Source organism: Mustela putorius, unplaced genomic scaffold, assembly GCF_011764305.1.
Source record: "Mustela putorius furo isolate JIRA1106 unplaced genomic scaffold, ASM1176430v1.1 tig00000174_pilon_pilon_pilon, whole genome shotgun sequence".
Taxonomy (NCBI): Eukaryota; Metazoa; Chordata; class Mammalia; order Carnivora; family Mustelidae; genus Mustela; species Mustela putorius.
Genome location: NW_025421304.1, coordinates 42,452,609 through 42,590,865, shown reverse-complemented (window position 1 = coordinate 42,590,865; position 138,257 = coordinate 42,452,609). Strand labels below are relative to the sequence as shown.

The window sequence follows — 138,257 nt, the reverse complement described above, 5'->3', positions numbered from 1 at the left end:
GGGCCGGGGGAGGGGGGTTCCTCCACTCGGAAAGGGGCTGTGGGCTGTGAACCTACGACAGCACCGAAGGACCGGGCAGCCGGGCTTTCCGTCCACCGGCCGGCCGCAGGGTCGCGGGGTCCAGGGAAGAGGGTGGGGTTAGCCGCCGGCAGCGCAGCGTCTCAGGTGGGGTCAGACGCCACCGCAGGCGGACATGCCTGCTTCCCGGTTCCGAGACACTCGGGGACACGTGTGGCAGGCATACGCGTGCACACGCACACAGCACGCACGGGGAGCGTGGCGACCTGGCCGTCTCCGGCGCGGGGGCGTCTGTGGGGGCGTGTTCAGCCCGCCTCTCCCAGAGCGGCCTCCTGGCGGCTCCGCTGTCGACAGACACTCAAGGTTCCCAATTAGGAAGAGTTCGGCTTGTACCAGACGCCCGTGTGCCACCTCCCAGATCGAACAAATGTTAATTTTTTCCCCGATTTGCTTTGAGTGTTTTTTAAGGAGCTCAGAGTCGGAGCTGAAGCGCTCCCCCGCCCCCAGCCGTCTCTCTCTCACCTTTCCTCACTTGCGCACTCTGGGAAGTCAGCGGCCGGGATGGGAGCCACCCTCGGGAGAGACGCCGCCAGGGGAGAGGCCTCCCGTGACCAGCCGGCAGGGACCTGGGGCCGTCGACAACCACGAAGTCAGCTTGGAAGGGGTCCCTTCTGCCCCAGCTAGAGCCCCACACGACCCCGGACCTCACCCACACGAGACGTCAGGAGCCAGAAACACTCGGGGAGCTCCCAGGCTCCCCGCCCACCCAAACGAGGAGCTAACACGCGTGTGTGGTTTTCAGCCCCTGGGTCGGGGGGTACTCGTTTTGCATCAGGTGATAACAAATCCACCCATCTGGCATCCCTCGGAGGCTGGGTGCTAGGACACAGGCCGACTGGGGTGCCCACCGGGCCCCACCACCGACAGTCTCCAGGCATCTGTTCCTCGTGGTGTCCTGCCGTTGGACGGGGTGGTGATGACCTCGGGTGGACCCCTGACCCAGCACACTGAGCTGGGCAGCACGTCTGTGTGAGCCCCGGTGGCAAACGCCTCCTCCCGGTCCCCGTCCGTGTCCCGCAGCCTGCCGTCCTCGGCCAGTTCCCTCACAGCCCCACCCTCGGGCCCTCGGGGACCCCACACCACAGAACCATCTCACAGCCGCTCCGACCGGTCCCTCTGTCTCCTGGCCACGCGTCCTTCCTGATGTCCGTTCTGACTCAGAACCCAGCAGTCCTTGTCACAGAAGATGTTTGGAATTTTGCCCCCAAGTCCAGAGACTTTGGAGACAGACGGGGTTTCCGGGCTCCTCCCACCGTCTCTGCCCCCGAGGCTCCCTCCGGAAAGTGGGCTCCAGAATCACGCCGATCTCCAGGACGACGGAGAGAATCGAGGCCGACGAGGAGGGCCGGCGCCGAGTGGGGCGCCCTCAGCGAGCCTGCGGCGCCGGTGTCAGCCCTTGTGAACGCCGTGGCGGGAGGTGCTCGGCGGCCCAGCCCTGGGGGAGGCCGGGGACCTGCGGCTGAGCCCCGTGTCCCTGGGAGGCCTGCGGCAGGGTGTGGTGGGGCGAGGCAGGGGAGGGTCCCTCCGGTGTCCCCGGGGCCTTCTCTGGGCTCCATATGGAAGCACGCTGCCTCCCACCCCTGCTGACTATTTTTTCTTTCTTTTTTTGTTGAGGTAAAATTCACACAACATAACATTAACTGTTTAAAGTGAACAATCTGATGGCAGTTCGTACAGGCTCGGAGCTGCAGCAACTGTCACCGCAATCTAGTTCCAGAACATTCCATCACCCCCAAGGAAACCTGACCCCTCCCCAGCCCCTGGCCACTGTGACTCTACTTTCTGTCTCTACAGATTTGTCTCTTCTGGAAGTTTCCTCCAAGAGGAGACCAGCACTGCGGGACCTGCCGAGGCAGGCTCCCTTCACGTCGGAAGACATTTTCGGGGTGTATCCACGTTGTAGCCTGCGTCCGTGTCACCTGTCTTTATGTCTGAGGAAGGTGGCCTCGTGTGGACAGACGCCTTTGCTCGTCCGTTCTCGGGGGGTGGGCTTCGCTTGTGGGCACGTTTGGACTGTTGTGACTGCCGCCGCAGACACACACACGCAGGGTTTTGTGTGCACCGAGGTTTCGGTTCTCCTGGAGATACCAGGGCGTGGACTCCCTGGGACTGTCTGCTTTGGAGGAACCCCCCCCCACACACACACCGTACCTGCCAGCTCCCACCGAGCCCTCAGACTGCAGGTTCTCCGGGGGTCACTTTCCACGAGACTTTGGGAATCGGTCTGTGTGGCGGTCTGTGAGCCCCATGTGAGCCGGGCGGGGGTGGGGGGGCGTGCTCACCCCGCACCCAGGCCTGGTGACGAAGACATTCAGTGAGCACCTATTCCTGTGAGGATGGCCTGCGGGGATGAGCCGACGGGCGAGCAGAGACGTGGCCGGGAAGCCCCAGGACCCAGAGCAGGACCCCTCAGCAGACGCACACATGCTTGGTGGACACGGGGTGGGCTGAGGTGCTGGGGGTTCATACGCAGGCTGTGCCCGGGGCAGCCTGTACTGAATGGCCAGTGGTGTGGCAGACCCACGCTATGTCCTACGCCGGCCCCCAAAGACAACGGTGAGGTGGCATGCTAGCGCAGTCAGAATGAACACCCCAGATCTTCCTTCCTCACCTCCAGATTGACTGAACCCACAGGGATCCTGGCTCAGGGTCTGTTCCCAGAATCCAGTGGAAGCCGGTGGGCGTGCCCTCCGGTCAGCTGAGGACCCGCCCTGCCATCAGGAGGGACGCCTGGTCATTTACAGGAAGGATTAGCCAGAATCAAGGGGCTTTCCCGAGGCTGCTGCGCTGGGCACAGTCACGCTCCGGTTCCGGGGGGCTGCCCGCCGCTGACCACCTCCCCCCAAAGACACAGGTCAGGCTGGGACCAGGGGAGGCAAGCGAGGCGCCCCTTCAGAGTCCTGGGGGTAGCACCCCTTGTCCTGGTGACCCTGATCCTGAGAGTAGAAAAGGCCTCTGTGGACGCCGGTGTGCACACGTGTGAGCGAGTCCGTGTGTGCATGAACACCTAAGTGCGTGCATCTGCACGTTTTGCGCGTGTGGCTGCGTGGGCAGGCATATGCACCTGCGTGCGTGTGTGCACACGTGTGTGCGTACCCCCGGGTGCGTGGGGTGAGTGTACGTATGCTGGTGTGTGCCTGTGTGCCTGAGTGGACTGCGCGCGTGTGGCACGCGTCACAGCAGCTACAGAGCACTCACAGGCCCAGCGTCAGCCTTGGGGCTTTGCGTGCAGGGACCCACTGCGTCTGCACAACCCTGCGGCCTCGGTCCTGCCATTACGTCCGTCTGCAGATGGGGAAACTGAGGCTCAGGGAGGCCCAGAGCTGTAGGTGCGGGACGGGACGAGAGTGACAGCGGACTCTGGAGCCCGCACTCTGCTCCTCCAGGGAGGCGCTCGACCACATCCATCTGTCTTCCCGCCACCCGCCCCCTTCCCCGGCCGCCAGTCAGTGACGCTCCTTCCTCGTGTGCTGCCTCTTTCGCAGAGAGGCCAGCAAGGAATCCCAGAGTGTACTGGTACCTGTGCTCTCTGCACCGTCCAGGGGAGGGACCGCACAGAGAGATGTCACAGCACAGCCCTCGGTGACAGGTGTGGCTCCAGGCCCTCCCAGAGCCCCGAGTCCCGCACGTCCGCCAGACGGCAGGACACCTCTGCCGGGAGCACACACATCGTGTCCTTTCTCCAGCCGGAGGCCACCAGGACCGCGCTCTCCCCAGGGCTGCTCCTGCCTGACCACGCCTTCTGGAGGGCGTGTTAGTGGGAGAAGGGCCAGCGGAGGCCGAAGGCGGGAAGAGGCACCTCTGGAGGGTGAGCTTAGCTCCTGCGGAGGAGCAAGGCCGCTCCCTCTTGGCTCCCGGCTCGTCCGCCTGCCAGGGTCGGATCACGGGGCAGGAGAAGGACGTCACCTGTGCTGACAGCTGCCCGCGCTCCCCGCTCTGGCCGCCACACAGGCTGGCCTTGGCCAGAAAGGATGTGTTTTGAAGCTGCTCCTGAACCAGAGAGCCCAGGACAGGGCCGTTGGGATTCTCCCCGCCGTCAGCTGGCTTCTCCTCTCTGTGCTGCGATTTTTAAAAAAATGTGTTTCACAATGCAATATATACACATTGCAGAAAAACAAGAAAATGCAGATAAGCGTCAGGAGGAACTGAAAACCCCCCAAGTCCGCTGCCCAGTGAGGAGGTGAACCGGCCTGATGTGTGCACACGGCGACAGCGCTCCCGGCAGAAGCCCGGCTTGGGAGCTCCTTGATCGCCACTGACTGTCACCGAACTAAGGAACCCACTTTGGCGGCTCGGGAAGCTGGGCGGCGGTCCCCGGGAGGAGGAGCAGGGCCCGGGCGGAGGTGGCACCTCTGTGCTCCTTTGCCTTCCGACCTACTTACTTTCTTGCGTGTGCGTTCGGCCGCACCTTGACCAAATGCACCCTCGAGCTCTAACCCCAGGACTGCCGCTCTTCCCACCCGCGGGCTCCCCTCACAGCCCTTCTCACACGGAGATAGGCGCGTGCTTTTCTCGTGGGAAGATAAAACCTACCGTGCCTGGCTGTGTTCTCACCGGTCAGACCGTGGGCGCTGTCCCACCGCGAGCCCCCCAGCAGGCCCCTACCCCTGCGTCATCGTTGAGGGGGGGCAGCTGTGAGCCGGCAGGGACAGCACCCGCCTCAGCCGGCCCTGATCCCCTGCTGTCGGCAAACGTCCTTCCCAACCAAGAAGGCACACTGCGCCCGCATATCAGGGAACCTCCAGCCCCGCAAAACGCCCTGTAGAATCCTCCAAGCTGCTTCCCGTCCGAACTGAGTATACAAATGTTCTGGTTGTCAAAGAAGGCGTCGCAGGAGTGCTACTGAGATTTAATCCGTCAATTGAGTTAGAAATGCAATTTTAGATCATAAGTAAGTTACAGACAATATGTGCCCGGCACAGAAAAGATGCATGAGGGGCACCTGGGGGGCTCCGTCGGTGATGCGGGCCTTCGGCTCAGGTCACGATCCCCCGGTCCTGGGATCGACCCCCCTGGGCTCCCTGCTCCCCTCTGTTGCCCTCCCCGCGTGCTCTCTCGCTCTCTCTCAAATAAACAAATCAAATCCTAAAAGAAGAATAAAAATAAAAAAGAATAAAAATAAAAACAAAGCAAAGTGCGGTGGGAGTGGCCAGTCGCCCTCCCCCTCCCGCCACCTACGGCGGCCCTTTCACTCCTGGGGACGCAGGCTGATTCCACGGCCCAGCCACGCTGACAGTGCGGGCACAGGACGGTTTTCTCCACGGGACTCCGGCGGTGACCCCGTGCGCCGCTCCCGGCCTGGCCTCAGAAGCCTCCTGCATGTCCAGCCTCCCCGGGCTCACGGCCCACATGCCATCCGGACGCCGAAGCCAGCCCAGGACGCTGTTGCCCCGGGGGATGGAGGGCCCCCCCCACGACAACCACCCGCCGGAGACCCACCACCACCACCACCACCACCGAGGGGAGCAGGGAGCAAGCCGCGGCTCCCGGCACACACCGGCACACACAGGTATCGGGGTTGGGCGCGGCCACCCACTGTGCTCACCGACTGCGGCTTAGAGGCGGAGCTTGTATGGCCTCTGAGTCCGGGAGCCCCCACAGCTGCTCGCTCGCCCTTCGCCCTCGGGGTGCGGGCGCCGCCCTGCGGGGGACGCGTCTGCAGGGCCGCGCGCGGGCGGCTCCCACGTCCACACGCAGCTTGCCAGGCCTGGTGGTCTCCGGGCGGCGCTTCCGGGGCTTCTCCGAAAGAGAGCGCGGGAAGGCGGCGTCGCTGTGGGAGGCCCTCCCCGCAGACGGCCGGCCGGACCGCGTCTGCCGCCTCTCTCGTTGCTCCCCGCTGTGCCCCCGCAAGGGCCTCCGCTGAGGCCGTTGGGGAAGAAGCTTTGTTCCCGTTCCCGGAACAGACGTGCAGACTCCAAATAAAACGACTGAGAGGCTGACCTGTAGAGATGCGGTCATTAGGTGACCTGCCTTGTCGCCTGTTCCGTTCGTATCATCATTTCCTTCCCAGCGGCGGGATTTTCCAACACGGACAGGAGCAGCGTGGGCGCCTCACAGACCCGCGTGCCCACCGCCCTTGGGACAACCCAACAGCGGTCGCCTTCCAGAAAACCAGGGATCCTCCTCGGAGCCGGTTCAAGAAGAGGCCGTGAAGAAGCCGAGGTTCAGGTGGGAGACGCCCCTTCCCCTCCTCTTCGGTCCTGTCCCGGCAGCTCAGGGCCGAGCCCACCTTTCCGGGGCAGGGCCAGGCAGCGAACAGTGCGGCTTCAGCAGATAAACGGTTCCTGCGGCCGCTCCGGGACTCGGGGTTGCAGAACCAAAGAGCCAGAAGAAAGACTTAATTTACAAAACCTGGCAGGGGCTCGACGTGACCCGCGGCCATCATCTGCCAAGCCTGACGCAGCCCAGCCCGACTTAGAGGAACACAAGGGCCCACCTCGCTTTGGCTGCTTTAACCAGCAGCGACAAGAGCCCCCGCAGCCAGGAACAGGAGCACGAGGCCGTGCTGGGGTGTGAATGGGGCCCTCGGAGCCAACAGGGGGTGTGAGCCTGGGCAAGTGACTGACTCCTCCGGGCCTGGATGCTGCAAAGGGACTTTGTAGCGGTCCCTGCCTCTGGGAGGAGTCGGGGGAGTGACGAGCTCTGCTGGGTGGGGGGCTCAGCCCTGGGCTTCCATGGGATACCCCAGGGTCACTGTCATTAAAACAGGGGCAGGACGGGCAGCCGGGAGCCGCACTTCCGGGCAGCGGGGAGGCGGCGCGGGAGGGAGGCAGAGGTAATCAATCAGTCAGGCCCGTTGGGGGCAGCAGGGAATTGAGTTGAGAGCAGATAGGCGGACACCACAGAGCGATGCTGTCCTCTCCGTGTGAGTGGCTCTTTTTTCTAAGGCCGCCTCTCCCACTTGACTCTGCTGCCTGTGCCGCCAGGGACAAGGCTAACTTTACAATAGCCCCCCACCGAGGGCAGGCTGCACCCCGATCCCTGTGATCAACAACCCCGTTCCAGAAACTTCCAGCTTGGCTCCTAGGAGAGGCAGTGCCCACTGCATTGGGCCATCCACCAGGCTTTAGGGGTGCTGGCTAGGGTGCATCCACCAGAGAGCCCACTTTGTGTAACCCACCCCCCACCTAGCTTGAAGCCAGAAGTGCATAGAGACCACAGTGGTCACCCAGGCCAGCGTCTCCTGGGCCACATGAGCCCTGGGGAGCTGTGAGAGTCCGGTGAACCTGGATTCCCAGGGCTTCTTCCCGGGAAGAGAGGCAGAGGGGAAGCCGGGGCTCGGGTCACAGGCTGGGGGAGCAGGTCCGTACCAAGGGCCAGCTGTTGCCAGGAGGGAGGCAGGGCTCTGGAACCAGACAGCCGGGGATGAGGCGGCCCCTCGAGCCCTCAGTGTGGTGGCTGTTGCTGTGACCGATGGGAGGCAGAGGAGGTCAGCGGTCAGAGGTCACAAGGACTGTCAAGGGTCAGCAGGAAAACACCGGAAAGAGAGATTTCAGAGTGCGAATCATGGAAACCTTGAACTGTGCAATTCATGTGGCCTGGAGGGGGCCCGTGTCTGTGTCCTGGGCCCAGCTCAGCCCTCTCAGCCCGAAGTGGGTCTCACCCCGAGACCTGACCTGGACCCGGACTTCCCAGGCCATCCCCTGACCCCATTTCACCCCCCTTCCTTTTGGGGGCCTGTCCTGCTGCTCTCCCAGGGCCGAATGGGCTCTCCACCGGTGCTGCTTGTCCCTTCTGACGCCACAGAGCAGCCCGTCACCTGGGTAAGAAGGGACCCCGTCCGGGCCGGGAACGTGACTCAGGAGGGACGCAGCTGCATTGCCCTGTCGCAGCCAGGGCCGTCATTCGGAAGTCTGCAGGCCAGAGGGCCCCCTCCCAACTGTGTGTGTCTCGCCGCCCACAAGCCAAGGAGTGCTCCGTGCACCTGTTCTACAGGTGCCGATCGGGGTCAGGACCTGTCCTATCGGGGGCCCCATCCGGGCATGCACTGGGTGCCAGCAAGGCCTCCTGCCGTCAGGATCTCTGCCTTCCTGGGGCCTCCCCTTGGGGTGACTCCCAGCTCACTGAGCGCTCTGTCCAGGGACCCCTGCTTTGGGTCTCACCCTGCATGGCAGGAAGAACAGGCCGCCACTCTTAAGCTTCCAGATCCTTCTCCGGCCACCTCTAGTCTTAGTCTGTGGAAGGGCATGTGCGCCCTGGGGTTCACGATGTCACTGTGCTCGGTGGGTAGCAGCCCTGCAGGATGCCCCCGTCCCAGTCCCTGGACTCTGGGGCTGTGAGACCCCACAGGGCAAGTGTGCCGTGGGACTGAGGATCTGGAGGTGGGAGGTGAGCCTTGGAAGTGGGAGCCAGAGGAGGTCTGCCTGCGGGAGAGGCAGACGGCAGGGTGGTGGGGACACAGGGAGAGGAGAGGCCGCGGGTCCAGGGCCACGAGGCAAGGAACACGGACACCTCCTCAGTTGGAAGAAACAGGGAAGCAGACCCCCTCAGAGCCGCCGGAAGAAGCCAGTTCTGCAGGCACCTGGACATCTGCCCGGGGAGGCCACAGCTGACCTCCGACCTCCAGCCCGCCAGAGAATAAACTGTGCCGTTCCTGGCCACTGGGTCTGTGGGCTACACTGGGCAGCCTGGGGATGGCCACACGGCTGCCACCCACCAGCTCCGGGAGGCCGTGGCGGCTGCTGGGGGGTTGGGTTTCAAACGATGGGATTCTTCTCCAGCCCCTACATTGGAGCGTCAGCCCTGGTGCCGTCAGCACGTGCACGTCCCACCGCTGGTCCGCAGCGCTGCCGTCCTCACCATCGGACTAGCTTAGCATCACGGTCCCGAGACTGAGGCCCCAGCTACGAAGTGAGGGGCTTGCAGCGGCCAGTGCGAGGACAGCCTTTCCAAATCGAGCCCTTGGGGCGCCTGGGCAGCTCCATCGGGGAAGCGTCTGCCTCCAGCTTGGGTCGCAATCCTGGGGTCTCGGGATCGAGTTCTGCATCGGGCTCCTAGCTCAGCGGGGAATCTGCTTTTCCCTCTGCCCACTGCTCCCCCTGCTTGTGCGCGCACACTCTCAAATAAGTAGATAAAATCTTTAAAAAATAAATAAACGAATAGAGTGAGCTTTGCTCAGTGCTCAGCACCCTCACAAGCCCTATGGGGTGGGGCCCACCACGGCCCTGCACCCGGCCTCACCAAGTCTCCCAGAGCTCACTCTCCTGCACGGGGGGCCGTCTGGCTGCCTACAGAGCGGGCCAGAGGGTGGCTTGCTCTGCCCTGTCTTCCCCACACTTTTCGGGGCACGACGGGTCCCTTGCAGCTTCCCCCCCCACACAGCGGCTCCCACAGCGCTGCCCTGCCTTGGGCGGGGGTTCAGAGCACGGGCAGGTGAGGCTCACCTCCTGCTTGGGCCTGGGGGGATGGGCAGTCCTGAGGCACTTGGTCCTGGGTCCATGGCTCTCCGCCTCTCCTACTCCACAAGGGGACAGAGGGACACCTGCCTTCCGAGGGCTCTGCGGAGGCCAAGCGAGAGGCAGGTGCAGCCCTCGCCGGACGTTCCCCCCGCAACACAGCTGATAACCCAGCCTGCACCCCCCCCGTGGCCACTTTCTGACCACGGACGTCCACGTTGTCCCCCAGTGAACGAGTGAGTGAGCGTATCAGACGCGTCCACGCGCAGGCCGCTGCGCTAAAACCGAGGGAGTGGAAGAAAGGCAAGAGAAACTCACTGCTTTGGGCAAGTTCTTGTCTCGGGTGAACTGGAAATGCCTGCGGGGCTCAGTCGGTGAAGGCTCTGCCTCGGGCTTAGGTCATGACCCCGGGGTCGTGGGGGTCGAGCCCCCACGTCTCCCTCTCCCTCTGCCGTCCACCCCCACTCACACTTGCTCCCTCTCGCGCTGTCTCTCAAATCAATAAAATCTCTGGAAGGAAGGAGGGAGGGACAGAGGGACGGAGGGACGGACGGACGGACGGACGGAGGGAAATGTCTGGGGCTTCCCAGAAACTGTCCCTTCTCCCTCCTGCCACTGGGAGGCCCAAGGGCTCGGCGGACAGACTCCGGGTGGTCCCAGACGGGCAGGCAGGATGGCCGGGGCGGCCCGCCTCCAGGAACCAGGCATTCTTCTGCTCCAGAACATGAACACATCCCACGCGGCCTCCGGGAGGGCCACAGGCCCTGTTAGCTGCCTTGGAGGGAGGATTGTTGTCCAAAGACCAGTGTGCAGCCGGGCCCCACTTCCCGAGAGAGCTAGGAGAGCCCAAAGCATCATTGGGTTGACCCTGTGCTCCTGCTGACGGGCAAACTGAGACCGAGAAGGCCAGTGACCTGCTCAAGGCCACTTGGGAGTCAGGGGCTGCATCCAAGCCCCTGCTACGCAGCCAAGCCCAGATGCCAGCAGACTGTGCGTCTCGCTCCAGGAAGAGGCCCAGAGCTCGGGCGAGGAGGAGGGCCTCCCCTGCAGGCACAACGGTGCGGTGCCCAGGGACCACCCAGCACCTGGTGCCTTCATGCTGAAGCTGGTGTCTCCGCAGACCAGAGCCCACTCAGACCCCTCTGTGCTTCCATCCAAGCGGCAACGGCCCCCTGGGAGGGCTGACCACTTTGCAGTCAGGAGCCAGAACCCCTTCCTCTGTTCTGGGGGATTTCTCCACATCAAAGACAACTTCTGGAGCTTTCTGTGAGTGACTGAGAACCAGTCCCAGCCTCCCCAGGAAGGAAAACCTGGGCTTTGGCAAAACAGGAGCACAGGACCACCAGTCGGGGCTGGACAGCACTGCTGGTCGGGCTTGTGTGACCCTTCCTGGAAACCGCACAATCATCAGGGCTGGCTCCTGCACTCTGTGGGATGAACCGCCCTTCCTGGGAGACTTCAGCCCCCAGAGACTTGGAACGGATCAGGCAGAGGAGCTACAGCCCATGGCCACAGATCCCACTGTTGACTCTCGGCCCAACGCCGCTGCCTCGAGACCTGGCGCGGCCCCTGTGTCCATGAAGGCGGGACTGGTCTCTCCCCAGACGCCGGCCGTCCCCGGCCGTCCACGCGATCGCAGCATGGCTCCCTGCCAGTGCACGCACGGCGACAAAATCCCACCTTCCCTGGGGCTTCTCTACGCCCAGCCCCGTGGGGTGGTGGTCCTTGCTGGGAGCGGAGGCGGCTGCGGGGGGGACAGCGGTGCGGCCACGGCGGGAACCGAGTCTGGCGCTTCCTCCAACAGTTCAACGCGGAGGAACTGCCCAGAGTTCCCACGCCTGGGTATCGACCCGAGGGAAATGAAAGCATGCGTCCGCACAAGCCCTGGACCAGAATACCCACGGCAACACCATTCACGGCAGAGCCCAAGTCACCTGCTGACCAGGCAAACGAAACACGAGCTGTCCTGGAATACGAGTCAGCCGCAAACGACGCTGACGGGCTGACACGACATGTGCCGCCAGGCGGGAGCCCCGAACCCCGCGTCAGGTGAAGCCGTCCAGGACGCCGCGGCCCGTCTGACAGCACTGTGCGGGGGACAGAAGGTCAATCGGAGACGGCTCTGGGTGGGACGGGGTGGGGTCTGAGGCTGATGGCCAGGGCATGAGGGATTCTTCCTAGGGTGATTCAAACGTCCTAAAACTGGCCCCGGCGACGGCCGTGCAGCCCTGCCGTGTCCGCTCAGCTTCGCCGAACCGCGCGCTGGACACGGACGAATCGTACGGTCTGCGCCTTGTATCTCCATGAAGCCTAAACAGAGCGAACGTTGACAGAGGCCGAGGGCGTGTGTAACGGGCACTTTCAGGTACTTCGGGGGTTCTGAGTGACGGAGCTTTGAGCCAGCCGTGCCCCCTGAGGCGGAGCACGCACACGCCACGACGGCAAGCCCCCCTCGCAGCAGAAACGGACGCACCTGTCGTTCCACAGGCGTGTGCCGGGACATCCACAGTGCGCAGCTAGTGACCGCTGTCCCCGGGAGCCACCTGCTATCCGTCCGCAGCGGGAGGGACAAACGAACGCGGTCTGCTGGGCGATGGAGCGCCGCGACGAACAGGAGCCGCGTGCAGCACGGACGCGTGCAGACAGCCGTGAGCGGGAGAGCCGCCTGCTGGGTCAGAAGCCAGCCTTCCGCGCTGAAGGTCACTTCCACGCTCACTCGATGGGGACAGTGCCAAGGAGGCCGGGGAGCGGAGCTACCGGGGCTGGCGACGACCTGTTTCTTACGGTTCCATGAATGCCTGGTTCTGAGAACGCAGCCCACGGCCCGGGCGGGATTTGTGCGCTTGGCTGGTGTGTCGTATCTCGACGAAAAGTCCGGATGAAGATGTTTCCGACGTTAGCGTAAGGAGGCAGCCCAAGTGTCCATCGGCCGAAGAACGGGTACACACGCCGTGGGGACAGTGGGATGCTCGCGGGCAGTGAGAAGGCAGGAAGGGCTGACCCGTGCTACAAGGGGGAGCAGCGGGGTGCAGAGTCCCCCACCCGCTGTGAGGGTTCGTCCACACGAGCTGTGCGTGCAGAGGGGGACAATCCAGGGACGGAGAGCAGGTTTGTGGGTGCCAGGGCCTGGGGAGCCAAGTGGGGAGTGTCTGCTGAGGGACGGGGTTTCTGTTTGGGGCGATGGAACGTTCTGGAAGTAAGCGGTGCTGATAATTGTGACAACTCCGAGAATGTGCCGAACACCACTGAGTGCACCCTTGAAACGGTGAGTTTCGTGTTTGAGGAAGGAAGTGGAAGTTCCGAGGGGCCAGCTCACTCTTGAGAGATCTGGGGTTTCTAATCCACATGCCCCCGTCGATGCCGCGACGCCTGGGTTTTGAGTCCTTCCTCTGCGCCAAGCTCCAGGGCCAGCCTCCCCTCCTACACTCCCGTTCGTCCCCAAAGCCATCCTAGGGCGTCGCCACGATCCTCACCCCCACACTACAGAGGGGGACTCTAGGTGACAGCCGTGCAGCAGCAGGAGGCGGGGCGCTGTCCAGAGCCGCCCTGCAGGCAGGTGGGCCGAGTCCTGGGACGCAGCCCTCAGGGGAGCTGTTTAGAGGGGAGAGCACGGTGGGAGGAGGCGCCGATGAACACCCGGGCACACCACCGCTCAGGGAGCCCATGGCAGGGCCGAGGGACGCTGGCCTCTGTGGACGGCACCCCAGTGCTGACCCGTGAATGTCGTCCTGTCCGCGGGCCCCTCAGAGCCTGCCCGCACCGCCCGCTGGACCCTCGTAACCACCCAGGTGCTGCCGTGCGGCAACGAGCCACGTCACTTGCTCACGCAGTGCCAGGTGGCCGAGTGGGGACTGAAACCCAGAAAGTGGAGTCCAGACCCCCCCCCCCAGGTAGCCTGGGCCCTGACTGTGCTCCCTGGTGATGGCAAAGCCGGTGTGGCACAGTAAACTTGGGGTGAGCATTTGGGACCCTCCCGGGGGGCAGGTTACATAACAGGAGAGGGAAGCCAAGCCTCGGGCCTCAAGGTCAGTGTGTGGGCACACCAGTCCACAGTCTCCCAGAGTCTGTGGTCAGTGCTCAGACCCGGGACACTTCCAAGGGCAGCAGAGCTGGCGGCTGCCTGGGGAGGCCACCACCGTGCCCTGCGGGGCTGGACATCTCTGCTTGGGCAGAGCAGCGGGCAGGTTCCCAGCTGGCCCCAGTCTAGACTGGTCTCCTTCCAGCAAAGGAACAAATGGGAGCTCAGGGCTGCGGCCACACCAAGAGGTGGTCAGTAGGGCAAGGGCTGGCCTAGGACACAGTAGGCTTTCCCCATCCAGCTATTGCCCATCAAAGATGATCCTGCCCTAACAGAGTGGGCCTGGATTTATTCATTCCACAAATATCTACCGGGCACAGTGAGGTATAGATTTTCTGAGTCCAGGCGGCTGGCCACAGTGCCTGGATATTTATTTAGTCAAACCTTATTCTGGATGTGTTTAGATGAGACTAGTTTTTAAATCTGTGGGTTGAGTACAGAAGGTTGCCCTTCATAATAAGGGTGGGTCTCATCCAATCAGGTGAAGGCCTGAATAGAACGAAAGACTGACCTCCTCCAAGTCAGAGGGCATTCTGCCAGCACACAACAGACTGGGACAGTAACCCAGCCCAGGCCAGCCCACCCTGCACAGTCTGGAATGCTGGCCTCCATACATAAATACACGTGTGTGTGTGTGTGCGTGTGCGAGAGATTTACACATACAAATACATAATGTGTGTATATGTGTGTGGTGTGCAATATATACAAAAGTATCTCGGTCACATAATACTAATTCTGTTCCTTTGACAAATGCAGGTGCCTGCCGTCTGATGGGGCCGGAACTCAGAGCGAGGATGTGGCCCTACGGCGTCAGTCTATCTTCTGCTGAGGAGGACCAGCCGTGGGACACCTTCAGGTCACGGAGGTCCCACGGGCCAACAGGGAAAGACTTTGCCCGCTCCTGAGAGCAAGCCTGTCTGCCAGGATAGAGGCTCCTTCCGGACAGCGGTGCGACCTTGACCGCAGGACTTCACAGGCTAGGTTTCTCTCTCTCTCTTTTTTTTTTTTTTTAAGATTTTATTTATTTATTTACAGACAGAGATCACAAGTAGGCAGAGAGGCAGGCAGAGAGAGGAAGGGAAGCAGGCTCCCCACTGAGCAGAGAGCCCGATGCGGGACTCGATCCCAGAACCCTGGGATCATGACCTGAGCCGAAGGCAGAGACTTTAACCCACTGAGCCACCCAGGCGCCCCCACAGGCTAGGTTTCTATTTCCTTGTCTGTGCAACGGGCCAGTTTCATCTCTTGGGTGGCAATCCCGGGGACCGTACGGGACGCAGCGCATGCAAAGGGAGTCCCATAGGAGCCCAGCAAAGCTCTCTGGATGTGGATCCCAGGTCGAGCCAGGGACGCCACTGCATCAGAAGCACCTGGGAGCTTGTCCGGAATGGCAGGCTGTGGGGCCCCTCTGACCTGCTGAATCTTCCTCTCCGGGCGGAGGAGCCCAGGACCTGCCTTTGAAGCACACCGATCTCTAGGCAGCAGATTTGGGAATCCTAGCCCCTCCCAGGGGCACCAAAGAACCTTCTGCATGCAGGCAGAGCTGAGCCTTCCCGAAACAGGCAGGCCTGGGCCCAGACCTCACCTCCCTGGGCTGTGTGAGTTGGACTGGGGCTGGGCTGTCAGCCACCAACAAAAATTGCCTGATAATGAGCTACCTCATTACCTCGCAGACTGCCACCCCCCTCAGCCACCATCTGCCATCTCACCTGTCCCTGGCATATCACCGTCCTCCCGCTGCAGGAAGGGGGAAGACCATGCTGCCTTGAGCCTCCTCGCTCCAAACTGTGCCTGCATCTGCTCCCATGGGGGTGCTGTGTGCAGAGACCGAGGTTCTAGGATGGACGCAAGCTGGGGGCCACGGGGACAGGACAAGTGCCGGAGAGGGCTGTTTGTTTTAGGTAGGTGATGGAGTTTCCTAGCACAAAATTCAAAAGGCACACAGTGTGCCCATCCTGCCTCCACGCCTTCTGTCTTCTTTGCTACCAGGGTTCTGATTTCGTCTGGGGCATCAAGTCCTTGCTGAAAACCCCCATGTCCCAGCCTTCCCTGGGTTGGGCTGTGGGACCCAGCACCGCTGACAGCCCATGCATGGCAGGAACAGGCTTCTGGAAGAGCCCTTCCCACTCAGCTGGTTTCTGTGCTTTGCAAGGCCCTCCTTCCTGTGTGGAGGCCACGGAGGGCGGTGGTGCCGCCGTCGTCGCGCAGACATGAAGACAGGAGCAGGGTGAGGTCCCTGCTGCCCCAGCTGCCTGCCTCGGGGTCCCATGACGAGACGTGCTCCTTATTCACTACGCTGAGCCCGGTTCTGCTCCCTGACGTGCCCACAAGCAGCTCGCAGGCTCGGGAATAAGGTGAGAAGTCTCCTTCTCGGCCTGTCTCAGTGCCCAGCTCCCCACAGGGAAGCAACACAGCAATGCGGCCAGCGTCTTGGAGTGGCCCCGGACACGTGGATGGGCACACACGCACACGGCCTTACCGGTTGTTTTCCTTCCCCACCCGAATGGTGGCACCGGCCCACGGTCGCCATAGTGCCTCCAGTCCCTCCCAGACCAGGCGCAGTGTGTGCCCCACCTGCCGCATCACCCCCAGGGACGTGAGCAGAACCCCACGGACAGAACCATCCCAGGCATGCGCTTTCCAGGCGAGGATTTCGAAAGGTACTGTTTGGGCCGATGGCTAAGGTCAGGAGGGAAACACAGAGGTACCCCATGAAGAGTAAGCTGGGAGACAGCCAGAGGGCCGGCAGGAAGGGCCCTTTCCTTGCCCTTCTCCAGCCCAGCCCCCTAAGATACACGGCCCCACGTGCAGGAGGACTGGCCCCACCACATAGGGCGCTCCTCCCCCCCCCCAACGCCTGGCTCCACCCCTAGGCTATTTGGCCCCACCCCAGGAGGCCTGGCTCCACCCCCAGGACACACGGCCCCACCCCAGGAGGCGTGGTGTCTCCTAATGGACCCGCCCCTAGGAGGCCTTGCCCCGCCCCCAGGAGGCCTGGCTCCACCCCCATGAGGCCTGGCCCTGCCCCCAGGACATATGGCCCTACCCCCTAGGATATACGGCCCCACCCTTAGGATCTGCAGCCCCCCCCCCCGCCAATATATGACTGCCCCTCCCCCTCCTTCCCCCAATGCCTGGCCCCTCCCCATGGGCATATGGCCCCACCCCAAAGAGGCCTGGACCCCACCCCACAACATATGGCTCCCCCTCCACCCCCCCCCACCCCCCGGAGGCCTGGCCCCACCCCCCGGAGGCCTGGCCCCACCCCCCGGAGGCCTGGCCCCAGCCGTGGCTCTGCGCGCTGCATCAGACCTGCCCAGCCCCCGCTCTGGCCACCCCCACGGGGCCCTTTCCTCCCTGCCTCCTTCCTGGGCTGCAGCTGCCTCCCCCCTGTCTCCTAGCCCCTCTCCTCCCCCCCCCACTCCCAGGGTATGTCACTCACCCCTGCTTAAGGCCCGTGTGGGGTTTGTTGCCTCCAGGGGCAAGGACCGGGCCAGGGCGGGTCTCCGCAGCCGCAGCACACGGGCAAGCCGCCCACCTCTGCTTCCTTCATCTCCGCGGGGGTCTCGGGTGTCCGACCCCCGCGTCCCTCGGGCAGCGGCCCCGCCCCACCGGACCCAGCCCCCTGCCCCTCCTTCCCTGCGGGCCCATTCAGGGAGGGAGCCCTCCGCGCGGCCCCTCTCCCGGAGTCCTCGCTGCTGGGAGGCCCGGGTCGGTTGCTCCGGGGCTGCCTGCGGCGTCCCCGGGCTGCCACACGGGTTCCCTGGGTTGAGAGAAGGTATCAGTGCGGTGGGCGAGGAGATGGGAGGCGAGCAAGGCCCGGTTTCCATAGCGACGGACAGGCTGCAGCGCCCAGAACTGAGAGGACAGGGCCTGTCCCGGGAGCAGATTCGGTCCTGGGATTTGAGCACAGAAGGCCCTTCAGATCCCGCTACTTCAGAAGTTCTCAACAGGGTGAGTTCCCCCCAGGGGACCTTTCTGGGGGGTCACTTTGGTTGGGTGGCAGGTGCTCCTGGCGTCTCGTGGACAGGGAGCGGGACACCACAGAACAGCTTGCAGTGGGCACGGGGTAGAGCTGCAGAGCTCTCCCGCCTGGCATGCCCACGGGCAGAGGTGCAGAAACCCCGATGCCAGTCAGGCCGTGTTCTGGGTTCGAATGTGCTCTACAACCTCTCCCCACCCTCTCAGAGCTCTTTTCAGTCTTCACTTACATGCCTCCAGTGACGGAGGGCTCACTACCTATGGGATCAGACCATACAAGTTGAGGAGCAGGGGCACTGGTGCCAGAGCTGCCGGGACCCCCGGGGGAAGACGTTGCATGTGTGTCTCCACAGCAGAAAGGCAGCACCCGCTTGCACTGATGCTTCACGAGGAACGAGCCCGGGCAACAACTAAGACACCAGCTTCTGTCCTCAGATTCTCCAAGGAAGAGGGTCCCCCAGAAACCAGGGGTTCAGGGGGGAACTCAGGGGTCCTGCTGGTTCCTGGCCCAGGATCTCTCAGCTTGTGCCTGCAGGGTGAGTGTGGGGATAGGGGGCAAGAGATCTGCATTTCCAGAAGTAAAGTGTCTACGGTACTGGCATCTTGTTTGTGATACGCATGGCAAAGTACTTAGGGGGAAGGGTACACACGCTGAAATATGTCCAAAAATAAGCGGATGGCTGGGGAGGTGGGGCTAGATGGACCTGTGGCATTCGCAAGCTTGAGTCATGGGTCCCTGCCAACCCTTGGTTCTGTCTCCTGTAAAGTGGGGATGATCACGGTACCTGCCTGGAAGCTTGGAGTGAGGACGGCCGTTCTGAGGTATCTGCACGGACTCTGGCTGATAGGCCCATCTGAAGTCTCCACGGGCAGCGAAGTGGCCTCTTGGCTAACCCCGCTGAGGCTGGGGGCTGGGGAAGGTGTAATTCCCTCTACCCATCTACGTTTACAGACCCCTGAAGTCCTTCCATGAACCCCAGAGGGATCCCTGCCCCGGGGCGAATCAGCCCTCGCTGCTGGGCTGGCAGACCCTTGAGCCTGGCCTTGTCCTTCCCGAGCAACGAGAACTTTCAAACCTTGTAGGCCCAGGCGGCAGCGGGACTGTCCGGGCTGTTGGAGGCGCCTCATCCCATCCCGAGTCCCAGCCTGGAAACTCTGGGGGTCACAGACTGAGGCTTTGCTTTCTGTTCTGTCCAGGAAGGAAACAGGGCCAGTCCTGAGCTGAGAACAGGGCAGTCGGGCACTCAGACCCCGTGCCAGCCGCTGGGCGGTCTTTTAGCGGCTGGGGAGAAGCTAGGCTATTTCTGTGCCTACCGTGTCCCCAGGGCCCAGCCAGCCAGGAAGGCCACTCAGGGCCAGGCCCGTCCAGTCATCAGCCACGACACTGGTTTTCCAGAAAGTGTAGGCAAGATGGGAAAACACTGTCTGGCTGGGAGGCAGAGTCGCTACCCGGCTGTGAGTGAGTGGCCACGGTGCCCGGGGAAGCTGGGTGTGAGCGATACGGCCCCAAGCTGGTTGGCAAGTCTGAGTGTATGGGCAGGGCTGTCGGCCACAGAGCAGCCAGCCCGTCCTCCCCTCAGACAGAGCAGAAAAGTGAGGGTGTTTCAGGCCAGGGAAGGGCCTGGACACAGGTGGGGCATTCAGCAGCAAAGACAGAGCCTGGGCCAGGGCGGTCAGGCCCTTCCTGGAGGCAGCAGGCCGGGCCGAGCATGTAGCCTCGGATTCTGGCTCCGGGCTTCAAAGCCTGCTCTGGCTGTGCGGTCTCGGGCGAGTTGCGTAACTGCTCTGTTTCAGTGAGATGGGGATTACCAGAGCATCCAGTCTAAAGGCTTGGCCGGGAGCCCATGTGACAACAGTGAGGGCACAGTGAGTGAGACAGGAGCGTTAGCGCCTCTCGGCCTCGGTTTCCCCATGTAGGAACTGGGAGAGCAGACTCTGTCCCATCCTCCAGGGCCGGGTAGATCTGATGTGACCCTTTCCTCTTGTCTGGGGACGGCGTCCAGGTCCCTTCCTCTCGGCCCTCTCTGAAAAGCCTGTTTGATTCGTGTTTGTGTGGGAATCTTCCATCAAAGACAGGGCAGAGAAAGAGGCGGAAGCAGCCCGTCAGGGGCCCGCCCCTCATCTCCCACCCAGGCAGGGTCCCCGCCGTCCGCACGTGTCACGTCCGCACCGAGCACGCCCGGGCAGCCCTCCATCCTGTCCCACTGCCCAGAACCTCCGCAAGGGCCTGTCGGCACTGTTTCGTAATCCTGGTAAACACTGGCTTTCCCTTGTAACATTTATTTATGCATTTATTGCAAAATCGTTATCTTTCTCCGCGTAAGAGGAGTACGGACTCATTGCAAAATATTCAGAAAATAAAAAGTGTGATGACGAGAGAAGGAAAAAAGACGGCCCCCAACCCTAATACTCAGGGGTTGTCTCTGTTGACCCTGGGTGCTCACCGGGCCGGCCCGATGTTTAAAAACCATCCCTGGGGAAGGGTGTTTGCTCGCTTATTTACACACTGAAGATCCTACCTACATGTGTGCTTGCTGTGATATCTCTGACTTTAAATGTACGTACACACGTGTGTGTGCACGCACATATCCACACGTCCATATATGTGCACGCGTGTACACGCAGTCACGTTTTGCCTTCTTGCATGGTCTCACACAGCCCCCGCGATAGGAGAGCAAAGACATGAAAATAAATCGTGTTTCGAAGTTCTGCACATACTCCTATCCGTCGTTAAGTGCCGCGGCCTCTGTCCCAGGACCCTGCAAAGCTGCTGGCCCCACACCGCGGCCCCTTCCTTCTCCCCAGGCGGGCAGGGGACCGCGCTTCCAGAAGGCGACGGCTGCCGGCTCCCACGTCCTTTGCTGACTGCCTTGAGCCCCACGCGCGCCTGTGCCGATCGACCCTCCCCTGAATTCTTCGAACTTGCCCGTCGGTCTCTGGGCTCCATTCCGCACTCCACGTTCGGAAGCTGGTTCAACCCCGTCTCCGCTGGGGGGCAGCCAGGTGGAGTCCGGCTTTTCACAATCATTGTGAAAGGCTGTGTACTCTCCCTTGTGTGTGCCTTGGAGAGGGCCTCTTGGAAGTGACATTGCTGGGTCTCGAGAGCACACGGTAACATTTCTGGCTGCGTCTGTGGACGGTCCGTGACGCTCTGTCTGCAGGAACTGCGCAGATCACTCTGCCATCCCCTGTGGCTGGACGCGTCTGCTGTTCCCAATACTTCCCGTGATACATAACACCGGGGGGGGGGGGGACGTCTTCAACCACAGAGTGGCTTTTCTGTCTGGGACTGCTCTTTGGCCGGCCTGGCTTTACCAGGGTAAAGGGACCCAGAGGCCTGTGCTGGATGGTTCGTTTAGAACAGCCATACCCGCCACAGTTTACACTGGAGTGACAGATCTGATGGGAATAACTGCTTTATTTTGTGGTCTGCGTGTCCACGGACAGCAGGAGGACAGCGCCCCATGAGACGCCCAACAAGTGGGTCCTACAGAAATATCTGACCTTAAAAACAACAACAAAAATCGAACTTCCCTCCCCTGGGGCTCCAGCTGCCTATTCCCGCTACAGACGGAAGCAGATACTTCTGGCCGTAGAGGGGGCCCAGCAGGCCAGGCCACGTGGCCCTCCCCTACGTGGCGCCCGGCGCTGCCATCCGTGTCCTCCCCCCATCAGACGACAGGCCCCCCCACTCGCTCCTGCCCGTGCGCACCGTTGCCCTGGGGCGTATGGTCAGACCCTATCCTCGCATGAACGGATTCTAAGGTCAGTCTCTGAAACTGGACCTCTGACACACGTTGCGAGAAAATCACGTGATCCCCTGCATGCCGTCGCCTCCCCCCACTTCACCCCGACTTTGGGAGCCTTCCATTTGGATTCCGTGCATCCGAAGCTAAGGCCGGCCGTGAACCTCACGCATCTGCTCATCCGCTTCCAAAGCTCCGCCGGCAGAACCTGTGTCTCTTCAATACTCAGGTTTTAACCCTCCAGCTGTGCGGGAGCTGCACGCGTGAGCCCTGCCCGCAGGCAGACTTTCTTCTCTCTTGGCCCTCGGGCTGCCCCAGGCCGGCCCGGCCCCTCCTGCCTGAACCGCCGCCCGCCCCCCTGCGGCCCGCCAGCCGCTCACAGGTGGGAATCGAGGAGCCGCCGTCCCTGGGCTCGCCCACCCGGTCTCGGCCGCACTGCACACCCACAGTCAGGGTCCGCTGCTCACGGAGTACCTGCTCTCCCCGCATAGGACGGCCATGTCTGGGGTCATCCTAACAATGGCCCTGTGGGCCAGCTAGGGCTAGCCCCTTACAACGGGACAGCGGAGGCTCCAAGGGCACACCCCTGCCTTGCAAGTGGCAGGCACAGGACCCCTCACCGTGCCTCAACCTGGAGCGCCACTCAGGTGTGTGCTCAGAGCATGCACGGGCTGGGGTGGGGGACGCACTGGGACACGTGTGCGCGAACACGGCAGCTGAGGGGTCTGCATCCAGCCGCTGAGCTGAGATCCTGGCGAGTCTGGCTAGAAGCCCCAGAGGCGCCCGCCTGGTTTGACCCCACCACGCCAGGTCTCAGAGGAAAAGGGGGTAGGGAGCCAGCCTGCCCCTCGGGGCTGCTGTGAGCCAGAGGCGCCCTCCCGGTCCTGGCGTGCCCTCCACATGAGCAGCGCGGGGTGGCCACAGCAAGCGCCACAGACCAGACCGCGGGGCTGGGCACAAAGAAGTCTGTTCTCTCCCATTCCGGAGGCGGGAAGACTGAGATCCAGAGCCACTCCCTCAGGCCTCTCCAGGAGGATCCTTCCTGCCGCCCCGGCTGCTGACGCCGGCTACAACCCGGGGCCTTCCTCCGCAGACGCTCTTCCAGCCTGTGCCTCTGTCCCCACAGGGCCTCTCTGCTGGGTGTGTCTGTCTCTGCGTCTCTTCTCCTAAGGACATTTGACATGGGATTTAAAGCCCCCCGACTCCATCCGGCAGGACCTCAGCCTCACCGGAGCACGTCTCCAAAGACCCACACCCCCAGCACCAGCTGGGACTCGAACGCGTCCTGAACGCACCACCGCCCCAGCACCGCAGGTGAGGGCTCGCGGGGGTGCCCACGTGGAGGGGCCCCAGGGCCTTTGCAGGGTGTCTCATGTCCATCTGTGTCCCCATTCGTGTGCACTGGGACGTGCTGCCTGTCCCCGACACAGGGAGACAGGAGAGACCAGGCGCTAACGAGGGAGCACAGCCATGACCGTAAATCCCAGGGGGGCTCGGGGTCAGCCGGCGCGGGGGGCTCCCGTGCACACTGGGCTGGATGTGGGATGAGGGCACTGTTCCAGGGCCAGGCACTTCCCACGGGACATGCGCCCGTCCCGTCTCTGGGACGTGAACTCCGGAGGGAGCCCTGCTCTGCTCTGCTCACTCCTGTTCACGGTCCCGGGCATGGAGCAAGTCCCCATGAACACTCAGCCCCTGTGGGAATGGATTCCCTGGTGTGGAAGGGAAAGCCTCGGAGGCAGAAGTCCTGCCTCAGTTTCCCCGACTTGCACACACAGGGGGTTGGGCCCAGACCCGGACATCCCACAGCAAACTGCCTGGGCAGCGCCACCTGCTGGACGGGCCAGGAAGTGCACCTGGTAGGAACCTTCCTGAAGAACTGGGGGGCGTGAGGTCCTGGTGCCTGGGGCCCATCACGGCCATCTTCCCTGGAAGGCGGCTCCTAAGGAGGCCAGCGATCCTGTTCCTTGGGCCCCTCTGCCTCTAGCTACCAGAGTGGCCCGTGCCCAGTGATGGGGACCTCGGGGATGGCCCCCAAGTCACCGGCACTGGGGGGCCGGCCGCTCAGGGTTTCCCACAAGTGGCCTCAGGGCTCAGCCTCACGTTAGCACACACTCACACACTCACTGTCACACGCTGCTCCCACTATCACGATGCACGCGTGTTCACGCTCAGACTCACACCGGCTCTCACGTGTCACACGCTCACCCTCGTCACCCACACGCGGTCACGCACTCACATACGCTCTCACACCCCGCACTCGTGTAAGCACGCCCACTCACACGCGCCCATATATGTGCCCCTGTGTACACACCCTCCGTTCCCCACCAACACTCACCCCTGCTCACATACACACCCCTGTCCCCCTGCTGGGCACAGTCACCTGCACTGACACATACACTCGCCCCCGCACGCACACACTGCTACACGCTGCCTCCCACCGCGTCCCCACCCGGCCTGAGCAGCGGAGCCCCACGGACGGGGCGGGTGGAGCGGGGGGGAGGGTCCGGCTCTCAGCACCGCACACAGCTCCCGGGTGAGCCCTAGACCACCTTCCCTGGGCTTCCTTTCAGACGGCGTGCAAGCGGCTGTGCCACACGTGCCCTTCAGCTTTTCTGATTCATTATGGCGGAGGTTTACCGGCTTTCATTCATTCATTGTCAAGTCCCCAGGATCCCACTGTACAAATGTACCATAATCGAGTGACTCATTCTCCTGCCCGTCGACGCTCCAGGCTGCTTGCAGTGACAAACAGGAACACCGTGAACTCTGGTGCGTGTGTCTTTGCACACCGGGAGCAGTCTCCCATGGCCTGCCCTCTGCAGAGCTCTCACCACCGGGTCACGGCGTGTGCGTGGCGTCTCTGCTGCGGGGACGCCCGCGGGGCCTTCCTGCTGCGAGTGCCACATGCTTACGTCCCCCATCCTGACCACGCCTGGTGCTCTGCCCGCCTGCCGGGTGTGAAAGGTGGCGCGCTGTGACCCAGCCCGTGTGTTCCCGCGGGCCGGTGAGCCCCACAGTGTGCAGCCCTTGGGGTCCAAGCCGCGTCTTCCGCTTGCCCGACTGGCCTGTGCGCTTTGCTCGTCTCTCCGTCTGGTTCCTTGTCTTCCCCTGACGGGTTTTCCGAAGTCCCTCAGATGCTCTAGATGCTGCTCTGTCCCCGGCGGCTTATACTGCGAGTGACTTTCAGCCCGTGACTTGTGTCTTCACTTTGTAGTGGAAGTTTCTCCATTTTAAAGATTTTATTTACTTACTGGGGAGAGAGAGAGAGAGAGAGAGTGTACGCGCGCATGAGCCGGGGAGAGGGAGACGCAGACGCCCCTGCTGAGCAGGGGGCCGGCCAAGGGGCTCCATCCCAGGACCCCGAGACCGTGACCTGAGCCAACGGCAGATGCCTAACTGACAGAGCTCCCCAGGGGCCCCCAGAAATGTTCACATTTTCGATGTCAAAGCGACCAATATTTTTTTCCACAGTTTGTGCGTTGAGGACCTTGCTAGTTCCTTCCCGGCCATCAGGTCAGGAGGCTACGGCTTCTTTCCCCCAGGGTTGTGTACGTGCTGCTTTTCGCTGTCGGACCCCTTTGGAGGTGAAGGCAGCGAGCTGTCGCAGAGTCCGACGGCGGGCCCCCGTCCCCCGCGTCCGCTCTCTCCGCCTCCAGCCCTCCTCCCGTGCTCCCCCACCCCGTCTGCTCTCTCGCCCCCACCCCAACCCTCGTCTCTCCTGCAGAACAGGGCCCTCCTCCCCAGGCCCTTCGCCCGCACCCAGCTCCGGGCCAGGAAGTCGAAGTAACGCACAGGCTCTGTCCCTTGCTCACGCTGCGATTTCGGCCGCATCCTCAGCCCGCCGCGAAGCTGGATGCCAGTGCCCACCAAACCCCTGCTCCGACATCCTCCACCGAAACCCCCTGCCCGCCCACGCTCCACCCCGCCCACCCTGCTCTCCGCCCTCGGAGCTGACCGGTCCATTCTGCAGAAACAGCTCTCCTTGCTCTCTGGCTTCCGGAGCCCAGGGGGTGCCCTGCTACCAGGTAAGGGGGAAGGCGCAGGAGGAGGCCCAAGGGTCTCGTCCTCTGCAGCCTTCCCCCAGGCGGCGTCCGGCCAGGTCTCCCACCTGAAGGTCACACCCTGAAGGCTATGGCTTCGCGTCCCCCCACGTTCCAGCCCCAGTCCCCTGCACGCCCCAGGCCCAGCGTGGGGGAAGCTCGGCAGCTGTCCACGTGGGAGCACTGCGTCATCGTGGTGGCGCTCTGCCTGCCACACCCCCATAAATTATACCCCAGAAGCCCCTCCCCGCTACTGTGGGTGTGCAACAGCCACCCTCTCCCCATCAGAAACCCCAGCTGCCATCGGTGGAGACAGAAGCCCCAGTAAAAGTCAGAAAGGCAGAGGCAGGCAAATGCATCAGCGGGTTCTGAAGACAGTTTCACTGAGGGTGACTGGTTGGGTCGCTGTTCTCCTGTCATAAAGACGTGTGGGGACGGTCAGCACAGTCCAGGGTCAGCCTGGCTACCAGAGAGCCAAGCTGTCCCCTCCTGAGTGCTGCTGAAAGGGGCTGCTCGGTGGTGAAGGGGACGGGTTAGCAGGAGGGCGTGGTGGCCCCGGTTCTCCCCAGAACTCTGTCAAGGTCGGAGCTAGAGCCTCCTCCCACTCCCAGCCTGCCTGCTGGAAAGTTAAATTCCCTCAGAGAGCAGTGACAGCTGCCAATGAGACATAGAGGGGACAGTGGGGGAAGGGCACATGCCTTGAAGTTGGGCCTGCCCGGGCCGAGTGCCTAGCGTTGCCGCCTTCTAGCTGGGTGGCTTGGGCAGGTCCCTCAGCCTCTCTGAGCCGGGTGTCCTGGCCCGTGAAGCGAGGGTGGCATTCCTGCCCGTGGAGAATTATTCAGACGTGGCTCTGACCCGTGCACACTGTGGCACACTTGGTTATGGTTAGCGTGCGTAGCCGCGGTCGGGAGCGTTCCTAGGATTAACACAAGAACAGCATTGCTGGCTGGACACCATCTTCGAACATCAGAAAAACGTGCATCTATTTTGATGTTGAAACCGCTGACTACTGACCGCTACTGCTTAGTCCCAGGTGAGGACACTGGGACCCGGAGAAGGGGAGTTGCTTGCTTGAGGTCCCACAGCAGTAGCGGACACGGGTCTGCAAGAGGGGCCTTCTGAGACCGTTTTCAAGCCTCGTGCCGTGGCGGACACTACCACGGCGACGGGCCGTGAACCACATCCTGTGGGATCCCTCCCTTCAAGTGTGGGCAAGACCTGTGACTTGCTTCTTAAAAAAAAAAAAAAAAAAAAAAAAAGATGGACGGATTGATTTGCGAGAGCAGGAGGAGGGGCAGAGAGAGAGAGGAGAGGGTCTGAAGCAGACCCCGCACTGAGCGCAGAGCCCGGCGCGGGGCTCGATCCCACGACCCCGAGATCGTGACCTCGGCCGAAACCAAGAGTCAGACGCTCAGCCCGCTGACCACCCGGGCGGCCCCGTGACTTGCTTCTAACCGGCGGAATGTGGGGTGCCGCTACATTTCATCAGGCAAGGCTCTGTCTTAGCAGGTGGAGGGAGACAGAGCCTCCGGAGGGCCTCGCAGAAATAAAGGGCCGCGCTGGGGAGGGCCCGTGGATGGAGCCGGGAGGGGGGCCTGAGCGCGGCCGCCCGCGCAGCCCGCGATGACGTGAGAACCTGGGTCCTTCAGCCGCAAGGAAACCAACACCGCAGTGACCTCAGTGAGCCTGGAGCCAGCCTCCCCGGCGGGGCCTCGGGACGAGAGCGCGGCCCAGCCGACGCCAGGACTGCAGCCCACGGCGAGGCCCGGAGCAGGGACGCGGCGCAGCTAGGCCTGGACTCCTGACCCACAGCGACTGGTGTTTGCGGCCACGAAGCTCGCCATAACGGTTACGTGGCCTAGACATGAGCACCCATGGGAGGTAGCACCCAACGTGGCCTAGACATGAGCACCCACGGGCCTCCCGAGTTCTTCTAAACGTCCCCCCTTCCCTGCCCACCGCGAGCCCTCAGGCCTGCGTCTCTCCTTTGCAGCAGTCATGTTCAGGGCCCCCGGTTCTGAGCGGGCCCGTGGCTCTCCCAGCAGAGACCCCACTTCCGACAGGCGCACGCGGCTCACAGGAAACACCACACCACGGGCCTCCTTGCGGGGAGACGCAGCCAGGGGACCGGGTTCCAACCAGGGGCTTGAGCAGAGGTGAGGCACGCCGCTCCCGAACGCTTCCCTGAGCCTGGGGGGCGCCCGCCCTCGCACCCCTTTCCCCCTGGCTGGGGTGCAGCCCGATGTAGGCCAGCCCGATTAGGCACCGTGTGCCCCAGGGAACGTGCCCCTTCACCTACTCCACCTGCCGCTGGGAGGTGGCCCTCCACCTCGGCCCTCTCTGGGAACACCCCCAGCGGAAGACAGAGCCCTTGCCCGGAGCCACAGACCCCAGTGTCCCTGCAGAAGATGAAGGCCCAGCCTCTCCACCATGCCTGGGACACCTCCAAAGGGCCACCCCAGCCTCAGAACTGAGGTCTCTGCCTGGCAGCGCCCGGGGAGCCCTCTGTGTGCAGACCTCCCCCAGGGCCGGCCTGCAGCCTGGTGAACACGTCAGCACCAGGGGACTCGGAGAGTTCTGAGCGAGGAGAACCTGAACCTGCCGCCCTGACCTTGACATGAGAGAGGCAGAGAGAAACCTCCTCTGATGCTCTGCTCCTCCTGCTCAGGGTTAACGCACCCGCCGTGCACACCGAGTGCGTCTCTGCCTCCAGCACCCACAGGACTGTGCTCTCCGACCAGCCCTGAGACATCCCACGGGCCGGCTCACACCCCGCCTGCTGCGTGGCCTTGAAGACTCGCAGGAGACGACAAGGAGGCCCTGCCTGCCCACGGCAGGATCTGCACGGGCCTGGGAAGACGTGAGTCTGGTCACAGCGAGACAGGCGGCCGGCAGTCAGAAGTCCTGACGACAGCTTCTTACCAGAAATGCGGCTCACCCGGGAAGCACGCAGCTCATGCGGGACCACGCGGTCCCTGCCGGGGCCGGGACTCCAGCCGTGGGATGACACGCAGAGCTCACATGGCTGTGCGGGGAGCGACTTGGGGGACCGCAGAGGCCAACATGTTGGTCCCTTGTACTTCCTTGTTCACGGAGGTCCCGCACAGATAGGGATGGTCCCTGAGCTCGGGCAGAGCCGCTGGGAAGCCGCCTGTCGAATTCAAATACAGGGACCAGTTTGGTTCAGGGCAGAGGGTCTGGCCTCCTGCCTGGTTTGGGGGATCCATGCTTGTCATTTCTGTGAACCTGGAGCTTCAGTGTGTTTCCATCTCCCACAGCCAGGCCTGTGGGGACTGTTTGGAGAATGTCCTGGGCTCCTGCAGGCCCTCTGCCCTCACCAGTGGGATGCCTGGGACTTTACGTCACTCCAAGACACAGGCCTCCTGTGTGGCCTCCTCCCCCGTGGCCTGTAACCATTTCCCCAGGGGATGACACACTTAATAGTCACCTGAAAACAAATCTGCACATTACGTTCTGCTTCTGGGCGACTTGTCCTAAGAAAAACGATCGGGGAAAGTGAGCAGGACCCGCATCAGAGGAGACAGCTCTGTGCGGTTACAGAAACACACAGCAGCCACGACCACTGATCTGGGCACACCTTTAAAATACAGTGTTGTGGCACCTGGGTGGCTCAGTGGATTAAGCCTCTGCCTTCGACTTGGGTCATGATCCCAGGGTCCTGGGATTGAGCCCCACATCCGGCTCCTTGCTCCACAGGGAGCCTGCTTCCCCCTCTGACTCTGCCTTCCACTCTGTCTGCCTGTGCTCGCTCTTGCTCTCTCTCTGACAAATAAATAAATAAAATTTTTTAAAAATTAAAAAAATAAATAAAATAAAATAAAATACAGTGTTGAGGCACCTGGGGGGCTCAGTGGGTTAAAGCCGCTGCCTTCAGCTCAGGTCATGATCCCAGGGTCCTGGGATCGAGTCCCGCATCGGGCTCTCTGCTCAGCGGGGAGCCTGCTTCCTCCTCTCTCTCTGCCTGCCTCTCTGCCTACTTGTGATCTCTGTCTGTCAAATAAATAAAATCTTAAAAAAAAAATACAGTGTTGGGGCACCTGGGGGGCTCAGCTGATTGGGCATCTGCCTTCAGCTCAGATCATGACCCCAGGGTCCTGGGATGGAGCTGCTCATCAGGCTCTCCGTTCAGTGGGGAGTCTGCTTCTCCATCTGCCCTGCTTGCGCTCACTCTCTCACGCCAATAAATAAACACAATGTTTTAAAAAAAATACAAAAAATAAAACCTCCTGTTAAGTGAAAAAAGCAAGGTGCCTAAGGGTGGATAGTATCTGTATTTTTTGAAAGGGGAAGGACAGAACTTCCATCGTGCACGTCAGGTCTCCACCCAGAAAACCAGCGGAAACTGCGGCGTTAGCAAAAGCATCTAGGACAGGGAGTGGACGCAAGCATGCGGGGGCTCGGGTCATTGACTCCGAGGGGCTTCCACCAATCCAGAAAGTAACGTGTGGACCCCTGGAAGCCTGCTGCAGCCGGCCTGGGGTGAGGCACCGGCACCTTGAAAGGCTCCACAGCTGACCAGCGCTCGCCAGGCTCGGGGACCTTGTTCTGGACGATTTCAAGGTCTGAACAAAACCCACCCAGCAGCCAGCAGCTGAACACGCGGGCCGTGCTGCTTTCCGGGACCCGTGCCAGCCCTCCCCGGAAGCACCATCGAAGGACTCCTTTCATTCCTGGTGACCCCCGATGGTGTGTGTGAGCTGGGGGCTCCCGGCTGGAAATCAGCCGCCTTCACCAGCCTCCGCGGTCCCTCCAAGCCCAAGCTTGCGCCACATCCCGGTTTCCACAGCAACAGCAAACACAATGGTTTCCGTGCAGTTCGGGTCTATAAATAATTTCTAGATCGCTCATTGAGGTGTGAGTGGGGTGGGCTCGGCAGGGCGGTTTGTGGTGGTGGCAGGCCGGGCCACCGTCCACGGGAAACGGGCAGGTGAAGCCAGGTCATAGCCCTCTTCTGTCCCTCTGGGCCGGGGCGGCCTAGCCCCATCCGCAGCGGTTTCTGCTTCAGGGAACGTATCTGGGGCTGCTCCATCTTGTCTGCGAACCCCAGAGATGTTCCCTGCTAAGCCGGCTGCCTGGGGGCAGGGGGCGACGTGGGTGTTCAAAACCCCTTCTGCCGACCCGGGGACTAAGGCAGGCTCAGAGGGCCACGGGCACTGCTGTCGCTACTCCTGAGCTGGCAAGGATCGTGCCTGTTGACTTCGGTGAAGACCTGGAAGGACCTGGCGTTTCTCCGGAGCGAGGGGTGGATACCCTCCGCCCAATTCCCAGAGCCCAGCCGCCAGCACGTAGAGAGAAAGAAGGGGTGCGTCTGTCCGAGGGGATCGGAACAGGCTCTGGGATGAACGAAGCTTTTTAAAAAGAACAAGGTGCACAGATGCTCCTATCTGTGTAAGAAGAGACACGCGCCCTGTTGTAAACACGCACCTGTGTGCACACACGTGTTCACGGGCACACGTACACACACGCGTGCGGGGAGAGACCATCTCCGCAGACACACACAAGAAGCGGAGGACCTCGCTTATTAGCTCTGGACAGGCGGGTCCAGCAGCCTAAAAGGTGTCGGGTAGAAGGAGACGCCGTTTCGAGGCTAACCTCTCCGGAGCATCGCGTCTGGTTTAATCATTTGCATACATTAATTTTTCAATTAAAAAAAAACAAAGACGATGGCAGCGTGGAAAAGAAGAGTGGAGGGCAGCCGGAAGGGGGCGGGGGCCGGGAAGGGGCACGGATCGCCCTTCCTCTGGCTTGCAGGGGTGCGTGGCTGGGAGCACAACCACGTCGAAGCCCAACGTGGCTGAACGCGCGGCCGCGATCCCAGCGGGAAGGAGTCCCTGGGGGTCCCGCCCCGAGAGGACCAGCGGCGTCGGACAGCATGCCCGCTCCCTCCGTCATGTGAGGACGCACGGGTGGTCGGCAGCCTGCGCGCCAGCGTCCTCCTCGGAAACCGTGACCTTGAACGACTGGCCTCCAGCACGTGCCGTCCCATTAAAGCAGCCAGGGGACGTGAGCAGCCCCCACGGGCAGGTGGGGAAGCAGAGGTGTGGGGAAGTTGTGGGCCACGGCCAACGCCGCAGGCAGGGGGTGGCCTGGGAGGTGGGCTGGGAGCCCAGCCTTTAATTACACAGAGTGGGACGGGCTCTTTCGTTTTAAACCTCATCGGGCAACATGTTAAGAAATATGTTAAGAAAAGCTACCAGACCAGAGAGAGAGCACGTGAGACTCTGTGCAGCAGAGTAACCACCCCACGGCGTCCAGTCCCAAGTGCCCGGAACACGTGAGTATTTACCTCTCGAGGCAAAGGGGCCCCTGTCCGTGTGATGAAGGGTGTTGAGATGAGTGCATTGATCGTTCCGACAATCAGGCGACGCATAAATGCAATTTAGGGACAGGAGAGGCAGGCAGGGGGGTCAGGTAGGGGCAAAGGCGCTAGGCCACTGGCTGGGAAGAAGGGCGGGAGCCGCAGGCCAGGGAGCTCGGCGTCTCCAGAAACTCCAGGAGAAGCCTGAGAACACATCTGCCTCCAGAGGCCCAGAAGACACGCAGACCTGCAGCCCACTGTAGACTTGGGACCTCCAGAACTCGAATACGAGGTCTGCGGCACTCTAGGACAACAGCGGTAGGAAACTGTTCAGAGGAAAAGCGGCAGATTTCGGGGGGCAGGTTATCAAGGGGAGGGTATGGTTGGGAGAAGGAGCTGAAACACGCAGGCCTAGGGACCCGCCCCTCCATGAAGTGATCAGGCAAATGTGCAAAGGGCTTTGGTCCACACAGTGTGGCAGGAGTGATGTGTAACCTCTGACCTCAGTTTTGAGGGGCCCTGCAGTCCCCGCTCCTGCGCTCTGGGACGGCCACGAGGAGTCCCAGTCTGCAGAAGGAAGATGAGGGCACGGGGAGCAGAGGAGAGCTGAGCAAGCCACAGCCACCGCCAGGCCTGTGGCAGCGGCCACCTCTGACCACGCAGCCCTGGGGGCCACCAAACCACTACAGCACGGGAGTGATCCCACACCGTCCCACGGAAGAGTCACCGGCTGAGCCCAGCCCAAACCGCCCTGCCTGAGGGTCAGGAAGGTGTAAATGCTGGAACCAGAAGCCACCCCTGTGGGCACCTCCCCCTCATTCTCCACCTCTTCTGGCCTCAGTGCCGCCGTCGTTCCTGCCCGGGTCAGCACCACCACCAGACAGAGCCCCCGCTGGACCCGCTCATCCTCACCGCCAGCCTGGGGTGGTGGGTCGTGGCATCACCGTTCGACAGACTGGGCCCCGAGGCCAAGAGCCCAAGATCCAAAAGCTGGTGGGAGGAGGGAGTGGGCTTCGAACGCAGATTACTCTGACACTGGACCCCCGGCACGGCGCTTTCGCTGGTCTGCTCCATTCACTCCCTCATCCCAGATAAGTTTATCCAGAGTCTTTTCTGTCCAGTGCTTGGAAAGATGGACGAAAGGACGTGGTCCCTCTGTGAGCAGCTCTTCGAACAGAGTCGCCGTCCTCGGGGACGCTGGGCGTTCTGTTCGTTTCCCTGATGAACGCGGCGTGGACGTGAAAGTGGCTGTTTGTTCTGGGGATTGCGCTCGGCTGTCCCACAAAACTCAGCTCCGCGGCTTGTCCAGCTAGGCTGTCATTCTTCTTGTAAGACCCTGAGGACAAGAGTCCTGGGTGGACAGCATCAGGAAGGGGCCGTCCGTGTCTCTCTGCCGCGCTGTCCGTTCCCAACACGGGGTTTGTGGCCACGGGCTTGGCTTCTGCCAGGCTGGTCCGGGTCACGTGCCCACGGCCGATCCCTGCGGCTGGAGCGACAGTGCATCACGGCTGGCCCAGCCTGGGTCATGGGCTTTCTCTGTGGTCAGAGGATGGGGCTGTGAGACAAAGAGGTGCTGGGAGCCAGGGAAGGAGTTACAGGTTGTGTTTTCCCAACATTACTCCCCAAGTGCACGCTCTTCTACACTGGGAGTTTCTGCTCCTCCCAAAAGATGTGGGGACTAGATCTCTTTCCCTTGAGTTGGAGCGGGTTTGTGACCGTGGTCAGAGTAACGCTATCCCAGATCTGGCACTGGGTCATAGAGGTGATGCGCCTTCCACCCGGTTCTCTTGGGATGCTAGCCCTCGGAAGGCGGCCCCCATGGAGAGGTCCCATGCCGGTGCCTGGGTGAGGCACCGCGTGAGAGAACCTTCTGCAGATCTCAGCTCCCAGCCACGGAATCACCCTCAGGAGCCGAGCTGCCCCACCTGAGTCCACACAGAGCACAGCCCCGTGGTCCCCACCAAGCCCCGCTCAGAACAGACTTGTCACCATACTGCATGATTTCCTTTTTCCTTCTGGAGACTTAGGTTTGAGGTAGTTGGTGAGGCGGTGTCAGAGAAGGAGAACCAGAGCAGGTGAGCACGGGTGACGGACAGGCGAGCTCAAGCACATCCTCTCTCCTGGGAGGTGGGGGCCAGCGGTCGGCTGGCACGCGGAGACAGGCACGTATGAAGACGCCAGGCTCGCTGGCAGCAGAGCAAGGGCGCGGGGCCTGAGTGGGCCTCTGGCTCGCAAACGTGAATCTGAGCTGATTGTTGGGTTGCAGGCTAGCCGGACTGGAAGAAACCCAGAGACAGTATTTCCGGGAGCGGTGGAGAGTGAAGCGTGGGATTCGTGAGGCTAGCACCAGGAAGCGTTTGCTCCCCAGCCGGCTGTGCCTCCTCTCCGGCCAGGTGCAACCACACCCACCCACATTCCTGCACCAGCTCTGGCCTTGGGCACATCCCGTCCTGGGGACCAGTGGCTCTGTGATGGACCGTGCCCTGGGGCCTCTGCCTAAGTCCAGCCGCTTGCCGCTCTGTTCCCGTGACTCTAGATCCGAGTTTTTAATCATTGGACATAACCTTAAATCTTAAACTCTTACCATTCCTAATTCTTTTTTTCTGTAGACTTTTTTTAAAGGATTATTTATTTATTTATTTGACAAGGAGAGACAGAGAGAGCACAAGCAGGGGGAGCAGCAGGCAGAGGGTTCTCCGCTAAGCAGGGAGCCTATTATAGGACTCGGTCCCAGGACCCTGAGATCATGACCTGAGCTGAAGGCAGACACTTAACTGACTGAGCCACCCAGGCACCCCTGTAGGTTCAGGTTTTTACTAGTCATATCATCTGAGAGTACTGATGGCTTTGTTTCTTCCTTTCCAACTCAGAGTTTTTACTGTTTTTCTCACTCCCTAGGCTGGTGACTGCCCCCACACAATGTTGAAGGATCCTTGCCTTGAGCCTGATTTTAAAGACACTGCTTTGAATGGGCACCGCTAAGAATGGTATTTACTAAAGCATTTTCGTAGGTGTGGTATATCATACTAAGAGAGTTTAATTGTGTTTTTTTTAAGACATTAAAACAAATTTTAAAAAAAGATTTTATTTATTGGACAGACAGAGATCACAAGTAGGTAGAGAGAGGCAGACGGAGAAAGAGGAGGAAGCAGACTTCCCGCTGAGCAGAGAGCCCGATGTGGGGCTTGATCCCAGGACCCTGGGATCACGACCTGAGCCGAAGGCAGAGGCTTAACCCACTGAGCCACCCAAGTGCCCCTAAAAAAAAATTTTTTTTAACTTTTTATCTTAAGCAGCTCCATGCCCAACATGGGGCTTCAACTCACAACCCTGAGACGAAGAGCCGCTCGCTCCACGGCCCGAGCCAGCAGGTGCCCAAGTTTACTTCTGTTCTTCATTTCCCAGTTTTCAAGCTAAAAGGAGGCTGAGTTTTAGCAACTGCTGTTCCTGCCTCGGTGTCCTCCTTCCGCTGCTCCTGTGACGACGGACATAGACTCTCACTTATCAACGGTCTTGTGTCCCTGCTGTAAACTCACATTTGTTCTGAAGTGATGCCATTTTATAGATCAAAGATGGGGTTTGCCAGTATTGTGAGGTTCCTGGGTCTGAGCTCATGGGTGGTGTGGGTGTCTGATTTTCCTTTCTCACACGACCGGGGTCTGTGTCCTTTCAGGATCAGGATGACGGCGGCCTCAGAGAACGAGTCTGGAAATGTTCCTCCTCTTCTGTACTCTCTGGAAGAGTTTTTCAGACCATGGCGGTAGACTTGAAGCGTCTGGTAGAACGCCATCCGTGAAGCGCCCTGGGCCCGGGCTTCTCTCTGTGGCAAGATTTGGAATGAAAGTTCGGTACCCTCCGGCCGCAGGACTGTTCCCACTCCCTCCTCTGTGAGCCTGTTTTGGCTGATGTGTTTTTTCTAATACCGTCTCTGTTTCTCCGCCGCTGCCTGAATTGGAAGAGCCCTTGTCCGGCCAACTCGAGGGCACGGTTCAGCGCCTGCATCCGAGCGGCCCTTGACCGGGAAGCCCAGCCTCCTTCTGCTCCTCTCTGCCTACGTCGGCACCGGAGTCAGGATGAAGCGGTCTGCAGGCAGCAGAACATTGGGCTCAAAATGGCTTAAACAATGAAGAATTGTGGCGATTTAATGGGAGCAGTCCAGAGCTGGGCAGCTGCCAGGTTGGTTGGGGGAACAAGGGTGCCCCGAGGACCCCGGCTCTTTCCTTCTGCTCGTCCCCAGCACCTTCGTCTGCACGTGGGGTGTGATGGCGGTTGTCGTCAGAGGCATCATGTATGGGGATGTGGAAACACGTAGGGCATTACAAGACTTATTATGGGGGGAGGGGCGGCTGGGGGGCTCAGTGGGTTAAAGCCTCTGCCTTCAGCTCAGGTCATGATCTCAGGGTCCTGGGATCAAGCCCCGCATCGGGCTCTCTGCTCAGCGGGGAGCCTGCTTCCTCCTCTCTCTCTGCCTGCCTCTCTGCCTGCTTGTGATCTCTGTCTGTCAAACACATAAATAAAATCTTAAAAAAAAGACGTATTAGGGGAAAGGAAAGCATCCCCCACAGTAGCCCCCACACCAGGCCTTACTCTCTATAGGGTCAGGTTCTGACGGAGGTGTCCACTTCCCCAGTGGGTGGCCGGCCCTGTGTGGCTGGAGTTGGGGGGGGGTGGACGCTGAGCCAAAAACCGCGTCCGCTCCAGTACCTTCGGGCTTCGCCCACAGGCCGTCTCACCTGAGTCCCTCCTGACCTCTCTGGCCTGCTGCCACCCAGGTAAGCCCGACAGAGCGTTCGAGCACCCGCGGTGTGCTGGTTAATATTTAACAACAGGCTCTCAGGGACGGGGCGGGGGGGGGGGGGGAGCCCTCATTTGAAGGTTTGCAGATTTCCAGGGTGTAAAGACTCCCACTGATCTCAAGCTACCGATCAAGGTCATTGACTGCAGAGCTGGGAAGCTGAAAGCCGGCTCCAGAGGGCTCCTCCCCGAAACCCACTGGACCCTACAAATGGGAGTGGGTGGAAGGGGCACACCCCGCCCTCACCGGAGAGCGGCACGTGGGCTTTAAAGGGGCTGCCCTCGGATGCATGAGAGCATGTGCTTAATACCGCCTATGGGCTGGTCGGGGACAAAACCCTATTCTGATTCCTCCTAACCGTCCACTTGCTCACTGAGAAGGCAGAGATGCAGAGACAGCAAGACGCACAGAGGCTTACACAGAACTGGGTCCCAACCCAGGCTTGTCCCATCCGTGTCCTTCCAGCCCAAGCAAAGGCCCGACGCAGAAGAGACTCAGCTCACCCGCGTTCAGCACCCAGCACGCGCCCGGTGGACTTCCACCAAAGCGGAGCATTACTGTGGGGCAAAAGCAAGTGTCCAGCTGGTAACGAATGCCCCAGCAGAGTGCGGTCCACCCTGGGGAGAGCCGCTCAGCCGCGAGAAGTAGTGACGTCCTGCCTCGGGCCGCCCTGGGGATGAACCCGGAAGGTTTGCCGAGTGAATGCGGTCGGTCATGAAGCCCCAGGCGATGGGCTCCGCGCACAGGAAGTCTGCAGGGAGGGAAAGCCGATCGGCGCTTGCCAGGGGCTGAAGGGCAGGAGGGTAGGGAGTGGCTGCACGGATTCGGGGCTTCTCTTGGGGGTGATGAGATTCTGGGAGCAGGTAGCGATGATGTTTGTGCAACTGTCTGACTGTCCTGAGAGCCGCCGGACGATAAAGCAAATAAAGTACAGGATTGACCGAAGAGGGCCTCCACGCACGCGCACACACACACACATGCACACACACACACACACACACGTGCGCGCGCACGCCCAACCGAGGCCTTCCACAAGCCTCTCGTGATTACTGAGTGGAAGTGGCCCAGATGCCCAGGATCCTGGACTAAGGAAGCCCTTCACACGCATGTTTCCCACTAAGTCCTTCAGTGCCCCTACAGCTGGGTCAGATGGTCAGCCCATTCCACAGGTGAGAAAATGGAGACTCAGAGAGAGAGGAAGCCACCGGGTAGCTGACAGCAAGAGTCAGGACGTGGACCCTGGTCCGTCAGACCCCAAACTTGTGTTCCAGGCGCTTCCCGGTCATAGAGTGGTATCTGGGTTGCCGCAGGGTCCCTCTGTCCTCCTCCAGGATGCTGGTTCGGCGACTCTGCACCTCCCAAGGCTACCTAGCCTAAGATCGGCCTCCCGCCCCTCAGCAGGAAAGACTGCGTGCTGGAAGGAAGGGCCCTCTGTTGCGGGAAGGAAGCCTGGGGTAAGGGGACAGGGTTCCCGCGTCGAAACTCGGTTCCGTGGCTACAGCGCGGGGCTACCTCGGTGAGCCTCCAGCCTCCTGTCACTTACCTTAAAAAAGGAGGGACCTCGCATATCACGGGTCCTCAACAGGGGCACTACTGCCCCCAAAGAGTATTCTGGAAATCTGTAGGGGTTCTATGAGTAGGACCGTTCCCAAAAGGGAGAATTCCCCAACCTCTCCAGCTTTCCAGGGTCCCCCTGACCTTCGTGGGCATGAAAAAGCCTCTTATGATTTACAGGTCAAGAAACTAGCTCCATGTCCTGTGTGTCTGCTTTTTGTAGGGCTGTGATGGACACGGGGCCGTCCAGGACCGCGATGACCACGCAGTGAAGGGGAATCCAAGAGTCGGTCACCATTTTGGACAATCACACTGCCGGCAGCAATGCCTTCATGGTGTTTGAGCCTCCGTGGGACACACCGGGGTCACCAAGCTTCCCCCTCCCATACAAGCGACGGACCACTGTGTCGCCTAGTAGGGCCAGCCCCAAACACCTGTCTTTGAAATCCATACTGCTTTATTTCAGATGACTTTTCCTTTGCGTTACCGGGAGGGGCTCATGTGGGTTGTTTTTTGCAGTGGGTGTCTGGATAGATTAGGTTTCCTCTGAGTTTCATTTCAGAATAAGAAAGGGAGCATTCACAAAAATTTTCAAGGTGTTTGGCAGGGCTAAAATAGGTCTGGGGACCACTGAGCTCCGTTGGATTTCTTCGGCTCCCTGCCAGCTTCTAAATAATGAAACCTGACCTCAGAAAACTTTTTCCATAATTCTAACAAAAGCGAGTGCGGGGTGCCTTTTAAACAATTCCGAACCCGTCGCTGCACCACCACGGCTCACGTGCGTCCAGAAGCTGATTTCAATGCGCCGACCCCATGGACCCTCAAGGGGCTTCCTTCTGTCCCCGCGGAGACCACCCGCCCGTTGGGGACCCACACGCACAGCCAACTTCCTTGTGTGCTTCCTTTTCCCCTCAGGAGAGGAAAAAGCCGACACGTCGCACTCAAACTCCTTCTTCCATCATTTCTCTGCACCCCGGCAAGCTCAGTGCCCGCCTGGAAGGTTCGCCAAAAGAAAGAAACAAAATAAAAATAAATAGGAGAGGACTTCCAAGGAAGCGCTCAGTGACAAATTTTGCTGTGCCCGAGGGAGTTCACGCCGGGCGACGTTCCTTCCTATTAATTACTGCTCCCAGGCTTGGCTCCCCTCGCCTCTCCTCTAGCTTATTGTGTCTTAACGGCAGCTAGCGGAAGGGCTGGGGCACCGCCTTCCCCATCTGTGGGGAACAGAATGTTTGGAACGGGTGGTGTCGGGGATGCCACGCGGAACTGGCAGATGTGCCGGGGAGAGGAAGAAGGCAAACGGGAGGAGGTGAGGAGCAGAATCCACCAGAGCCACCGGGAGCCGGCCACGAGGAGGGGCGCTCTGAGTGGAAGAGGGTGGCCCCCCCAACGTTCGCATCTGCCCGAAACCTCGGAACGTGACCTTGTTTGGAAACAGGTGTGTACCTGGCCTATAAGGAGGTCGTATGGGATCGGGGCGGGCCCTAGTGTGGGTCCTCATCTTGTAAAAGGAGGACAGGACACACATACGGAGGAGGGGCCGGGTGGCAGCAGAGGCAGAGGGTGGAGGCCACAAGCCACGGGACGGCAGGAGTCCCCCGAAGGAAGAAGAGGCAGGAAGGACCCCAGCCCCTGCTGCCCCCAGAGGGAGCACGGCCCTGCCCACACCACGACTTCGGCCTTCAGACTCCGGGACTGAGAGGACATGTTTCTCTGGTTTGAAGCCCTCCGGTTTGTGGTCATGTGTAAGGCAGCCCCAGAAAAGTCTCTGAGGGCTTACAATGAAAAACCGAGAAGGTACGTATTGTGGACTGAATGTCCACAAGTTCTTCCGTGGAAACCCTACCCCTGGTGTGACAGGAGGAGGTGGGGCCTTCGGGATGTGCTAGTTGAAGCCATAAGGATGGAGCCCCGGGAATGGAACCCGTGCCCTTCCGAGAGTTAGGAGGCACTAGGAGGCACTAGCTGCCCCCGCTCTGCCCCCCAGCACGTGAGGATACAGTGAGAGGCCACCCCAGCCCCCCCGGGCGGCACTCTGCCTCCGGAACTACGGGAAATGAATGTGTTGTTTACAAATACCTCCACACCACCCCGGCTCAGTTTGCGATATTCTCCTGGAGCCGAGTAAGTAGACTGATCCCCAAGCCTCCACCCAGCCACCGACCGCCAAATTGACCTCAAGACCCAGAGTGGAGTGTGGGATGGAGGCCGTGCCGGGCTCTGGCCTCGCTGAAGGCTGGGGGCTTACCGACTCATCGAGCCCTGGGTGTACATCAGCCCCAGCTGGTCGAGCCCCTTCCTTCTCCCCACTGGGCGTGCTTGGTGCCAACAGTGGCCGGCACTTACCGAGTCCTTCCTACAGTCCTGGCACTAGCCAAGCGGAAAATACGAATGCTGACGTCTGCATTCCGTGTAATCTCCCGAGACGCTAATTCTACTCGTACACAGAATGTGTTGGTTCCATATTTCATCCTCAAAACAACTGCATTTCACCAAAGATCAGACGCCAGTAGTCGTAAGACGCACGGTTACGTTCCGTACCATCTAGAACCGCAGAGACAGTGAAACACGTCCTTACTTGCAAACACGTTGCAGTTTTAGAGATGTTAATGCGTGAATCTTCGAATCGACGGCATGGGGTGCTATCGTCACGCCTCTTTGATGGGTACAAAGATTGGAAATCGAGGCTGGGGTGACGCCACTCTTAAAGGGTAGAGCCACTGGACGTTTGGCTCTGGGGCCTGACCTCTTGGGACACACTGCAACTCCCGCAGGGAACACTACCAACTCTACAGCGTTGGGAGTGTTAGGCCGAGTCTCCTGGCTGTCACTCAATGGCCACTTTCCTGCTTTTTTTTTTTTTTTTTTTTTTTTTTTAAAGATTTTATTTATTTATTTGACAGAGAGAAATCACGAGTAGATGGAGAGGCATGCAGAGAGAGAGAGAGAGAGGGAAGCAGGCTCTCTGCTGAGCAGAGAGCCCGATGCGGGACTCGATCCCAGGACCTGAGATCATGACCTGAGCCGAAGGCAGCGGCTTACACCACTGAGCCACCCAGGCGCCCCACTTTCCTGCTTTTAGCACTACAAACCTTGGGTTTCCCTAGGCACATGGTCACTAGCTACCAACTACATTTCCCAGACTCCTTTGCAGCTAGCTGGCCACATGACTGAGTTCTGGCCAATGGGATGGAAGCAGAAGAAATGAGTAAAACTCCTGGGCCTTCAAAGGGGAGGGGGCACTCTTTTCCCTCCTTTGGCTTCCCTCTGCCCTGGCTGGAACGCAGATGTGCTGGCAGGAGCTGGAGCAGCCGCCTTAGATCTCGGGGTGGATATGGCATATTGGGGTTGGCAGCACAGTGAGACAAAATACAACAGAGCAGCGAGGGTTGTCATGTTAGCCTGAATTGTTTAGTCTTGGGCAATTGTGAGAGAAAGAAAGAAACCTCTTCCTGGGTTAAGCCTCTGTTATTTCAGCCTCTGTTCTAGTAGCCAAGATGTAATCCTAATTAATACACATCGTTGTGCACCAGATGCTGCCCGGGAGGCTCAGTCCCTGCCCTCCAAGAGCTGGGGGCTCACCGAATGAGAACGTATATAAAACACCCCGTGCTGAGCACAGAGCAGGCCCTGGGGAAAAAGTCGGTTCCTCAAGCTAACACTGGTAAACGAGGCATCAGTTTGCACATGGTGGCGTTCTCCTGCTCTCTCCAGATCCCACCCAAGTACGGCTGGAAAGGCAGCATGACGCTGATTTCGCTGGGTTCCTTTGCCCAGCTCCCTACCACGTGCACCTTAATAAATACAACGTTCTCTCGGTGGGCAGAGCAATTCATAAGGAAGATGTGGGGCTGCCTCTACACCCCAGGATGGCGCCCCTTGCTCAAACAGCCGCACCCCACTTTTCCTTCCTGACTGCTGGCCAAGTCCCTGCGGTCCTCCAGGTGGCTGTCTCCACACCCTCTCTTCACTGGGCCAGAGCGTGGCTCACGACCCCACGGGAGGGCCAGGGCTCTGCACCCTTCTGGCCACGGCAGCTGCTTTAGAGGAGACTCGGGCCCACGCTGAATCAACCGGCATCTGTTCTGGGGACTGACACTGGATGTGGCAGAGGGCGATTGAGCCCCTCCCTTGAGATCTGGAGTCGTGTTGATCGTGAGCTCTACTGCAGTTGCTACAGCTACGTAACAAATGACCCCAAAGCTCGTGACAGAAGACCACCCTCTACCACGCTTATGGGTTCTGTGGGTCAGGACAAAGCACAGTGTGGATGACCTCGCTGCTCCACGATGTCTGGGGCCTCGACGGCAAGTCTTGAAAGCCAGAGTCTGGAATTCCTTGAAAGCCTTTCATGCGGGCAGTGGTGGCTGTCAGCAGGGGCCTCAGGTCCTCTCCATGGGGTCTCTTCGTGAAGCCAGCCTGGGCTTCCCGATGGCATGGCTGCTAGTTCCCAAGGTCTAGTGTCCCCAGAGAAAGTGAGCCGAGTGGAAGCTGCTTGCCTTTTAAGGCCTAGCCTCAGGAATCGCATGTAACTTCCGCCACTTTTTGTGGATTGAGGCAGTTCAAAGGGCATTCAAGGTCAATAAGAAGGACCGTAAAGAACGAGGGCTCTTGAGGGGAGCGCATTAAGGTCACGTTTCAGAAAAGCGTGTGGGATGGGGTGTGTGGGGATGTGGCCAAGTTTGGAATACACAACGACGTATCACAGGAGCCTAGAGCTACTGCCGTCCTTAGTCAAATGTTGAGGCCATCTACGAAACGGGGCCGACACAGAGGAAAGCAGAGCAAAGAGAAGGAGAGCCCCTGGATCCAGTTGTACCTGAAGCTCGACTCACCTGCAGATGGTCTTTTTCAGGTAGTGAGCCAATAAACATTACTTTTCCTTTAGAGATCTGGGTGGAATTTCTATCATTTGCAGCCAAAAATGTCCCAAGCCACATACAGACTGTAAGCACGAATAAGCTTGGCTAAGGCAGGACTCCAGCGGTTAGCGGCATGAAGCACTTGCCCGTGCTTTGAAATGACAGGTTTTCCTCTGCTCTTGGCTAACCAGAGTCCCTAGGCCAGCACCCCTAGTATGAGCCTGCCATTCCCTTTAGAGGGCAAGAATTGATGACAGTCTGTTTTTTACTTGGCTCGGGCTTTCCCAACCAAAATGTTCCCTTTTGCCACGAGTGCAATACAGGGTAGCATCTGGAAAGTGCTATCCAAGTGACCCAGATCAAGGTGATCGTCAGCACAGGAGAGAGCAACCCTGGGGCCTGGAAAGTTCCTCCAGGCTGGTCCTGCAGGGAGATGCCAGGCCTCGGGCAGAGAATAACAGCGTTGTAGCCGGCATCTACTCGGGGCCAGGCACTGGTGTCTGTCCACCTTGCTCCCAATCTTTGTGGCAATCCTGCAAGGGAGGTCTCATGTTACAAAGGAGGAGACAGAGGCGGAGAGAAGTCGCGCAACTAGCCCGAGATCCACACCAGGAAGCTGTGAAGCAGGACGTGTGGGTTTCTGACTGCCTGGATTCTTTCATGCCAAGCTAGTGGGGTTGGGAGGAAACCAGCGCAGGGCCTTCTAGGCGAGGAGGACCACATGCTTGCCTCTGGGAGGGGAGGGAGGACCAGCAAGTCAGTCACGTGGCCAGAGCACGGAGGGGAGGGGCTGGTCACGGGAGCAGATGCTGATGAGGGGCTTGCAGGTGGTCAGAGAGGCAAGGACTGGCATCCTGCCAAGCCCATTCTTTGGTGACCTGTGTGTAAACTGAGGCCGGGCCCCTCTGAGCAGGTTTTCAGCTGCTGGTTGGCGGCTGCTGACCGGCTCCTGCTTGCCGGCCTCTCTGGCACTTGGCTGGATAGACAGAAATGAGTCACACCCTGGTGCGGCCTGAGCCCCCTCCCTCTTCCTGGGGCGCAGGCCGCCTGCCAATCCAAAATAAGCAATGCATGGCCCAGGGGTCAGGATCTGGGAGGGAAGGAGCCCTGGGATAGGTGCTAGTGCTGGGAGCGCCTCGAGTTTTGCAGGGTGGACCCCGGTGGGGGCCCTGGTCATCAGAGGCCTGTCCTGCTGCACAATGGCAGGGGACTGAGGTCCAGGGCCAGCCATGCCTCCAGTGAGCCATCTGATCCCGGCAAGTCCCTTCCTCCCGACTCTCGGTGGCTCCTGTGTATAAGATGGGGCAAGTTGACACCCGCAGTACGCAGACCTCCAGGCCCCAGGCTGCTTGTCGATCTTCCTCCTAGATCCTGGGCGCTGGGCTGCTCCCGTCTGACCTGCCATCAGGGATCCATCCTTCCTTTCTGTTCTGCAAACGTGCCCGTCTCCACCCCGTGACCCCCACCCGGAACCCAACATGGCTAGCAAGCGTCAAGCCTCAAATCCAGGGTGACAGAGTGACCCAGCTGGGCATCACGTGCTGGGATAGGACCCAACACAGGAAGTGTGGCCCAGAAGCACCCTTACAGTCGGAGTGGGACCCTTTCCAGAAGTGGGATGTGGCCTCATGTGTCAGAGCTGCTGGGGAAGGCAAGGCAGGATGTGACTAATGTCGGCCGTGGGTGTGACAGCCGCAGCCTCATTGTCAGAGCAGAACAAATGCAGCCCCCCGCCCGCTCCCCTGCCTGCTGCCTGCCCAGCCCTGCCCTGCGTCGGGTCCCCCTCCTCCCTTGGGGTGTACAAACCCACAGAGCCAGGCACTTAAAAATAGCATCCTACCCGAAACGTAGGCATGAGACGGAACTCCGGAAAAGGAGAAAGCGTCTCCTCCCTTGACTTGGAGCACGTGGACTAGGAGCGAGCGGTGCCTGGCACTGACAAGGGGCCTCTCTCCGTGCCTTCTGTTCCGCGTGGGGAAGGGGAAGCCCATGTGGTGAGCTCCCCGTCCTGAAGCCAGCACCACGATTCCATAGGGTGGGGTGTCACTGCTCCCGCCCAGGGCCGCTCTGCACCCCAGCCAGCCGCGAAGGAGGGGCTGACCTTGAGGAACAGACACCGGGAGCTACTCATTTCCTACCTTCCTCCCTGACGGTCACCACCGGCTGGCGGTGACCTTGACCTCTCCATCCAGCCTCTCCTGTTGGGTCAGTGACACACCTGATTGCATTTCCTGCTGTATGGGTTTTTTTCCCCTCAGCATTGTTGATAACACCAAGAAGCCAAAGGAGCTAAAGCATTCAAAAATAGGGGTCAATCAAGCTAATTATGGCAAAGGCACCAAAGAATACGCCGTGGTCTTCCAGAAACATCTTCAGAATGCCCCATTGCTTTGAGTCTGAGACACTGTCGTTTGTCACCGGATCACCCATCCCGTAACCCCCTTCAGGGGAAAGAGAGAGAGAAGCAGCAGCTGGCACGTTTCTTTTGACAATGATTCTAAAACACATCCCTATTTCAGAAACATCAAAGTGTGGGAAAATATGCAATCTGGTGAAACGGAATGATTTGGAGAAAATGTTCTCGATACATTTTTAAGTTTAAAAGAAGTGGGTTACGCGACATCACGCCCAGTCCTCAGGAAAACGAGCACGCACATCCAGACGTACGCTGTGCTCACTCGGCAGCGATCCCAGTCTGTGAACCGCGCGAGCCTACGAACAGGCCCGAGGGACGCGGAACACAAGCTAGCGGCGTGCGTCTCCGGGCACCAGGGCTGTCGGCGCTGTGGGTTCTCTTCCCTGCGCTTTCCGACTTTCTGATCTCATAGTCACGTGACTAACGTCCCAGGGGTTCCTGCTCCCTGCCACCGTCCACGGGTCCGCGCTTACCTCTGCTGAACACCCTACAACGGGGACCCACTGGGGCTCATGATCACATGTGGCGGCAGGAAATCTTTCCTGTTGCCATTCTGCAGATTGGAAAACTGAGACTCAAGACAGACTGAGCAATTTTCCCCGCCAGGCTGGAGCCCAGTTTCAAGCTCTGGTTAGCGTGAGTCCAGAGCAGAGGCTCCTAACTGTTCTGTGCAGACAGGAGCCTCGCTGCGGTCCCTGCGTCTTCATGCCACGGGGCATCTAAGGACAGTGCCACCTCCCTACTGGCCAGGAAGAGAGGGCTTCTGTAGAGCCCAGAGAGGGCCCCTCACGCGGCTACCGAAAGGCTGGGAGCTAGGGCTGGAGCCCCCCTCCCCAGCCCCTTTGGTCCTGAGCCACTAACGTGTTCTATGGGATAAAATGAACACAATCAGGCTGAGAAAACCAAGACCCACCCCAGCAGCCCAGGACCGCAGGCCCTCTTGGAGGCAGATGTAGGAAACGGATGCTCCCACAGCCCCACGCAAGGATGCTTTGGCAAGCCCCCTGCACCCCTTTTCATGGTGTCTTCTCGTCTGGCTGAAAGGAGTCTCCAGCTTCCCCAAGAGATAAACATTCCTGACATCACTTCTTCTCAGCTGGGCAGCCAAGGGAGCAGCTGGGAGCCCTCCAAGCAGGGGGTGGGACCGTGCTCATTTGCTGGAACTCAGCTGAGAATCCTTTCTCTAGGAGACCCCAAGAAACCGTTCCAAACAAAGAAAAGGCTGCTGGGGAAACTGGTGGCCGGGAACCCAGGGCAGCCGATGCAGCCCTACAGAGAAGAATGGAGTCAGCATATCCCAGCCTCACTGGTCCTGGGCATGGTCCTGGGCATCGCCGCCACCCGCGGAGCTCCTCCAGGCGCCAGGATGTGCGTCCATGGCAACCATCGGAGGGGGGCAGGATGGTCCCATTGTCCGGGAGATGGAAGCTGAGGCCCCGAGAGGTCAAGGACACCGCCACAGCCCGAACGCAGCCTGAGCTCCAAACGATGCTCTCCCAGCTCTATGAAATGCCCCTCGGGCCTCAGACTCCTTCGGAGACACCTTCAGAGACACCGCGGAAGCCGTATACCGTCCGCTTTTTAAACATGCGCACAGGCTTTTGTGCAAAATGTGGTGAGTCAGTTCAGGAGGTTACGCACTCTTCGGGGCCTTTGATAAGAATCTCCGCCAACTGTCCAAACACATCCACCGCCACCCTCGCCTCCCTGGACCAGCACAGTGCTCAGGGACCGGGGAAGGATGCTCGTCCGCGCCTGCGACCGCAGCCTTGACGGGGAGAAGGACCCAGAACTGTGTTGTCCCCGTAGTGGCCCTGTGCTCGCAGGACCAGGTCTTTGCCCAGTGGGACCCACACCTGCCCCCCGAACATTTCTGGTTATTGGGGGCCCCAGTCTCACCATTTCTAAACTTGTAAGACCCGTGTCAGACGCCGGACCTCTAGAATGCGGCAACAGGTATCTGTGTTGTCTTAAGCTCCGGAGTCTTGTGCGTTATTTGTTAGAACAATCACAGGGAGTGAAGGCACCGCCCCCCCGGAACACACATTTGGGGCTGCTTTCTCGGTTTCCTCACTCAGGGCGAGCAAGTGCACAGGCCTGGAAGCGTCCCCGGAGGACAATTTCAGCTCTCCTTCCAGAGCACGCCAAGATGCCAGGGGACCCCTAGGAGATCGGCGGGCTCCATGCGAACCCGCTGCGGCCGCACCGCTGCCCCCGGGAGAAACGGCCACTGCTCGTAGGCACCAGACACTTGCAGGCTGCTGTACCCACGGTCCCCGAGCCCCACAGCAGCCCGTTATGCAGAGAGGAAAAGGGAGGTGCAGGGAGACGGAGTGGTGTGCCCAGGGCCGTGTAGCCGCGGACCAGCCCTAGGCCCTGGGCTCTCCCAGTGCGCTCTCGTTTCTGACACAGCCAACGGTGAGTGAACCCAGACACAACGAAGGCGGCGCTGGCACCGTCACCACAGGGCCGAGGAGGGGCACGGACAGTGCCACGCGCATGCCCAGGGAGGGAGGAGGAGGAAGAGGCTGTCGTGGAGGCGTCGGCCCCTTGGTTGTCGGTGGCAATGGGCCAGTGACAGTGAGATAATCTCGGGGGAGGGCTCCCTTCTCACCACAGACAGCCCCTCAGACCTCCCAGAGGGGCTCACGGGGACAAAGAGCCAAGTCCCTTCCCTCCCTCTGGGAGAACCGGCCGTGGGGTTAGGAAGGCAGAGAGTGCCCGCGACAGGTCGCAAAGTCCATCCCCGCCGGCAAGGAGATGAGCGGGGCGGACGGGGCCTCGACAAGACTGGAAGGTGCCCAGGGGGTCGTCTGGGCTGGCCATAGGTGCCCAGCTGTGAAATGCCCGATTACAGAGCACAGATGTGACCGGAGGCTGGCTCTCTCGGAGCAGGACGGCCCCCACGATGAGGGTCGAGGCTGATGACAGCCTGGTCTGTCGTCAGAGGAGCCCCACCCCGCCCACCCCGCAGGCAGCATGGCCGCACGGCCTTGTGGTGACACAGCTGGGGTCGGACACATGGCAGTTAGAAATCTGGCACGACGGCATGGGACTGCTGACCTCCCAAGCCTCGCTGCCTCCTCCACAAACAGAACCCTTCTCGTGTTCCGACTTCCAAATACTCCGCACGTCCGTGGACTGCAGGACAGGCAGAAGGCATATCCTGATGGGTCAGGGGCCATCACGATGGCACTAGTCCCCTTGTTTGTGGTTACTTTCAGCAGGGACATGGGACACACCTAGCCAAGGAGCCCAGGGGCTTCAGTGAAAGATTTCTTCTCCTTAAAATTGATACACAAAGGGGGCGCCTGGGTGGCTCAGCGGGTTAAGCCTCTGCCTTCGCTTCAGGTCGTGATCCCAGGGTCCTGGGATCGAGCCCCACATCGGGCTCTCTGCTCAGCAGGGAGTCTGCTTCCTCCACTCTCTGCCTGCTTCTCTGCCTGCTTGTGATCTCTGTCTGTCAAATAAATAAAATCTTTTTTTTTTTTTGAAGATTCCTTTTTTTTTTTTTTTTTAATTTGACAGGCAGAGATCAGAAGTAGGCAGAGATGCAGGCAGAGAGAGAGGAGGAAGCAGGCTCTCCGCAGAGCAGAGAGCCCGATGTGGGGCTCGATCCCAGGACCCTGGGATCATGACCTGGACTGAAGGCAGAGGCTTTAACCCACTGAGCCACCCAGGCGCCCCAATAAATAAAATCTTTTAAAAAATTGATACACAAAGAAAGATCATCTTTCTCCTTCTGTTGGAAGCTGGATGTGATGCCCGGAACGGCTGCACTCACTTGTGAGCATGAGGAGAACCAGCACGAGGTCAAGGCTGACGCCCCGAGGATGGCATATTATAAGGACAGAGGAGGCCGGGCCCCCAGTGGTGTCTGTGAGCCACAGCATAACCAACTCTGGAGCCTTCCTATCTCAGGACTTTTTGGCTTTTTAAGCTGCTAGTTAGCGGGTTACGTGGGTAACGCCACATGCTAAGGTCAGAAGCATGCAGGAATGGTGAACAGAACATATTACCATTAAACTTTATCATACACTTGATATAGAAAGACGTAGTCAAAGACAGGTGACCAGAAATACGAAGATGTGCGAGTCACACAACTGTTCTCTACGGCGGCCGTCCGCTCCCCAAGGCAGGCCGGTGCGTGGGTCGGCCGGGGGGGTCCCCAATGGCTCCTCTGCCTTTTTTCTCATCTTCTAATTAAGAAGTTAACCTCATGTGACCCCCAAATTCTCTTCCAAATCAAGTCTTTCCCATCCTGGGGCTCGCAGTGTGTTCTAAGGAAATATTAACAATACTTTGGGAAAAATTCCTCTCCACAAGCATGAGGATAGAAACATAATTACACAAAACAGACCGTCTCTGATAGACAAGATGCTGTACTAATTGGAGAAATTGGCGTGGTACCACCGTCTTTACAGAAGAGAAGGGAGACCTTCGGACGAAGCATTGCAAAAACTTATTTGGGACGTCGGAACAACCATCAGCAAACTTTAGCCAGTGTCTATGTAAGGCGTCCATCTAGAGCTGGAAACCCAAAGTTACAAACACGTATCAGACCCAGTCCCCGTTCTCAGGGAGCTTAGAATTTAGTTCAGGTTCTAACAGACGCGTGTCGGTGGGACTGACCTTCCCTTGGGATGTGCTAGCACAGCCTTTGCGCATTTCATAACCAGGCTCAGCTCTGATGGTTCCGTACAGATGTCCGTGTGGCGTGCTGTCCCTGCACGGAAGAGAGAAAGTCTCAGCACCAAGGAGCCCATGCATGAGGAGAACCACACACATGACATGTGGACCAGTGGTTTAAAGAAACACCAGCTATAGAAACAACTCTTCAAACAAGACCGGAAGCGGACGTCAAACACACATGGCACCCACAAGCACGACACACGTGTGGTGGTCCACACGTGATGGTGAGGCTTCCACTTGGTCTGGAAACCTCTGACATGATTAGGGCCACACAGTGGCCAGGACGGGGGTCCGTGCTGCTGGCTGTGTGCAGAGGGAACTCAGCCTCTTCACCTGCGAAAGCAGGACCAGGAGAAACCATACAAAGTACCCATCCTCCGGCAGGTCCCCACAAGGGCTGCGAGCTCCATGACACCAGGTCACCTGAGCCGAGTGGAAGGGACACTCCACGAGGACCTTCCTTATGATTGGCCTCCAGCTGTGCCATCCTGGAGGGGACAGGAGGAGCAGGACTGGGGACCAGGAAGCCTTTGCTCAGGTCCCGCTCTGTCAGCATCTGCTCTCTTTCCTCAAGGCCTGACGGCCTCCTCTGCCAGGTGAGGATAAGGATCTATTGATTTCAAAGGCATGTCACAGGGTTAAATGAGGCATGAAAGTGCTTTGTCCCCTGGCATTTCTGCCTTTCCTGCTTTGGGTGCCAAAACCTTTAGCTTGGCCGTGCTTGGCAGGAGGCACAGAGTGAGCCCAGCCTTGAGGCCTAGCTCCGCACTCGCTAGCTGCCTGTCCTTTAAAAGTGACTTGAGACTCTGGTCCCTGTGCACCAAACCCACTGGATAAATGACAGCAGGTGTGATAACATCCTGTTGTTTCTGTTCTGTGACACGGAAATGGCTTGGGCCAACCTGGGGATTTTCTGTGCTGTGCACACACACACATACACACACCACGCACACTAAGGTCAGGGGGCCTCATTCAGCATCAAGAGCTCGTTCAGAGTCCAGGCGACGTGGCAGTCTTCTCCCGCTGGCCGTCTCTACTGTTTCCAGCTCCAAGCCTGGTGTGGGACCCCTACCTTCATCAGGACACAGGAGGAAGATGCTCCTAGAGGGGCCACCAGCCCCCACTTCTTGACGCCCTGCTGAGCAAGATCTCCTCTCATTCCCCAGCCGCCTTTTGAAGCAGATACTTCTACCTCCATTTTGCGAAGGGAGGGGGGACACGGGAGACACACTGCGAGCTGGGGGTGAGAGCCAAGACGAGAATCTGCTCCCTCCGACCTCCGACCTCCGCAGCAGCTCCTGCCCTAAACCTGTCTGGTCCACCAGAGGGAAGATGGCTTTGGGAAGGCTTCCGTGGGCAAGCCACGGAATTGGCTAGGCACCAACAAGGGAGAATTGTGGGGCGGGGGCTGCTTAAAATAGCAGAAAGCTGTTCTCTCTCAGCTCTGGAGCCACGAGCCCAGGGTCAAGGTGGTGCAGGGTCTGTCTCCCTCTGGAGGCTCGACGGGAGGTCCTTCCAGCTCTCGGGGCTCCTCGCCCCTGTCGTCACGTGACCGTGGCCTTGTCTCCTCTTCCGGAAGGGCGCCAGTCCGTGGATTGGGACCACCCTCGTGACCTTGTCTCCGCCCGTGAGACCTGCAAAGACTCTACTTCCAGATAGAGTCACATTCCCAGGAACCAGGGATAAGGACTCCAAAACGTCTTTTTTGGGGGACACGACCCCTAACAGAGACTGTGCCAGCCTGCTGTCTCGGGGAGGGATTATAAAGGACCACACCTGCCCCCTTCAGAGGCACAAAGACGTCTTCTTCCAAGATCAGACCCCACCCCCCACCCCTGCTCCCGTGGCCTCGGGTCAGCCTTGCCTCAGTCGGGGCCTCAGACGCGCCCTTCTCCTTCCTCACACCCGCTGTCCGCCAGACGCCGCTGACGCAGGGCCTCGTCTCTCCTCAGCCCGCCTGAGGGTTTTCTTGGACACATGAATCCCCAAATCTGTCAGAGACGAAATGGTTTCCATGAACGGCCCTGCTCCACGTGGACCGGACCCCCACCCGCAACCTCGTACTTGCCGCCCACGTGGCCCCTCAGCGCTCAGGGCTCCTCCCCGGCCCGGCACCGGCAGTGGTTATCTGTCCCCAGGTGGCACACCTGTGCAGGCAGGGTCCCTTCTCTGGTCCTCACCTTTGTGACGAGGAAACTGCTCTTGGGGGAGGAGCTCCGGGGCAGGCGGCTTCACAGCATAGGGGTGGGGTGAGCTAGAAGAAGCATTCCCCCTGAGGACCCGAACGCCACCTGCTAGTGCTTACCGAGCACCTGCTCCGCCCACCATCTCCGAGTCAACGAGGTAGGAGCTCCTGGCCCCCAAGCCAGGGGCACCTAGAGCAAAAGCCTTTGCTGCTTGGTTCTTTCGGGAGTGGGGGGCAGAATGCAATTTTCTGGGATGTTACTCTGAAGACGCAATTTGTTATGTTAAAGGACTTTAGCAAGATTGCTCCGGGTCCTAAAAACCTATAAAACAGCAGGATAAAATGTGGTTAGAACCACCTGGCTCCCTCGTCTTCAGTAACAGCTCGAGCACAAGAAGAGAGGACATGCATCTGATTCCCATCAACCTCTGAAGCCACCGAGGACACCGCAAGCCGAGTTCATTTGGTGCCTCTGTGCCTTTGCAGGGGCCTGAAGTTCTCATGGGTGGGAGGCTGAATGCGCGCAGGAGCCAGGGGAGGGGACCACGGCATTGTCCGACCCCACACCTTCATCCCCCTCATCATTCCCAGCATCCCCACCCTCAGACCTTCCCCAGGAGCAGAGGTATGTTAATTTGTGCGGCTGCAGAACCCATTACCCCAAACTCAGAGGCCGGAAACAGCACCCACGTAACAGCTGGCAGCTGCCCACGCCAGAAATCAGAAGAGACGCCACCTAGGATCTCTGCTCAGGGTCTCAGGGGCAGAAATCAAGGTGCCAGTGGCTGGGTTCTTGCCAGGGGGAGAATCTGCTTACAAGCACAAGCAGGTGTGGCAGAATCCACTTCCTTGAGGCCAAAGGTCTGAGCTCCCTGTGTCCTCTGCCGGCTGGAGGTCAGGGCCACCTTTGCTTCCTTCCCTTACGGCCCTGTCTGCTTTACAAACAGTGCTGACATGTCCCATCCTCCTGACCCTTCTGACATCGCCGACACCCCCTTCTGCCACCAGCCCGAGAAAACACTCTACTTCTAAGGTTCACCTGATTGGGCCAGGCCCACCCAGATAATCTCTTCACTTAAATTAGTGTTTGGATAACCAGGGGCTGCGAATCCTGGCAGAGGGGAGGAAGGGGAGGCATCCTTGGAATTCTGCCTACCCTGGGAGGTCTTACAGGGAGAGCTGCAAGAGAGTCCCCTTCCCCCATCTCATGGCAGGGAAGAACCATCTTCCTCCCCCTCTGGTATGAAATGGCACTTTCTGGGGCGCAGAGGAATTTGTAGAAATTCGCCCCTTACCCTGAAAGAAAAAACAAAACAGACCTGGCCTCCGAGGGGAAACACAAATATTCGTATTGAACAAGCCTGTCTTCTGCAGACTGTGGGGCAGGCCGTCCATTAGGTCACACTTGGTTGGCCAGATTTTTTTTTTCCTTTTTTCAGGGCATTTTAACGTGACAGGCTATCAGAGATTTTCAAAACTGATCTTCCGAATGAAGCACAAGTGACCCAATATAGCAACTCTTCATTGCTGGGCGCGGATGACCCCAGCAGCAGCAGTAGAGCCCCGCGAGGGTCCCCACGCTCTCAGCACACAGGTTGTGGGGGCCCCAGACAGCACCACCTTTCCCTCACTGGTTTGGGCTGGTGTCCCCCCAAAACCCATGTCTACCTGGCACCTAGGAACGTGACCTTATTTGGAAATGGGGTCTTTGCAGATGTATGCACACTAGATGAGGTCAACTGGATCGGGCGGGCCCTGAACCCAAAGCCTGGGGGCCCTGCGAGACAACGGACACTTGGGCACAGGCATAGGAAGGCTACATGGAGATGGAGGCAAAGGCTGGAGTGGTATGGCTACAGGCCAAGGCGTACCAAGCTGCCCCACCGGCCCTACGATTCCAAATACCCAGCCTCCAAGGCTGTGAAAGGATCCATTTCTAAGGCTTCAAGCCACAAAGTTTGTGATAATTTATATATGCAGCCCTAGGAAACTAACACACCCACTGTGTGTGTTTATGTATGTATTTATTAATATTTTGGTTCTTTATTACAGAGAGAGAGATCACAAGAGGAGGAGAGGGGAAGGGAGAGGGAGAAGCCGACTCCCCGCTGCGCAGGGAGCCCAATGTGGGGCTTGATCCCAGGACCCTGAGATCAGGACCTGAGCCGAAGGCAAACGGTTCACCGACTGAGCCACTCAGGTCCCCCAGTGTCTGTGTGGTTTTTTAATATAATCCTGACTGGCTATAACCCTCCCTCTATTATATTACTCCATCCATCTTACTTTTTCCTGACCTCTTTAGAGCATGTTAATTTGCAACCCTGGTGTAATTAAAAATAAAACTGGGCTTCAAAAGCAAACACCTCATATTACATGTAAGAATAAACTCCAGGGGTGCCAGGGTGGCTCAGTGTGTTAAGCATTCCATTCTTGATTCAGCTTGGATCATGGTCTCAGGGTCATGAGGTCAAGCCCTGCCTTGGGCTCTGTGCTGAGTGTGAAGCCTGCTTAAGATTCTACCTGTCCCTCTGTCCCTCTTCTCCCTGCTTGTGCATGAAAGCATGTGTGCTCTCTCTCTCCCAAATAAATAAATAATATACTCCAAATGGGTTAGGGATCTAAATATGAAAAAAATGAGATCCTATACATAATATAAGAACACACATGCTCTAGGGAGGGGTTTCCTAACTATAACTAAAAATACAGATGTAATAAATGATCATATAAATACTTTTTCAAGGTAAAAACACCATAACTAAAGTCAAAAGCAAGAGACAAACTGGAACAGAATATTTTCAACATAAATCACAGATAAAGGGCTAGTAACTCTAATACATGAAAAACTCTTAAAAACTGATGTGGGGGCACCTGGGTGGCTCAGTCTGTTAAGCATCCAATTCTTGGTTTCAGCTCAGGTCATGATCTCATGGGTTGTGGGATAGAGCCCCATGCTGGGCTCCTCACTCAGCTTGATTCTCTCCCTCTGCCCCTCTCCGTGCTCATGCCCCTTCCCCAGCTCTCTAAAACTAAATCTTTAAATTAAATAAATAAATAAATAAATAAATAAATAAAAATCAACAGAAACAAAGATGCAAAACCTGATTGAAAAATGGGCAAAAGGCATGAACAGGCAACTCATTAAAAAAAAAAAAAAGATACAAAAATGGCATCCACATCTGGGTCTCCGACCCTTCCAAAGACTCTGAGTCCCTGTTGTAATTTAATAACACTGTTTCTGCTCAAACCAGACATAGTGGACTCTGCTGTTTTCATTTTGTTTCATAAGCAGAGGCTGTTTCCAGATATCAATCCACCTCAAAGCACAAAGACTTTCCTGCCTACAGCGTCTCCAAAAATTTCTTACACGGACTGTGGAGACAACGGTGTGAAAGAGGAGTTCATGGGTGTATTTTCAGGCAATCACAGTTTTATCACAACAGGAGCACTACCTTCCGGGGTGAGCACCTTGAAGGAGGGAGCGCTACTTGATCTGGCGAGCTCTGGTGTGTTTGCTTAAAAAGAATCCTCCCATATTTTAGAGTTACCCCTCCTCACCCAGACAATAGGTTATCTGCCTTTGGAATGTGTTTTTCACCTGGACTTGAGTCTGGGTGTGTCCTGCGTCTTGAGCCGTCAAGCTGGGCAATAAAGCCTTGCCTGGGATGGTGCTGGGAAGAAATCCAGTTCCTGCACGTTAGCCCTGCTTGTGCTTCTCAGAAACACCCAGTGGATCTAGAGGAGGTAGATCGGGTTTCAGCCTGGTGCAAGGTCCGGGTGAAGCAGAACTGCCTTTCGAAACTCTATCAGCAAAGCACAGAAACAACCTGAATGCCCAGCTATAGGGGATTAGTAGGAAACACGGCAGTGCATCCAAACAACAGGATTCTGGGCTGCCCTTGAAAAACGGGACTTAGGAGAGAGTCTGTGACATGGGAAGACCTCTGCGATATGTTGTTAAATGGAAAAAAGGAGATCACAATGCGGAGAACAGCCCTATTTTTGCGGAGGATGCCACTTCTGTAAAAACAGGTGTGCGTGAACACATGTGAATACAACAGTGTTTAGAGGGATGTATTTTAGAATGCTAACGTTGGTTATGACCAAGAAGTGAGATTATTTGTGACTTCTATATTGTCTTTTAGCGAGATATAATCTCTATACCAGGAGTATGTATTACCCCATAATCAGGCAAAATAGCACTAATATATATGTATATTATGACTTATATGTGTATAAAACCCTGAATTTATTTGCTTTTAAATAGTCCATTAGAAAAACGCCCCTGTGCCGGGGTGGCGTGAGAGCAACCGATGAACCATGGTTAGGGAAGCTGGGCGACAGGGACACAGGCAACCACTATACCAGTCAAATGACTTGGGTGTGCTGGAGAACTCCCACAGTAGACAGATAAGCAAAACACACAAAACCAAAAGCAGCAGGGAATTAATTGTGGGCTTTTAGAGATATAACTGTGATGTGAGAACGGGGAAAATGTGAAAAATGAACAAACACACAAAAGAAATAGGGCTCGGGACTTAGCGAGAACCCACGAGTCCCTGGTGGTGTGACCTCTCTAAGCCTCGGCTTCCCCGGCTGGAAAGGAGGAGGGAAGGTCCCTGAGCTCGCGCAGGCCTGGGATCCCGACCTAAGCGATTATTGTGGGGGTTGCTCTTGGTCCAAAGAAGCAGGCTACATGTCTGAAAGCCAAACCTCTACTCCCCAACGTCATTTTCAAATATCAGGGTGATGGGGGTTACCCAAAAGCGAGCGTAATGCAGAGTGCCAGACCTCAGCCCCTGGGAGTCTGACTCCACACCTGGGGTCAGGCTAAGGAATGTCCATCTTAAATAAGAGCCCAGGGCAAGTCACTGCTGTGGAAATGCCGCACCTAGCCAAAGGTCAAAGACATCCAGGAAAGCAGGTCCTCCCTGGAGGTAAATGTGCAGCTGTGTACAAACCGCGCCAGGCGCGAATGGGACGACCGCCCATTTACGACTCCAGGTGGACTCGGTCAGCAAAGTCCAGGCTGGGAGAAACCGGCTGCCACATATGTGACCAGTCTCTGGTGTGCAGAAATAACGAACAAATGACAGCTCACCTTCGGGCTTTCCTCCGGGACGGACAGTCTGGGCAACTGACAGGCCAGGGCGTGGTTCCCACACACACCAACGGCACGGCCCTGGGCCCACGGTGACTGGGCGGCATCTGTAAAATGGAACAGCAGCAGCTCAGAAGCCGGCTGAGAGCTGCGGCGATCGCACGAGGCGCTCAGGAGCTGAGGCACCGGGAGAGGCTCCCGTCAGTAAGAGTAGGGACCTCACTTCTCAAGGCCTGCACGTAAGGGGCTTGGGGCCCTTGTCTTCTGTCTCAGAAAGGTGGGGCCTTGGACAAAGGAAAAATGAAACTCAGTAGGTGTCTCCAACTGGAGGCCACGCCCACCCCTCATTGAACCCTTAGGACCCCCGCACCCAGCCTGTGTGTGTATGTGGTCCCTGACTGTTCGGGGAGCTCTTGTCTTAAAGGGAGTCTCCACCCTAACCCTCTTTTCATTTTCCTATCACAACGCGGTCTCGAGGCTCCTGTTCTAGGGTTGGCTTGTGAACGAGTCACAAGGGAGAAGTGGGGTGACAGGGGCCCGGTGGGGTGCGGGCACTGGACCTGGCGGCCGAGCTCTGGCCTCAACCCTGGTCCTGCCGCTGCAGCAGGGTCACCATTGTCACCGTTCCAGCCGCAGGAAGTCGTCCCAGGCACATCACACCTTCATTGCAAAACTCGTTTCTTTGGGGCATTTGGGGTGAACTCCCAGTCTCTCCCTGTCTCTCTTTCTCTAAAATAGTATTAATGTATATTCCATTCCAGCTCTACGGAAAACATAGACATACTGTTCTGCTCTAGACCTAGACCGTGAGCTCCCGAGGGCAGGGCCCACGGCACTGGGAGACCCCGGCTGGAGTTAGGCACGTGGCGGGTAAGTCCACTCCTGGGCGTGAACCTGCTCTTCCACTCAGCGTCTTACTGGGAATCTCTCCTGGTCTCAACTCGTGGCCTGCTTCCCTTTTACCTAGAACGCCTCTGATGGTGTGGAGGAACACCGTGCTGTCTGACTTACCCCACACCGGCCCTCCAGCCCCCTCCCATGGATCCTCAGGCCCCCCACTTTGAAGGCGGTGGAGAAATGTTCAAATCCCACTTGAAGCCAGGGGTCACCTTTTGCAGACAGAAGGAGAGAGACCAGCTCCCTCAGAGCTGGAGGCTGTTTTAGGGAAGGAGCCCAAGGTGGGAGTGAGGGCAGCAGCAGGCTAAGAGAACCACAGCCTCATGGCCAGCGCCGAGGGACTGTGCTGGGAGGGGCAGGCAGGTCAGCGTCCGCTCTTGCCTCTGGGAGGCTCCCGGCTGCTTCCCAGGAAGAGGACAGTAGGCCAAGAGAAAGCTCCTGCAGGCGCGTGGGCTATCTGCTCTGGAGACGGGAGTGCAGGCCGTCTGTTCCTTAAAGCAGAGGAGCTGGGCTTCATTCCTCTTGGAGGGGCCCACGTCCTTAGCGGGGTCTGGTCCTGCAGGATTGCGATTCACCGTCCGTGGGGCTGAATCGCACGGCGCTGCAGAAGCGTCCAGGCGGCAGCTGGGGGCAGCCGTAGCAAACGACCGCCGGCTGGGGTTTCACACGACGGAAGTGTTCTTCTGCAGTGGGACAGCCGCAGGCCTGTGCTCCCTCCACAGGCTCAAAGGGAGGGTCCTTCCTCCCTATGCCTCTGTCTTCCGTGGTGTCCCCCATCCCAAGTCTCTGCTTGTGCCTTCCTGCTACAAGGGACACTGTCAATTTGATTCTTACCTAAAGTGTATCTGCAAAGACACTATTTGCAAAAAAAGTCCCATCCCGAGGTTCTGGGTGGACATGGCCTTTTGGGGACCTCACCGTTCTGGCCAGTACAGGCATTCAATAGCAAATAGCACACTCAAAAGTGGCAAGAAGGCAAGAGGAGGCCTCCTGGTACGTGTGGCTCAGTTGTCCCAGCTGTCCAGAGCCCCTGTTAGCCCCTCTGACACCCACTGCTGGCTGGGAGTGGGGTCCTGGCTTCCTTCTACTGATGGAGGCTTGAGTGAGTGGCCGAGGTCCCACAGCTGGCCAGAGCTGGGACTGGAAGATGGGTCAGCTTGATGACCTGGGGGCTTCACAGCCTGGCTGGGCTGGATTGGAGGAACCCTCCGTGCTGGAGGCCCCGAGATCCTTCCGCTCCGAGTGACCTAATTAACCAAGAGAAGGCAAAGGTGTTGACTCACCTTGATGTTCACCTTGCTTTACTTCCACATATCATAAATTTTGGAATGTGGCTACTCTCCTGGAATCACTTGAAAAGGTGAGGTCAAAGAGAACAAGGGTTCATTATTCATAGAAATTAGTCTGTACTGGGGACGTGGGGCAGGAAGACCCAATGAGGCCAGACTTTCCTGCTGTCCATGTGGGTGTTACACTGCCTCAGGTTGTCCCCCAGACGCTGGCATGCCTGGGACTCTCACCGGATGCCGGGATGTTTGGGCTGTCACCCAGTTCCTGCGATGCCGGGAACTGTCACCTGGTTGCTAGGGAGTCTGGGACAGTTATCTGGTTGCTAGGACGGCTGGGACTGTCACCTGGATGCTGGGATGTCTGGGGCTGACACTGGGTTGCTGGGATGTCTCGGGCTGTCACGTGGATGGTGGGAAGTCTGGGGCTGTCACCCGATTGCTGGGATGTCTGGGGCTGTCACTCGATTGCTGGGATGTCTGGGGCTGTCACCTGGGATGTCTGGGGCTGTCACCTGCTTGCTGGGATGTCTGGGGCTGTCACCCGGTTGCTGGGATGTCTGGGGCTGTCACCCGATTGCTGGGATGTCTGGGGCTGTCACTCGATTGCTGGGATGTCTGGGGCTGTCACCTGGGATGTCTGGGGCTGTCACCTGCTTGCTGGGATGTCTGGGGCTGTCACCCGGTTGCTGGGATGTCTGGGGCTGTCACCCGATTGCTGGGATGTCTGGGGCTGTCACCTGATTGCTGGGATGTCTGGGGCTGTCACCTGGGATGTCTGGGGCTGTCACCTGGATGCTGGGATGTCTGGGGCTGGCACCTGCTTGCTGGGATGTCTGGGGCTGTCACCCAGTTGCTGGGATGTCTGGGGCTGTCACCCGGTTTCTGGGATGTCTGGGGCTGTCACCTGGATGCTGGGATGTCTGGGGCTGTTACCCGGTTTCTGGGATGTCTGGGGCTGTCACCTGGTTGCTGGGATGTCTGGGGCTGTCACCTGGATGCTGGGATGTCTGGGGCTGTTACCCGGTTGCTGGGATGTCTGGAGCTGTCACCTGGATGCTGGGATGTCTGGGGCTGTCACCTGCTTGCTGGGATGTCTGGGGCTGTCACCTGGGGTGTCTGGGGCTGTCATCCGGTTGCTGGGGTGTCTGGGGCTGTCACCCGGTTGCTGGGATGTCTGGGGCTGTCACCTGATTGCTGGGATGTCTGGGGCTGTCACCTGGGATGTCTGGGGCTGTCACCTGGATGCTGGGATGTCTGGGGCTGTCACCTGGGATGTCTGGGGCTGTCACCCGGTTGCTGGGATGTCTGGGGCTGTCACCTGGGATGTCTGGGGCTGTCACCTGGTTGCTGGGATGTCTGGGGTTGTCACCTGGGATGTCTGGGGCTGTCACCTGGTTGCTGGAATGTCTGGGGCTGTCACCTGGGATGTCTGGGGCTGTCACCCGGATGCCTGCTCCTCCTGTCACTGGCTAAGAACCCCAGAGTGGCTCTGGGAAATCTGCCCAAGGAGTGGAGAGGGGTCAGGGATTGGGAAGCACATTTTCTTCTCCCTAGCGTGGCTCTGCAAAATCTGTCCAACCCTGAAGTCCCAAGGCTGGAGAAGGTCCTGTCCGGAAGTGCCCAGCGTCCTGGACCGTGTCCCGAAGAAATCGGCGCACGGATCCGGTCCTTAGTCCCGCGCGCTGCCGAGACCCGGTTGAGCTCCGCAGGGCGGGGAGGGCAGGGCAGGGCGCGCCCCTCGCCCCCGGCTCCCACGGCTGTGAACCAGTGAGCCCGCGCGCGGGTCACCGACACCCGCACGCGGGACCTGCGGGCGGGGGGTGGGCTGCGGGGCTGCACGGGGCAGCGGTCTCCGCACGCACGGCCGCCGCCGGAGGGGCCCGGCCGCAGCCCGCAGCCCGCAGCCCCGCAGCCCGCAGCCCGCAGCCCGCAGCCCCGCAGCCCGCAGCCCCGCACCCGCCGCGGGCGCACCTGCGCCGCCCCGGCTCCCGGCTCGCGGCTCGCGGACCGGCGGCGCACAATGGCTCCCCGGGGCGCGGCCCGCACGGACCGGCGCCGGCCCGCTCTCCGCTCTCCGCTCTCGACCTTCTCGCGAGCCCCCGGGGCGGGAAGGAGGGCCCTGAGCTTCCGCGGAGGCGCCCGGGGCTCAGAGAGGCCAAGCGACTCGGCCAAGGTCACACAGCGTCGCGGACGGGGCGCCGGGGCCGCACTGCAGCAGCTGCGCGGGGACCCTCGCCGGCTCCCGACGGGGACGCCCCGGAGTCGCCCGGGAGGGCGGGACGCCCGGCTTTCGCCTCAAACAATGCTCGGCGCAAATCTGCGGGAACAAAAGCGAGCGGGAATCCGGCCCGGGTTTTCCGGCGCGCCGGCCCCGCCGGCCACCGAGGGGCGGGCCGGGGCGGCTCCGGCGTGATCGACAGCCCCGAAGAGGCGTGGCCGCGGCGGGGGCGACTGGGATTGGGGGCCCGGGACAATCACGGGCCGAGAGGGGGCCGGCCGAGCCAATCAGCGGGGGGGGCGGGCCCGGCCGGCGCGGCTGTCGCGAGAGGCGGCCACCCCGCCCACTTGCGCCTCGTCCCGGCGCCCGTCAGCAGCGAAGGCGGCCGCGCTCGGCCCGGATCCGTCCGCGGCGCGGGGAGAGGCCGGAGCGCGAGGCCGCGAGTGCGGGCGCAGATCCCGCCGCCGCCGCCGCCGCGCCCGCCCGTCCCTGCGCGCTCCGCGCCCGCCCGCCGCTCCCGACGCGCCCGCCCGCCGCCCGCGGCCTCCGACCCGGCAACGGCCGGCCGGCCCAGGCGCGGCGGCGGCGGCGGCGGCGGCGGCGGCGGAGGACGAGGAGGAGGAGGAGCCGCGGCCGCCGCGGGCGGAGGAGGAGCGGGCGGAGGCGGAGGAGGGGGCATGGCCCGGGCGGCTCCGGCGGGGGGCGGCCCGCAGTGACAGACCCTGCGGCGCGGGGGGAGATGGGGGCGGCCGCCTCCCGGGCGACGACGACGACGACGACGACGAGGAGCGGCCGCCGCCGCCGCCGCGCACCGGCCGCCGCTGGGGACGGGCGCGGGCCAGGAGCCCGCCCGTGAGCGGGGGGCCCGCGGCCGCTCGCCGCCCCCGGCCGCCCCGGCCGCCCCGGGCCCCCCCGGCGCCCCGCGCGCGCCCGCCCGCCGGCCCCTGGCGGGGGTCCCGCCCGCGCCGCGCGCCCCCGGCTGCGTCCCCGGCCCCGGCCCCGGCCCCGGCCCCGGCCCCGGCGCGGCCCGCGGCGCCCGCCCGCCCTCGCCCGGCCCCGGCCCGCGCGCCCCCGGCCCCGGCGCGCCCCGGCCGCCCGCGCCCCCCGCCCGCGCCCGCCCGCGCCCGCGCCCCCGGCCCCGGCCCCGGCCCCGGCCCCGGCCCCGGCCGGCGGCGGCCCCCGGCCCCGGGGCGCGGCGCGGCGCGGGCGGCAGCATGGTGGAGAAGCGCTGCCCGCTGCAGAGGGACGGCGTGTACCGCTGGTTCTCGGAGCTGCCGTCGCCGCAGCGCGTGGAGTTCCTGTGCGGCCTGCTGGACCTGTGCATCCCGCTCGAGCTGCGCTTCCTCGGCTCGTGCCTCGAGGACCTGGCCCGCAAGGACTACCACTCGCTGCGCGACTCGGAGATCAAGGCCAACAACCCGGCCGACCTGGGCAGCCTCACCAACCTGACGGACGAGGTGGTGCGCAGCAAGCTGCTGGTGTCGCTGGCGCTGCTGGGCTCGGAGCAGCGCGAGGCGGCGGGCGTGCTCTACCGCACGCTCACGCACATCGACTCCATCATCCACAACTACGGGCTGCAGCTCAACGAGGGCCGCACGGGCGATGAGTTCCTGCTGCTCTTCACCATGGCCTCCAACCACCCGGCCTTCAGCTTCCACCAGAAGCAGGTGCTGCGCCAGGAGCTCACGCAGATCCAGAGCAGCCTCAGCGGCGGCGGCGGCGGCGGGGGCCACGGCGGCAAGAGCGCGCTGCCCACCTGCCCGGCCTGCCACAAGGTGCGCGACCCCCGCCCCCGCGTCCGCGCCCGGAGGCGCCCGGGCCCTGGGTCGGGGGGTGGGGGTGGGCTGCGCGGTCGGAGAGCGTGGTTGCAGGCTGCGCGTGCTGTGGTTGCAGGCGCGGGGAGGCCTTTGTCCCCGTCCTCGGGCCCCGGGCGACCGATCCGTCGCGCTTGGTGTCGCCCCGGCTCTCCAGGCCTGGTGTTTCTTAGCGGGAAGGGAGGGCGCGGTGGGGAAGGGGGCCTCCGCGGGTGGCGCGGGCGCCGTGCGGGGCCCTCCCGGCCCGCGTGTCCTTTCCCCCGGTGGGCCGGGTGCCGCCGCGGGGCAGGGGGCAGGTCGCCGCACCCGCACAGAAACACGTCCGCAGCCTTGCACGTGTGCGGGCTGCCCGGACTCCCGGGGTGCTGGTCTCTTAAGGGATGTTGGGTTCAGGGCTCCCTCTCCAAACTAAACAGGAAGGGCCTTGTGGTCATCTGCTTGGAAATGCGAACTTTTGGCTACATGTTTTGAAACTATGTAAACACCAAGCGTTTGGGGCTCAAACTCCTTTCTCACAGCCCCTGGGGACCTAGTGCCAAAATGGTGCTCAGAGAGAACAGGTTTCTCTGACCCGGAGTGGCCTGTGTTCAGATGACACTGGGACTCTGGGGGACAGACTGCAGTCAGGACCCGTCGGGCTGAGTGCCTTTCTCCGTGTCAGAGCCGTTTGCGTGGAACCCTTGGCTCCTGTCCCTTTGCGCTGCTGGGGGTCAAGCTGTCTCAAGCCTGGGCTGTAGCTCTTCTCCTCCAGGGTTTTTTCTGAGATGTGGTTGTGCCGTCGCGCCGGTTTAACCTGTGTCTTGTCTTTCTCCGGCGAGGGGGAGCTCCGGGCCAGTGGCTGTTCTGTTCTGTTGTTTTTAGTGTGTGTTTAAATGCCGGTGTGCCCCTCACGGTGGGCCCTGGTCGAAGAGCGGTGTTCCAGCTACCACAGAGGAGGCGCAGCGTCCTGGTAGGCCCTGTGGCTGGCTGTAGGGTGCCAGTGCCGTGTCCCCTGCTGGGCTCTCGGGCCCCGACGGTCAGCTGCACGAGCTGCCGGCCTCCTGTCGCGACGCCGGCCACGGAGGTCTGGGTTTCCCTGCGCCTGTTCAGCTCTTGAAGGCGATTCTTTGTGTCTACATGTCCACCCCTTACAGAAGGGGAACACGGCGATGATGATGTTGGTGACGTTAGACTGAAAACGTGCTTTATGTGAGAGCCCTTCCGTCAAGTGAGAAATCCCTCTGATGACCCCAGGGGCCAGGCTCCCCCTCACTCCTGCCCACGCACTCGGAACTGGTCACTGTGTGACCTTGGCCAGAGTCCCGCCTCCGCTTGGTGTTTCCCTGTGGAGTCGATGGCAGGTTCCCTGCCCCCGGGCCTGTTGCAGGGCGACTTGCCGTCTCGCGTGACGTCCCCAGCAGATGTGCAGGGGCTGCTCCCTTCTCTGCCAGGTCCAGTCCCTCTGGGTTTCTGTGGAGGAGTGCTGGCTTAGGCGAGGCCCGTCGTTACAGACTGGAATATTTATGTCTCAGAAGGTTCCTGTTTTCTAAATTGATTTTTGAATAGTCACTTGGAGCTGGCCGTGTTTTTTCTTCATCCCTGGGAAACTGGAGAATTCTGCCTGACCCTTACTAACGGCCTTACGGTGAGTAATCTTAGGGCTGTTCCTTCCCTGGTTCAGAGTAACCGCGGTGTCTAGCCCTCCCCACGCCCCTCTGTCCGTCTCGTCCATGTGACTCGGTTGCTCTGGAGGCCTGGCGCCCCCTCTGCGGCTTCCTCTGCTGAAATCTAACGTCCGAGCGGCTTCCCTTCTCGGGCTCTCGGGGTCTCACCTGTGCGGTGCCCCTGGGAGAGCAGCCCCGTTGGAGCCCCGCTCGCGTCTGCTCTCGGGGTCTCACCTGTGCGGTGCCCCCGGGAGAGCAGCCCCGTTGGAGCCCCGCTCGCGTCTGCTCTGGGAGCCGCTGTCCTTCTGTCTGCAGCTCTGAGCTCAGAGCCCTCGTGTTTGTCCTTTAGGGATAAAGACACGGGATCGATTTTTTTCTTCGCTTTGTTTAAAGCGATAGTTCTCATAACCATGTTTTCTGAGAGAGTCACGATTTGCAATCGCATCTCCCAACCTTCACTGTATTATTTGGTGATTTTTCCTGCTCGGCAGATGAGCAGAAGGCGTTTAGGGGAGTGAATGAGGTGAATACACGTTTTCACGTCCAGAGAGGGAAGCAGTCGGCGCGGCCAGGCTGATGGTGGACGGCGGGAGCGCGGCTGTGCTCACCGGGGCACGGGCGCCGGGTGCCTTAGCTACGCGGTTTCTCGGGGTTCGGTGTGAGCCTGTGATAAAGGTCGCCTGGGACTCTCCCTCTCTTCCTAGTTAAGTAAAAAACTATACTTTGGGGAAAAGTTTAACTTTACCCTTTGCAGTCTTTTCTTTGTGTAAACAATCATGGATTAGAAGTACATGCTCGTATTTTTTTCATTTTCGAGATTTGATTTTTTTTTTTTTAATTAAGATATGGTATTTTATTTTTTTATTTTTTTTTTAAAGATTTTATTTATTTATTTGACAGAGAGAGATCACAAGTAGGCAGAGAGGCAGGCAGAGAGAGAGGAGGAAGCAGGCTCCGTGCTGAGCAGAGAGCCCGATGTGGGACTCGATCCCAGGACCTGGGATCATGACCTGAGCCGAAGGCAGCGGCTTAACCCATTGAGCCACCCAGGCGCCCTCGAGATTTGATTTTTAAAAGTCATAAAACTCACCCTTTGAAAGTGTACATTTAAGTAGTTTTTAACGTACTGACAGAGTTGTGTGACCATTCAACCGTGCCCTTCCGGAACATCCTCATCACCCCCCAGAGAAACCCCACACCTGTCCCTGACAGTCCCTCCCCTCCAGAGAAACCCCACACCTGTTGACAGTCCCTCCCCATTCCCGCTCCCCAGCCCCTGACAGCCAGTCCTCTGCGCGGTGCATTTGCTTGTCCCCGACGTTTCGTGGAAGCGGGCTCAGCCGGTGGGTGCCCTTCCGTGTCTGGTGGCGCTCTCAGCATCATGTTCTCCAGGTTGACTCCTGGGGTAGCGTGTGTCAGTGCTTCTCTACCTTTTTAGGGTTGAGTACTGTTCATGGTGTGGGTAGACCCCGTTTTGTTTCCCACGTGTCCGTGTACGGACACTGGGGCTGTCGCCCGAGCTTCTTTGTGCCCCTGCCCCAGCGTGGGTAATAGGCGCTTGCTCGCATCCCTTCCCCCGCACACGGAACCAGTCGTCTCTGGAGCGTCGTGCACACTTGGCCGTCTGAGGGACCTCCTGGCGGTGATGCGAGCCTGCCTGGGGGGTGTGGGCGCCGTGCAAACCATGGCTGTGGGTGGCGGGGAAGGCGCTGCTCTGACAGTCGAGGCCTGGCGTGGTCTGGGGTCCACATCGTGGTCTAGAGCTGGGTGGCCGCGTCCGCCGTCGGGCAGGGTGGCGGGAAGCTGCCCCCAGCCTGGTGTTTCAGGATCCTCAGGACAAGGATCACAGCCGAACACCCGCTCGAGGATCTTGCCGGGGTGCGGAGCCTCTCTGAAGGGCTGGTGGTAGGGGCCCCCTTGGGGGGGGTGTTCTCTGGTGCCCACGTGGGGCGCTCTGGGGTAAGCGCAGTGGGAGCGGATCCCGGGAGCAGGCAGCTAAGCAGGGCTGGCCCAGGGTGGGTGGTGCTCTGCGGATGGAGATCCTTGGGTTCAGAGGTGGAAGCCTGGTAGTTAGTGCGTGGGTTGCCATGTGAGGTCCGTGTGGCCCCTTCCGGTGCTGCCGCTGACAGTGCCGTGGCCCTCCCCGGGCAGGACTTTGTCTGGACCGCTGGTGTCCGGCTGGTGTCCTGGAGGAGCTGGGACCTCAGAGCACAACGGGGGAGCTCCAGCTTCAGCCCTTGTGCTCTGGCTGTGGAGGAGGGCGCGGGCCGGCGGGAGGACTCAGGCCTGCGCTCACGGCTCAGTCTGGCTGCCTTTGCTTCCTTGGCTTTGCTGATGACGCTCCAGGAGATGATGTCCTCCCGCATTCCAGATGCTTCGTTTTGGGCCAGCCTTTATAGGCTCCCGGACTGCCCTCTTTTGATGGTGCACACATGATAGGATCGCTAAGACGCGCTGGCGTGCACGGTCGCTCGGTGCAGGGGCCTCCCGTGGTGGAGACGGCGCTCCTCAGCAGAGGTGCTGGGAGCTGGTGCCCACCGGAGGGGGAGCCGCCCCCTGTGACATCAGGACCCCCATGTGCGCTGGTGCACTAGGGCTGTGTCCGACTCTGCCGAGGCTCGCGCTCCCGCTGCTGTTCTGGAGCGCAGCGGTGGAAGCCACAGGTCACCTGTCTGCCTCTGCCAGGTGCCATGGTGGTGTCCCTTAACGCTGTTAGAACACGGTTATAGACCCACATCTGTGCTTGCCGAGTTCCTGAGGCGCTTGACCTTTACCTGGTATTGGGCTCGGGTTTGCACACTTCCCCCTCCCTCCTGCACACTTCTTTACCTGCCCTTTGCACCGAGGACATTTGAGATTGATACATATTTCCCCCCAAATCAACAGAGGCGTCTTAGGGCCTTAGCGGCAAACTAGCAGAGGGGACGTTTTTGTTGTTCAGTTGGTGGCTGCCAACTGCCCTGCTAGTAAGGAACAATTTCTGTTACATTTAGGGAAAAATAGTTTCTATATAAGTGCGCTCTTTTTTCCCCCTGCCTTAGATGGATTACATTTCAGAAAAAAGATCCTTTGGAAGTTTCTTTCTTTTTTTATTACTTATTTACTTATTTATTTTTGAGAAACCACCATTTAGGACACCAGTTCTCTCGTGAGTTTGGGACGCGTTGCCACCAGCTCTCGGCGAGTGCACAGGTCACTTGAGGGATTCTGGTTCTGGACTCTGGCCCGCCCTGTGCCCTGCAGGGATCAGTGCCCGCCAGGTGGCTCGCCCCGGGCTCCGTGTGGAGCTGCTTCCCGTCGTGGTGCAAAGCCGTAGTCAAGAGCCTCGTGAAATAGGTTAATTCTGTCTCTTCTCTTTTGCTAGTGCAGCCAGAGTTTGTTCGGTCACTCTTCGCTGGATGGATGCGCGTAAGATAGGTTCATTCTGAAAGTCTGTGTCGCCCTGAGTTAGGAGGCCTGGGGTTCTTCAGACTGAAGACCAAGGCGAGACTGAACACCTTTCCCGTAACAGACACGCTAGCAGCCACTTGCTAGCGGTGACCAGGGCTTAAGGAGGTGGGCCTTCACTCGCCGTGGGGCCCCCAAGGACTGGCACAGACTTGGGGGCCTATCCCAGCAGCGGCGAGGAGCACTCCGGGCCTTGGGGACGCTTCTCACCGAGTCTTGCCTCTGAGTGGGGTTTGGGATTTTAGGTGGGTGTTTCTCAGGTCCATAGGAAAGTCACAAGCCCCTGGAAGGTCTCGTGTGTGCCCTGACCTTCCTCTTTCTCTCCCGGGTCTGAGACAGAGCGTTCTTTTGGTCGCAGGCGAGTCCCTCGGTCTGTTTTGGCCACATCTTCCTGTTTCCTCAGGGGCTCGCTCGCTCAGGTGCCTGGACTTTGCCGTTCCTGCTTCCCCCACCTCAGCCTCTGACCTCTCTGTTTCCCACCTGGCCCGTAAACACGGCCATGGTTCCTCCCTTCAGCGTCGTCCGCCTCTGTCAGCCGCTCCTGTCCCGTCGCCGCCACGTCCTGCAGTCCCGTCGCCGCCACGTCCTGCAGTCCCGTCGCCGCCACGTCCTGCAGTCCCGTCGCCGCCACGTCCGGCCCGGCCGACCTCCTTCTTCCTTGCCAGGGGTGGTCCCGTTTGCACAATCTGGTGTCTGTCCTTCTGACATTTTAATGCACAACCGTGGTTCTTCTAGAACATTCTGTGCACGTATTTAAATAATACAGGATCTTCTGACGGGTACCCTTGTGCAAGCTGCCCCCGCCCCCCAAAACGGTGCACCGAGCCGCTCCCCTTCAGCCTGTGCCTTGGCCTCCTGGAACCTGGTTTTTGCCCCCAACTTCTTGATAAAGTCTGTTTTTAGTAAAGGGAACTCAATGATCTCTTTAAATTAAAAAAAAAAAAAAAAAAGATAATCAGAGATAAAAACTGATAAGATACAGAAGACTATTCAGTGAAACATCTCCCTTTCCCCCCCCGCACATTGGAGAAGGGGCACATTGGAGAAGGGCACGTGGCACGTGGGACGTTTCCAGGTGTGGGCGACGTTCTGTCCCTTTACTTGGGTGTTGGTTCCTGTGACGTCACCTTTTAAAGAACGAGATCTCCCACCTTACCCCAGTTTGTCCCTCTCTTTGTTCCCTGTAGAACCTTCCGGAGAGACTTGCTTGGTATTTACAAATCGCTGCCTGGTGTCTTCCTCCTGACGCAGGTGTGTGCCCTGCTTTCTTGTCCTGACAGCTCTGCTGGACGTGCAGTCCGCGGCAGGCCGTGGACCGTCTTTCTTCTGGTTTCTGGCCAGCTCAACATTGAGGGAGTCCCTACCGGTGGACGTGTGGTTCCCGTGTTACTCTTTCGAACAACTCAGTCATTTGCAGATTATGTTTGTGTCACGTGTATGGCAGGGTGTGTGGCCTTCTCGAAGCCTGGAAGTGGGGTTGATGGTGGACCAAAGGGTGGGAGCCTTTGTAGTGATTTTGGACACTGTGGGGGCCCTGCCTCCGGCACCCCCACAGCAGCGTGTGTGAGTGCCTGTCGGCACGCCTCCGAGCAGTTCGGGGTGTGTGAGCTCCCGCATCCCCGTCCCCGCCGGCGGCTGGCCCTGGCTGCGGGGGTGCCTCTCGGGGGCTGCGGTTTGCTTCGCGGCCCCGAAGAGTGAGGTGGGACGTTCAAGCTCTGTGTTTCTGGCAGGCTCCCCACAGCCTTCGCCCAGTGCGCTGGGGGTGCTGGTCTTTGCTTTGTTGTCAGGAGCTCGGTAAGTCTCCGGGAGATGGTCCTTCGCTCGTTGGTAGAAGTGCGAGAACTTGTTTTCCTGCCTGTCGACGTTACCGTGCAGGTCCTCTTTATGGTCTCGCGCGGCTTCCGGGGTGCGCGTCATGGTCACACACGTGTTCTAGCTCGGGCCTCGCGCAGGCTGCCGTGTGCGTGGTGGTCGGCCTGGAGGAGGCGTCCCCGAGCGCCGTCTGGCCCGGAGCTCCGGTGGCTCCTCATCTTCGGTTCCACAGACCCGTCTGGAATTTATCTGGTGGGAGGTATGGAGCGAGGTCTGTGTTTTCCAAATGAAAACCCGGTTGCCCCAGTGCCACTTGCTGGAGAATCAGCCTTTTCCCTCTCGCGGCCGAGGTGACTGGACGGGCTCCCAGCTGCCTGGTCCACGGCGCGCTGTTCAGTCCTCACCTCCCCTCGCTTCTGTGGGCTCCCACGCAGGGCAGTGCCCGGGGGGGGGGTGCTCTTCTCTACGTTTAAGCCAGTGTGGGTGTGGAGGTGCCTCCCCAGACGCTGGCGGGCAGGAGACTGAGCGAGGCCTGAGTGTCCGGCGCACAGTCCCGCCCGGTCCGTGCCCGGCACTGCTGGTGTTGTTCTGGCTTCTCTGAGCGTTCTCAGGGGCTCTTGGCCCTCCCGCCCTTCGCATGATAGGGTTCTCACTGACGAACCCCAGATCTGCATGCCCAGCCAGGCCCGAGCTCCAGCGGGAGGGGCCAAGTGACTCGGGATGTCCAGAGGCAGGCTCCCCTGTCCGTGTGCGCGGCGGCTCCCCCCGTGCCCCAGCCCGAAGCCCAAGCCTCTCCTCCGCCTGTCTTCTCTCCTGGTCCCCCGTTGGGTCCTCGGCAACTCTGCGGGCTTCTTTTCTGTTGACGCCACCACGACCCGAGTCAGTGTTTCCTCTCTGCCTGTCCCCTCTCTCTGTGTCTCTCCCCATCGCACTTGACATCACGGTCCCATATGTGGCCCACCTTTGTGGAGGTGGACTTAGCTTTTGGGCCATGTGCCAGAGAGCCAGGGCGTAGATTAAAGTCGTTTTCAGGGAACAAGCACAGCTCTAGCCTCACGTAGCTTCATTCCTTCCCCCGAGTCAAGAACGCATGCTGGCCGGCGAGTGAGTGACCACCTCCTTTTAAGAATTAAGCTGATGTCATTGTTTAAGGTCCACAAGAAATAACTTGTAGCTGTTCTGTTGGGTCTTTTAATGAAATGATCCAGAAACTTTAGTACCCTAACTCTTAGAAATAACAGTGACGTGTCCAACTTCTCATCTTGATCAATACCCCTGGTCTGGCCTAGTCTGTTATGACAACCTGTCCCCCGGTCTGGGTCCAGTCTCCTATGACAGCCCATCCCACAGCATGGGCTCCATCTGCTCTGACACCCTGTCCCCTGGCCTGGGTCCAGTTTGCTATGACAGCCCGACCCCCTGGCCTGGGTCTGGTCTCCTAGGACAACCTGTCCTCTGGCCTGAGTCCAGCCTGCTGTGACAACCTGTTTCCTGGCCTAAGTCTAGTCTACTATGACAAGTTGTCCCCTGACCGGAGTCTAGTTTATTATGGAAATCCATCCTCCTGGCCTGAGTCTAGCCTACTGTGACAACCCGTCCCACCTGGACTGGGTCTTGTCTCCTACGACAAACCGGTGCCCCTGGTCTGGGTTTAGTTTATTATGGAAATCTGTTCTCCTAGCCCGAGTCTCGTCTCCTGTGACAACCCCTCCCCCCGGCCCTGCTCTTAGCCTATTGCAGCAGGTCCCATGGTGTCCCTGGAATGGTCTTGGTCTCCAACGTGCAGGTCTTGGTGTGTCCACCGCCTGTCTATACTCACCCCGTCTGTGCCTGAGGTCCCTTGTGTTTGCTGCGGTCCCTCGGTCCCCGGGTCTTGCAGGCCTGTTCTCAGACAGGACACCAGGTACCTGGGCCCCCCCAGTTCTTGGCTCAGACTTACAAGCCTTCTGTGGCCGGCTTCTGTCCTAGACCTTGTCGTCATACTCCACTGAAGGTGGGTTTCATTAAATGTCCATCACCGGATTTGACTTACTTGGGGGCAGAGACGGTCTCTTTCAGTCCAGAGCCTCACGGCCCCGGCCACCCAACTGGGCTGCGTCCTGAGCATCTGCGGAAGCCGAGTGGGCAGGAGGTTGGGTGTTTATGAAAGGCCGCTCGAGGGGAAACGTCCAGCAACACCTGTTAGTAAGTGACAGTCTTCTTATTGGCGTTTGTGGGTGTTTCTCTTAGCCTGACATGGCGTTGGGCTCTAGTGGGTTTTTAATATCCAGATTTTACTTTGTTATTTTTCAAAAGTTGGTGTGCGGATGCTTCCTGGGGGAGCAGCGCTCTGGGAGCCACAGTTCCCGTGGCGGTGCCCACGACACGGAAGCGTTCTGGGCGCTGGAGAGGCGCCGGCCGACCCGTGTGCAGGGCCCTGCCCCCGGCGGCCGTGCTGTGGGTGGGCTCCGCCGCCTGTGCCGCCGCACTCCCGTCCTCTCCTGCTTCCGGAAGAGTCGCTCGTGCTGAGCCTCGGGGTCCGAGTTGGCCGGGGAAGGTGACAAGGCCGGCAGGTGTTCCTCGTGCCGCCCGAAGTGGAGCGTGACCGCCGGCAGCAGGGACAGCACAGTGGTCAGGAGGGAGCGCTACGGCCTCGCGTCCTGACTGGGACTTGGGGTAAAAGCTTCAGTAGGATTGCTAGAAGGAAATCACATGCTCAGGTTTCTGCGTCACGGCGAGCCTCATTAAAACGTGCGCGCGTGGGAACGCCTTCTGCAATCACAGCCCGGACTAGAAGAAATTACCGTGCGGAAGGAGGAGCCTTGATTGACGGGGAACAGGGTCCCTCCTCGCCTCTCTTTTGGGCATTTCCGCAAAATACGAAATCTCGGGACCAGTGCCACCGGCCTGAGCCCGATCCGGTCACTAAAATCCCGGCGCTCGTGGAGTGTCAGAGCGCGGGCGGCACGTCCGTCGGGCTCGGTCACGTGGAGCCGCCGCAGGGCGGGCGCCGGGCCGCTGGGTGGCAGCGGTTTGCTGGAGGTGACGCGGGAAGCGGTTGTTCTTAGGGCCGACGGGCAGCCAGCAGCTGCGTCCCAGCGTTTTCCCGTCTTTGTGAGAAGTGAAGGTGGGGCCGTGATAGGGTGTCCGGGGCCCTGGTGGCCCGCGAGCCCCCGTGCGTGGTGGGAGCCCCCGTGCTGCGCGGGACCGCCACGGTGTTGTCACTGTCCAGAGAGCCCGAGGGCTGCCTGTGCCGCCGCGGTGCCCCCTCCTGCCCCTCCAGCGGCCTGTGGGGGTCCTCGCCCTGGAGCCCTGCGCGCGTCGTATGTATCACGTCGGTTGTTTCCGTCTTCGCAGCGCGGTGAGCGTGTCGAGCGCCAGGACGCTCCTGTCCCTGCCTTTTCCTGGGCAGTTCCCAGCCCCCCCCCCCCGCCCCGTAACCATGTTTTCCTCTGGGTGGTTGTTTCCGTGTCGGTGAGTGTCGCCGTGCTGCTCCTCCCTGAAGTCGAGTCCCGCAGTCCCGCTCCGGCTTTTGGCTCCTGCGCGCCCCAAGGCCGCCTTCTGTGGGTTGGGTGTCCACGGTGGCAGGTGTCAGCTCCCCATGGTGCACCTCCAGGGTGAGCGCCGCGACGTGTCACGCAGTGACACGCACACCGCGACCATCCGCCTCCTCTGGGCTTCGTGCTGTGGTCATCGCCATTTCCTTGTGCACGCGACACCCCGGTGGGGCTGAAGCGCTTTCTGCTTCCTACGAATGTGGGTTCAGAGATGAAGAAGACACGGGCGCCCGGCAGGCTCAGCTGGGGAAGCGTCTGCCTTCAGCTTGGGTCACGGTCCGGGGCTCCCAGGATCGAGTCCCGCCTCGGGCTCCCTCTTAACAAGGAGTCTGCTTCTCCCTCTGCTGCTGCCCCCGCTTCTGCTGTCAAGTAAAGAAATAAAATATTGTTTACAAATTGAGAAAATACAGTCTTGTGTTCGTCCACGGTCGCTCTTCTCAGCACGCTCTGTCCCTCACCAAAGAGCTATTTGTGGCTCCGGCCCTTCCATCCGGGAAACTGTCATTCAGCTTTTTTAGGGAGTCTGAGTCCGTGGCTTAGAGACTCCCTTGGTCTTCCCTCAGCCGAGAAGGTTTTGCTTCTGCCTGTGCTGTGACGGGCACCTGCCCCGCCCGTCGGAGTCTCTGTCCATGGGCTTTCTCCGGCCCTGAAGGGGGGGAGGCCGTGGCTCTCTGGTGGCCGCCGTCCACGTGCCTGTCCCCAGCGTCTGCCAGCCTGGCTACGAGGTGCCCGAGTGCTGTTGGCTTGAATCTGTCTTGCTTGGTGTTCTTTGAACTTATTGGATCTGTGAGTTTATGTCTTTCACTAAATTTGAGAAATTTTCACTTATAATTTCTCCATAGTTGTTTCTGTCTCAATGTCTCCTTACTTTTGGGACTCCCCCTGTAGGGATGTTAAAGCTTCTCCTGATACTATGCTACAGGTCCCAGAAGGTTTTCTTTCCTTCTCCAGTTTTTCCTCGCTCGCTCTTTCTCTCTCTCTGTCTATCCTTTTTTTTTGGATTGGATACTTTCAGTTGATCTGTCTTGAAATTCTCCGTCACCTGTTAATTCTAGACTGCTGTTCAGCTCATCCAATAGATTTCTTTTAGTTCATAGCATTTTTTTTTTCATTTTAGAATGTCTGTTTAACTTCTTTTTTTTTGATTTAAGGCTTTATTTGTTTATTTAGAGCAGTTTTAAGTTCATGGATGAATTGACCTCCGTGATCCACCAGAGTCTGTGGTGCTGTCATCCGGGTTCTGGGTGCAGACAAACGTCCCCACCGTGGTCCCTCGTAGGGTATTTCACTGTCCTTACAGTCCTCCGGGCTCTCCACCTGCTTACCCCCGTCCCCCCCGATGTTTCTCCGTCTCCGTACTTCTGCCTTTCCCAGAGTCATCCCGGTGAGGTCACGGGGCTCAGACTGTCGGGTGCGCGTTGCGTTTTCCTCAGTGCCTCTCCGGGACCTGACGGCTCCTCTCCGGTTGCTGCGCCACATGCCTGCGTGTGGATGGACGCACACGTCGGGTGTTCATTTCTGTGTCCCCGGCTGCGGCATCTTGACCGCTCTGGAATTGTCACATTTTGAGAGTTTCCCTTTTTCTCCTGAAGTGTTCGTTTGGTTCTCAGATCACAAATGTTTTCTCTTCTTCTGCTGAGCTCTGTTTCACCGGCCGCGTCAGGCTGCTCGCCTCTGGTCCTGGCGTCTGACCCGCCTGGTGCCCGCCCTGGTGCTCCTTGTGCGGGTCACGCTGTTCCCTTACATGTCTGCGAGTTGGGGATTGCTCCTTGAGTTCGTGAACGAGACACAGTAGAGACTCTGGGTTGTGTTTGGTCCTGTTTGCTTTAGCAGGCAGTGAACGTGGCCCGATTCTGACCCCGGAACTGCCTGCCTCCGCCGTCGGCCGCCGCAGCCTCTGCTGTGAGCCTGCCTTCTGGTCCCGCCCCGCGTGGGCCTGTTTCAAGGGCTCACGCAGAGGTGTGGGCAGAATTGATATGCAGAATTACACGTGTTCCCTCCCCCCCCCCTTTTTTTTTTTAAAGATTTTTATTTGTTTGAGAGAAAGCAAGAGCGTTTGCGGACAGGTAGGGGAAAGGGCAGAGGCAGAGGGAGAAGCAGACTCCCCGCTGAGCGGGAGCCTGATCTGGGACTCGATCCCAGGACCCCGGTTCAGGACCTGAGCCCAGGGCGGCCGCTGCACCGACAGAGCCTCCAGGCGCCCCAGGCACGTTCCCCTTCTAAGGCACTCTGGCGTCAGGGGCTCCTCCCTCACTCTGCCGCCGGTCTCGGTTTCCAGAATTCTGATCTCGGGCTCCTGGGATCAGCAGGACCATGGAGCTGGAGCCACGCTTCAGCTTCTGCTTTTCCTGGTGTGTCTGCAGTGCATGAAACCCACCCAGTGCATCTCTGTTTCCACATGTAGAGCTTCCTCTCGTTTCCGCCTGCTTTGGGTCACGTTCAGTTTCTACGTGGTCCGTAGCGTCTGGTCGTCCGGAGGAGGCTGGTCCGAGTACTCAGCCCTTCTGTAGAACCACGTGCTTCTGGTCCCTGCGTGTTGCGGTAAATACGGGCGGTGCACGGTAGGAAGGATGAACTCTCTGTAAGCAAGTATAGCTGGGAAGGAGGGTTTTACAGTAACTGTGACATTTGTCCTTACAAAGAATGAGGCTCTGTGTGGAGGAGAAACGAGCTGGCCTGGTGCCTCGAGATCAGAGGGCCGTCGGAGGATGTGAGCGGTTATCGGGGCGGTCGCTGGCTTTTCTGGTCCGGAGTCGGGAGGTGCTGAGGCGCTGGGAGTGAGCCGGAGGGTGGAGTGTGGTGGGCGGCGCGGGCTGGGGTCCCGCTGCTGTCACAGGGCTCCTGTGTTTACATACCAGTTCCTGGCGGATACGGGGTTTTATATCTGCGGGAGGAGGTTAGTCTTTCCTGTCCGGTCCCACTGAGCCCTTCCTGGCCTGACCTTTCCCCGCGTGGCTAACCGTGGACGCCTCGTCTCCGACTCCCGGTGTGGCTCTGCCTCGCTCCTGATGTGGTCCGGTCAAGACTCATCACGTGGACTCTGTGGCTTCTGTGGCGTGTGTTACTGATGCTCTCTGGACCTTTCATGCGCTCTTGCTTGCATCCACATGCTTTCTGGTCATTTCAGGCTTGTTTTAGTGCTTGCCCTTTTCCATCCTTGACATCTGGACACTGTCTGAACCGAGCTGTCATGGCCAGTGTCTCCTGGGGGTCCTAGAGAAACCGTCGTCCTGTGCTGACAGCGCGGAGCTCCGAGCCGTCCATCTCAGCAGTTGTGTGTCACGTGGGGACCCAGAGTGGTCATCATAGCACTTACCTCTCAGTATTACACACGCGGCCAGTTTCTCAAAGAAAACCCCGACACTGAAACTCCTGTCGACCAAAATACACATCCCAGCAGCACTGGGCACACTCCCTCAGTGCCAGAGGTCTTGACAGTAGAAGCGACCTGCGGCCCATGCCTCCCGCTGCCCTTTGGAGGTGGCATGTGTGGAAACCGGGCCCCGCTTTAGTGGGCTCCGTGCGGCGGGGAAGGGGCTGCAGCCTGGGCACCCGAGGCTCGAACTAGTGTTCACATCTTCCACAGCAGGCTGGTCGCACAATTTAAGTGTTTCTGGAAGGGACTGTCTGTATTCAGACACAGTGTTGCCCTCAAGGTTCTTAAGACTGGGTCGTTCCCATGCGGCTGTGCCTTTTTAGTGTCTGTCCCTTGTTGCTCCTTCCTCTAGTAGCCACTGGTTTCTTGGACTCCCTGCCCTCACCTTAAATCTGCTGCCTGTTCTCTGGAGAACACGCCGCACCTGTTGGCACGCCATGTTTGGAGTGACCGAGATGCTGCTCCTGTGGCTGTTTGGGGGGAAGGGCCTTCCTGCCACACCTGCTCCCCAGCTGGGCCTCTGGCCTGAGTCCCGGGGGCTGTTGGGGGAGCACCTGCTACAGGGCAGGCTCCTCAAGAGCCGCTTCCTAGGTACTAGCTGCTCTAACCCTGCGCAAGCCGAGGAAGTGCGTTGGGGTGCTGCTTTAACCCCTTTCCGTAGGTTTGCACGGGTGGAAATACTGTCTTTGGCCAACTAGGGCCCTTCACTTTGAATCCAGGCTGAGTCCGCTCTGCAGGGTCTCTGGGGCGGAGCTGTTTGGACCTGAGCCCTCCTCTCTCCGCACAGGCTCTCGTCCGGTCTGGGCGGGGTGGGGGGTGCCCTGCGGGCTGAATCGGTAAGAGCTTCCCAGGTGGGCAGGTGGAGGGCCGGGAGCTGCAGGAGAGGCCGCCCTGCTCTGAAGGCTGCTGTTTTACAGTCACTGTGCGGGGCTCATGTAGCCAAGTACTCCGTACCGTTGCCGAGGTTTGAGCAGTAATCTTTTTCTCTTGTTTAATGAGTACAGCTCCAGGGTAAGAAATTTTGAAAGGAATGTTTTTACGTGGAGAATGGTTTCTGGTTAGCACTGGCTTTCACTTGGGCTAAGTCAGCAAATAGTTTTCACTACTAAACTATCTATTTTCCTTTTCTGGTTTTTAGAGACACATAATTACTATTTTAGTAAGATGCTTACAAATCACTTTTCTTTTTGATTTCATGTATTTTTTCCCACTGAGTTAAAAGTATTTAACAGATGATACTCTTTCTTGTATGGAGGTGGGTTGCTTGGAAAACAGGCTGAAAATAAATGAGTCCATGTGTCGAACTCTGGGGCTCAACACTCCAGAGCCCGTGTCTGAGCCTGAGGGCCCAGGCCCCACTGCCCCTCAACGTTTACAAGCTTTGGCCTTCTGCCTGGGGGCCCCACACTCTCCACCCTGTGCCGGGAAGGCCCTTCCTCGGCCTGGCCGGTTCCTTCTCCGGTTCAGCCTTCAGCCGAGAGACCCTGCATCATGGAGTCTGTGCTCTGCGCCTTGGAGTTTCCGTTGTTGTCGCCCGTTCTGTCCCCACAGCCGGTCCCCTGGCCGTGTCTGCCCCGCCCGCCTGGGCCGCTCAGCCCCTCAGCGTGAGCCCGTTGGTTCTAGAAGCCGCTTCTGTTTTCCTGTGTTGTATTCTTTTCTCATAGGAAGTTACTTACACTGAGACTTAGTAGCCTCTAACTTGTGTTTCCAGTTCTGATAGTAACTGTTTCTTACAGAAGCAGAAAACAGAAGAATACTTTTTAGAAAAGAACCCAAAGATAGTAAGAGCTGTCAGTATTGTGGTGTATTTTCTTCTGTCTTCAGTGCTTGTGCGCACGCACCAGTGACCCCTTCTGCCTCGTTCCCAGGATCCGAGTGTGAGCGTTCCCGGAAGCCTTTTGTTTTGTAAAATTATCTTTTAAAGGATGCACAATGTTTAATCATATGGACGTAAGTTTATTTATGTGTTTAGATATTAATCTTACTGGGTATTTCCATCGTTTGTAGATACATATATTTTGCTATTTTAAAGCTAAAACGAACCTCCTTGTGTACAGACGTTTGACTGTATCACTGATTGTGTTCTTAGGGTAGATCGTTCCCAGATGGATTAGTCGATCCAGAGCTCCTGGACTGGCGTAATAAACCTAATTCGTGTGAAGAGTTGCCCCGTTTTGTTCTTGCTGGTTGGGGCTGAGGTTGCTTCCCCTGTAACAGTAGGAACATTGACTCTTACGAATGTTATGTCAAACTATACTTGAAATGATACAGAATCTTTCCAGCTGCTGTGTGCTGGTTCTGGGACCGGCGATCACTGGTCATGGTGCAGTCCGTGTTGCAGTGGCCTGTCTGTGGAGAGAAGGCAGACCCCAGCTTCCGGTAAAGGGCCATGGCAGGTGGTGGCTGTAGCCACAGACCGTTGACTGCTGTGTGCTCAGGGAGAGTCAGCCTTGAGGAAGCAGGTCTCTGCTGGGACATCGGAGGTGTGTGCGTCTCTTCCAGGTGTCCCCACGGAGCTGGTGTCCGCCGGGGCGCTCGTGCTTGTCCCAGCCAAACTGACGGCCCTGGGGACAAGAGCAGCCAGTGTTACGTTGAATGTTGACTGTTTGGTGAGCACACTCCTTCCAGTGCCTTTTTTACATGAGGTACGTGTCGTTATCCCCACTTTGTGCTGGGGGAGACTGGACTGGAGCCACATGGATCCTGGCCACCCGTCACAGCCGGTAGGGACTGCTGGAGCCGGCGCTGTGGCCTCTGTAGGCGGGCCCTGCTCTCCCTGGCTTTGGCCCGCAGCAAGCACCGCATGAAGCTTAGTCCCTGCGGGGCTACCCCTACTGGTCCCGTGACCTTGGGGAAACTCCTGGTGGGCCCTGTGGCTCCTCCTGTGCAAGCGGTAAGGATTGCGGGGGTCGGGTGGCTTGGCGTGGGTACAAGCAGATCGTCTCCGTGACGGGAGCGCTGTGAGGTGTGCTCATACTCTGGTCGCTTCCATCCGTTGACCTCTGTGGTCTCTTCCTGCGCGTTCACGTCCTGGGCCTTCCGCGTGCACCAGCGCTGTCAGCTGAGCTGCTGTCCTCACGTCCCCTTGCGGCCACAGCCCGGCTCCCCATGCCATTGGCGGCCCCGTTCGCAGCTGGGTGCACAGCGTCGTCTGTCGCCCCCGTTCGCAGCTGGGTGCACAGCGTCGTCTGTCGCCCCCGTTCGCAGCTGGGTGCACAGCGTCGTCTGTCGCCCCCGTTCGCAGCTGGGTGCACAGCGTCGTCTGTCGCCCAGCCCTCGGGAACGCGCTTCATCGTTACTGCGTGCCTCGCTGCAGGGGAGACCCTCACGGATGTCCTGTCGAGTGGGTTTGGGTGCATCTGAGGGTAGACTTTGGAACTGCTGACTTCATGTGGGGGCGCCGGCCGTCGTCTTTTGTAGGCGTTCCCCAAGAGATTGTTTGCAGGGGGCTCGCCGTGGAGAACCATGCCCTTGGGGATAAGTACCCGGGGCTCTCCTGTTGCCCGCCGCAGTGCCTCCCGTCTCTTACCCGGATTACTGAAGGCTTGTCCCCACGGTGGCGCGGCTGGGACGCTGAGTCTTTGGATTTTCAGCAGAGTCACTGTTGCTCTGCCAGGTTTTCTTGAAAAGTCCCCAGTATTACTCAGATGTTGAACGTTTGCACGCTTGCTGTCTGCTTTGCCCTCTGCCTGCCTGTGTCCCACCGATGACTTTGAATGATCTTTAACAAAATCGATTTTTAAAACTGAAACCTTTCTGCTAACAGTTGTGGTCCTGGTCCCTGAGTCTTTAAGTGAGTTTTCAGCGCAAAGCCTCAGGCAGCCTGTGTTGCTTTGGTCTCTTTGGCCAGAGCCCAGCACTGAGAAAGCCTTTGAGGAAAGCACCTCTTTGAGGGAGCGGATGGACAGGCAGGAACCCCGCCGCTGGCCCCCCTCACATCGCCAGGCTGACGTGGTACGCTTTGGTGTCTCTGTCCCTTACCCATGGAAGCAGCCTCGGAGCTCATCGGATCTAATCTGCGCAGCGCTGGGGTTCCGTTGCGCGTTTTGCCCAGGGAGGGGTTGTTGGGCCTTTGCACGTTCTGACCACAGCGAGCTGCTTCACCTTGAAGGTCTTGCAGAGCCAGCAGCGCCTGAGAGGAATGCAGAGTCTCAGGCCCGCCTGACCTTCTCGGTCTAATCCTGCACTTCAGAAACTGCGGAAGCATCGTGCACACGGCCGTGCCGGCAAGAGGGCTGGCGCTCGGAGCTGCGACACTGGCTCCTGGCATCCCAGGGCTGGCACTCAGGCCCGTTCCTGCTCACTGTGCAGCGGCTGGTGGGCCACGTCACTCCCTGGAACGTGTGCCTCGTGCCCCAGAGCGTGCTCCGGGGGCTGAGGGTGCTCACGCTCACGGCCCTGTCCGTCCTGTGTCGGTGCCAGCCAAGTGCTCTGCCAATTGTGTCGTGTGTCACTGAGAACGCACACATTCTGCTTTGGAGTACAGGGGCCGTTTTTGTCTGGTTCATCCTGATTTCGCTAGAACTTGGGGAGATGGTCTGGTTGTACAGACACCCGTGAGGCGCCTGTGTCATACCAGGCCCTGTTCCAGACGCAGAGGCTGCAGCAGCCAGTAAAACAGACAAGAAGTCCTGACTTCATGGAGGTTGGACAGGTCCTCACTGAGAAGGTCACACAAGTGTGGACGTGACATCCGTGAGGGGGCCATGCAGATACATACGGGGTCTGGGGCCGCTGCAGGCAGATCCTGGCTGCCAGGCCCACCCAGGTGGCCATAGTGCATTCAGTGGAGGGGAGAAGGGAGAGATGACAGGTCCCCTGTAGGTCGTGGCAGAAGCTGTCTGGCGGTGGGACGCTGGTCCGCTGGTCCCGGGGGCACAGGGAGTGTCCATCAGTGAGAAAGCCAGGTGCTCACCGGACAGAGGGCCTGGAACTGACGGGAGTGGCTGGGCGGGGCCGGCGCCGGGGAGCATCTTCTCGTTTGCCCTTTTGGCTACGGCAAGAGGCGACATTTGGAACTGATCAGGTCTTTATTCTCGTGTCCATCGGGCTCATGACTGGTGCTCTGCTTGTGAGCGTGAGTCACGGAGCATCTGGGTTGAACTGCGGAGGTCACATGGGGCAAATTAACTTAACCAAAAATAACCCCAAACATAGCATTTCTGGGAAATGCAGGGAAGACCGCTTTCAGTGTAAACAGAGGAGCAAAGTTGGGAGAAAGGCTTGTTGGAAAAAGTGAGCATCTGGAAAACTCAGAAGAGACGCTCTGGTATAGCACAGTGGGGTGAACACATGCTTCCCTCCCGCTGGTTATAGTCTAGAGTTTTCTTTGGCATGTTTGTGTTGTTGGCATGGCCTGGGCTTCCGTAGTGTGGCTCCGAGGCTTTCCCCTTCTCCTGGGAGCCGGGGCGCGTGGACCTCCACCCTTACCTTCCCCGTCAGCCCACGGAAGGACGCGCTTCCTGCCCGCACCGCTGACACCTGGTCCTCACAGGGGCTGACCAGACCACGGGCCTCCGGTGCTTCACACCCAGGCCGAGGCGTCTGGTGCACGAGACAGAAGAACGCCGCTGTCCCGCTCTGCTCTGGAAGTGCTGATGGTTGGCGGTGGGGGACCCGCACTCGTGCCCGACCTCGGGGGTTCCGCACGCATCAGGGTTGAGAACCACCTGTCCCATGCAGCTGTCCGCACCTCGTAGGCTGTGCTTGTGGTTGGCGTCCTGGCTGGGCTCCCCTCTATCCCCACCCCTGCTTCTACCCCACAGAGGCTGGTTTTCTGTTTGGGGCTGGTTGGAGCGCTTTCGGTGGGCGTCGGTGTGCGCCTGTGTTTGTGCGGGACCGGTTTGTCACCGGTGGGGCCAGCGCTTTCGTGGTTGGTTGTCCAGACAGCTCAGCCTCGCTGTCCTGCGGGCAAGGACTCCGCCGTGCTTCCCAGGGCAGCCCCGGGAGCTGGAGGCTCGTGTGGGCCAGGCCAGACCCGCTGGCCTCCGCTATGCTCACGTTCCTCCAGGAGTGAGAATGTTAACCTCCTGGGCTGTTTTCCCAAAGTAAAAGCTCCCGTTTGAAACTAGGAACCTTGCTCTTTCTGTAATTACTTGTGACTGTTGCTTCTGTTACCTTATTTCATAGGAAAGAAGTTCATTTTTGCAATACTCAGACCTTTGGATGAAACCTTGCCAGATGTGAGGGAAATAATCCAATTTAGTTAAATGACAAAAGTAATTTAAAATTTTAACTGTCTTGATAACATCTTGGTAATGTTATCTGAAAAATTGACTTTTTAGAGGAGTCGTGGATGGTTAGGATTTATTTCCTTGGGATATATGAACTTCCACATTTAAGTAGACTGTGCTGGGCGGCTTTTCTTGTGTGGCGTAGGACCTGCCGTTCCTGTGCTGTGTGCATGTGGGGAGGCTTCCTGCCGTGGCTCGGCCGTGCCGGGTGGTTGGGAGGAGAGGGGCTCGCCGGGTGCCCGCAGGACGCTGCTGTCGCGGCGCTGCAGGCTGGCGGCCTATCCGGCCCCTCCTGCTGGCTCTCTGCCTCTGCTGTCCTGGCCCTCCGTGCCCGCACTGGGCTCCCAGGCTCCGACCGGCCGCCCCGTGCCTTCCAGGGAGCAAAGCCACGGATGACAACCAGGGGCCCGCGAGGCACGCGTCCCCCGCAACCACATCAGGATGGAGACCAGCAGTCACGCTCCTCATCTGCAGACCTTGCCTCTCCTCGTGTGTAGCTCAGTGTTTCTCACCCTCTCAGACTCACACCTCTCTTGATAAACTTTAAAGTCTTAACTTTCCTTTGAAGTTTTTACATACTGAATTGTGACTGTGAGGAAGTCCAAGCATTGGCCACTTTCAGTCTTACAAGTACTAGATGAATGTTGGCTGTAAACTTTCTAGCTGCTGATCCTTGTTAAGAAGGAAACATGGAGGTTCTTGCCCCCGCCCCGGCTCCGGGGGTCTCGTGTCTTCTCCGGGGTCACCGTGGCTGGCCGCCTGCCATCTGCTCCCAGCGTGTGTTCGAGTTGCGCTGCGCACGGGCAGAGAGCGGGGGTCGGGGCAGCCTGCGTGAGCGTGGCGGGGTGCCGCAGAGCGCCCGGGCACCTGCCGGCCTCCGTGTGGCCGCAGCTCTGTGCGCAGCTGTTTCGGGGCTTTCCGCCCTCCTCCTCGCAGAAGCTGCTGCCGTGAGCACCCCTCGCCCCGGACTCGTCTCATGTGTGGGAACTTTGTGGGACGGATTCCTAGACGTGGGGTTGTGGTGCGTTAGGATGTGTAGAATGTGTACCCCATGTCGGTCGAGTTGCAGTCTCTTCTTGACTGCTCTTTCAGAGCATTTTGTGACTTGTTCAAGATTTACAGGACAGCGTTAGGTCCAGCTGCACAATTAATTTTATAGGGAACTCTTTGATCTGAAGAAATGAGAGAGAAGGTTTGGGATCAGGTGGAGGAGGTCTATAACTCACGGAGTGTGAGACTCCACCTGCCCCGAGCGGGCACGCGAGGCAGCGGCAGGCCCCGCCGCGACGGGCTCTCCGCCTGGCTGGCTGTAAATCTCAGCGGTGAGCAGGAGACGGTGACGTTGTTGTCTTCGGCAGGGAGTGCTAATTGTTACATTATCGTGTCAGGGAACGGTTATCGTGATGCTATCGTGTGAGTGGCATTTTATAGAAAAAGTGTTTATGTAAAATTGTTATATGCATGTTTTACGTGAAAATGGAAACTGTCAGAAGCCTCTTACTCCCAGGAGCGCAGTCATTGCCCACGGACCGGATGGAAGAAAATAGGAGTTCCCTTGTCCTTCCAGGTGACGCCGAGAACCGAGGCCCCGATGGGCAGCGCGGGCGCCAGCCTGGAGAGCGCACTCCACACGTCGGTCCACTGCACGGAGGACTCGCCGCCCAAGAGGACTGTGGGGAAACACGCCAAAGGTGAGCGCGTCGGTGTGAGGGCTCTGGGGGAGGCGGTGCACCGGGCCGGGGAGCACAGATGTTTGTGATGCTCTTTGGTTAAAGACTTGGAGAGCTTTCCTCAGCCGCGGTGTTTTTTAGTCAGGTTTCTCTACGTGCTGCACATAATATGTGCACATTCCTCTGCTGTGAAAGTCTCAGACACGGGTGTTTTCTCGGGGGAAAAACGGAGGCGGCCACACCGTCCTCTCTGCCTCGCGCCACAGAAGTCCTAGGTTCCAGAGCAGCACTGTTCTGCGGAACTTTCTGCGGAGACCCGGGACGTTCTTTCGCGGTACTGAGTCTGTTGCCGTCAGCCACATGTGCCTTTTGAGCACTTGAAATGTGCCTCATGCAACCAGGGACCTGGCATTTTATCTGTATTTCCTTTCCAGTGGCAGCGCGATAGCTCTGCGTGGGTCATGGCCACCCTCCCGGGCAGCGCGGCTCTGGGGATGACCGAGGGCACATGTCACACGAGGCTGAGTCTCCTTGGTTCCTGGGCTGGTGGGACAGTCACAGCATCTCAGTTACCATACAGTGTAGGCTGAGTGTCGGTGACGCGTGGGGCTCGTGAGGGCCGAGGTGGCCCCACCTGGGCCCTGGGATCAGGAGGCCTGGGGCACTGGAGGCCACTCACTCCCACCCTCCCTGGCCTCTGTTCTCCGTTTGTCCGGGTCTTGGGCACAGTGTGCCGCACGGGTGCCTCGTTAATGCTTCGTTTTCAACGTAAAGCCCCACTGTGACGAGATCACAGAGCCGGACGTCCCAGCCTCAGGTCCCGGTTAGCCTCCGCACTGCTGCCCTGTGCCCGTGTGAGGAAGCGCGCGCTGGAAACTGAAACCGAGTCCTTGGAGCTCAGCTCCGGGGTGGGGCCGCCGGTGAGAAGACGCGACGCCGTTGAGAGGACGCCCTCCCGGGTGGGTAGTTGTCACGCAGGCTTGGGGACTCTTCTCCCCCGACATTGCTCTTGCCCTTCTCCCTTAGACACGTCGCCCTGGGGCACAGGGTCCTTTGTCCCTCGACTGTCCAGCGTGGGACCTGCATCCTCTTGGTGTCGGGGGAAAGGCTTCCTCTTCCGCACAGTGCTTTCTCCTTGAGACATGATTACCAGGACCCCCTCATTCTGTCTTCTAAATATAAGCGCAAGATGCGGGACTGTTCCCTCGGTCCTTCCCCTGTCCGCGAGCCGTGGGACGAGAGCCCGTGGGTGAGCCGGGTTGGCAGCAGCTGCGGCGAACCGAGCCTGGCGGGCCAGGGTTGTGAGTTGTCCTCCGTATTCTCCATGGAGTGGTTCTAAGTAAGAAGTTTCTTCTGCCCGGAATTTGGCGAGCACGTGAGGTTGGTTTTCTTAGTCACGCTTCTCGTGGTGCTCTGCCGGGCCTGGGCGGTCGCTCTTGGCAAAGCCTGAAGTCACTGCGAGTGTTACTCCTCTAGAGTTTTCTTGCTGTCTTTTCTGTATTCCACTTGGGGTTTGATTTTTCCCTGCTTCTTTGGAAGTCCTCAGCGAAGAGAGAGGTTGGACCGAGGTGTGAAAGTTCAGGGGACAGCACCGGGATCCCCGGAGTCTGACTGCTCTCGCCGGGTGGCGCTCAAGGCGGCGGTCGCCCGTCCCTGTGCTCTTCACTGGGCGGAGTTTCAAGCACGGCGGTAGAGGGACGAGGACAGTAGTTGCCGGCGTGCGGCTTCAGTAGCAGGTGTGGGCCTGAACTCCTCGACCGGCAGGCGGCACCGCCTGCCCTCGGAGAGCTCAGAGCTCCCCCCAGACCCACGTATCGCGGCCCACTGCGCGGACGCGCAGGGGACGCCGGTCACGAGCAAGACGGGGTCGAAGCCACTTCCGGTGACGCTGTCCGCGCAAGGAGTGGTGGGAGGGGTCCTGTAGCTGGGCTTTTGGGTCGGAGGAGGTATGTTTCCGAGTTACCCCCGTGCGAGACTGAGTATGGCAGGAAGCGTAATGACGCCGCAGACCACTCTCCAGACCTCTGTCATTCCTAGCACTTCGGGATTCCTAGGAGCTTCTGTGTATGTAGGTTATACCTGTAGGTGTTTATCATATGAGGAGTTAAAGCTGGGATTTTTTCCCCTAAATAAATGCTTTTTGTTGGGTGCCGTTGTGGTTTTGTGTTGGTCGTGTAGCAGCGTTGAGACACAGGGTAACATCAGGTCTTGTCCACCACGGAGAATTGGAGTAGGGGTTCTGGTAAGAGGCGTGGCAGTAAAACCTGGCTTCTAGACTAGTGGTTGGCTGCCTTGCTGGGGCGGCACCGGAGACTGAAGGTGCGTTTGCAGTGGAAGCGTTTGGGTAACTTTGTCCATTCACTCTTTCAACATTTTATTAAGACTTTGAAACCTACAGTAAAGTTCAGAGGATTTTACAGTGAACCCCTGTCTTCCGGATCCCATGATTTTATTGTATTTTACCTGCTTCTTCCCTTAGCTGTCTCTCCATTCATGAAGACTTCGCCTTTTTTTTTTTTAAGACATTGCATTTTTTGGTCCATTTTAAAGTAAGTTGTCCTGTAGCCTTTTTTGCTATTTGCTTGCACCATTACTTTTTTGAAGACTGGTTGTTTGCAGCCTTCCTCAGCCAACAAGCTTCATCTGAAGCGCAGAACAAAGTTGTTTGAGTGACGGTTCTTTGTCCCCTGAAGACAGGGTGACTTGGAGAGGAGCAGCCCAGCTGACCATCCCACAACGGCTTCTTTCAAAAGCAGCTCTGTCCGTGTCTCCGTCGGGGAAGCATCCAGAGCTGCGCATCTGTAACTTTTCAGGCCTTACCTTGAACTCCCAGCTGACCGCTTGATGAGGGGCACAAGAACTTGCCGCGTGCTCAGGGCTGTACCGAGGCCAGTGCGTGCTCACCAGCAAGGTCAAGGCTTTTAGCCTCTTGATAATCCGTGGATGGCTGGAAATCAGCCGCTGCAGGAGTATTTACACCTTGGAAGTGGGTACAGGCCGCAGACGAGGTGCTGTCCCACAGCCGGCCGTGACGCATTGTGCAGAGGTCCCCTGCAGCGGCCCCGCCCCCCTGCCTGTCCTGTCTGCTGCGGTTGTGTCCCTGCTGTGTGTGCCTGCAGTGCCCCCGCTGCGGGCTCTGGGAGGAGCAGGTGGTGCTCTGAGACCTGTGAGCCCCGCACCCCAACTGTAGCGCCCTCCTCTCTCTGGCGGTCATGAGAGGTCACGACCGGTCAGCCTTCGTCTTCGCTTGGCTGACTCTCCCCCCCCCACCACCACCACTCTGTCCTCTCTTGGTTTCTTTCCATTTTGAAACCACGGACCATCGTGCCTCCAGAAGCGCTGGGGCGGCCTGCTCTGTTGCTCCCCTGGTAGCGCACATCCTGGTTCTCCTGCCTCTTCGTCTGCTCGTTTCCTGCGAAATCCCCTCTGTCTGCGCCGAAACGCCGGTGCGGTCAGGGCTCCTTGCCGGCGCGCACTTGCACTCTGTTCGAGTGTCTTCTGTGCCGCTGATGACTTTGAGATCGGAGTGATCTGTCAAAGACGGAGCGATCTCTGTCCCTTGCCCGGGACTCCAAATCCCTGTGAATATTTCCATCAAGGTGGCCCACTGGCGCTTCTGCACATGTGTCCAGAATGGACCCATCCCTCCCGTAGTTTCCAGTATATGCGATTGTTGCCGACCTTCAGGCGTTGGGAGCCGCACCTGCAGGGCCGCCCCAGCTCGCTGCCCCACACGAGCAGACGCGTCCTCAGAGCCCCGGCAGGTCTGGTTCTGCGGGCTGTCGCTGCGGCCGCCGTCCTGATTCAGGCCTCTGGCCCCTCTGCCACCTGTGGGTTCTCCTGTCCACTCCGTCCCCTAGCAGGGACCTGCACTACAGCTGGACCACAGTGTCCTTACGTAGGAAGCTTGTCACAGGGCTCCCCGCACTGAACAGCATAAGGTGCCCCTCCGTGTGTGTGTGCACCTCGTTGGTGTCACACAGGCCCGTGAAGTAGGGACCAGTCTTCCTTTTGTTCAGGGATCCAGTAACTGCCCAAGGTCACTAAGCTGGAAGGTGTCTCGTCTCTAACAGAACCCATCTGACAGCAGAGCCCACGTGCTTACCTTGACCTGCCTGGAGGAGGCCTGCTGTGGGGTTTGTGGTCTGGCCTCATCCTGTCCTCGTGTCCCTGCTCTGGTCTCTTGTCACTCCTCTGAATTGGTGGCTCTAGCCATGAACAAACTTCCTTAGACGCCCTGCACTGTCCTGCCTGGGCCTTGATCACCACGTCCCTCTGCCCGGATGGGCTCTTCCCTTTGAAGTCCAGCTCACATGTCACTGCTGTGAACTTTCTAAGTTTTGTGTCACTTTTGGTTAGTGCTGTCCCTAGCACATACTAATGCTGCATAAAATGTTTGCCCTAATATTTAAATAAGTGAAAACTCCTTGGGCCCTTAGGTTCAAGTGCCGTATCACTAACCCTTCAAGTAGAAGATGCGTGTGTTCGTTTCCTGTCGTGCTGCTTGACGCGTGCCTTGTGTCAGCGTCACGTTTTCCAGATCACGTGATGCACTACTCGGGTTCCTGTTTATGTTTTTGGAGAATTCACAAGCCAATCAATGCAATGTAGCTAGATGATTAAAAAAAGTCAAAAACAAATCAGGGAAATCTTAAATATAAGGTGATGGGTCCTAGGAAGGTAGTGGAGAGGAGGCAGCGCAGGCTGATCGGCAAGTAGCGGAGGCTCCGGTTTTAGCAGGAGCTGAAAAGCCGCTTCTGAAAATGACCCCCACTAACCCGGACAATCAGACGGAAGGGAGACGCCCGTCGGTATTTGAGGAACATTATTACTCAGCTGAGACTTTTAAGAATATAGTTTTACAGTTTTTAGATGAAAACTAGATCTTAGTTAAAAATTTAAGCAGGAAGCATCTTTTTTTTTTAAAGACTGTATTTATTAGGGGTGCCTGGGTGGCTCAGTGGGTTAAGCCGCTGCCTTCGGCTCAGGTCATGATCCCAGGGTCCTGGGATCGAGTCCCGCATCAGGCTCTCTGCTCGGCAGGGAGCCTGCTTCCTCCTCTCTCCCTGCCTGCCTCTCTGCCTACTTGTGATCTCTGTCAAGTAAATAAATAAAATCTTAAAAAAAAAAAGACCGTGTTTATTAGCACACAAGCAGGGGGAGCGGCAGGCGTAAGGAGCGGGCAAGGCCAGCTCCTGCTGAGCGAGGATCCCAGTGCAGGACGCAGTCCCAGGACTCTGGGATCGTGACCTGAGCTGAAGGCAGAGGCTTAACCCACTGAGCCACCCTGGTGCCCCTAAGTAGGAAGCATCTTAAATTATTCTGGTTCCGTTTCTTTAAGTAAGAAGACGCTGAATCCTTCTGGGTAAGACTCGGGAGAAGGTAGCGTTTGTGCGGGGGCTGCTCTTGCGTCTTCTCCCGCAGTCCTGACTGTGATGGCTTGTAGCGTCGTCTGGGTAGGTTTTGAAGTGGTTTCCTATGTGGGGCACATTGAAATTAAACTGTTCGACGGAAGATTTACTTGATCGAAACCCAGTAAAGGATCCATGGCAGGAAAGTGTCGGCCGCTCCGTTTCCCCAGAAGAGCGGAGGTAGGAAGGAAGATGTCCCAGAGGAGTGACTCGTTCGTGGGACACACTGAAACTCTTACCGTAGGCGTCTGAGATCAACATGTCCGGGACATCGCAGCTTTCGTAAATCACTTGAAGATGCTTGGGGTGACCTTTAGAGCAGTCTGGACTGGGAACTCCCAGGACTGCAATCCCAAGAGTGTTTCTGGTCCTGGTTTTGTCGCTGCTGGCTGAGAGAACTTAGGGTCTGGCTCAGCCCGAAACGATCAGCGACTTTTCACCAGCCCCCTCCCCCATTCAGATGCACAGTCCTGTTTCAGGATGTTTCGAACCCCTGGCTTGGACCGCTCGAGCAATGCCCGTGTCCTTCCTTCCCACGCAAATTCCCTCCTGCCTTTTCCAATTACATCAGCACGCTGGTTTTTGAAATTAGGTATTGATCCAATTATAAAAGTGGTCGTTGGGTGGAATTAGATGTTTTATTGAAGGCCGTGCGGTCTGACTTGCGGGACCGGAGGCGGATTGCTGGCGTGTGCCGTGAATGAGAGAAGAGTGAAGTTGAAACTAACGGTCTTGAAAGGAGACCGCCCGCCCGCTTTGCTCTCTCAGTTCAGCACGAGTGAGCAGGCCGGCCTGGACTCGGCTGCCCTTGCCTGGGCCCCATCAGTCCTTGAAAGACGTGCCTGTGTGCAGTCCAGACCCTCGCCTGTTTGCACAGGAGCCCCCCTGCCTGCTCCACCTTCCCAGTGCGCCTCTGGCTGCGGCCCGTCTCTCGGGGAGTCTCCGTGCGCCATGCGAATCCCTGTCCCTGCCCTGTGGATCGATTTCCGGCCCCTGCACCTGCCGTGGCCGTTTGCACTCTTCAGAAAATCACGAGACTTCTCTGTGCCAGTTGGATGACCCTCTGAGGGACTGACCGGCGCAGCGTGAGGCAGGGGTCACTGTCCTTCAGGAGAGAAGTGGGTCATGGGCAGATGTTTGCGTGCATATGGGAACAAGTGCCCTTTAAAATCATGAAACTGCATGATGGGAATTTGGGATAAACTACTCGTACTTCCACCACCACGCACAGTGATTCTTGTCAGCTTTGGTAACTTATTTTTCAACTTTCTTTTGTATTTTAAATGACTCTAGCCATGTCACACATACGCTTTGTAATTTCTTAATTAATATTACAAGCTCTTTCATGTTTTTGTTTTTGTTTTTTTTTTAAGATTTTATTTATTTATTTGACAGACAGAGATCACAAGTAGGCAGAGAGGCAGAGAGAGAGGGGGAAGCAGGCTCCCCGCTGAGCAGAGAGCCCGATGCGGGGCTCGATCCCAGGACCCTGAGATGACGACCTGAGCCAAAGGCACAGTCTTTAACCCACTGAGCCACCCAGGTGCCCCCATGTTTTTGTTCTTGAAATCGTGGTCTTTAACGTGAGCTCCAGAATTGAGAAGCGGCTTCACCATCTTTGAAGCCTAATGACAGGCCCCACAGCTCCACACTAGCCACTCTTGCCCCCGCAAACACTGCAGGGCCCGTGCGACCACACGTGCCTCCACGGGGACAAGTCCCCTGCGGGCGGAAGAGCAGAGCCCCCCGCGGTGCCTGGCACCCGAGCCATACACACAGCCCACAGGTGGGGTGGTGGCGCCGGCCCATTGTGTGGCTCGCTTCGGCCGCCGTCCTGGCCAGGCCTCCCAGACTGGAGCCGTGGAGTTCCAGATGCCTGGGTTCCTTGCAGACGGCTGAATAGCGTTCATCTGCTTTCCATGCTCTCCTGTCCAAAGATGAGTCACTTCCGCCTTCAGTCCAGTTGGGGTTTTCTCTCTTGACTTTTTTTTTCATAAATCCTAATATTATCCCGTCCTGGGACATTTAGGTTCACATCGCTGTCTCGTGGCAGGGAAAATGCTGACGACATTTTTCTGTGTTCATTGACTTCATATATTCTGTTGTTAACAAAAAGGGGAAGATCTGGATTAGAGTGATGTTGCTGTGGGTCAGTTTTAAAAAAATATGGATTGGGAAAACATAAAAGCTATTTATTTGCTGACAGTCTGATGGAGGAAGCCAGACAGGAACAGCGAGTGGTTTCACTGAGTGAAAACAGGGAGGTGTGCAACCTCGAAATGTGTGTTCTTTGTTTTTCCAGAAAGGAAACAAACACCTTTTTTTTTTTTTCTTAAGAGTAATTCCTTCCTGTAAGGTGCTATTTTAAGCTTAAAATACTTAAAACCGAGTGGGTTCTTGTATCTCCCAGGATGCATATTGACCTCGATGCGACTTTACAGAGTTAGGGAGACCTAGGAGAGAAGAGTTTAGCAGGTAAAGGGTCTTCTCCAAAACAGCCAGTAACCTCTGTGCGTGCAAGGACCCATCTGTCACGGTCGCCGCTCTGTTCCCAGCCCCAGGAATTTGACCTTGTGCACAGTGGGAATCTGATAGGACATGTCGGTGAGCAAACAACTGTTGGTTTTAGACAAAGATTGCACATTTTTCCGCACAGGTCCAGATAGTGAATATTTTTGGCTTTGGGAGGCATGGGGTTTCTGGCACAGCAGCCGGGCTCTGCTGTCGCGGGCGGACGGCAGCCACTGACGATACGTAAACAAATGGTGCGGTCGTGCGCCAGCAGAGCCATGTACACAGACAGGCCCAGGGCAGCCTCCCGTCTGCCAGCGCCGCTTCGCCTGCGCTGTCCAGGGGAAGTCTCGCCGGTGATGGAATGTTCCATGTCTGCTGCGCGGCACGGTGGCCACTGGCCACATCTGGCTGTGGAGCACTTAGGCTGAGAAAAGCACAACCCGAGAATTAGATTTTTAATTCTGTTCGGTTGTAATTAATACACGCATAAAGAGTCACGTGTGGTTAGCAGCTGCAGTGTTGGGCATGGCAGGGTTAGAACCTTCCCTGGAGCGCGTTGCTCAGAGCTGTCTGTCGTTCTGGGAGTTGTGTACACGGTAGGGAATAAAGAGTTCTGTGGCCCAAAAAACTGGTGAATAAGAACAGACTTGTGTCTTCAGGACTGCAGGAGCCTCTAGGATTCCGTTGTGCCCAGTCTCCCAGGAAGTCTTGGGATTTTGCCTCTGAGCTGCTTGACCGTGAGGCTTTCGAGGCGTGTCCTTGAATGCCGTAGAGCGCCGGCATTCTCGGGGAAGACCTTGGGAGACGCTGGCCTGGCAGGCCGGGATGCCAGCTGTCTGCAGGACATGGAGCTTCATGGTTTCAGGGGTCCTGCTGGGTGCTTGGACAGTTAGATTTGGAAGGTCCGTGGGACTCTCTGTAGTCCGTGGCCCAGGGTTATCTGGGACCGGGAGCACTGACATGGAGCAGGACGTGTGTCACATGCACGTTCTGAAGCGCCTGGTCTGTGGTGGGCTGTCCTCCGTGGCCGTACGGGGTGGCTCGACTGCCCATGTCCACAGACAGTGTAGACGCGGCGGGAATCTGTTCCCTTAGCACGTGAGAGACGTTGTCATTACGTGCACACCCCAGTGTGGCTGGGCAGCTGGGAGCCCGCACCACCTTTGTAAGGGGCGGTTCTCTGTTCAGCGGGAGTTTGTGCTCAGGCGTTTGCGCTTTCACCCCAATCTAAGTGCCGGAGAACTTGTTCGCACCCTTCGAGAAGTTCTGAGGGGCTGCCGGAGGCGGCCAGGTCCATGCTGGCGGTGGTTCACGTCCGCCGGCACCAGTGCCCCCTGCCGCCGCTGCCTTGCGGGCTGCCTGCACGGTTATGGGACGGTGACGCCATCGCTGGGGACAGGAAGCTCCCCCCGAGATGCTGTGCGGGGGAGTTTTGGTGAAGTTGGAGCAGATCCCCTGGTCTGCCCTCATCGCCGGGGTCTGTGCCGCAGCGCTGCGGGCCCCTCCTGCTCTCTTTCCCAGGACGCTGCTCTTCCTTCTCTGTGATTTGTTTTGATGCCCGACCCATTGTCCCTGCCACCCCCATTCCTGCGAGTGACGACCGTCTGCTTCCCTCTCCAGCTGCCCCCAGCGAGCCTCGGCAGAGGAGAGCCAGCGGTGCCGGCGTCCGAAGCCTCGTTTTGAAAATTGCTAAAATGTCAAATGCTAACGAATGTGTACTTCAAGGTTTGATTTCATTTTTATAATCTTGTTTGTTGTTGTTTTCTTTTACAGTGAGTGTCGAAAAGATAGACCTGAAGGGATTATCACACAAAAAAAATGATAGAAACGTTGAATGTTCCTTTGAGGTAAGATGCCGAGTTTTTTTTCCCCTTTTCTCCTCTAAGGGGCAGGAAGGAGACATTTGCTCTGAGCAGACACTTAGAATGGTCTGAGTGGAAGGCAGGCCGTCTTGCCAAGCCAGTGCCGGTGCCCGTGCCGGGGACGCAGAAAGCCGGGCCTGGGTCCCGAGCGAGCCGCCTCCCACCTGTGTGCTGAGGGTGTCTGGACTCGTGTGTTCAGCTGCCGCTGGCTGGTCACCAGAGTTGGCTGACGCAAAGACACTGTGTGACAATGGAGACACACTGTGGTTTTGGATTGGAGGTCCGCAGGAAGCGTGGCTTGTCGGCCTCACAGGGGGCCGGGAGCCAGGCTCCGTGGCGTCCTTGCGGGCCGGGGCTCCCCGCCATCGAGTGCTTTGACACCCCTGGGGTGTGCGCCCTCAGCTTCGTGGTCCAGGGGAGCAGCCAGGGCGCTGGTCTTCACGTTTGAATTCCAGGTAGCAAGACACAGGATGAAGAGGAGGGAAAACTTTACTTATTCTTTTAAGAGAGAAAAAAGCGGCCACTAGACATTTCCACTTATGTTTTGTTGACCAAAACTTAGTTTCTTGATTCTACTTAGCTGCGGAGGAAGCTGGAAAATGTATCCTGGCTGACCATCCCCCGGGGTTCGGTTCCACGGCTGTCCCGTGGCGTGAGGCTGTCCTTTGACTGTGCGCCGGCCTGAACCCTGAGTGATAAGGAGCACTGCTTCCTGCGCTCCCAGGGAGGGTTCTCAGGAATCAGCTTCTGGTTCGTACCCAGTGTCCGTGGTCCGATCCCGTGTGTGGTTCACTGACTTTCCAAATGTATGGCTGCATCAAAATACTTCAAGTACTTTTGCCACCGAAAGGATAACCTCTTCATTTGATTCCTGAGGGGGACCGCATTGTGAGAAGCCCTGTTCACCGTGCCTGTGTCTTCAGAATGTACGGGAAAGCTTGCAGGCTGTCGAAACTTGGGACCAGCACCCAGGTCTCAGCACCTGGAGAACCTTGGATTCCTGATATCTTCAAGGCCTCAGAGGGGTGGGAGCCTTGTGGGTATCCGGGACCCCAAGCATATTGGTCCCCTCCGCCACGCTCTGCATCTCATGTCTGGGCCTCCCCTCGCGGTCACCACCTCCACAGGCCTGAGCCATTCTGGGGGCTGGGCCCCACTCAGCCCATCTGGTCTTGCCGGGCTTTGACCCGGCCCCGTCTGTGGGCCCACAGTCTGGGCTTGTACAATGTGAGATGTGGTGACTGTGGCTAATGTGACTACCTTGTAGCTTCTCTTTGAAGATGTGAGCTTTGGCAGGATAGACGCTTGGTCTCTTGTGGTCTCTCATGCCTCTTAGGAGGAGATGAAGTTATGGTCAGGAATGGGGAGACAGCAGGCTGATGAGAACGGGGCATGGTGCCCTGAGTCCTCGGCAAAAGGAGCCTGGAGCCCTGAGCTTGCAGCGCCAGACTCAGGAGTGTGGCCTGGTGTCAACGCTGTCACCCGGGGCGGAGGTGTGTGGTTGAAGACCCTTCTGCCCCGGCAGGTGAGCCAGCATGTTCTGAGACTTAAAGCCAAAGCTTCGGTTATCTGCAGATCTTACTTTTCTTGAAGCGATAACTGACAGAAGTATTTTCGTATTTTGGAAAGTGAGAATTCTTCTCTCCTCTAGAAGTCCAAACTTTTTTTCTTTTGGGGGTACTTTTTAAAAAGATTTTGCTTATTTATTTGAGAGAGCAAATGAGTGGGAGGAGGGGCAGAGGGAGAGAGAGAGAGGGAATCTCAAGCAGACCGTGCGTTCAGCACGGAGCCAGGCCTGGGGCTCAGCCACTGAGATGGTGGCCTGAGCTGAAATCAAGAGTCGGACACTCAACCGACTGAGCCACCCAGGTGCCCTTTGGAGTACTAACTTGATGTGCCCTCAGGGATTCCCAGCCCAAACCATGTTTTTGTTGAATGGTAACTCCAGGCACAAAGGAAAGATAGGATCAGCCTTTAAAAAGATTGTTACTTTGTTATTACAGTAGTAACACTGTTCATTTACGCAGCTGAAACTATGTGCTTGTTTTGTGGGGGGCTGGTGGGAAGCTGCTTGTGGCTGTAGTACACGGGTCAGGCTGGGGACTCCTGTCACGCAAGGAAGGGAGACTCCTCGGGGCTGTGCACCTTCGGGAGTGTAAGTGCGGGTGGCCCGCCAAGTGCTGCCAGCGCCACGCTCCGGAGAGAGCACAGCGTCGAGCCCACCCTTCTCCCCCACCTGCTGTCGTCTGAAATGACTCCCCTTAAAAATAAGCCCCAGTACGATTTTTCTGTCTTAGAAATGAACAAGCTAGCCCTAAAATACATACGGAAGGAACGAGAGGGCAGTCGAAACAATTTTGAGAAGAAGGATTAAGTTGGAGGCTGCCCATTGCCTGTCTTGGAGACTCGCCATCAGACTCCGGGGACACTGGTGTGTCGGGTCGCTGTGAGCATGGGCCACCTGTGAGCGGGTCGGAGAGAGTCCAGAGTTAGACCCGCAGGTCAGTGGCCGACTGATGTGCACGCGGTTCAAGGAAGAAAGGACAGTCTTTTCAACAAATGGCTCCGGAACCCTTGGCCAGACCTCTCACCTCACGTAGTAAACTAAGTCAGAACCGATCATAGTGCGAAATGTGCAACCTAAGACGATGAAAGTTCTGGAAGAAAGCATGCAAGACTGTGGCTCTGCAGAGGTCCCTTTGCTCCAGTACCCAGAGCATGACCCACGAAGAGCAACAGGAACAAGCGAGCTTTGATCAAGTGTCAGACTTGCTCCTCTAAAGGCCGGGACATGGCCGAGCAGGGTGCAGTCTGGGAGGTATTTGCACATTTTGTGCTCGACAATTTTCATCCCAAACGAAGAACTCTGACCCCTTGGTAATGAGAGAGCAACCGGGTAAAAAATGAGCCGAAGATTTGACCGACACCTTAGCAGAGAGTGTTCAGAGGGTGCCTTCCCACCCGAGCGGATGTTGGGCCCCCCTCGCCAGCAGCAGGATGACCGTGAGAGGCACAGGGGGACGCCACAGCGTGCCTGCGGGATGGCCGAGCTGGGGACCCTGGGCCGGCGGGCTGCTGGCGGGGGTGCACATGGTCAAGCTGGGCCCTCTCCAGCGGCCGACGCTGTGCTCTGGCTGCGGCCTCGTTGCAGAGCTGTCTGGGAGTTTTATAAAAAGCTAAACGTTTCCCTGAAGTATGTCCCATTAGTCCCACCAGCAGGTACTGACGCACTGGGTCACACAGAGACTTGTGTGCGACCGTTCACACCACTTGAATGTGGACCACCCTGAGTGGCCGTCCTCAGGAGAACGGATCAGCGCGGCGGTTCCAGAAATACCGCGGAGGGACCGCCCGGAGCGGAGAGCTCTGAGCCAGTGTTACACACGAGCAGTGTGGAGAAAACTCAGATGATTACAGACACTGTGTGAAAAAACCAGACCTTTTGCCAAAAAAATGTATGGTGTGGGCCCATTTACATAAAACTAGGAAAGGCAGACTGTGTCCAGCGACAGAAGGCACACAGTGGCTTCCTGGGGGTGTGGGACACGATTGTGATGGGAGTGGTGGTTTCCTGGACACAGACACAGGCCTAGATTTAGCACTCTATGCCCTTTAGGTGGGTGTGGCTTATGGTCTGTTATCAATCAGTAAAATTTAAAAAAAATAGTTACCTGAGGATTAAGCCTTGCCTTTTGTCCACAGAATCCCAACAAATGAACATTATATAAGTTGTCCTTTAAGGGAGGTGTCTTTTCTATGTGGAAACAAACAGCTACCCTTCCAGGACCGGAGCCATCAAACGCCATTCTGGGCCGCGGCGGGACGGCCGTGCTGGCTACGGACGGAGACTCGGAGAAACCGTGCCTGCCGGCTTCCCGGGCTCTGGGGGGCCCGGTGGCCCTGCCCACCTTCCTCAGGCCCGTTTATCTCTAGTTCCCCTCCTTATGGACCAGTGTTTTCCAGGATACAAATGAGAGGCTTCTCTTGTAGCGGAAGGGAGATGCTCTGGTATGCTGGCAGGTACCGCACACGGGCGTCCGTGCTTCCGGCTCGCTTCCGTGCGGTTGGTGGGTTTTCACTGGCATTGGAGCTGCTCCTTCTTGGCTCCTGAGGGGTCAGATCTCAGCGTGCAAGGAGCCCAAATGCAAAGTCTTGCGCGTACAGACATGCGTGGGGAATGTCCACGTTTTACCTGTTTTCCCATATTCACTGTTGAAAAACTGGAAACCGTTGGAAAAAAAAAAAAACTTTAATAAAAAGATTTCTCGTTCAAAGTGAAGGACAGAGAGGGAAAAGACCAGAAGATGAGTGCAGACCCTTACGGCGCCTCCTCCTAGACTGCAGCATGTCGGCAGCGTCGAAGGAACTGTAGAACCCGGCTGATGAGAAGCATTCTTTCCTAAGAGCCCAGGCATTCATGTTTCCTTTAGTGCTCTGTCTTTTCCTTGAAAGATTTATTTTTTCTTTTCAAGATAATCTTATGTGCTCTGAATATCTTACTGCCATTAGCAGAGAGGAGTCCTTTTCATCAGCTGTTCTCGCAGAGTTCAGAGCCCGGTAATCCTGTGAACGTGGCCTTGAGCAGCTGGCAAGTGTCGGGACGCGCACTCCGGTGGCTCTGTGGTGTGGCTCTGTGGTGTCCGTGTGCTGTGGGAGAATTGCTGATCCTGGAGCCGCAAGGTGTGCGCTCAGGCTTTCCCTCCAGTCGTCTCTTTGTGTTTGCCGGTTTGTCTCTTGCTTGGGAACAAGTACTTAAAAAGGACTTTGCTCCAAAAGTCCTATGATGATCTGCGAATCCCCCATCTTGTGCTCTGACAGGCCCGGAGCCCTGTTGGCTCCGTCTCAGAGCTATGGTTCTGCTGCCACGTGCTCCGATGGTCCTTGGTGAGCCCCAGATCTGCCCCTCATCCCCACCCATGTGACCCGCCCCTCCTTACAGGCACCATCCTCTGTTCTCAGGTCTTCTGTCGTCCTCTGTCTGGTAGCTGCTTGGAAAGGGCACTGGGGAGGGTCCGCCTGTGAGGCCTTCCCTGTGTGCCTGTGCCTCCTACCTCGCCCTCCCCGAGTGTGACCGAGAGCACCGGCGGAGCTGGGCGCCGCTCTTCCTCGGGGCCCGAGAGCTCTGCTGCCTTCCCGCCTACTGATCCTGAGCTCGGGCACTCGTGCCCGTTTCCTCGGTCCTGGGTGTTTGCGTGCCGCTCACCCGTGCTTGGCTGCAGGTCTGTCTCCGTCACTGTGCTGGGACTCGGTGGTCCCTTTTAACCTGAAAGCTCACGTCCGTAGTCGAGGGTCCCGGTCCGCGCCCTCCTCGTTGATTTCCTGTGCGCTGTGTCTCTCTTGTCCTTGCTTTGGGACTCCTGCTCTCTGCATGCTGGATCTCACGCCTGGTCCTTTGTTTGATTTCTTTGTTTTCTTCCCCTTTGATGTTCTGATCTACTCGATGGAGGACTCTGTTATCTCCCCCCTTCATCAGTGGGATTTTTCACTCCTGTCCTGGTTTTGATTTCAAAGAATACTTGTTCTCTGACAATTCTTTCCTCGTAGCATCCTGTTCTTGGGGATGGTTTTCTTCTCTTAGATCCCTGAGAATATGAACGATAGCTCTGAGTTTTCTAAAACGCTTTTCTTCTCCCCCCAGCGTCTGTGTTTCTGCCTGGCTGCCTTGAGCTCTCCGCGGCTGGTGCTGGGTTTTCAGGCACTGGGCTGCCGGCTCACGGCCAAGGTGCGGCAGGAGCCGTAGGCCGCCGGGCCTCTGGCCGAGCTTCTCCCCATGCGGCGAGAGCATTCTGCTCTGCACGCCCGAGTCGGGTGCCAGTAGGGACGTGGGGGATGGAGCTGACCAGTGAGTCAGAGGACTGAGATGTAGCGTGCTGTAGTCCTGGGTGTCTGTCTGGGGTACGTTTTGATTTTTGTGTATATTTAGGGCATTTATAAGTCCGGCTTAGTGAGGCTGTGTAGCTGTTGGAACGGGTACAAAGGACAGGAGGCCACCGCGCCGTCACGCGTCGGGCCAGTGTCTCCTTGGTGGCACATAACGTAATGGGGTAGCCTCCGTTTGGTGCCGCCTTGGCGGTGATGGGCCGTGTGGGCGGCATGTGGCTCTAAGTTCTGTGCCCCCCCTGGGGCCTGTGCCCCCCTCTGGGGTGGAGGCCTGGCCTGGCGGTGAGGCTGAGGGTGAGCGTGAAGGAAGCCTGCGTCCACTGCGGAGCCCGGCGGTGCCGTGGGCCGCCCGCAAGTGAGCCCGTGCTCTGTCTGCCCTGGACTGGAGCTCCCGTGCCTCTGGGGGGGAAACGTAAAGTGTCAGGAGCTGACGGCCTGTGGCAGCGGTGCCTGCGGGAAGCACGTCGTCGTCGGGGAGGCGGCATGTCTGTGTCCGCGTGACCCAACGTGTCAGTGCTGCGCGTGTCGCTGGGGCATTGGATGTCGTGTGTTGGGCTTCACGCCGCATTCGTGCCCTGTGAATGTGGACAGCGAGAGAATCGGGTTTGCTCTTGGTGTGAGAGTCACCAGGAAAGGGGGTCCTGCAGCACGTTCTGCACTGTGACCAACCAGGACGTCGCCTGTGCTTTGGGGCCGACGTGGGAGAGCCACGGAGTTTCCGCCTCTGTCCTCAGATGGTGCTGCTGGTTCATTGGGTGGCAGCTTGCCCCACACAAGCAGGTGGGGGTCTGCAACTTCGTGCAGGTCCCTCCGGGCGGCGAGGAACGCGGGCGCCTGCCTCGTCAGGGAGCCCCGGGCGCCGCACCCCTTTCTGCCCGGTCTGTGAGTCCCCGGAGTCCGAGGAGACGGCCCTCTTCGCGGTTGTTCTATGGTGCACCCGCTGTGGGGAAGGAAGGGCCGTGTGGGCTTCCGCAGGGGAAGGGGGGCGAGCGGTCCGGCGGCAGCCGCAGTGGGCTGCTGGTCAGAAGGCGCAGGCGGGGGCGGGCGCAGGGGGTCTTCGAGACCAGCACGCCGCGTCAGCTGCATCGCTGAGAATACAGCGTTTTCTTTTTGGTCGTTTGACTTCCTGACTTGAAACCCTCCTGCGGCTTCTGGATCTGAGGGCCAAGTTCCTGCTTCATGGCCTCACCCTTCTTGTGGCCCTCCCCCCGGCACCCCTGCTCACCCCTCGCTGGATTCCCTATTCCCAGCGCAGCTCCCACCCTGCACCCGCGTCTCTGTGCTGCTCTCCCTCCTCCCCCATGGTCCCTAGCGCCCTGCCGTGGTCAGGAAGCACTGGAGAAGCACTGGGAAACCAGAGGGAGGAGACCTTCCCCTAGGACGCCTGCAGTCCACCTGGGGGACGGGCCGGGACACGGCGATGACACGAGGCTGCCCGCCCGCCCCATGCAGTGTGGACATGCGGCCGTGTGCGGCTCGGGTCTCGGGCACCTAGAGCTGTTTGCTGAGCCCTTCCCACTGCTCCCTCCCGGCCCCCCTCCCCCGGCCCCCCCGCTGCTCCCCGAGCGCTGACCACCCTCCGGCCCCCTGTTCTGTTGGGTTCCCGAGGGCGGGGGCCTGGTCTCGTTTCCAGCTGCGAGGTTGCCCTTGAGGACGGCGTGCCTGGCACGCACAAGCCGTCGTGATTGTCAGTGACTGTGCGCACCTCGGGGGGCCAGGCTCCGCTCGGGGCTGTTGGCCTGATTGCACAGAACAGGAAGTGACGCCGTCAAAGACCAGAGTGACGTGAACTTTCTTCTCATGCGTCGGGGGGCTGAGTAACGACCCCGTTCAGCAGGTGCTCCCCGCGTGGGGCTCGCACGCTCACGGCACCTGTGCCCGCGAAGACTCCGCACAGGTGTGTTGTGAGGGACGTACGTGGCGTCTGTTTTTAAGGTTTGTTTGTTTGTTTGTTTTTAAGGTCTTGTGGTCTGATTCTTCAGTAACATCAGTAACCAAATCTCCCTCTGAAGTGACTGAATTTATTTCAAAGGTAAGGTGGTTCAGGGCTCCTCTGGAAACCCCAAAGGCTCGGTGTAATACCGCAGTGACCGGATGGCCTCCCTCAGCCGACAGAGCGGGTGACGCGTGCGTGACCGCCCGGACAGGGCCCTCGGTGCCGCGGTCTGCACCCCTTGCCGTTGCTGCCGGCGAGAAGCGGCAGGACGCTGAGGCCGGTGCAGGCGGCTGAGGGCGGTCGGCCTCGGTTACCCTGCGGACACGGGCGGAGTCCGGTCCCGGTGCCATCTCTTGTCCGTACGATTCGTCCTCGGGTCGCTTCTGCAAGTGCCATCCAAGCGCAAGCTTCCGCTGCTCGGTAGATGCAGACCCCAGCCTCCCCGCACAGGCACGTGCGTGGGCACCTCCAGGGCTCACACGTGTCTGCCGCCCGCTGGCCGGGCTGTCGCGGTGAACCGCGTCTTGAGCGTCTTTGTCAGTCCTCTGTGTCTCCTAGGGTGACGTGCTGAAAGTGTCTCCAACGCGAGTGTCCGTCTCTGCGCTAGGGTCAGGACGCCGGCCGGTGGGGGTCCGGTTGGCGGACCGTGCCTCGAGGGCTTGGGCAGGAGTCGTTTGCTGTCGCCTGTCCTCTGGCCTGTCAGCTGCGCTCTCTGGAATGACTGACCCCGCACTGGCACGCGCAGTTCCCTCTGTGACACTGAGAACGTGGGGTGTCCTCCCCGCGCGCCTGTCCACCTGCGGAGCGTCCACGGCTCCGGGCTGCGCTGGCGCTGGCGCTGGCGGGAACACGGAGCCCCCCGGGCTCTGACGGTGCGTCACGCTCCCCTGGCTTTGCCCTCTCTGAGCTTCCTGAGAATCGGGTTCCTGGTCTCTCGTTTCAGAGAACCTTCCCGTGGGCTCCTCCGACGCCTCCATCCGCCTCTCGTCCTGGGACTTGAGCTCTCTTCGCACCTTTGACGTTGTTCACAGCTCTCGGTGCCCTTTCCTGTTTCTGGTTCTTTCCGCTGTGTGTTCTGGTCAGACGATTTCCACTGCCCTGCTCTCGGGCTCCCTGACGTCCAGCCCGCGGCTCTGCCCGGCTCATGGTTGTGTGCTGAGTTCTTCATCTCTGGGACGGTGGTTTCTGTTTTTCCTCGGTTTCCCACTGGACACGTCGTCCAGCAGAGTTTGCTCTCTCTGCTGAGGTTTCCATTCGTTGTCCTGCGTGTTGTCCGTTTTTTCGCGGAACCCTTCAGTACGCGAGTCGCGGTCGCTGACCGTCCCGGCCTGGTGGTTCCCGCAGGCAGTTACCTCTGAGCCGGGCTCTGGTGATATTCGTCACAATGCTTTTCATTCCCCCTTATTTTTTTCTGCATCGTGTAATTTTTGATGGATTAGACATCATGTTTAGAAAACACAGAGGCGGGGGGAAAGGGTACATCTGTCCGGAAAAGGGCGTGCTGCCGCCTTTCCCAGCCCCCAGTGGGGTTCTTGATTCGGTCTGATCAGCGCTGGGGCTGGGGCTGGGTTTTGTCGCTGCTACAGTTATGTCCACACACACCACCCCCCGGCCCTTGGAGGTTTCGGCTTCCTCTGGTTGACGGCAGCAGGTACCTTGAGCCGGGGGAGAAGGGCCTGCAGTGTCAGAAGTCCCTCTTGGGGGTCCGGCCTCACCTTGGCCCTCAGCTGTTTTGTGTCCATGGCCTGGAGGGGCTCTCCTCGTTCTGTGGGGAGACGGCAGTTACTTACTGCCTAGTGACAGACCGGTGCTGGGGCTGAGACGCTCTCCATCCTCCTGGTCCAGGCTCAGTCCCGGGCACAGGGCGCTTGGGCTTCTCTGTCCCTTTCTTCGCCAGCAGCAGCTGGCCTCCTCTTCGTACTGAGGCCGTACCCTCAGCCCAAGAGGGCTTTTGCCCTTTCTTCGGGGCCGGCGGGCCGACTTATTCCTTCCCCCAGAAGCAGGGCATCTTTGCCCATGGCCTAGTGCCGGGAGGAGCCCCTCCCCACCCCTGCCCCACGGAGGCAGGACAGGAGAGCTTTTGGCTCATCTCCAGAAATGGAGGGTTTGCTTGGGCCCTGGGAGCAGGAGCAGTCCTGTTCCTCCCCGGCTTACGGGCTTCCGTCTTGCATTTAGAGAAGGCTCCAGGGAAGGCGTAGGTCAGGCTCCCAGGAGCAGCCAGCCGCCACCCCTGCTGCCTTGGAGGGTCTCTCCAGTCTCCTGTGGAAGTGGGCCTGGGAAGGAGGGCACGCTCCCCTGCATCTGGGGCTCTTGGCTGACCAACGTCTGGCCACGCTCAGCCCGTGGGAAGTGTCCGTCTTCTGACCTCTTTGCCTGCTGGCTTGGCTGCACCTCTTCCTCGTGTTGCGCCACAGCAGACAGGGTCATGGTCTTGTCTCTCCGTGGCGGGGCAGGTCCCTCTCGGAGTTCCGCTCACGTGGTGGCCTTGCGGCGGCGTGTCCGTGGGCCCACGGATAGGTACGGTCGTGTCGTCTGTGGAGGTTTTTATAGATGCCTTGGGGGGCGTGATGTTCCTTTGTGGCTTTCCACGTCCTCAGTGGAGGTGGAGCCCGGACGGCTGAGAGCAGGGCGGGTTGTAGCGTCCCGCAGGTGTCCGTACCTTGGCGCCTGCCGTCTCTCAACCGGGAGAGGCCCGTGTCAGGTGAATTTTGACGACGTCCCGTGCTTTTCCATCTGTTTCAGTTACCCCAGCTGCACCCCGAGGACAACCTGGACAAGTTCACTCCTTGCTTAGCCGGCCCGGATTCCTTTTACGTTGAGCGAAACCACGTGGATCTGGAAGCGGACCTGAGGTGAAGCCACCTGCACTTGCCCGTGGGGTGACGTGGGGCGGGGCCGGAGCGGGGCTGCGCACCTGAGCGGCCTGGGCATGCCAGCAGTCTGGGTCCCGGAGGCGTCCCTCGGGGTTTCCCTCACTTACGGGAGAGCCTGGTGGAGCTGCCGCACGGGCAGGGCCCTGAGGACGCGCGTGGAGCTGCCCAGCGCACTCCTGCTCCCTGTGGTCCTGACCGTCGGAGGGAGTCGAGTGCAGTCACTGTCTCTGTTCTGCCCTGGAGACTTGAGGCTGCTGCGGGACAGCAGTGGGGCCTGGTGGAGTCCCCTAAGCCCGTGCCTCCTGGCCGTGGAGCACACTGTGGACGGGGCAGCAGGCAGACAGGGCCGGTCTGCTTCCTGGGTCTGGGCCCCGCGTCCCAGCCCCAGTGACGCACGCAGGTGCAGCCTGGCGGCGCACGCCGCGGGACACAGCCACGGGCCGACCCTGCCCTCGGGGATCGGAGCAGGGAGGACGCCCGGGGCTCCCGGTCACTGCGCTCTCCCGCGCGGCGTCCCGTAGCTGAAATCGGACTCGGGCTCCCGGTCACTGCGCTCTCCCGCGCGGCGTCCCGTAGCTGAAATCGGACTCGGGCTCCCGGTCACTGCGCTCTCCCGCGCGGCGTCCCGTAGCTGAAATCGGACTCGGGCTCCCGGTCACTGCGCTCTCCCGCACGGCGTCCCGTAGCTGAAATCGGACTCGGGCTCCCGGTCACTGCGCTCTCCCGCGCGGCGTCCCGTAGCTGAAATCGGACTCGGGCTCCCGGTTCGTTTTCGGTAACAGCGATTCTAATGCCCACAAACCCCTTTGTTTCATTTTTAGGTATTTGGCTTCATTACCTCCTCACGTGCTAAAAACCGAGCAGGTCAGGAAATTCTTCAGCTCCTCGTCTCCCACCCAACAGCTTCAAAGTCCAAGTGAGTGTGCGACGGGGTGACGTGAAGATGGAAACCTCTTGATTTCCTGCATACGTGATGGCCTTTATCTCGACTTGCAGGTGCCGGCACCCCTTCCCTCTCTAAAGTGGGCACCGTGCTGGGCGCGTCCGGAAGGTGAGGCGCCTGTGGCAGCTGCATGTCTCAGTCCGCGGAGAGATGGCTTGTCACTGCGTGGCGATGATTGTTTGTACAGCGAGGCCGTCCTTGCTCTTAGTCTTGATACTGTCGTGAGGGCAGTGGGACGGACACTCCAGTTGATGATCTCTCTGTGTAAAGAAAGTGGTTCTCTGAGCCCCCGGAGTTGGAAGTCCCCAGGACTCTTATCGCAAAAGCCAATTTCCGGGCCCTGCACACCCTAGGAAACCAGAATTTCAGAAACTCTTCATTTTTATAGGCTCCCAGGGAGCGATTATGCCCGAGAGGTGGCAGGGCCACTGCTCCAGGGGTCCTCCGTCAGCAGGAGGCCTGACGGTGACAGTGGCGGTGCTCAGGTGACAGGCTGCCGTTGCCGCGGGCCGGCCTCGCAGACAGTGACGCGTGCGCACGCACTCTTGAACACGGGGGCTTCCAGAGGGCTGCCTTTTCTCCTCACCGCGGCCTGCGGTCTCCCGGGTACACTGTGAATGTGGGGGTGTGCGGTCTGGGCTGGAGGGGCCGAGGGCAGAAGGCAGGACGGCGAGCGCTCCTTCCATCCGCTGCTGGGGCGCGCACTCGCGCAAACGTTAAAGGGTCAGCGGTCAGGTGCACTTAGGATTCTCAGTATCCTGCTCAGACAGAGTAACAGACCGGGCAGCTCGGTCCAGAGTCCGGTGGTGACACGGTGGCACACGTCCCCACATACAAACACACGCACACCTGCAGGGGGTGGTGTTGAGGGCAGTGGCAGGAAAGGACAGAGGTACCGCAGTGGGCGTGGCCTCGGGTACGGCCCAGCACGGGGAGCCCACTCCGCCCGTGTGTGGGGGGCTGCGGGCCTGGGAAGACCACCTGTCTGCTGTCCCCACAGGCCTGTGTGCGGCGTGGCCGGTGTCCCCTCGTCTCAGAGCGGCACGCAGCACCACCTGCAGCACGCGGCCAGCGCGGCCGCCTTGCCCCACTGCTCCCACACGGGGGGTGCGGGCTCGGCGCTGGCCTACCGGGCCCAGATGGACTCCTCGCCTGCCATCCTGATGCCCTCCGGGCTGCAGCCCCCTCAGACCCAGGAGCAGAACGGAATCCTGGACTGGCTTCGGAAGCTGCGCCTGCACAAGTACTATCCCGTCTTCAAGCAGCTTACCATGGAGAAGGTATGTGCGTGAGTGCGTGGGCTGCAGAGGCGGCGTCTGCACTGCCCCTGATGGGGAATTCCCGCCGCCTGGTATTCAATGCCTGTATGTGTGCCCCGAGTCCTGCATGCCCACCGGGGCTGGGGGGTGGCCCTGGGTGTGCATTGGAAGCCCTCTTGCTGCTGAGGCGAGGACTCCGGCCGGATGGGTTCTGAACAGCTTTGTTCTTGTTTTTTTGTAAGAGAGGCTGGGGTCTCCGTGTGATAGGTACTCGGAGTGATAGGAAGGCCACTGTGTCTCCGGCAGCCGTTCCCATAGACTTGGCGAGCTCCGGGCACACGCACCCTGTTAGATGCCCTCTGCCTGGGTCGTGCGTGTGCGGGACCGCGGTGCCCGAAGGGCCTGCTGTGCCCGGCACCCAGGTGCTTGCCTCCAGGGAAGCTGCTTTTGGTGATCAACTGATTGACGGTCACACAGCTCCAAGGAATAGACGAGTTTTATATGTCTTTGAAACAGTCCTACAAAGATTTTTTTTTTTTTTTTTAAGAGATGGGGGCAGGGGGAGGGGCAGAGGGAGACAGACTCCCTGCTGAGCGCGGGCCCTGCCCGGGGCTGATCCATGGACTTGGAGATCACCTGTGCTGAAATCAAGAGCCGGGTGCTTAACTCACTGAGCTACCAGGCGCCCTGGAAATTATTTTTTACAACAGAGTTCTAATGAGCATTTTTTTGTTGTTAAAGAAAATTCTGGAATTTCTGAAGTCTTGGCGTCACTGAGCAAACGGAGTTTGACCCATGGCCCTGTTTGAGCTCTGATGCCCCTGCTGGACACAGTCCCTTGGTGCTTCTATCTCTGTGAAAATCTTTGTCTGAAAATCTGCAGTTGAACCTGGAAGTCAAGCTTTTAGAACAAAATAGGCAGCTTCTAAGTACATTTGTAATACTCTTGGCTTAAGAATCCTAAGAAAACAACAGATACTGCTTTAATGGAATGTGGGAGTTGAACATTAGCCGTAAAAAGCGCGGTGTGAGCTGTGGTGAGAACCGGACTGTACTGTTGGCTTCGTAGAAGACGCGCGGGTCATTCGCCCGTTCAGTCCCGGCGGCTCCGGCGCTTCCCGACCACTTGCTTCCCAGCCGAGTTGCTTTGCCCGTGAAATGAGGGTGATTTTCACACACAAGAGCTGTGGGGGCTCCCCTGTTTACAGGAGGATAAATGGCTCACGCCTGAGGGGCTGAGGGTCCCTGGACAGGAGAGGTGCACCCCCACGGATGCGGGAACTGCGAGACGTTTTCTTGAGTCCCCCACACAGCGCGGCCCTTCCTGCTGCCCTGTCTTCTTCAGGCCGCGTGCGGAGGGCCCAGGGGACAAGGCCTCTGAGCCTCATATGCAAAGGGAGCGTTGCGTATTTTGAACAAGGGACACCATGTCTTTAGCAGTGGACTGTTGTGGTGTTCCCATGGCCTTTTTTTTCTCCCTAAAGATTTTTTTTTTTTTTTAAAGATTTTATTTATTTGACAGAGTTCACAAGTAGGCAGAGAGGCAGACAGAGAGAGGGGGAAGCAGGCTCCCCGCTAAGCAGAGAGCCTGATGTGGGGCTCGATCCCAGGACCCTGAGATCATGACCTGAGCTGAAGGCAGCGGCTTTAACCCACTGAGCCACCCAGCTGCCCCTCTCCTAAAGATTTTATTTATGCATTTCACAGAGAGGGTGAGCAGGAGAGAGATCAAACACAAGCAGGGGGAGTGGGAGAGGGAGAAGCAGGCTCCCCTGAGCAGGGAGCCCGAAGCGGGACTCAATCCCTGCCTCATGACCTGAGCCGAAGCAGATGTGTCATGACTGAGCCCCCAGACGCCTGACCCCCAAGGCTTTCCTTACCCAGTTAGAGTTGGTCTGTTTGCATACGCTGCTGGCAGGGTGTAGTTATTAATATGGCAGGTTCTTTGTTTTCAAGTCCTAATTGAGTCTCAATAACTTTGTAATGTGTTTCTTTTCTGGAAGTTTCTGAGCCTCACGGAGGAAGATCTGAATAAATTTGAGTCCCTCACAACGGGCGCAAAGAAGAAGCTCAAGACACAGCTGGAGCTGGAGAAGTGCGTGTGATGCCGGACGCCCCTTCCTCCCCGCGGGATCCGTGGCTCCCAGTGGGCTCCTAATCGGATGGGGGCCCCCGTGGGGGTGACCTTTGGGTGGCCCGGGAGGCGAAAGACTTCACCGGAGGTGGAACCCAGGGGACAGGGTGCTGAGGAGAGGCTGTCCACCGCAGGGGTGGGGCTTTTTGGAAAAGGGGAGGGGGACAGTGTGGCTTCTCCCCCGTTTTTGGGACCCGTGCCGGTCGTAAGTCACCCAGGGGCCGTCTGGAGTCTCGGGGGGTTCTGAGATGGGTCACCTCATAGGCCTGCATTAAGCCCGAGGGTCATTCCAAAAGCCCCTCGGTACTAAGCCGGGGCTCACAAGCACTTCCTGCCAAACGCCCTGGATCAGATGGCCTGGGTTGGGGATGGAAGCTTCACTCGTGATCACAGTCACACGGTGTGGTTGGGTCCGCCAGGAAAGGCCCTTTGCATCCACCAAATCAGAGTGCATCGTGTCCCACCTATGAGGACGGTTAGGGGCGGTCACCCTGCTGTGGCCCCTGGGCCCTGCTGCAGAGCTGGGGCCACGGGAAACACTTTTGTGGCCAAAGACCCAGATGCTCACCTGTTCGCACGATCTCTTGTGGCACAGGGAGAAGTCGGAGAAACGGTGCCTGAACCCTACAGCCCCGCCCCCAGTCACCAGCAGCGGCGTGGCCCGTGTCCCCCCCACCAGCCACGTCGGGCCCGTGCAGGGTGTGCGAGGCCCCCACGCTGCAGGTGGGTGAGGACTGGGCGGCCTTGAGCGGGGTTAGGCGCTTCCTTCGGAGGGGAGTTGTCAGCGCGCGGCACGCGCACCCTTTCGCCACTTGCGTCTTTTGAGCATTTATAGTTTCTGTTGATTATTGTAGCCTTTATCATTCCCACCGTGAGAGAATAGGAGGGACGTTTGGGTTAGAAGCTGGAGACCAGTGATTCAGCTGAAGTCGTAGAAGCGGAGGAATTAGATCCAGAAGCTGCAGGGCAGGAGGGAGAGGAGGGGGACCCTGAGCAGATGGAGATTCGCTTCCTCCCTGGGAGGGCGCGGACGGGCCCCGTGTAGGTCCCTGCCTCGCAGGTCTGTGTCGAAGCGCCCAGGCTGCGTGTGCGCAGCTGCCCCGTCGCGGGTGCTGGGAGCCACGGGGCGGCCTCCGCTCCCTGCCTTCACCCGCACGGTCGGGGCGCAGGGCACCCTGCACGCCTGGCAAGCCTCAGGGCGACGGGGCGCCAGGGAGCGAGAGCCGCAGTGTGTCTTTACAGTGGTTACTGGACTATAAAGCTCTTCTGTCCCTTGGCCTCCTAAAATGGGGTGGCTCTCGGTGTTGGGGATGACTACTTCTGCCCCGTGGTGGCCAGGGACCCTTGTCTCTTCCTCTGCGGCCTGTGAGCCGGGCAGTATTGCAGCCCCTGGCCGGAGCCTGGCTGTGCCCACACCTGTGAGGAGGCGGGCGTGGGGCCTCGGGCTGCTTGTTGCCCCCGCATCCCCGGGTCCTGTCACCCCCGCCTCCTGGGGCCGGCGCGGGGCTCCGCAGGACAGTGTGCCGGGAGGCCGGCGGGGAGGGCACGGGAGCCGTGGCCGGCACGACCCACGCCGGCGCCCCTTTTCCGCAGCGCTGCGGGTGGACGTGGAGCCGCCGCCCCAGCAGACGGCGCGGGAGGGCAGCTCCTCCGAGTGCTCCAGCTCGTCACCCAGCCCCATGGGGCTGCAGGCCCGGGACGAGAGCTCGGACAGCGCCGAGGAGAGCGACAGACGTAAGGATGCCCGGCCAGCCTGGGAGCACTGTGCTGCCCCTGCCCAGGCCCGGGCGCCGTGTTGACCGCTCCGTTTCCGCCCGCAGGTGTGGACGTGCACGGGGAGGGCTCGGAGAAGGAGAAGCCCGTCATGCTGCTGAACCACTTCACGTCGGGGTCCACCAGACCCACGGCCCAGGTTCTCCCCGTGCAGAACGAGGCCGGCTCCAGTCCGTCGGGCCACCACCCCCTCCCCACCCAGATGATGGCTGCGGCCTCGCACCTGGCGCCCATCCGGATGCTCAATTCCGTGCACAAGTCGGAAAGGGGGGGCGCGGACATGAAGCTCCTCCCGCCCTCCGTGCACTCTCTGCTGTCTCTCGAAGAAAGGAGTAAACTCTCGGGACCAAGAGGCGGGATCAAAGTGGACAAGAACTTCGGCCACGCCGTGATCGACGCAGCACCCACGCCCACCCCCCAGCAGCCCCTGCAGGTTCTGTCTGCCCTCGCCGAGAGCAGCTCTGTGTCACCCACGGTCTCCTTCGGTCCCCGCACCAAAGTGCACACGTCCGCGCTGGACAGGGTGATGAAGTCGGCTCCGCAGCCGGCCCTGGGGGGGGAGGCCAGCACTGCTGCCGCGGGCACGTCGGGCGCGGTCTTCCACGCGGCCCGGCCCCCCATCAAACTTCTGGTGTCTTCATCTGTCCCCGCGGATTCCGCCATTTCTGGGCAAACTGCCTGTTCGAATAACGTGCAAATAAGCGTGCCCCCTGCAATAATAAAGCCGCGGGCTGCCGTGTGCGCCGCCAGCACCAAAGCTGCCTTCTCCGCGATGGGCAGTGTGCCCCTTGGGCCCCTGCAGGCCAGCTTCTGTGCGAGCAGCAACACTGCCTCTTCCAGCAGCCACCCCTCCGCGTCCTTCGCCAGCATGGCCACCGTGCCCAGCTGCCCAGCCCCCAGCTCCAGCCCCGCGCTCTCCTCGGCCCCCGAAAGCAGTTTCTACAGCAGCGGTGGCGGGGGCGGCGGCGGCGGGGCCGGTGGGGGCGGTGGGGGCTCCCCCGGGAACCTGCCCGCCTCCAGCCAGAACCACCACCACCACCACCACCACCAGCCGCAGTCGGCGCCCCAGCAGCCCGCGCCCGGCCCGCCACCCGGCTGCGTCGTGTGCACGTCGTGCGGCTGCAGCGGCAGCTGCGGCTCGGGGGGCCTGACTGTCAGCTACGCCAACTACTTCCAGCACCCGTTCTCGGGGCCGTCCGTGTTCCCCTTCCCCTTCCTGCCCTTCAGCCCCGTGTGCGGCAGCGGCTACGTGGGCGCCCAGCAGTACGGCGGCGGCGCCTTCCCCGTGGTGCACTCGCCCTACGGCGGCGGCGTGGCCCCCGAGCCGGTGCTGGCCGGCCAGTCCGCCTTCGCCGTGCCACCCATGCCTGGCTTCATGGCGGGCGCGGCGGGCGTGTACCAGGCGCCGGGGCTGGGCGGCGGCGGTGGCTCCGGCCACAAGAAGAGCGGCAACCTGTCGTGTTACAACTGCGGGGCCACCGGGCACCGTGCTCAGGACTGCAAGCAGCCGTCCATGGACTTCAACCGGCAAGGTAAAGGGGGTGGCCACCGAGCGGGCTGCGCTGGGGCACAGAGCACCCCCGTGTGGGGACACCGTGGTCCACAGGCTGCCTCTAGAGCACAGATGCTCCTGGCAGAAGCGTGTCCTTGTCGCTGGGCTGGCCGTGAAGGCCTCCAGAAGGGTCGCATGGTCTCCAGCTGCCCATCGCTGCAGCCTGCTCCTCTCTCCGAGGGGACCGGCCGGCCGGGGGAGGACACGCTGGCCCTGCGAGCCGGGCAGCCCGTAGGGTTGACGGAGCGCCCCGCGGGCCTGGTGCAGGGGTGCGGGTGCTGCGGTGGGCTGTCCTGCTGCTGCTGCTGTGCTGCTGCTCCTGCCCGGGGGACCCGGCCGGTGGGGCGAGGAGGCTGCGTGGTGTTCCCTGCGGCCACACACTCCATCCCCCCACCCCCCATTTTTACTTCCACTCGCTCTCTTTTGTCTCTAGTGCGGGTCCGGTGTGTGTGTGATGTGGGGACACGGGCGTGTTCTCGCTGTAGGCTTGGGAAGGGAGATGAAACCAGGCAGGAGGCGTCTCTGCCAGCTCCGTGGTACTCAGGGCGCGGCCTGGGGTAGTCACCTGGGCTCTGGAGATGTTTGATGGTTGCCCCAGACTTGGGGTTCCACAACCCGCCTGTGCATGTGGTCAGCCAGAGAGCCTTCGAGGCGAGCCAGCTCTGGTGGCAGCTGGGGCGGGCATCCGTGTGCTCACCGCGTGGCCGGCTCCCGGACCCATCAGCCCAGGCCTCTGGCGAGGGTCAGGCCTCCCCAGCCCCCTGCCCGGCCGAGCTCTGGAAGCAAAAGAGAAGTGGCCCAGGGACCGGCCGTGTTACCCCCGAGGCTGATCCACCTGTACGGCTTAGTTTTGGGGGCGGGAGTGAGGAGCGGGGAGAGGGTCTGACAGGGAGTCCGGACTTGCCGCGCCTGCCTGTGGACAGACTCCAGCAGGAGCTTTGGGCAGCTCGGTGGTCGCAGTGATTCAACTCTGGTCTCTTTTCCCCTCTCTCTAGGTACTTTTAGGTTGAAATATGCCCCTCCAGCAGAAAGTCTGGACTCCACAGACTGATACTTTTCTCTGGCAACAGAACACTATTAAGCCATGGAGACATAAGGAAACTTAAATACAAAACTGAGAAGTCTAGTTGCTGTTGAGCTTAATATTTTTAATCCAAAGGTGCTTTACTTTACTAGACTGGGTAGAAAACCTAGCGTAGGAGTGCATCAAACTCAGTTTTATTGCCAAAATCCTAGATTGGAGCTTGACGTCAGGACTCGCCTGGTCGGGGTCTCCGCCGTGGCTGCGATGCGAGACCTCCGTGTCCCGAGGAGCATTGCCGCCGTCGGTCCTTCCAGGCTCACACGAATTCCCGGGCAGCTACGCAAGATCGGAACCGAGACCTGCAGGTCGGAGCGCTCCGCGCGGAGTTCCAGCGGTCGGACTCTTGATACCCCTGCGTGAGGGAAAATGTCGCCTTTGTTTTGTTTTGTTTTTTTGTTATTTGTTTTGTTTTGTTCCTCAAGTGGTTGGACACCAGTCTCTCTGGGTTTTTTCCGGATTGCACTACCGAAGAATGTAAAAGACGTCACTCTCTGCCGTTCTGGGAGACAGACTCCCCGAGACCAGTCAGTGCAAGACACTCAGAGAACCCGTTTTTAAGGAGTCGGCACCAGCAGGCTACGTGACTGGGACACAACAGAGATTTTAGCATTTCCTTCCCTCCTTAAGACACTCGTAGCAGTTTCAAGTCTTTAATTTTTTTTCCCTGCAAATAAATTTAAACTACGTTATTAAGTAGAAATAGTTACTCGCAACAACTTAACGTCTAAGGGTCCAAGTCCCAGAGAGTCCCTAGTTGTCAAAGCCTTGAGAATCCCTTCGTTCCCGGCCCTGCATAGCTTGAAGTCCTGTCGCCGTCCACCGTGACGAAGCTCTCGCAGAGACACGGTGACCGCTCGGCCTTCGTGAGCTGGCTCTGAGGGTTGCTACACGCCCTTAGCAAAGTTGGCAAGTTCTTCCTCTCCACACGGATCTCCCAAGGACCCCGAGGCTTACTGCTAACGGATTCACACTCGAGACAAACATTTCAACAGTGATACAGTCCTATCATTACGAGCAAAAGATTTGAAATGTTCTCCTGTCAACTTCTTTTGTATTAGGCTGTGTATTAGTGGTTAGTTCTCTAAAAATTACCTGAAAACTACAATAGAAAAGTGGTAAGACTCTGAAAGAGCCCACACCAACAGGACAGAGCTCCAAGATCTGCAGAAGTCTAGTTTTATCCGAAGTGGGAGATCAGGCCTCACCATATAGCTCTGTTTCATCCCATGACCATGAAAGCTTCTTGGTCCAAAATTTAGGGACTTAAACCTTTAAAGCTAAAAGGGAATTTTCTGCTCAAATATTATTGCTTTAAACACTAAAGCCTTCAGTATTAAAATGTTGATTGGTAAGGCCTTGCCCAGGGATTTCGCAGTTGAATCTTTATTTAAAACAGAGAAATGTAGTAATATTCAGACTTTTCTTAAAATGGGACAATCAGCCTCATGCCTAATTGGTGTAAATCAAAAGAATACCCTAGAATTTGAGGCTCTGTGATGTGAGGCTTCAAATTTTATGATCACTTTCCTGGCTGGAGGGAAACTAGAGCAGAGTTGTTAACTTTTTTTTTTTTTTTTAAAGGCTTTTGGTAGAATTTTTTAGAGCTTTATTTTAGTAGAGTTTCATTTCTATGCAATGCAGAATTGACAGACCTCTGTATGCTTCTCTCTCTTCCTGGTACACAGTATTACATACAGTTTTGAAGTGATGGTGATGCTTACAACAACTTTTTTGGGGAATGTTACATTGATCTCTTAATTATAAACACTACAAAATGTCAAAATAACGAGAACTGACACAACTTTGCCTTAAAGAGTAGGAGCCTGGAACTTGTCATATGATGTTAAAGGAAGACTTGGGAGTGTCCACTGATGTTTACGATTTTAATATTTCTGAAGGCCGTTATGGTGGCCTGGACATGTGCTGAAAGCCAAACTTTTAAATTTTTTGGTTTTTTAAACAAAGAAATATTTTAAATAAATCCTATTTCAACACAGTGAAATTGTTGAAAACTGTCTCATAACAAAAGAAAAAAAAATCATATTTAGGGTTTCTGTTTTAGTGGTCAGTATCGGGGAATGGAAGTGTCTGTTGTTACCCTGATGACTATTTTGATAAATATTAGAGCTTAGTGTGTTCCATACAACAAAAAACAAAAAATTAAAATAGGAGCTTCGATTCCAAGTAGGACATTCAGATGGAGGTGAATAAGTCCAGACATTGTGCGGCTGCGTTCCAGTCATCAAAGGTCTTAGCAAAATTCCCACTTGTCTTTGAACGTGCATGTGCGGTGTGATGTCGCCAGTGAGGCCATTCCAAGGTGAGAACTGAGAAGCGTGAACGGGAGATACACGGGACACAAAGCCTCCAGCTGCGCATCCGTGGGACTCTTCCCAGGTGAACGCTTGGACTTGGGAATGTTTGCTGGCAGCGTCATCTCTGATAAATTTCTCTCCAAAAGCAACCAAAGTCCGTAAGCCTGAAGAGCAATTTTGCATTTCCTCAGATGTCCTCATCTTTTTAGAAACACAGATCCGACTGACCCTTTCAACTACATAGTCCTTTCCCTGAGATCATGGGCTCAGTTGGCAAAGGCTGTAGCAGCCGGTAGGTGGGGCACAGCCACTTTGCTCTGTGTCGTCTGTCCTATATCAAAGTTTCTATCCCCGTTTTCTCGTCTCCAAGAATGGGGGAAGTGGAATGTACAGATGGAAGTGGAATACGATGTTGGGATAAAAGAACTATTGAATCTTTTTTTTTTTTTAAGCACACACTCAGTTTTCTACCTTCTTTTCTAATTTTTATTTCGTGGTAATATTGAAAATTGGAAACGCGTTTCAGTGTTAACACTTGTCATTGCTGAAGAGCACCGAGGAGATGGGAGCTAGCACTTACGACGACGACGACAAAATTCCTTTCTTTGAAGCCGGTATGTGTGATTGGGTATGAAAAACCACCACCACCAACCAGCGTCATCTGTGATCTCCCGATGACAGGAGTCGGCTTGTGAATATAGTAGCTAGTAGGTTCAGTGTTTTAATTCACTATTTAGAAGTCACTGTAGCTAGTTTGCACTACACCGTGCGGGGGCACGGAGGCCCGGTAGCAACCCCGCCCAGCGTCCCACAGCTGCTGCGGCGCGTCCCCGCAGGGGCACCGGCCGATCTGACCCATCTGGATCGGACCGAGGCTTGCTCTGGGCTCGCTCCAGTGTTGCTGGGGAGTGCTGGCCCAGTGGAATCGGGCTGCGTCCTCCTCACTCTGTCATTTTGTACTCTTCCTGCTTCTGTGGTGGGTTCTTTGATGCCTTGCTAGTTTTACGTACTGGTTAGCGATGGCGTATGTATTGAGTCTTACGGATGGTAAGGGAAACCGTGTCCCTCCCAGAGCATGGATGGGCCTGTGGAACCCGAGCAGGTGGATGTCCTTTTCAAAGTGCAGATGACTCCCAAAGAATGAGTCAGGGGACGTTTAAAGCCATGGGTTCTGAAGAGGCTCAGTTTGCAAAATCCTGAGGTTCTTGAACGAATTTAGTCAACACTCACAAAACCACATACTTGCTGGTTGAGGCCAAAGGTCAACTTGACTACACTGTTCTTGGGGGAGGGGAGCTCAGTGTGGCTCATCAGTCGGTCCCGGGGATTTTAAAAGCCTCTCACATGCATTAAGTTCTTACATGCACAAAGATGAAGGCTTTGGTACTGAAACCAGAGACCTCGTGTACTCGAGAATCTTCACAGCTAATCTTGGACAGATTTTCTTTTTAGGAATGAAGGAAAATTCTCCCATTTTTGAGCCATTCTTTTATGTCAATTCTACAAAATTGCATGTAACTTTATAAATATTTTTAAAAGATATAGTTTTGTAAATATTTAATATTCTGCTAATTTGATTTTGAATTGTAAATGTTAAGTATTGTTTTTGAAGTTTTTATGTTTTATTATACTTTGTTAAAAAGGAAAAATTGTACATTTTTAGAATGTTTTTATGAGTAAATTTAATGTACTGAAAATAAAAATTTAAAAAAGTGGTTTCATTTTATTAGGTCTTTATCTCCTAGAGTATGAAGCACATGTCCTTTCAAATAAATCGCCAGATCGGGATCTGCAAGCCCTTTCTGCCTTCTCCACTTGGCAAGAGAGATGGATGGTTTTAAATCCATTCTCTGTCAAGTTTCCCTGGTTTTAGAAGATATCCTTGCTATGACCAGAAACATTAACTCTTGATTTGGGATGTTCCAGCTCGAGGTTCCGTAGGAAGTCAAGATTTGGCACAAACTGATGTGAAGTTTCTCTGGCATGTTTCCAGACACACGATCCACGTGGTATGAACATGCCCGGGCACTTAAAGCTCTGTCCCCTCGCGATTTGGGATGGTGGTGGTCCAGTGAGCGAAAGCTGGCGCAGGACCACGGTGTTCTCATGAGCCCTGCCAGACACCAGAGGGAGAAACCTGGTACCTCCCCCACCCCCCCACCCCCCCCCCCGCCGAGGTCCCCAGCGCCTCTGGTCGGGCCTGGGGCTACCCAGAGGGAAATGTTCTTGCAGCCCCCGTGACGTGCTGTTTGGTCAGGCCAGGCCTCTGAGGATGGGGGCCACGCACACCAGAGCTGCAGACTCGGGGAAGCAGAACACCTCGTCTTGCCCCCACGTGCTCCCACGGACAGCTGAAGTGCCTGCTTAAACTGGGAACGCGTGGAGTTTTCCCAGCGAGTGATGCTGGCCACTCAGCCGACGTCTCTATCTTTCCGCCACAGCGTGGCGGTTTTCAAGTCGCTTATTCCCACGAAACACCCAGGTCCCACAGCCGTCCGCTCACTTTGTGCCACGTCTTTTAGTTCTCAGGAGAATTTACTTATGCCAAGACCGGACCAGCTGGCAGAACCTTGACCAAGGTGAGGAAGGTGCCTGGGACAAAGCAGAGACCTTCAGAGGTGAGTGCCCCTGCCCCTCCCGGCCCCCGCCCGCCCGCACCACCTGGCGTGGGGTAGCACAGAGGGTACACGGGGTTGCACAGATGGTACACGGCGTGGCACGCATCCGACACGGACCCATTAAACTGAGCTTGAAGACAGTTTTTAGCTGTGCCTTTATTCACCTTAGTTCGTTAAAAATGTACTTGGTTCAGAGAGCCTCGTGACCAGCCACTGAAGTGGGGTAGAAGGCACCCCTCCCTGCAAGGTACTTGTGTTTTTAAAAAGCAGGATTTCTTCTAGGAATCTTACTGGTCACACAGCAGTTCCAAGAACGTAAGCTAGAATGATGTGTACAATCTAACCAGACAGGCCGGTGCGGAGTGCACATACTGTGGAAGCACACGTGTTCCAGGGGAGCCACGCGGACAGACGCATGCAGCGGGAAGGTCGGGGGTCGAGTGCGCGCGGGCAGGACTGCGGCTTCCCCCGCTCCGTGAGGAAGTGACGTCCACGGACGGGAGCAGGTGCGCCGCGCACGCCGAGGTACACAAGCTGAGGCGCGACCCGCTGCGGCCCAGTCGGAAGCGGTCCGCGGGCGCCCTGTGCTCCTCCCGGAGACGGGACTCGGGCCCCGCGCAGGCCGCAGGGAGCGCCGGTTATTCCAGCTGAACTCGGACGAGGTCTGCCGCCCGACACTCACTGTCTGAGAAGAACGCTCGGTCTGCTTTTGCTGCTGGTTTCGTCTGACATGCGCCCGGCGGCGGGACGACCCGCGAGGACAACGGAAATACTCTTAACCCGCGGAAACTTAGTAAGAGTCACACACTTAACACGCGGTAATTAATAAGAGTCACACACACACTTAACACAGAACACGGGTCATCTACAGCTTTAGGCCAAAAGGTAGAGGGCGCGCGTCTGGCCGCGAGCGCTTCCGTCCGGCCCGCGGTGGCCGGCACTGGTGGCCGCCACTGTCCTAAGAACGAAACGGACAGAACCGCTGGTCCCCTTACGGACGAGGCGGCGGTCGGACTTCAGAGAGACCCCACAAACCGGGAGAAACGCCGCACCTTCCTTCGCTGGGCGCTCTGAGAAACTAGACCAAAATTTTAAAGGATTCAAGGTTCGTACTAAGCAGTGGCGCTTTTCTCCGTTCCCGTCTGGAAAAGAAAAGGAGTTTGCCGGCGCGGCGAGAACAAGAGCTCGGGCGCGCGCTAGGAGCGGGAGCCCGGGCCGGCGGTCCGCGATCTCCTGCCCCGCTTTCCCTGCTTTTTGCCCACGACCATGGCCCACTGGGTGGGGGTGGGGGTGGGGGAGGCAGGACCACGCGCCCACAGATCCTCTCACAGGTACTTCCCCGTTCAACAGAAACCCTCACAGCACGTCCGCTGGGTCCGTGAGCCTAGTCAACAATGCGCCTCTGAAGGCTTAAGTACAGGCTCCTAATAGGGGAAGAGCATTAAAATAATGTGAAGGTCTGTTTTATTGGCAACTTAGAATGCAAAGTGTTTTATTTTTAAACTTCTAAATTTGAAAACAAAACAGCCTAGGTTAAATAATAGAGTTTTCCAAAGCTGGATGTGCTCACCGAGCTCAGTTTTTCTGCTTGTGGTACAAAACAACTTCCTAAAACTCCTAGGCAGGAACACTACTGTCTGGATGATCTGATCAACCCTCAGTTGCTAATATCCCCCCCCTTTTTTTCCTTGGTAAGGGTTTAAAAAATTTCAAGAACAGATGCATTTTTCTAGTCTTACACAGACGATTTCACTCCAAATGTCTCCTGAGAGGCGTATACCATATACAGGAACCCGTCTTCGTCCTTCTCACTTTCGTACACTTCAGAAATCGGTGTGGACACACTCACCATGCTGTGTCCGTTCACTAACAGGAAGAAGGCCTGATTAGCGTTGAGCTGTAAGCGCCTCCTGTTGTAAGAAGACAACGTGAACAGACACCAGGATGTCAAGTTGCAAAAGGTAAATGTAAAAACATCACATACCCCCTTTGATACAAAAGTACAAAGCTTCTGGAAATGCTGCTTCTGGCAAAATAATGCCTACGCCTACAGACTGACTGTCGGAGCTACAACTTCTCATAAAGCGCAGGACATTTCTAGCATCACGTTGTGACCGGTAGTAGTGGGAATGCTTACATTGTCCTTACTGTGACCCGCGGGCCAGCTTTAGATCAGTATGCTCCCGGAACAGCCCCGACTGTCCAACGAGAGAAAGAGCTCAAACTATAATTTACAAACTCTTTATTACGATTCTACCAAGTCTGCATTGTCTTTTACTAGTTTTGCCATACAAAACTTATCTAGGGGGCGTCTGGGAGGCTCAGGCAGTTACGCCTCTGCCTCTGGCTCAGGTCATGATCCCAGGGTCCTGGGATGGAGCCCGGCATCGGGCTCTCTGCTCAGCCGGGAGCCTGCTTCTCTCTCTTTGCTACGGCTCTGCCTACTTGTGCTCTCTGTCAAATAAATAAAAATCTTGGGGAAAAAAAAAAGCATCTACACTAGATGTGATGATGAAAAAAATCAGAGGGACAGGAGATCCAGCAGATGAGAGAAGAACTCAGACAGGAAGGAAACGTCTTTAGGTTTTATTAAGCTTGCAGAGATGTTCGTGGGAACTGGAGCTCTATCTGTAAGTCACCCAAAGAAACAGGAAAACAGTGTTTAAGTACCTAATGATCTTGATGAGCTCACTCATGTTGACATGGTCGGGAACAAGGAACTTGGTCTTGTCCAGGACAGGAAGCTGCTTCTCCCCCTTGTACCGCTCGATGATCACCTGGACAAGCAGCCGGAGGAGAGATTTTAACATAACCGTTAGCAACCGTGAACAACGAAGAGAGGAGACACTTCTGTGTCGGAGCCGGCACACACCAAGTGGGGTCTGAGACCGAAACAGCACGTGCCAGTTCCCCACAGATCTCCTGCGAAGAGCGATCGTTCACCCCCAACCCTCACGGGGGAGCCTCCAGGGAAGGGAGCAGGGGCTGAAAGGAGCCGCTCCGCGTTCTCGGTTATCTGGAGCCATGAAAACACTGACTGCTCCGAGAAATACAAGCAGATGCCGGAGCCAGCTTGGATCTATGTCAGCTGCGGAGCCACGGTCTCCGAAGCACGAGCAACCGCGATTCCGCAGTCCACCCGCTGCTTTCACAGGAGACGGGTTTCTCCGCCTGATGTGGAAAAAGTCCTGAGTAAATATCTGGTAAGTAGAGACAACGATCAGCTGGTTCTGGAGACAAACTCTGTGCAGAAAGGCTTGAAGATCCTTTCATTTTGACAAAATACTCCTAGTATTTCCTTGATGAGTTTTGAGAGTCAGTCTTGCACGATGCAGGGAACAAAAATACTTCTGCATCAGGAACGGAAACAAACCCGTGAGCTCCTTGCCAGACTTCCTCTCCACAGAGGACAAACAACTTCTACTTCTTAGCCACGATCAACGCTGGCCCCGGGGTGTTGACTGCCCGTGCCTCCTCATGTTACGGAGTACCGGAGACACTTCTCCAGGTGAAGCGACTCTCCAGCTCACCGCAACAATGACAAGTTGAGAGGAGGGAAGTCTTCGCATCCTGTCTCTCTAGGAAAGGGGAAGGTACTCGTCTGCACCTTGTTCCACCCTATGGGGCCCGCAGAAGGTTCTGTACGGCCAGATCAAACCGCGTTCCCTTCCTTAGTAAGACCAAGGGCTGTTATCCATGGGGTGTGTTCAGAACATGGGAGCCGCAGGGGGATTCACTACACGGACTACTTTTGCCTGGGTGTGACCAGCATCAGAGCTCAGAGGCAATACAGAAATCTTACATTACTGGCCCAGGAAGAGCAGAAGCAGAAAGAGAAGAGAATCTCCTGACCTTAGACCGTATTCACTAAAGGAAGACCGGGCAGCAGCCTGAGACAAAGGACAACATGGCCCTGGGCACCTCCTTCCCCTCTCCGGTGTCCCTGACTCTCCAGTGCCGCTGAGCTCCGTGAAAACAATCCCCGGTATAATGACTGGTTGACTTTTCGGTTATTTTTTCTTTTTCCTGAACTTTAATTTGGGAGAGAAGTCATGTTAAGTCCCAAGTAAGGCATCTGGCTAGACCTGAAAAGTGCCTTGTCAAGCGCTACGGACAGGATCGCAGAAGACAAAGCCATCCTCGGGGAGTGGAGACCAGGGTCTGGAGAGCCAGCGAGCTGCCCTGCCTTCTCCGTCTGGCTGTGCTATTCCTAGTAAGGAGTGCCTCTAGAGCTGTTCAGTGGCCAGAAGCACCCATGGAAGTACAAGCCTGTGATTTCTGCAAACCCCTGAACCGCCAGCAGAAAAGAGGGCCACTAATGTTCGCAGAGAATCGCGTTTCAAAAGGAGACTGCAGAAGCAGAACAAATCCTAGCAGACTGCCGGGCTTTTCCAACGGCACCGAAAAGCGAAGACAAACTTAATGAGGAAAACCCCCAGGCCCTATGTTGACCCCAAATATAAGGAAAGACTGAAATTTCTAAGCTGTCCAAGGAAAACAGAGACGTGTCTTACAGCAGAGTTCTACAGCTGGGGAAATGCTGGGCAGACCCATCTTCTCCTCTCGGAGCCCCTTACAGCCCTAAGCCCCGGACCTTCTCTCTTTCCTCAGTTCCATGTGAGAGGACACGTCAGAAAGCCAAACGGGAAAGCTTCTACAGAATTTCTAACAGTGGAGTGTCTTTCTGAGTGGGCTGCGGCATTTCGAGAAGGTAACAACCGTGGACGCAGAACTAGGCTGATCTTTCCAACACTGTGTGGGGTGGGAATCTCTTCCCACCTTACAGATTAGGACGTGGCAGCCCGTTTCAGAATGTCAGTAATGAGCTCAGCATCCCTCAGCAACCCTGAACCTAACTAAGGCCTGAACTCAGCCTCCACCTGAAACCGGAAGCTCCTCTTACCCACTGCTCCCAGACCCGGCGCCTCAGCAGATACCGTTTTGGAGTCTGTCCGCAGAGACTGGGGATAGAGGCGCTGCTGCCTGGGCACAGCAGGAAGCACCTGAGCCACACACACAGGACAAGGAAGAGCACTGTTTCTCCTCCGTCTCTGCAAAGCAGCCAAGCATAGCAGGCCTCTGCGGGGCACCCAGAGCCTGGAATGTTCAGTCCCACTTCAGTCCTGAACGCTGCTTTGCCCACCACAGTCCCCCTCCCTTTAGCAGAGCGGACCGCTTCCTCCCACCGAAGAAACACCAGCAGTGCCAGCCCCTCCACCCCGTTCCCCCAGATGGATGCGTCTGACTTGTGTGTAGCATTCAGGCAGCCGACTCGGACTCGGGAGGACACAGAATGTGAGCAGGTCAAAGAACTGCCTGTTCAGACATCTCCACGCTAGGTCATGAACCGGACACGGGGCGTTCCTTATCTGAGGAGCTCTGTGGAGACCTGTCCCACGGTCACACGCCGCGGCCCTGTCCTGGAGGACTTGAGCAGTGCTGTCCACTGCGAACATTACCAACGACTGAAACGCAGGTGCTGGAGACTACCTACTGGGATTTTGGTAGGATGCTGCTCTCGGATAAGCCGGACGTCTTCTACTCTTTGTTCTGCAACGAAAGGGAAGAGACACAGGCATTATTAAGGGCCAAAGTGTAGCTTCTTTCCTGCATTTTTGCTGGTGGTTTCTGTATCTAAATTCAGCTCCCCCTAGCTATGGCAGAGCAGTAACGACATGTCCCCTCGAACTGAGAGGAACCACACACTGGCACTTCGTTCCTGGCACAAGCTGATATTTAAGGTCAAATGCCATTTCCGTGTAAACCAACATGCGATGACACCGCTCTCGTGGGTGGTAAGACACAAGACCAAGAGTACAGAGCTCCTGGTTTCAGGGGTTTGGGACCCCAAGCTTGCAGCCAAATGTAAACAGCAAATTAACAGCATGGCGTTACCAATCTTTCCTCTCATGGTTCCAACAACCTGTCAATTTTGTGAATTTTCCAAAGTTTAAGTTGGTATAGGAATCTCTGATAAAACATACGCTCTTCAACGTGGTTTTCTCTTACGATTTCCTGCTTTTTAATGATACAGTGCTTACTGGAAAAGAAACTGCCCAGAAGAGATGGGGGGTGGGGAACAATGCTCTGTTTGACTTTTAAATCGTTTTGCTCAGGGTCGCCTGGGTGGCTCAGTCATTTAAGTGCCTGCCTTCCACTCCAGTCACGATCCCAGGACCCTGGGACTGAGTCCCACAGCAGGCTCCTTGCTTAGCGGGGACCTCCTGCTCCCCCTGCTTGTGATCTCTCTCTGATAAATAAAATCTTTAACAACAACAACAACAAAAAAGAGTTTTGCTCAATGCCTGCCGCCTCCAAGAAGTTGTTGTTGTTTTTAAGATTTTATTTATTTATTTGACAGAGATCACAAGTGGGCAGAGAGGCAGGCAGAGAGAGAAAGGAAGCAGAGAGTCCAATGCAGGGGCCCAATCCCAGGACCCTGAGATCATGACCTGAGCCGAAGGCAGAGGCTTAGCGCACTGAGCCACCCAGGTGCCCCCCATCCAAAAAGTCTTAAGCACAAAGTCTGCTGCTGAATACTTTTTTTGAGAGATTATCTCTGTACTCCTCCCCTTAGAATAATCACTTATATGAACGATCAATGTCATGGACTTCCTGAGAAGTCCTGGTGGCTTCAGAAAAAAAGATAATGATCTATATGAATATATGCTACCATTGCCTATTTTTTTGGATCTAAAAAAAATACCACTTAGTATCACGCTTCATAAAAGTGACTGACATAACTCCCATGTTCAAATACAAGCATACAGCTTCTATTTCCATCTGCCCACCCAGCATTTCCAAACTGGCCTCTAAGATAAAATCACCAACAAATCTGCTGTAGAAGAAGACCGCAAACTCAGGCCTATTCGGTACGTGAGAATAGAGATAAATTTAGTTACTGTTAACAGAAAGCTTAGCCTAGTGGTTCACAATGCATAACAGAGAGATCACTAACAAAAAAATACGTACTTGGTCCTGGCAGAGCTTCCAAAACCCTTGGAATTTTCTAAATACCAAGAGTGGTACTGATAAGGGCCGTCTCTTTTTGTTCATGGCAAACCCTAACCAACCATATCGGAGTTTATGTTAAATCCAGTAACTCCTGGAAAGCTCCTAAGGATGGGGGACTGGTTGCCATGGAGAAGGAACAGTGACTTGGGGTTTGACATGTTTAGACCCCCCCCAAACCCCAGGGAGGGGAAAGGGGCACAGAGGAGGAAGGAATACCCGACGGCCAGTGCTTTAACCAGTCCAGCCCACGGGATGAAATCGCCATCAGAAGGATGGAACTCGGGGCTTCGAGGTGCTGGGACAGCGGCACATACCAAAGTGCCCAGGAACAGAAGCTCCAGAGCGCAGGACTCTCTCGAGCCTACCCTCCGCACCTTTCATCAGGCCGTCCGTCGGTGTGCTTTACTGTGCTTTAGTATTCTTCGTAACAAGCGAGTAACCTAGCAAATAAACAATTGTCCTGTGAGCCAGGGCAGCACTCATTAACACGAGGGGGTCACGCAACCTCTGATTGACAGCCTGCTGGTCAGAAGCACCGCACTCAGTGTTTGCCGTGGGGGATGGGGAGGGCGGCACCTGAGGCTATCACCAGGCAGACAGAATCAGAAGGGAGTTACTGTAGGAGTCATCCATTCGATCTCGGGGCTGCGAGTTCCAGCCTCACACTGGGTGTGCAGGGATTACTCAAAAAATAAAATTAAAAAAAATTTTTTTTTTTTTCAATTGTGGAACAGCCAGCTTGATTGCATGACTCTGAAAAACCCCCACTCCAGGGTCCAAAGTGAAGCAGCTGATTAGGAGAATCCGGAGAGTAGAGAAAGCCAGGAGAAGGAGGATTTTTTCCGTGGCGTAATCCTTCAAATCCTTCAGTATTTGTGAGGGTATCACTGATTCCCCTGCAGGGCTCCTCTCAGCTTTGAGACTAGTCCCTAGGTCTGTCCTACCCCCCAAGAAAAGGTGCTATGCCACCTAGACTTCGCTATCAACCCTCTTCACAGCAAAACTCTCCATTCTGTCAAGGACGTTTATTTCAGAGATTAGACGAAATCACAGTTAATTCACTCTAGCACATGAATGATAATTCCTTAATATACCCTGGACTCTGCTTCACACTTAAAAGCTTCTCCTAGGGGCACCTGCGGGGCTCAGTGGGTTAAGCTTCTGCCTTCAGCTCAGGTCATAATCTCGGGGTCCTGGGACGGAGCCCCACATCAGGCTCTCTGCTCAGTGAGTAGCCCGCTCCACCACCCCCCCCCCGCCTGCCTCTCTGCCTACTTGTGTAAATAAAATCTTTAAAAATAAAGAAATAAAAGCTTCTCCTAACTGGGGCGCCTGGGTGGCTCAGTCGGTTAGGCATCCGACTCTTGATTTCCATCCTGGTCACAATTTCAGCATCAGGAGACTGAGCCCCCGTTAGTGTGTGCACTCGGCGCAGAATCTGCTTAAGATTCCCACCCTCTCCCTCCCTCTCTCTCAAATTTAAAAAAAAAAAAAAAGCTTATCCTAATAAATCTAAAAGGTAAGTGGAAACATTCAGACAGAAGGGGGAGTTTCTTTTTAATACAAGGACACAGGTTTGCTTTGGCAAGTGGAAAAGGAAATAAGCAAAACAGGGTTTAGATGTGAGGCTTCAAATCAGAATCTATAATTTCTGTACTGTTATCAAAAGCTTATTCTGATTTATCCCCAAAATATGGCCCAAAAAAGACAAAATCATTATTTTCATTAAAGGTGGAAAAACCCAAGGTATGAAACGAGTTACTTCCTTGAGATAAAATCAAGTAATACCGAAGTCATGGTACGACATCAGGACTGTCCTGAGTATCCTGACCAGCTGCGTGAAAACCCCGTGGTAAGCCCGGAGTAACCGAGCGAGTAAGGTGTGCACCTGTGCCACACTCTTTCGAGCAGACACCTACTTCCAGAGACTGACAGTATATTTAGTGAAAACATTACCAACAACACAAATCAAAGGCTCACAGGAGCAATTCTTTTACTCAAGTTTTGTTGTTGTTTTCTTAATTTATTTGTCTTCTCCAACAGTGTGTCCCTGGCAGCCAGGACCTGCTTCTGATTGTCTCTGCATTTGCCAGGGGCTCAGCCCTGCACACCCAAGGTGGTTAATGAACAAATTAAAGTTGTACAATGGAAATAAACACTCGTCCAAACGTGTGTAAGATACACTTCCTAGACTCCTTTTCTCCTGTCTCTGACAACCCTTGCAAGACTTACAAACCTACGGGAGGAAAGCAGTCCAAGGTGTCTTATTTTTACCAACAGATCATTTGCAAAGCAAAGTCGAGACCCCCCCAGGGCATTCCGAGTAAACTTTATTTCACAGAGTGAATGGAAGCACAACAGATGCTGCCCCACCTGTGTGTAAATCACAGACCTACAGCAAGGAACACGCTGCGGTCCGCGGGGCACTGCCTGTTCTGGCATAACCCTTGCTCTACTGTCCACCTCTCAGAGTAGTCTGAGCTACTTGTTTTATTTTCGTTTTTTGTTTTTTTTAAGATTTTATTTATTGGACAGAGAGATCACAAGAGGCAGGCAGAGAGAGAGGGAAGCAGGCTCCCTGCAGAGCAGAGAGCCCAATGTGGGGCTCGATCCCAGGACCCTGGGATCATGACCCGAGCCTAAGGCAGCGGCTGAACCCACGGAGCCATCCAGGCGCCCCTGAGCTACTTATTTTAGACCAACATATAAACTTCCACCAAGACATGCTGACTTTTTTGATATTCATGGAGAAGCTTAAACCTGCTACCCCTAAACCACAGCAGAGAAGTGTTATTAAGTAAACTGGGGCGATCCAGAAGCTGAAGCACATTACTCCACGTGAGCACACCAAGTCCAGAATTATTTGCTTGAACACAACTCTGGGAGTTCACGAAATTGTTCCACACACCTGCAGACACACACTATGCCTCCGGACTTCGTGTTGGCCATCTCGTGCCCGGGAAATGACGGCCGCCTACGCGAGGCTGGGTGACTGCCCGGCAGAAGTGGACGAGCAGGTCCAGACACCTGCCACTAGATGGCCCTTGATCGTCCCCTCTCTGGGCCCCACCCAGTTCTACAAAAAGGGGCTGTTCTAGATGAGCCCCAAGACCCACTTCAACCCTCTCAATCCCAGTAGAATCAGCAGAGATATATTCGATTCTGGATAAACCTAAACTCATTAGCTTGGAAGAGAGAAAGAACCGCTCAAGCTAAGTGCGGCCGCTCCTAGGTTCTCCTGAAGAGGTTCTCTCCCCAGAATTGATTTCCCTCGTTTATTGGGCTGCACATCAGTGAACATGGTCAGCACGGGAGCACGGAAAGGCAGTACCCATTAAATGATATTTGATCCTCTGCAAAATGACAATGAGATCTTTTTCAAAGGGGGGGGGCACCCCAGTGGCCCCGTCTGCCTTCGCTCAGGCCATGATCTCCGGGTCTGAGGTGAGACGCGCACCGGCTCCCTCTCCCTGCTCTGCTCCCCTGCTTGTGTTCTCTCACCATCAAATGAACAAAAACAATCTTTAAAAAAAAAAAAAAAGTGGGGGAGGAGGAGCCAAGGTGAGCCAAGGGGCAAGCCCACCAAGGTGCAGGTAAGATGAACTCCTGGGAGAAATGGGGGCACCCCTGGTTTGCTCAGGGCCACGGCGTCCCGGTGAATTACAATACGTCCCTCTCACTCTTCTCACTCTTACGATCAACTTCAGATATTCTAGAAAAACCTAAAAGCACTCCAAGCTAAAGGAAAGTATATCCCCGTCTCGAGAACACGAGAACACGCCATCTTTCCCACACAGATGTCCCCAGTTAACGGCTACCTTTTTTCCCCCTAACTTAGTTCCATGCCCAACCTGGGGCCAGAGCTCACAAGCCCAGGTCAGGTCACATGCTCCATCCACTGGGCCAGCCCCGCGCCCCTCGGTGAGCTTTAGGAAGCCAGACCCAAGAGGAAACGGCTTCCGAGGCGGCTCTCAGGGCTGCGCGGACCCAAACAATGCTGAGTTCACAGAGGTCACCGCGGCAGATCAACACAAGGCACACCCCGAGGGGCCGAGGACGGCCGGTAGCTGCCCGCCACAGGGCTACAGCCCAGGGCCCGCTGCGGACGCCCAGCTGCCGCAGACCTCGGGCGAGGGGGGACGGGGCCCCCTGGCTGCGTGCACACCCCGACGGCACAGTGGGCTGGGGCCCGCAGGGCTCCCCTGCGACTGCGACCCCGGCCACTCGGAAGTACTGGGCGAATGTGACTCGGTTGCACCCGAGGCTGGGACGCTCAAGCGCGTCTGAGCCGCAGCCCCCGACGGCGGACCTCCCGCCCCGCTGGAGCGCCCGCCCGAAGCGCGCTCGGGGCAGGCCAGAAAAGCACAGCCCGGCCCTCCCTCCGCGCCCCGCCCGGCCTACCCCGGAGGGTGCAGGGGTGCGGGCGCCGCTCCCGCTCGGGCCAGCAGCGCCCGCACCGCTCTTCTCCAGCAAGGAGCGCTGGCCTGTCAGCCGCCACGTGCGACCACGGCCACTTAGCCGCACGCGGGGCCCTCCCTCCGCAGGACGCGGCGCAGCAAGGCCTGCCGGCCGGCCGCCCCCGCGGGCACCCTTCCCACGACGGCCTGCGCCTCCCGGGAGCCGCGAGCCCCAGGGCCGCGGGGCTGACGCCAGAGCCCAGCAAACAGCCGGGCCACGGCCGCAGGGGCCAAAAAGGTGATTCAGCAGCGCGTCCTGGAGGGGCCTCGGCGGTGACCGGCCGGGGAGGGGGCGGCGGGCCGTCCCGGGTCGGGCCGCGCACTGGCCCCGACCGCCCCCGCCTGGACGGAGCGCCGCGGCCGGCCGGGACACGGCTACCAGGGTCCACGCGCGCAGGCCCCCGGCCCCGACCCGCAGCGGACGGACCGCCGCCCGCACCCAAGACCCCGCCCGGGGAGGAGGGCGAGAGCTCCCCGGGCTCGCCAGCGACACGGCCTCTGTGTTCGGGGGCTCCGTAGACCCCGCCGCGCAGCCCCGGCCCCCGGCCCCGACCCATCCCGGAACCGACAGCCGCCCTCGCCGGAGATCGGCCCGGGGCGGGCTCCCCGGATTCGCCCGCGACCCGGCCGGCGGGGAGCGCCCCCGGCCCGAGAGCTCCGGCCCCCGCCGGCCCCCGGCCCCGGCCCGGAGCGGATGGCCGGCCGCCCTCGCCCCCGGACCCCGCCGCCGGAGGGAGGGGCTCCCACGGTCGGTCCCGCCCAGCCCCCGGGCCCTCGGCCCCCTCAGCGCTCCGCCCGCCCCGACGCCCCCCGCCCGCCGCACCACGCCGCCGGCCGCCGGCCCCCGCCCCGCTCGGGCCCGCCGCTGCCCCCGGCCCGGCCGCCGCCAGCCGCGCCCACCTTGCGTCCCCGACCTCCGCCCCTCCCGGGTCGCCGCCCGCGCAGCCCACGTCCAGCCCCGGCCCCCGCGCAGCCCGCCGCGGCCCCCGCCCCGGCCGTCGCCGACCCCGGCCGACCCGGCTGCCGCCTCCGTCCCCTCGGCCCCCCGCGGCGGCACCCACCGAAGGTGCGGCGCTGCTTGAAGGTCTTCTCCGACGGCATGGCGCGGGCGCGGGGCGGACGCAGTGAGGCGGCGGGTCGCGGGGACTGCGGACGGCTGCGGCGGCGGCGGCGGCGAGAGAAGACCCGACTGAGCGACGGCGACTTCCCTTGTGTGTCTTCAGCCCGCAGCCGCGTCAGGTGACCGGCGCGGCGTCCCGAGGGGCGGGGCCAAGGCCGGCTGCCTCCGCCGCCATGGCGGGCGTGGCGGAAGCGAGGCCGCGCGCATGCGCAGCCAGGCGTCCGCGGTGCGCAGGCGCGCGGGCCGGGGGACCGGCGCCCAGGTCCGGGAGCGCCCGCGGGAGGGTGGGCTGGGGGCTCCCGCCGTCCCCGCGCCGAATTCCCGCGTGGCCCGGCTGCTCTGGCGGACCCCGCGTCCCGCGTGCGCCCGCTCCGTGTGCCGAGGCCGAGAACGCTCAGCCCGAAAGCACGGCCGTGGCGCGCTCCCGCCGCGGGTCCGGGGGCTGCGGGTCTCTCGTCCGCGTGCGCCCCGGTCGCCGTCGAGCGCGTGGGCAGCGGCTCCCGGGCGTCCCCCGCTCACGGCCTCCGGAGCCTGGGGGTCGCGGGCGAGCGCGCGGGGGACCGTGCGGGGCCCTCGGCCGCCGCGCCGCTGTGGGGCCGCCGCCCGGTCCGCAGGCCGCACGCCGGTGTCCGCAGGCGCCCGATCCGCTGGCCGCACGCCGGTGTCCGCAGGCGCCCGGTCCGCAGGCCGCACGCCGGTGTCCGCAGGCCGCCCGGTCCGCAGGCCGCACGCCGGTGTCCGCTGGCGGGTGTCCGCGCGCCCGCACCCGCACCCGCACCCGCACGCGTCCGGAACGTCGTCCTCGGGGCCGGGACAGCGGGGCCGGCATTTCGGCCCCGCGGGGACGCCCCGGCCGGAGCCGCGGGGTCAGCGGCGGCTCGTCCTCCCGCGGCCGACGGCGGTGTCCGCGGGTCCCCTCCGGCCGCGGTCCTCCCCGCGGGGTCGCGTTCGTCACCTCGCACAGCCCCGAGGCGGCCGCGCTGGGCCGCGCTGTCCGGTGCCCGGAGCCGCGGAGGGGCCTGGGTTCTACGGGGCTGTCTGCAATGTTTCGTGTTCCGTCCCTGAAAACTGGAGGAAAAAGTCAGTCCGTGCGTGTTACGCGCCTTCCTTCTGCCCAACGAAGTGGTCAGGGTTGAAGTCTTTTTTTTTTTTTTTTTTTAACTATTTTATTTATTTATTTGACAGATCACAGGTAGGCAGAGAGGCAGGCGGGGGGAAGCAGGCTTCCACCACCCCCCCACCCCCCCGGAGCAGAGAGCCCGATGCGGGGCTCCATCCCAGGTCCCTGAGACCATGACCTGAGCCACCCAGGTGCCCCAGGGTTGGAGTCTTAAAGAGCCCTCGGGGGCCCCTGGGGGGTCAGTTGGTTGGCCAGGGGACTCTTGACGTTGGCTCCTGTCATGATCTCCTGGTCGTGAGATCCGTGTCAGGCTCCCCCGGGAGCAGGGGGTCTGCTTGAGAGTCTGATTCTCTGTCTGCCCCCACCCCCCTCTTTCTCTAAAATAAATCAATAAAACTTAAAAAAAAAAGAAGAAGAAGAAGAAGAAGAAAAGCATGGACTGTGCTGCTTTCTTTTCTGGAGTTTTGTTGTTGTTTTTACTAAGGATTGACCGATCAGCTGCTTTCTTGGCTTAATGGCTCTTTTGTAAGAAATGGACTTTTCGTTCTCTTGCTGGACAGTTGTTCCAAATGCAAGACGGAAAAAAAAAATCAATTATCTGCATATGGAGTTTGGGGGAAGGGAAGGAGAGTTTCATATTTCCCCAGTCCCTTGGGCATCCAGAAAGCTTTACCAAATTGCCCAAGACCTTGGGTTCACAGCCACAGAGGGATAGATTTCAAGGGCTGTGCTGGTGATTGGAAGGATCACTGTGGCTTTCAAGTACTGACGTCCGCGTTTACAGTGACTGCTAAAGTCATCCCCTAACCTTGAATTCCCGCTTGATCTGACACCCCATCTCCCTGTATGTTTCTCAGAAAATCATCCAAGGCTGGAGGCAGGTAAAGGTGTCTCATACACATAATCTCCATGTAAGAATCGCATATTCATAATATATATATTATATCTCTAAAGTTTATTAACTTACATTAACCTATAGATTAAAAAGTAGCTTAGAAAAATTTCGTGTGCCCTCGGACTGCAGTTTCATAGAAGTCTGATATAGTGAATAATTTTCAGAGTGGTAATATTATTCCTGAATTATTTTAATCTCCTTAATATAAGCATAGTATGATGTATTTTTAAATGAATAACAATACCGTTTCTTAAAATAATCCACATAAAGCAGGAAAGCAAGAACACATCTTTAAATTTATTAAATGTTTTCTCCAGGAATCTCCTGGTGCCTTTAAACTACCAGCATATTATTCTAGAAAGCCGTATGGTGTCAGTTTTTAAGTAACTCGACCCTCTTCCCTTTTCCATAATAGGAAATGACCATAATTGTGGACAAAATAAGGTAACCTGAAAACTGAACGTGCTGCCTCCAGCCTTAGTGACCTACCATGGCTGTAAATCATGATGTCTAGCTATTTCTACGAATCTGTTAAACAGGCACGAAACATTACGCGCGGTGCGGGACATATTATTTTTGCCACACACGACATGGAAGACAAGTCAAACCAAGAAGCTGTTCAGCTCCCCTGGCGGGCCTGGCCTGTCCCACCTCTCTGCCCTCTGATAGGAAGAGATAGTCCAGCCTTGGGGACGTCTGGGCAACTATTGGCCCGCTGTCCTATCAGTCCTGTGTCAGCTGCTCCTTAGAACAAGTACACAAACAAGTATTGCTCAAGAGCGGGGGTGGGGGTGGGGGGGCTATTCTCAGAAAGGATTTGGTCAGGAGGATTGTGAGGCCCACCCCTCGTGGATGGCCGGTCAGAGCAGCGTCTCCGCTGGGTGCTGGGTCCTCGCAGGCCCTGTCCGCAGCGGGGAGAGGCACCTTGGGCAGCCCGTCCTCTCCGGCGAAGCTGGGTCCGATGGACCTTCAGAAACCCGCAGGCAGTCGCAGGCAGGAAAGCCGTCCCCAGTCACCCACACAGCCTGGTACTGTTTCCGAAATGAGCATGAACAGCTGACTTGGCATTGCACAGGTTTTCGTTGCAGCTTAATTCTAAGCAGACCCTCCAGGACTGCTGTCGGTCCAGCTTTTGCCCATGTATGGGACTGTTACGGGAAGCATCTCTGGGGGGTCCCTGGCCCTCTTGTTTGGCCTTTCAGCATTCTCCTTTCCTCCCAATACCTCGGCTGTTTCTTCTGAGCAACGGGTAGGACGTCACTCTTCCCATCTGGGTCGTGAGAACCACAGTGGGTAAAGTTAACAGTTTACTCAGCTCCCGGAAACACTAGTTTCTGGCACTTCCGGGGAACCCACTGAGAAATAGCCTGCCCTGTAATCTGCTCATCTCCTTAGCCACCATCACTTTTCCATAACAAAGAGTTCATTATTATAATCCCATCTAGTGTTAAACGGTCACTTTTATCTAGTTTTTTTCTCCTTTTGCTCTAACCGTTTCGTCCTTAGTGTTGTTAGTATGGGATGTGTTATACATAAGGGACTATAAAAGTGTTCAGGACACACAAAGCTTTCGGGGTTGGGTGTGTAATAATTATCTGCTACCCAAGACCTTTCCCCTTGGGTTCCTTCTTGCCTAGGGGTTACCCGCGCTCCCACAGCTACGTTTCTATCTGGTTAGCACGAATTCAGTCCTTCACATCTTGGACTGGGTTATTGTACACGGCCTTCTGTTAGTCCTGCTCTCAAGGATGTATAGATTCAGATAGGTCTGCCTACCTGTGTAGTTGCATAATCCAAACCATAAACAGAATAGTTTAACCGTTTGGGGCACCTGGGTGGTTCAGTTGGTTAAACATCTGCCTTTAGCTCAGGTTGTGATTGTGATGCCAGAGTCCTGGGGTAGAGAGCCGTGGGTCCAGCTCCCTGCTCACCTGGGGAGCCTGCTTCTCCCTCTCCCTCTGGTCCTCTCCCTGCTTGTGCTTTCGCGCGCATTCTCTCTCTCATGGATAAATAGAATCTTTAAAAAAATAGTTTAATGATTCTTCTGATGAAAATTAACCAGATGGGGCGCCTGGGTGGCTCAGTGGTTAAGCCGCTGCCTTCGGCTCGGGTCGTGATCTCAGGGTCCTGGGATCGAGTCCCGCATCGGGCTCTCTGCTCAGCGGGGAGCCTGCTTCCTCCTCTCTCTCTCTCTGCCTGCCTCTCTGCCTACTTGTGATTTATCTCTGTCAAATAAATAAATAAAATCTTTAAAAAAAAAAAAAAAAAAAAGAAAATTAACCAGATTACTCTGTACAAGGACTCTAAGCTCCTCTGGGAGAAAACTGCCTACTTGGGGGTGGACAGAATTAGAAACCAAACCAATCAAAAATGTAATAGTGGCAAGGATTATCCTTTAGAATGTATAGATCTACGCGGAACACAGCACACAGGCAGGCTCGGCGGGCATGCTGCAAAAGTTTATCACATGAGTTCATGCATTTCTGCTCACTGAAATCCTTCCGAGCTTGGATGATAACACTGTCCCACCAGGCTTCTCTAAATCTGTTTGGTTCATGTTTCTCACTTTTTAGTCTTTTAAGCCAGTTTTTTTTTGTTTGTTTTTGTTTTCACTCAGCATTTAGTAAACACTCCCTGACGGCTTGGTGTGTGTTAGCATATCTATCACGTGACAAGGGAGATATCTAGGGAGATTGGTACAAAAGGCAGCAAGTGTTTACAATAAAACAATGTGAAAAAGAGAACATCCTTCCTAGGAAATGCCATCTGGGGACAAGGAGGAGGAGGGTTGGCTTTCTAGTGGCACAGGGTCAGGAGATGGGTCTTCCTGGTAGAGGAGACGGGACTTGGCTGACGACCTTGAATTATCGGATGGCTTCCCTGAAGAGATGGCTGTGGGGTTAGGCCTGGAGGGCACACTGGGCAATGATGTGTGACGTGATGAGGAGTCAGTGGGGTCATTAAAGACCTTTAAATAAGTAAGTGTCACGAGGAGTCAGCTTTTGGGCCTGTGTTACTACCAGCTTGAGTGCTGTGAAGCCGGTGGGGAGGCCGGACCGAAAAGCGGGCTAGGTGCTGAGAGGTCAGGTAGGTGTTGGCTTTCAACTGTGTGGACCCAAGCGGGTCAACATTCTGTTTTGTCATTTCTTAAAAGATTTTATTTATTTATTTGACAGACAAAGATCACAAGTAGGCAGAGAGGCAGGCTGGGGGGGCCGGGGGAGCAGAGAGCCCCATGTGGGGCTCAATTCCAGGACCTTGGGATCATGACGTGAGCGGAAGACAGAGGCTTTATCACCACTGAGCCACCCAGGTGTCCCAGTTTTGTCATTTTTCTTAGATGTGCTTCCCTGACTACTGGATTTCCTCCCCACCTTGAGATCTCCCTAAGGAGGCGGTCCTGACTACTGAGCAATTTGTGGGAGCTGCAAGGTCATTAATTTCTTATTAGCAAGACCGCCACCCTTGCCCAGAAAACACTGGGCACTGGCCGGGCATTCTAGGCCTCCCTTTAGACTAGGGCAGTCCCTCTGGGCTTCAGGGCCGTGTCCCTCGGGGCTTCAGGGCTGTGCTGGAGAGCGGGTCCCGTACCCACACCCACCGTCGGGGCCTGACTCTCTGGAAACAAGTAGTAAGGACGGGTTCTCGTTGCTGTGAGCTATTTAAGGCAAGCGGCGGTCACGAGACGGCGGTACACAGTCTCTCCGGTTGGGCCGTGCCTTCTGGGACACACGTGCCCTGGGTCGCAGTCAGCAAGGTCACCAGGGCCACCGAAGACCGCTGGCGACGAGGCCGGAGCGCGTGTCTTGGTCCACAGCCCGATTTCCCCCTCATTGCAGCGTGGGTGGAAGCGAGGGCACGTCGGGTCGCAGAGTCCGACGGGCAGACTTCGGGCTTCTCTCCGGCTTCGCCAGGTCCGGAGCGCTGGACAAGCCCGCCCCGCTGCCCTGGACAGGCCCGGGCGCCACCCTGCGTAGTCCTCGCGGCTGCGGTGCTAGCGCTCTCGGGACATCCTCCGGAGGGGTGCCGCGGGTCGGGGGCGAACCTCCAGGGGGTCCTCGGGGACATTCTGGGGAGTCCCGGGGGACCTCGGTGGGGTGCTCAGGCCGTCCTGGGGGTGTTATGGGGGGAGAGCGTCCGGTGGGATCCTCGGGCCGTCGTGGGGGGGCTCTCGGGGGACAACCTCGGGCTCCTCGGGCCGTCGGTCACGCGGGCCGGGCGCACGGCGCCGCGACCCCGGAGCGCAGGGGGAGGGCGTCGGCCGGTTCGCTGCAGGCGGGGCTGTGCTCGGTCGCACACGTCGCCGGTCGGGAGGGGGCT

General features: G+C 58.1%; 2 protein-coding genes and 2 long non-coding RNA genes across 8 annotated transcripts; 2 read left to right on the top strand and 2 right to left on the bottom strand.

Annotated features, from left to right (window-relative positions):
* Window positions 1-16,827: 16,827 nt before the first annotated feature.
* On the top strand, window positions 16,828-24,547 carry LOC101675314. The gene is made up of 3 exons (XR_001179662.2): window positions 16,828-17,505; window positions 17,886-18,068; window positions 18,300-24,547. It is a non-coding gene; the product is annotated as an uncharacterized LOC101675314 (long non-coding RNA).
* Window positions 24,548-49,280: 24,733 nt separating this feature from the next.
* On the bottom strand, window positions 49,281-61,257 carry LOC101675509. 3 transcript variants are annotated; one of them, XR_006605640.1, is made up of 6 exons: window positions 57,243-61,257; window positions 55,740-55,876; window positions 52,265-52,466; window positions 49,900-51,950; window positions 49,628-49,797; window positions 49,281-49,547 (listed from the first exon to the last, which is right to left on the bottom strand). It is a non-coding gene; the product is annotated as an uncharacterized LOC101675509 (long non-coding RNA). The 3 variants fall into 3 exon arrangements; XR_006605639.1 differs by having other exon boundaries at window positions 49,281-49,797; window positions 57,243-57,349; window positions 58,352-61,257; XR_001179664.2 differs by having other exon boundaries at window positions 49,281-49,797.
* Window positions 61,258-62,792: 1,535 nt separating this feature from the next.
* Window positions 62,793-116,400, top strand: ZCCHC14 (zinc finger CCHC-type containing 14). 2 transcript variants are annotated; one of them, XM_045076401.1, is made up of 13 exons: window positions 62,794-63,421; window positions 85,075-85,198; window positions 94,876-94,949; window positions 102,805-102,876; window positions 105,523-105,632; window positions 106,475-106,569; window positions 106,650-106,704; window positions 107,597-107,876; window positions 109,859-109,950; window positions 110,585-110,712; window positions 111,583-111,723; window positions 111,810-113,294; window positions 114,310-116,400. In XM_045076401.1, the coding sequence occupies exons 1-13, from the start codon at window positions 62,861-62,863 to the stop codon at window positions 114,363-114,365; spliced, it is 3,273 nt and encodes a 1,090-aa protein (XP_044932336.1). In that variant the 5' UTR covers window positions 62,794-62,860; the 3' UTR covers window positions 114,366-116,400. The 2 variants fall into 2 exon arrangements, with proteins under 2 accessions (XP_044932337.1, XP_044932336.1); XM_045076402.1 differs by lacking the exon at window positions 102,805-102,876 and having other exon boundaries at window positions 62,793-63,421.
* Window positions 116,401-120,793: 4,393 nt separating this feature from the next.
* On the bottom strand, window positions 120,794-132,074 carry MAP1LC3B (microtubule associated protein 1 light chain 3 beta). 2 transcript variants are annotated; one of them, XM_045076403.1, is made up of 5 exons: window positions 131,864-131,987; window positions 126,660-126,785; window positions 124,826-124,881; window positions 122,002-122,108; window positions 120,794-121,241 (listed from the first exon to the last, which is right to left on the bottom strand). In XM_045076403.1, exons 2-5 carry the CDS (start codon window positions 126,724-126,726, stop codon window positions 121,067-121,069), a joined length of 405 nt encoding a protein of 134 aa, XP_044932338.1. In that variant the 5' UTR covers window positions 126,727-126,785; window positions 131,864-131,987; the 3' UTR covers window positions 120,794-121,066. The 2 variants fall into 2 exon arrangements, with proteins under 2 accessions (XP_044932338.1, XP_044932339.1); XM_045076404.1 differs by lacking the exon at window positions 126,660-126,785 and having other exon boundaries at window positions 131,864-132,074.
* Window positions 132,075-138,257: the final 6,183 nt, after the last annotated feature.

What these genes read in the sequence shown, in the direction of transcription:
- ZCCHC14 (XM_045076401.1), top strand. Translation starts at nt 62,861, where the DNA reads ATGGTGGAGAAGCGCTGCCCGCTGCAGAGGGACGGCGTGTACCGCTGG. An exon ending in GATCTGGAAGCGGACCTGAG is followed by an intron (nt 105,633 to 106,474) that starts GTGAAGCCACCT and finishes TTTCATTTTTAG; the next exon opens with GTATTTGGCTTCATTACCTC. An exon ending in CCAACAGCTTCAAAGTCCAA is followed by an intron (nt 106,570 to 106,649) that starts GTGAGTGTGCGA and finishes CTCGACTTGCAG; the next exon opens with GTGCCGGCACCCCTTCCCTC.
- MAP1LC3B (XM_045076403.1), bottom strand. Translation starts at nt 126,726, where the DNA reads ATGAAAGGTGCGGAGGGTAGGCTCGAGAGAGTCCTGCGCTCTGGAGCT. An exon ending in TTCTGTTCCTGGGCACTTTG is followed by an intron (nt 124,882 to 126,659) that starts GTATGTGCCGCT and finishes CTTTCGTTGCAG; the next exon opens with AACAAAGAGTAGAAGACGTC. An exon ending in AGCATCCTACCAAAATCCCA is followed by an intron (nt 122,109 to 124,825) that starts GTAGGTAGTCTC and finishes CTGCTTGTCCAG; the next exon opens with GTGATCATCGAGCGGTACAA.